Here is a 144,179-nt window from a genome sequence, read left to right as displayed (position 1 = left end):
TTTGTGACCGTAGACTAATTGTGTTACCTCTCTGTCACTGCATCCATGCTTAGAATGAGAGTAATATATGAAATACTTGCTCTCTTAATAGTGTTGCTTGGAGAAATAATTATCCAGAGTGTACACAGAGTTCTGAAAATGTAAAATTCTGTATGAATCCATAGATGATATTTGTTTCCTAATCTGGAGAGACAGCTGTGATTCTTAGTATGCGAGTTTGTTAGTTATTATCAACACTTTGACAACACGAGTAATGTCTTAGAATCAAAGAATCATCAGATTGCCTAGATTGGAAGGGACCTTTCAGATCATCTAGTCCAATCACCAACCTAACTCTGACAAAAACCATCACTAAACCATATCTCTAAGCACTATGTCTACCTGTCTTTTAAATACCTCCAGGGATGGTGCCTCAACCACTTCCCTGGGCAGCCTGTTCCAATGCTTAATAACCCTTTCAGTGAAGAAATTTTTCCTACTATCCAATCTAAACCTCCCCTGGCACAACTTGAGGTCATTTCCTTTTATCCTATCACCTGTTACTTAGGAGAAGAGACCGACCCCCACTTCTCTACAACCTCCTTTCAGGTCATTGTAGAGAGCGATAAGGTCTCCCTTCAGCCTCCTTTTCTCCAGGCTAAACAACTCCAGCTCCCTCAGCTGCTCCTCATAAGGCTTGTGCTCCAGACCCCTCACCAGTTTCATTGCCCTTCTCTGGACCCACTCTAGCACCTCGGTGTCTTTCTTGTAGTGAGGGCCCAAAACTGGCCACAGCACTCAAGCTGGGGCCTCACCAGCGCCAAGTGCAGGGGGACAATCACTTCCCTAGTCCTACTGGACACACCATTCCTGATACAGGCCACGATGCTGTTGGCCTTCTTGGCCACCTGGGCACACTGCTGGCTCATATTCAGCTGGCATTTGGCTAACACCCCCAGGTCCTTTTCTGCCAGGCAGCTCTCCAGCCACTCTTCCCCAGGCTTGTAACACTGCATGGGGTTGTTGTGACCCAAGCGCAGGACTCAGTGCTTGGCCTTGTTGAACCTCCTACCATTGGCCTTGGCCCATTGATACATCCTGTTCAGATCCCCCTGCAGAGCCTTTCTACCCTCCAGCAGGTCGACACTCCCACCTAATTTGGTGTCATCTGCAAACTTACTGAGGCTGCACTCAATAGAATCATAGAATCATAGAATTGTTGAGATTGGAAGGGACCTTTAAGATCATCGAGTCCAACCTTTAGCCTACCCTGACAAGAGCCACTTCTAAACCGTGTCCCTCAGTGCCCCATCTACCCTTTTTTTAAACACCTCCAGAGATGGTGAATCCACCACCTCCCTGGGCAGCCTATTCCAATGTTTAATAACCCTTTCAGTGAAAAAATGTCTCCTAATATCTAATCTAAACCTCTCCTGACGTAACTTGAACCCGTTTCCCCTCGTCCTATCACTTGTCACCAGGGAGAAGAGGTCAGCCCCCATCTCTCTACAACCTCCTTTCAGGTAGTTGTAGAGGGTGATAAGGTCTCCCCTCAGCCTCCTCTTTTCCAGGCTAAACAACCCCAGCTCCCTCAGTCGTTCTTCATAAGGTTTGTCCTCCAGGCCCCTCACCAGCTTTGTAGCCCTTCTCTGGACACGCTCAATCCCCTCATCCAGATCATTGATAAAGATATTAAAGAGAACTGACCCCAATATTGAGGCCTGGGGAACACCACTTGTGACCAGCTGGATTTAACTCCATCAGAAAATGTTTAGGTAATACCAAAGGGACTATTATAAAGAAAAAGACAAAAAAGACTGCTAGGTCACTAGTTGGAAAGGACTTGATAACTTACTGCAAATAATAAAAAAGGTTAATCTACAAATTACAAAATTTAAGGTACTGATTATTGCTCAGGTGCACTACATTTTTTAATTTTTCCTATTTTAGTGACAGATTTTTGAGTCTGAGATCTACATCTCCAGCTTTTAGTGTTAAGAAACAAAACGTTCTCATGCATTCAGGCTATGAAGTTGCCCTTTGTATAGCATAGGTTAAGCAGTTTCATGGGTTTGAGTGTTCCATAAATCTTACAAGCCATGGTGCTGATTGTTTCAAAGTGACTGCCTATTGCTAGCTGTAGTTCTTCCATTACACTGGGAATTAAAGATTAAGGAAGCTTGTTAAAAGAATGTTTACTGCTGTCTTTTAGCAGAGAGAGTACTAATATGCCATTGTTGAAAGATTAAAAAGTAGAGTGATTCTTCACCATCTTGGGGTCTGCGGTGAAATAAACTGTTGTAAGAAGAGAAAGGGATTTGGGGACACTTCTGGAAGAGGTATAAAATCACTAAATGGGCCATAAAGCAATCAACAGTGGCATATATACAAGACTTACTGGTCACTGTAACGGAGGATGAGAATAATCTGTTATTTTCACATGTAGCATCAGGAGTTTACTAATACTGAAATGGTGCTCTCCAACAATGCGCCAGTGAAAGAAAATAGCTGGAAAGGAGGCCTGAGATATCTTGTTAGCTGAAGGTCTAAGAGCAATCCTCTTCTAAGGAAATCTGTTTTTTCACAAGCCAAGTAATTTCAGACAAAGGAGAAATGTGTACCCATGCACTTTTTTCCCGAGCCAGCTACAGCTTCGTTGCTGAGAGGTTACAGGGGGGCCCTTGTCAGCTTTTTAAGGGTTCCTGAGCCTCTTGCAAATTAATTAGGGAGTGTAATTTCTCTTTGTGTATCCCAACTCCTGATTCTTATTTTGACAATTTTTTACAGAACCTATGCTGTTCTTCAAATACCTTTTAAAAAACCCCATAGAATAACTTTATAGTTAGACATATCAGGACAGGTTCCCTAAAACAGAGGAAACCGGGTTTATGGACATCCTGCCTGGCTTTTTCTCCCAGGCGGCTTCTTTTTTTTTTTTTTTTTTTTTTTTTTTTTTTTTTTTTCCCGATTTAGCCCTAAGATGTGATTTAAGTTGGACAGCTGAAAGGCTTTAAATCACCTGCCTCATTTAAATGCCATACTCTGGAAATTCTGACAATGTCCAAAAGACAGAGCCTTTTTGGTCTGAAAGCTAGTGCATAATAATTTATTTGTTGGCCCGGTAAAAGGTATTGCATTATCTACCTTGTCAGTAGATCCTGACATTCATAGTGCTTGGCCCTTACCCTGGGACACATAAAACCCTCTTGACAAATTACTTATGAAAAGGCCGGGTAGACAACAGACGCAATGACAGTAGTGTATCTCTCTTCCCTACCTCATTCAAACAGGAGAGACAGTGTGTTTTGTTTTTCCAGTATGGGATGTTTCAGAATGATTATAGTAATTGAATCTGGCAGTAGACACGTTTGTAGCTTTGCAGAACTATAGCAATGTTGTAAAATAGTATTCATTGTTTTCTGTCTTTAGTCTCCTGCAGTGGCCCCCTCCTCTTCCCACCAAGAAGAATACTGAGTGAGGTAACAGCTTTTACATCTGTTAAGGAGTCAGCCCTTAAAGTGCACGTCAGATCAGATTTTTTTATGTGCATATTGGCTTCCCACAGAATATCAACATAAATTCAAGGATTCAGCATTGTCCAGACTGTGTTTTCAAAGCTATTCCTTGACGCCTGGATTTTCAAGATGGAAATCTTGTTCTAAAAGCTGACTCAAGTGGAAAAGATGTTTCTACAGGTGAGTAGAGCTTGGCCATGAGGAAGTCAGAGCTCACTGGCTGTTGGGCCAAGGCAGGGCAGGAACATTCTGAACTGGTCATGGGAAGGGCTCAATGCTCAGCAGCATTCACTAAGGAAAACCCAAATCCAGGCCTCACTAAAATAAAACATCGTGCAGCCATTCCTTTGGAAAGTGGATGAGAGAGTAGACACTGTTTATGCAGCTGATGGTCTATAATTGATGGTCTAGGGACTGAGAAAAATTTCCACAAGTCCATGGAGGAGTATAGGTTTAAGAACCTATGCAGATTCAAACTCGTATATGGAACTTCTCCATCCTCACCCGTGAAAATTTACACCCTAACCAGCAACATCTGAAGGTACAGAATGATATGAAAAAAAAATCATTAGCTGCTGAGAAACATGCATTTCAATAGGTTACAGAGAATAGATCTCATAGGGGAAAAAAATTCTACCATCTTAAGTCTCTCAGATTTTTAAGGGGTAAGTATGACAAACTTGCTTTTCAAAAGTCACTAACATTCTGGCTGAAATGTTTATGACCTGTTTTGTAGTTTGGTTTTTGTTGTTTGGGTTTGTTTTTTTTTTATGAAAAGGTTTTGTTCTTTTCTTCCCCTCCACAAATTTTAATTTAGAAAGTCAAAATGGTGTAGAATAACTTTAAAACTATTATTTTGTTCAGAGATTGGCTGAATAGGAATGTTGTGGGCTTTGTTGGGTTGGAAATGCAAAAAAGAGATTATTCTTTTAGTACCCAAGTGTTCATCTAAATGACGATTCAGTCTATAAAATAAGTCAAGAGCTGTATAAAGGATTCATACATATTAAAGTTCTGGAGTATTGAGTTTTAAGAAGTTTTTCTAAGGGATCATGGGATTGAAAGAAATATAGCATATTTAGATTTATTTATATATATCATATAGCAGTGATGTGAAATAGTCTGATTGGGTCCTAGAGAAACCTTGATGACCTTTCAAAGAATCTCTGATCTAATTGAGCTTTGTAGGTTGGAAAGTGATTCTCCTTAAAAAGGCTACTTACAATCTATGAGAGAAACCATCTGAGTACAAAAGGTTGCATTTAGATTGTGACTTTCCTTTTATGTTCTCTTTCTGGTCTTTCAGGCCTTGTCCAATAACTGTGCAAGGATGCAGAATGAATCAGAACATAGTCATTTATATCTCATTTGAATGCATGTTTTGTGCTAGAGCACTTACCTCTTACATCGGAAGATAACTTTGTGAGTACTGTGCAGAAAGTCCAAGCCTGTAATAAGTAAAGATTATAAAATACTCTTCTCCTTGCCTCTTATTTCTTCAGTCCAGCTAGCTGTCTATCTGTTCACCACCTCTTGCATATGGAGGGGAGGGTCTCAGATGATCCCTAAGAGAGAATTAAAATATTAGCTATTACTCCTCTTTCCTTGCTGCAAGAAATGTTCTAGGGAGGATTCCTATATGTTGTTTAATAGACCAAAATATTAGGGAGGAACGTTTCTGGCAGAAAGTTTTGTCAGACGAAAAGCCTTTAACTGCACTACATAAAATGCCTCTTCCTGGTAAGCTGCTGGGCAATACTTAATATTTAGAAAAAAATAAAAGAAAAAAATATTCTGTCATCTCCAATGTCAGATAACAAGAATGGTTCTTTTTTTTTTTTCTCAAAGCTTTCTAATACCTTTTTTTTTTTTTTTCCTGGAAATAATGCCTTTGCACTTATCTGAAAGGTCTTTATATTAATTTAGTCTCATAACTCTCCTACAAGACAGAAAAGTATTAGCCTTCTCTCATAGATAGGAGAAGTGGGATACAATGTGTTTTCAGTAACTTCTATCAGATCATATATGGAGTCACTGCAGAGTCACCATGATGCAAGACTGATAAACGTATTCTTTTCTCTTCATCTATTGTGCCATATTTCCCCCAGGAGCATGGAGACAGATATATCAGTGGGAAGCTTTGTCTTCTAATAAGCAGTAGATAAAATTTTGAAAAAATATGTATTAAATGGGGCATTTTGCTTCACTGTGAAGGATGAAAGGAGGAAGACGATATTTCTGCCCTTTACAGCAACCAAGCAACATGTTTGGCATAGCAGCAATCCTATGACTAATTAAAACCAGTGACCATTCATCTAAGACAGTTCTCTTTTCAAGAAAGAAAGAAAATAACAAAACTTAGGAGCATAGTCCAACCTTTCAATACATAAGTAAGAATAAGAATAGGATATGTATAAAATGAGTTATCTTCTCATGAAGAATTTCTGTTAGTGGTTGGGTTAAAAAAAAAAGAGTTGCAGTTTGGGCAATGATTTCCATTTTATGCTATTACTTTTAGCAGTTATATGTTGAAGCTCTCCTCTTGGAAGTTCATCTATCTGTAAATAAATTTTAAAAAAACGTCACACCCACAAAATGCCATCTGGGGATGAGAATGAGTGACGGCAGCTTCACTGTATCTAGCAGTTCCCTCCTGTGCTAGAACAGGAATGGTCCATGGACGCCACAGCAGGAATCAACCAATGAAGGTAGTGAGATGTCCACAACCGAGCATATTGATATAGATCAAATAGGAGTTATTGGTTGGGAGGGGTGTGTGGCCTATGTTATAGAGGAAGTCAGTACTTCGTCATAAATGATTTGTTTGGCCTGAAGATTTGTGACTTTTCTGTAAAAGTAGTTTTTCTTGTTAGTGCTTTAATCCATATTTCCAAGGAAAACAGCTCTTCCCTTTAATCCTCAATTAACCTATAGCTAGCTTTGTTCAGCACACTCATGTTGTCCTTTTTGGAATGCTCCCAATTGAACACTTACCTCCTAACTCTCTCAAAATCATGCGTCCATCTCAGTAGCACTTTTGAAGGTAGGACTGTATTCTGTGTATCACTAGATGGATTTGGAATGGTTTGGGGATCAAGTTGCATGGCGCTCTGACTATGCAGCAGTTTGCTTTTTGGGGCAGGGATGAGGAAAGGCCCCCACAGAGCAGTAAAGAGACAAGTAGCCAGTTGCCTGAAGATCCAGAACCAGTGTATTTTCCCTGTCAAGATGTCTGCAGTCAGGGTATTTGATGTCACATCTCTTACTTTGACCTTGGGTAGCAGTAAGCAGATCTTTCCTTGCTGTGCGTATTAACTTTTGTTGGCCAGATGTGAAAGTAAATGTATCATAGTCCAACTCTTTGCCTTCAGCATGGAATAGAATGGGAATATTGTGGATGGTGGGACTGTGTAATCATTATGCAGAGCATATGGACTGACAAGCAATGCTAACACTGCAGCTGTTGTCCTCTTATTACATGTTTTGTCCATACAGGTACAGTTATGTGTCAGTGACTAAACAGGACAAGACCATATCCTTTGATCAATATATTTATTATTCAACTGCAACAATAAAAATGGAGACCAGGTGACTGCAGACAGAAAGTTTTCTGTTAAAGGAGGTCTGTGTCATATCCAGTAACTACAGTTTCATCTTAGCAAGGACATTGCCACATTAGTATATGCAGCCAGTATGTGTCTGTCCATCAGTGGAGTCAGTGGGGGCCTGGTAGTTCACAGATTAAGTGACAGATAAAAGACATGGTGTCCATCATCATTTAACTTAACTCCAGATTGATGAGATTCAGACAGTTTTCCTTTCATTCCAAGATGAAAATCCTTTAACTGCACTTTGAATAGAAGAAAGCTATTCACTTTGTTTCTCACAGAAAACCCACCAGGGAAGAATAATTTTTGAAGTGGTAAGAACAGAACAGTCTGTGCCATTTTTACTCACCCTAGTAAGATTAATTTCTTGCATTATGCGTACAGAGGCTGAGTAGCAGTTCCAAAGGAAACCAGAAGCAATGAGTAAGTCAGCTTCACTTCTTTACAATGTTAGCATCACTTGGATTTATATTACAGTCATTAGTTAAATCAGAAATGCCAAGTAAATCTAAAGTTATGACATCTCTTCCCCTAAAAACAGGAGGAAGTCACTTGCTGTTGTAATGAAACATCATTTGCCACATGGACTGTGCTTTCTAGATGTGGCCTGAAATAATTTTCATAGCAGTTAAAATCTCCCGTATTTATTTTATGCAAGGGAACTAGAGGCCAAATGCACTACATCTTTTCAGCTGAATTCAATTTGTGATTCTAGAATGGAGACTAAGCTTTTACTAATAAAGCTTGTAGTGAGGCTGAGAACAGAAAAGATAAGCCCTTTGCTCTTTTTGCTACTCATTTCTGAGACTGAAAAGGGAAGTCTGAACTTTTGCTAAGGTGCAGAACGGCACTTTAGGATTTCTTGAATAGCCTATTCTTCTTAATGGGATTTTAAAAATACTGTTCTGAGTGTTTTTCAAATTGTAGCCTATTTCAGCTTTTACCCAGCACTTCTACCTTTACTCCACACTAGCTCTCATTGTGATAGCCAGAGACTGTCTGCATCATATATCTGTGTTTCAGGGGAAGGCAGATGGAATTTTTGTTTTGGTTTGTTTTTTTGCCTAAGGCTTCACATCTTTTATTAGACTACCAAAGCATTTACTTGCTTGCGTATATTACACTCACTGCTTATTGCTAAAATCAGTGTTCATGTTTAATCCTCATTGCAGTCCTAGGAGCCGATCCTCGTATGGGTTAATTTTTGTTGTTGCCAGAAATTTTGATGAAGCACTGACCACTTTATGTCAAGAGAGCATTGTCTCTGCTCAGATGTAACGTTCTATCCATCTTGCTGGGAGTTTTCTCATCTCTTCTTGAAGGAAAAATGGAGTTATAGGAAAGAGACAATATCCTCTGTAACTGTAAATCATTGTAGGATTGATTTTGGAGGGAGGAGGAGATGGGGAGGCAAAGGTATAATGGTTTATAAGAGTTGAGATATCTGGCCATAATAAGGAGACGAAATAGGAATTCATTGCAGTGCAGTACCATATATTCCTTCTTTCAGGAAAGATCTTTCTCGCATAAAGGTGGCATCTATACGAGTATGTAATGTGACCAGCCTGCATGTACTGCAGTGGGCGAGGAAACTGTGGGGAGGAATTACACTTAGCCCTCCCACCTGCCTGTATTCTGCACACAAATTTGGCCCTGTGAGGACAGTGGGAGCTCAATGCACTAGAAAATGCCAATGAGCTGAATTAAAGTCAGGACAGGATGATTCTCTCATCAATGTGTGCTAGCCTGAACAGAAAAGCATCAGTATTCAGTATGAGCTGATAACAGATTTAAAAGATATAGTAAAACTACCGCTGCCGGGAGACGGCACAGACGAATCATTCCTTGTCTGCTGCTGTAGAATAGAAATTACGTTGTCCCAAAAGGCTGTATTGAAATAGAACTTCATATCTGTGCTTTGTGCTTTATAAAAAGTTGTGATACTTGGAGATTGCTGAACCAAAAGTTTCTTTTCGGTTTTGTTTTGTTTTGTTTTTTTTCCCCATACCTATCTGAGTAAGTGGGAGAAGTTTTAGTATAGTGATATTTGCTAACAGCTGTTGAAGGTGTCAGCATACTGTAATGCCTAGAGCAGGAAGCAACAACTTAAACAGCCTCAGGGAAGGCTTTTAAATGGGCTCCAGTATACCCAATAGGCTCCGTTTTGAGGGTTGCTCTTGATTTTACTGAAGAAAAGAATGAAAGGAAATATTTTCCCAGCAAAGGTCTTTCTGAGTTGACCCTATAAATGTCTTAGTCTCCAGTCTCTGCTGAATGAAAGCAAGGGGACCAACACTGTCAGCTGTGATGAATGCAGAAGTAAATAACAAAATGTGAAAGAGAAACAGTTTTCTGAAGTTTAGTTGGCAATCATGAAAGTTACAGAATTATGTGAGGCATGTAGAAATCTGCACAGTTTCTTGGAAGGAGAAGCATGGGCTGGGAGCCTATTTCATTAAGTCTGCTTTTACCTCTGACTAGCTTTTAAGAGTACAACAGTCTACAATTTGAAACCCACAGTCACCTCATAATGTCATGCTACTGTGGGGTATCACTTTTGCATAGGTGACATAGACTGAGGTGAGCATTGCTTAAGCATTGTAAAAGTCAAAGAAGGTCTCAGCCATGAAATTTGGATCCTGAAATGGTGATTCATAAAGATTTTTAAATGTCTGGGAGTCTTTCTATTTTCACATAGAATCAGCTCTTACAATGAGATAAACACGGAGCCATAATTTAGCTTCATTGTTACTACAAAAATAAATCAGAACTTACTTAATAATGGAAAAAGGCGTGATTTCTTATTCTTCCTAAGGTGGTAAAAATGTATAGAAATTTTCACTTTTAACTTCCGTTAGAATTGAGGAGGAGGTGAAACTTTTAAATTTTTGAGACTTTTATCCATGTATTGTAAAGGTTTCTGCATGCACTGATGATGTTCAGAATCATAACTTTTATTTACAGAAATGTAGTCTTTCTATATATTTGGTAAAGGCCAGTTTCATTCTGAGTGAGGATAAGGAGGGTTGATCTAATGAGAGTCAGTTATGTTCACAGCAAATAAGAGACAGTTTGTAAATGAAAGCTCCCTGGAGAGCGGCATCAGTTCTTAGATGGACCGGGAAAGTAATATGAACACTTCCTTATTTTCCTCATCTGTCTTTTTAGCTGTCTGTCAGTTTTGCAATACCAAATCAATTCATCAACAGTGACATTCTGTAAGAAGAGTCTCATTACCTATCAGTCATGCACTAAAAAAACTATTGTTCAAGACCACAGTGTCAGGCAAAATGGACGTATTCTATTTTACTCCTATCTCAAAGGCTGAGCTTCTGGTGATGACTGTTACTTCCTTAAAAGGGGTTGTGTTTCAGATATTTCTGAGAGTACAGAGAATCATCCCAAGTACCTCAAAGAGGCTAAGGAACAAAATCACTCTCTGTCAGTTGAAGAATGATCAATTCTTGTAATCAACAGGAACCAAATGTCAATTTTCCCTGACACACTGCACATCTAACATTGATTTATTGCCCATGAAGTCCTCCTTCTTTCTTGCTGCTATTAGATTACAAGACATCCTCACAGAAGAGCTGACCATTTTATTCCACATCATGGTGTGTAGTAAACTTGGGTAGGATATTAAAAAGCCTGGGATGAACTAACCATTTGGGACCTTCAAAAATTCAACCCTTGGCAGAGCTGACCTCGGTCTGGGGGCAGGTATGGCATGCTAATGTCTGATTCAGAGACTAGGGTTGAATTAGAACTAATCATTGCAGGCAACATTGCAAGGCAGAGAGAACAAACAGCGACATTCAGATAAAGTTAAACAAATTTGTGCTAAATAAGGAAGGATTGAATGAGTGGCTCTTTTTTTTATTACTTTGTAATTAAAATTTTGGTTTTGTTACTGACCTATTGCTAGAGCCAGTAGCATTAAAGTGGAACTGGAATGTTAATAACCTAAGTATTTCTTTCTGATAATGCAGGCTTAATGCACCTTTAATTAAATTTCTTGGAACAAGTGCTTTGCTTTTCTTGGAAAGGTGAAAAAATGTTGATAATGATCCATTGCTAATTTAGGGATTGCATTTTTGTAACAATCAATGCAATTAGTGAAGGTTACTTGAATAGTTTGAAGCAAAATGTCATGTTAGAGCTTTGAAATGTTTTCTGTAATCTTTTACACGTGTAACTCTTAGCAGCCTTCTAAAATAGGAGAGTGATAACAGTAAGATGATTATTCCTTTTTGTTAATTTTCTCAGTGCTTTCCCTAAAGCAAGTACTGCCAGTTGTATTAAAAAAAATAAAATTAAAAAAAAAAAGTTGACAAAGGGAAACCAAAAGCACCTTTATTCATTCCACTTTATGGCAGAGCATGTGAATGATATGCCACTAGATCTTACCTTTTACATACAAATAAATGTGGAAAATCAGAAAGTGAATTATCGATGCTTTTGAAGTTGATGGGAAAACTACCTTGACTTTATCAGAGGCCAACGTGAACTCCGAATGAACTCTAAATGGCTGCAAGTTTAGTTCTGTCAGTAGATACTGAAAGCGCGTCTGGCTGGCTGATACACCTCAGCATCCCACCAGTGCCTATTCACTTGCCTGTTACTTGCAGTCACGGCTTAGATAACGATAGTGGTAGGGTAATGAGCTTGGATAAGATCTGCTCCAGAGGAGGTATATCCCCTTCATTTGCTATTTCTGTGGGGACAGTGAGGAAGGGAAAGCAGAAGAAAAAAGGGAGGAATTGAAACCTTCTTCTGAATTTTATTTTTCTAAGGGGAGAGAAGGTATATAGTCCTTAATTGGTGATGGTAGACTCCTTATGGAGTCTAACAGAAGAGACTATATGTTTCTATTCAAGGATATAACTGAGGAAGTTTTTCCACTGCTCTGATATCTGTGCGAAAAGAGAAAAAATTGCTAGGAATATTGCAAACGCAAAGGAGCATCTGTTCTCATTAAAGTCCCCCCCATGCTGGCATATAGCACAATTTGCTGCTACTCAGTGTTATTTCAATACCTGACACGATGCATCAGCAGGGAAAGAATCCTTCTGAGCAGTAATCACTGGGCTATGGCAACGGGTGGTGGTAATGACTCCCCTGGGGCTGTGTTTGTAGACAGCATTAAGGTCTGTTGTGGTGTACCCAATATTGCTTTTCTTAAGACAGAAGAGTTTGTACCAGTAAGATACCTTTAAAACAGAATTGGTATCCGATAAGATACCATTTGTAAGATATTTCTGTTTTTTTCCAGACCAGATGTTGGTGCCAACCAACCGCAGTGACAGGGTGCATTCACCTCTGAAATACCTGTTTGGTTAAGATTAAACTTTTTTACTTGCCAGGTGTTTCATGAAGCAGAAATACCAATGGCACATCTGCTTCCCAGGTACTCTTTGGTCAGGGAAATCAAATGTTGCTGAATGTCATTAACTGCTCCTGGCCTGGGAAAGTGTTTAGCTTTGGGAATCCACATTCTTCCATGACGCTATAATTGATAATAAATATATGCTTCATACTGATAGATGTTATAGTGAACTATTAATCTGTTTTAAAAAAATGCGTAAAGAAAAGCAATTTCCAGAATGTGTGAAGAAACCCTGTAAGTTCCTGTTTACAGCATGGTGAGAAGGAGAGGGCTTGAACTGGAGGCAGAAGTACGCTTTAGTGTATTCTGCTGATATAGCAACAAACATTCCTAACCAATAAGTCCCAAACCTAGTTTTACTTGTCCAAACAGCATAGTACACGTGCATGGACAGGAATTTCAGGAAGAGAGGAGTGCTATAACCCAAAAAGAACCAAATTCAAACACATATTAATAAAGTTGACATAGATATTTATAATGAATTGTTGAGGAAATATTATGTATTCTTTTAATGAATCACCGCTATACAGAATGAATTTTCAGCTGCCCTGTAACAAGCATGTGTACCAGCCATCAATAAGGTGTGCTGAAGTTGTCAGAAACCATCTGAGAGGAAACATAATTTAGAATCGTTAAGGCTGTCAAATGACAATCCTGGGATGATAACAAAAGCCTTGGAAGTATAGGCACAGGACTACAGAGACGCTCTCAGACTATAAACACAGATGACTACTTATTGATCAGTCTGGATGCAACCTGGAGAAAAACTGGTTTTAGAGGATAATAAAAACCGTATTTTTTGGCTTACCTGTGCTGATTAAAGGCACTAGTATGGCTGAGGTGTGTATCCTGAAGGGCGTTGAAAACAGGAATCTCCTGGTGAAAGAAACGGCATATTGTGAAAAATGGTAAGGTAAACCAGCAAATTTCTGTTAAATCTTTTGCCAAGTACTGTATGCAGGGTTCAGGTAGCTTAATCACGAATAGAATTGTGTGTCAGCCTGTGAAAATTGACTATAACTCATTATATAGATGTCTTTAGATTGTTTTTGCAAGTCTGCAAGATGAATCGTTGATTTCACCACTACCAAACTTCAGAAATGAACATGCAGAATTGATCAGTCTGATATCGTCTACTGTACTAATATATATGCAAGTATCATCACTAAAAATTCTACCTGGGGATTCAGTTAAGGTTTGGTTGATTACCTTTTGATCAATTAGTTTGGTTATATGCCTTTGAGGACTGAATATTAAATCTGAATGCAACAGGACTTTGGGAAGGGCTTCAGGCTTCAAAATTTCCGTCTGTATACACAGTCATAGATTTTTTTTGTCTAGACTTAGAAATAGTGCCCTCTTAATATAGCCACTGTGACAAATCCTGATAGTTATCTGTTCAACTGATCACATATTACAATTTGCTTTATCCTTTCAAGTGGGATAGAATAAATGAGATTTTCCACAGTTGAATTCTTATATTGTTGTAAGCTGAACATAGCTACAGTTTGTCCATTGATGATACCACAAAAATGGTGAAAGTTGCATCACACCGTTCATGAGTATACTGTGAAAGTAGCCATCTGAAAGGATGGGAGTGAAAGGCTGAGAGAGTTGGGGTTGTTCAGCCTGCAGAAGAGGAGGCTCCGGGGAGACCTTATAGCAACTTTTCAGTATCTGAAGGGGGCCTACAATAAAGCTGTACTTTTTACAAGGGCATGTAGTGATAGGAGATGGGGTAATGGCTTCAAACTGTAAGAGGGTAGATTTATTTTAGATGTCAGGAACAAATTTTTCACTATGAGGGTGGTGAGACACTGGAACAGGTTGCCCAGAGAAGTTGTGGCTGCCCCATCCCTGGCAGTGTTCAAGGCCAGGCTGGATGGGGCTTTGAGCAGCCTGGTCTAGTGGGAGGTGTCCTGCTCATGGGGCTGGAACTAGATGATCTTTAAGGTCCCTTCCAACCTAAACCATTCTATGATTCTATGAGGTAAATGTTACCTGTTTTTAAAAAACAGTTACATTACTTACTCCAGCGCTACAAAAAAGGTAGAGAATACCAGAAATAATTGTTTGCTTTCCTGGGTGGGAGAAAAGCAAAGCTGTAACAACTAAGGACAAAGTTGGTATTTGTTTTCCTCCTAAAGTATGGGGAAAAGTGATTAGCGATAGCAGAAAGAACCACGTTGTGGTGGGTTGACCTTGGCGAGCTGCCAGACCCCCACCCAGCTGCTCTCTCATTCCCCCTTCTCAGCAGGACAGGGGGAGAAAACACGACGGAAAAGCTCATGGGTGGAGAGAAAGGCAAAGGAAATCACTCACCAATTACTGTGATGGGCAAAACAGACTCGACTTGAGGAAAATTAATCTAATTTATTGACAACCAAAAATAGGATAGTGGGGAAAAAAAAGACAAAGCTAAAACACCTTCTCCCCCCCACCCCTCTTCTGCTGCAACTCAGCTTCACTCCTTCGTTCCCGACTCCTCTACCTTCTCCCACCACAACTGATGAGTTCCCCCTCACTCATCGCTCCCGGGCAGTGTTTTGCCTTTCCTTACACAGACTTTCCCTGAGGCGCCGCCATCTTGTCTGGGGGGCTGAGCTGTGCCCTGAGGTGTGGGGGGGTTGGAGCCGGCTGGAACCGGCTGTATCCGGCTCGGGGCAGCCCCGGCCGCTCCTCACAGGGGCCGCCCTGCAGCCCCTCAGCTGCCAGTGCCTGGGCACCGGCACCTGATACACAGACGAAAAGGGATGTTGGAATGAATAAAAAAATATTAAACCGAGAATTTTTAGTATATGCTGTAGAAGAGGGGAGGGAGAAGCTACCAGAAAGAAACTATAGTCTTCATTTATACGGATCTCTGGAACGGATGGACAAAATATTCCCACTGCTTTGCTCTTGGCGTGGTTTCCACGGTAGGCTGCTGGAGTGCCTTCCTTGCTGCTTTCCAATTGTTAAAATGTTAGCTTTGAATGCAAAATGCCAGGTTCAGTGTCGGCAAAAGTTCAGAAAGACACTTTATACAGAAACTAAGGACTTTCATGTTTCGAATGGTCTGCTGGAAACTCAGCAGGGTCGAAGCCACGTTGGAAGCGGCATATGCCGTCATGGAGCCCCATACAAATCGGGGCCTCACGCAGCCTGCAGCTCTGCGTGCCCCTGCCTGCCTGCTGGAGATTAAGCAGAAAAAGAAAGAGTAGAAATGCTACTAAAATAAGTGTTTAACTAAGTGCTAATATAATTTTGGGTGGGTCATTAGTTATAAAGCTTACGTCAGAGAACTCTGGCCTGCAATGAATTAATCTCTTCTGCTTTAAACTACAGGTGTTCATGAGCCTACTGCAGCCCCGGTGTTAGGGGTAAACTGAGCTTGAGGGAAACTGAAAAAATACAAACGAGGATCACTGCCATGTGCACAAGCAGTATGGGAAAAGAGGTAAAGTTGAAAAAGTAATCATAGTAAACACACTGGGAGTGTTATCGGTGCCCCTAGGTTGTGAAAAAACAGGCTCTTAGAGTTTCTTTAGTAATGTTATACATGTAGCGGTAGTAGATGGTATAAATTTCTTTTACTGACCTCTTTTGCGAACAGGCAGGCAGTCTGAGATTACACCCGAGAATTAACTTTTATATGATACAGATTTAGGAATTACGGAAGAGCCAGGTGTAAATTTTAAAGTTTTAGAAAATCTAAAAATGTTGGATTCGGTTTGGAGATCTCCCCGTCTGAAATTTCAGAGGCTGGAGTGTCTACAGAGTTAGATCAGGGACAAGCAGTGATTTTTACAATATCAAAGGCAGATTAACCCAAAGATTCATAGGTAGTTGGGTCCTAATCCTTTTGGTATTGTGGGAAATGGCCTGTATTATAATATCATCACAATGGTAAAGTATAAATACCTTTCTCCCATTGGCATTAATCTGAGGTGCAGAACAGAAACTTAAAGTCGTATCAGAAGAGAATGAGAAAAAAACCATGTTCTGTCCCCATTTTTATTTATTCTTGGTGGTTTGAGGGCTGTTTTGATTGTTTGTTTTCTTTCACTCCTTCCCTCTCCAATTAACTTTTGGTGTTTACTGGGAAAGTTGAGAAATTAAGATAATATGTAATTAATTCCTCCTTAATTCCTCTTTTGCAAACACCTCATCTATACCATGTTCTAAGACTGGTGTTTTGCTTTTACTCTAACATGCAGCAAGGAATATGTTCCCTATCAAATTGGGCATGGGCTTATTCCTTACGTTTTTGTGGGTGAGAGGGGTTAAATTTTTTTCCAGTCTGAAATCCTTCTCTTTGATGAATGGCCTATGCTGCTTAAGAGCTATTGTACCTTTCATCTCTAGACCAGGTGGAGTGCTGCATTGCTGCATTTCAGAACATATTTTCTCTTACATTGTTCCCTATTCACAAAGAAATAAATGGCTCTTGCAGAGTCACAGCAAAGCAGCATGGGGAGATGGGATTAGTCACAATTTGAAAATAGTCAGAAAGAAAGTAGTCTCCTGAATGAACGCTTTCCTACTGTATGTGGCTAATTAAAATCCATTACTGCTTTCTGCTTTGCAAAAAGCAATTGAGATAGATTATTGATTCCTTGTGAATAAAGCCTGAAGAAGATCATATTGAAAAGCAGTGAACTATTTGCAGCTAGATGTTGGAGGGTAATGTATCAGTGATGTGTGTCTGAGAATGACTGTGAATGACCAAAATATTTGAAAGAAACCGAGCAAGTTCTTAGGACGTACACCCGTAATTTGCAGTAGAACATCCAAACACTGGTCTTAAAGCCTTAGATCTTTCTAAAGATGTGAAAAACATCTTCAGAAGGATCTAAGTACACATGGCAATTTGCATGCCTATACAAAGAATTGAATGCTAAGTATTAAGTGCCCCAAACTTTCAAACAAGTATATTTCTTTAAACTAGTTTCTAGGATTTGTTATCTGTTGTAGTGCTGGTGGAATACCTTTACCTAAACAAACGCATAGACTTCCAGTTGATATTTTTTAATTGTTGCTTTTTGGGTTTCTTTTTATTCAAAAACTTGGAACTGTTTAAGCTCTTCCATATGATAAGGTGTTCAGAGCTTGCAGTTTCTCAGTGAGATTGGAACTGCCTAGGCTGACACAGAGATGTGCATTTATGTGCTAACTCAAAGCTGATCACTCTTGCCTGGAAGTTGTATGGACATGTCATGGGCACATGTGCATTCATGTTTCTAAAAGGCTTCCCAACCTATAACGGGCTGTGCCTTGTTAGCTTACAGCCTGGGCAACTTGTCTGGTGTTACAAGATGAGTATTTTCTTGCTTGCTTCTGGTGAGGTTGCCAGCACTTCCAGAGCAGCCGGGTTGGGAGGGTGGAAAGACCTTGATCTCAGGTAAGGCAAGCAGGGTTTTTAAAATACCTGCTGTGGGTTTATGGAAAACTCTTCACTGTAAGGTGTTTCAAAAGAGCTGCCTGAGGCCAATACACTGGCATTTTTAACAAAATGGTTCCGTCAAAAAATTGTCAGCTGTGTAAACACAGGACAGCATTGCACAGAAGACACCATTCTACAGTACAGTGAGAGCTCTGTTCGTTTCATATACCCCTTGGGGCTCATTTTTGTTGCAAGCGGATGATACTTTCATAACCATTGGAACTGCAATTTTAAATTCAGATCGTCTCTGTTGTGCTCTGATTATTTTATGAAGGGCCTTGCTTTCCAACTCCATGCTGGCATACTAATTTGTTAGTTATTTCTTTTCTAATTTCTTAGTCTCAGACCTAATGTTTACACTCCTTCTAATTGTTTTTTATTATTACATTTACTCTTTTAAATTCTGGTTTCTCTCTGTACCTTAAGTACTTGCTGCCAGTGCTGGATCTTTGCTACACCACTGTGCACACAGTGTTCACTCTCTGCATTTGCATAATGAGCTAATCTTTGTTGGCTGATTACTTTGTGGAAAGAATTGAACATTTAACTGATAATAATTGCAATCTATCAAACTGCACAGTCACCTCACAAACAATCACAGTATGTTTGCTAAAACTTCTGCTGAATTTTATGAGCTCTCACTTTCTGTATTGACACCTGCATAGAAACTTTACCTAACATTCAGCTCTACCAGAAGAAATCCTGGGATCTGAACAGGTCAGTTGCTCTGGAATGAATAAAAGCAAGAGATCTCTAAAAAAGTCTCTTTAACCCCGTTCTTTGTTAAAGGTAATGATGTGTCTTAATATAATGTTAGCTTGAGGCCAATAGAAAAAAGTAGGTACTTTTCCAAGCTACAATTTTAAATGGACTGCCTTGACTTGTTCACTGGTTTTAGAATTATAAGATTTTCTTTGCAAGCAGAACACCTAAAGCTTTAATTTCATCGGCCAGATTAAATGACTCTAAAGTTACATATTACCTTAACCATCACATCTATCCTAAATTCCTCAATCTACCTTTTTGCAGAAAAGATTTAGCAAGTCTTAGCATGGCTTTTCATCACAGATGAAACTTTTGAAGTTGAATTTGCAAATAGCCTAATCTAACCTCAGTGAAATTATCACCAGGATTAAATAAAAAAAAGATCCATCAACATTGGCCTCTACTGCATGGCAGAGTGGCATGTTTTTCTAAAGTGATAAAGTACAGGTAGGTCACTTGGCCTTTGTGAGCAGCACATTCTTTTTGTGACTTTGACTTCTTCATAAACATAAACCATGAAACTGCTACTATAATTCAAAGAATTCTTCATACCTTCCTGTCCAGTGTCCTGAAATGTTTTGAAATTGCAACAGAAACTGCTAGTACAAGTACTAAGGAGCAGGCTCTTTCCTGACGATCTTGCAGGGGCTAAGGTGGAGAGGGACCAAGTATTATTCTCCATCTTGTACAGTTGTGGAGTTGCAGCAGGGAGAACTTGTGATTTGCATACCATTGCCCATGAGGAGCGATACAGAGGCAGGAACTAAACACAACTTTTTGTCTTGAGTGTCCGCTGACAAGAGACCTTTGAAGACGTATATGTGAAGTTTCCCATATTGCTGATACTTTTAAGGAACTAACACTCAGTTAGAGACTATGTGTAGAACATTCACTTTGGGACAAGCGTCCAGACAGATTTCTGTTAGGAGCTGTGACAACTTTTACTCAGTAGCAGGCTGAGCAAAGCCACGTGCAAGGGGCCTGTGGCTGCAGTCAGGGAAGATGGAGAAAGACTAAACCTGGCTGATCCACAACACACATTGCGAGACCCCAAAATCATCATGAGTTGACTGTATTGTCATCAATGTGAAATTTGCAAGTAATGGTTCACGTACCTCTTTACAGTTAGTGGTTTGAGTGTACCCTTCTGCTTGAAGATAACAAACCCTTTAAAAGGAATTCCGGATCTTATCCTATTGCAGCCACTGTATAATTTTGCTATTGTTTTTTTCAAAAGTGTAAGTAAGTGGTGGGAATACAAGAACCTTAGGAATAGACGCTGGCAACTGTGGTAGATAGTGGAGGAAAAGGACAGTTCAATCATCAAGTGAAAGTTCTGTGCCAAAGAAGAGTTACTGTGGGTTTCAGATGGAATTTTCCCAAAGGGAAACAATGTCTGTGTTGTAGGTGTCGAGATTGTTTTCTTGGTTAGAATAGGAGAGAACTTTGGGCTTTTTCTAGTTTATTACCCATTCATATCTTCTGAAAGGCTCATTCGGAATACCAGGTTCTGATGTTTAACTTCTCTGCTCTTTAAAGTCAAGTCAAACTGGCTGCTTACAATCCAGACCATGCTATACCATAGAGTATGTTAATGTTTTTATTTAAATCTTTCAAACTTCTTCTTCAATAGCTGAAATTTATAGTAGGAACATGTTCACGTGGGGGGAAAACAAACTATTCTTACACTGGAGTTTTGACAATTTCATCTTCTCTAGTGTAACAAAAGAAAGTTTAACTGCGTGACACAAGTGGAGGAGAGAAAATTTTTCCATGTGTGCACTATTACTCATGTTACAGGTTCAGCTTGCAACCCTGATGGGGCTCCCACTTCCCATCCAAGCATCTAGGAAATAACCCCCACAAAACAGAAAGATGACCTTCTGCTGTTTTAATGATATGAACCAGCTAGTGGAAGGATCTGTTAAGAATCATTCAACATGAGAGCAGTGATTACAGAAGGTATCAGGTTGTTAGGTTGCTTTAGCTGCATGTGAGAGCATGACCTGGGAGTTCTTTATTATTCTTTTTCTCCAAGGAGTATTATATTTTAAATAATTCCTTGTTATTTTAAGGGGCCATGTTGATGGAAAGGGGGGCTCTTTTTATGGGGGACATTTAAGAATGTTTCCCGCTCAGAAAAGAATGACTGTGCTTTTGGAAAATATTTCATGAAATCTGATGTCAAAATTTTATTGCAGCAAACAATTCCATTATTATTCACAACAGACTATGAGCTAGCAGCTTGCAGGTGGAAGATGGTACTGTTTTCCTCAGCATAGCGTGTTAGTATTGCACGATGTTGTCAATAGCTGTTTGAAACTCTAGCCGCACAGATGAAAAGCAGCTGGCACTAAGAATAGCCGTAGCGGTAGTCTGCAACAGTGTTGCAGAATAAATTCAGAACAGTGGTTGTTAAGTGCTACCCTGAGATTCTCCCACTCCTGCAATACAGGATGTTTTGGAAGCTTCAAGTCTACTACCTGTTGAAGGCGAAGGCAATTATTCAGAATATAAAATTAGTTTCTCTACGGGAGAAAGTTGTTTGGCTCCAAGTGATTTGGTTGAAAATTCATTAAATTCAATTTTCATGGGAGCCTGAAAGGGTTGGGGTATCTAGAGGCCATGGTTTCCCCTCACCTTCAGGATCCATAGAAAATGAATTTCCTATGAGTATCTGAATGACTCCAAAGTGATTTAGACAGATGGTTTAACTGGCTTCATGGGTTTATAATTTCCCTCAGAAGGAATTCCTTGCCAAAATTGCATTTGTTCCAAACCTTGGTTTCCTGTTTTCTAGCAGGAGGCCTTTCATGTTGATTTAGAGCTGGAGAAAAATAACATTATAACTAAACACTATCCTGAATCAAAATGGGGTATAAGTTCTTTTGGATCTGAAAGCTTTACCTAGAAGGTCCACGGCACAAATTGTGACAGTGTACAGCATTGTTCACAGCAGTGGGTTTTACAAACCAAGAAAAGATTGACCTGAAAAAAATAAACGTAATTTGCCTTTTAAGTGAAAATTATGCTGCAGGAGGTAGTCTTGATAACTCCAGAAAATGTACCTTATCTAAACCATCAAGAATGTGGAGGAGAGGGAGGTTCAAATAGATAAATGCAAATATGATGAAATGGACATAGTGACTTTTTTTCCTCGCTTTTACTGTTTTGCTTGAAATTTCCTCTTCTACTCTAGAGTACAGCTGACAAATGGATTTTGTTATTGTGCTCCTTCCCCTTTCAATTAATGTTCATTTTATCAATATGGTGAGACCCTCAGCCTCCTGATCGTATTAGGAATATTGCTTTCTTTCAGCAGTGACCTTACCTGCGGCCATGGTGCAAAGGAATGCTGCAGCGTGAATGGATGTTGGCTTATGAATGCCTGTATTAATTTAAAGCAACATTTTAAAAGTTAAGGCCATTTTAAAAGCAGCTAATTCCCACGTCATGAATGAATCTGATACCACCATAGGCTTTGAGTTAGAGCACAGGAAATACCAAAAGCAGACAAAATCTTTTGAGAGAGTAAACATTGATTTCTTTCAAATGGTTAATTTCCCTTGGAGTTTTGGGGTTTGCTGTGTTTGTTTCCTTAAAAATCTACCACAGAAATGCCTGCTTTCCCCATTCATCATTCTAAGTGAATTTCAAGTATTCTCCTTGTCTCATTCTATTTCTGAGCAGGAAACTGACCTGATGAAATATTAGTCAACTGTCAGTTCTCAATTTAACCTCATCTGAACTAATTTTTCAAGCCATGTTGATACCTCCCCATGCACCACTGCATTTGTATGTTAAGCTGTAAGACCTTTTTTTTTGGAGATGAAACAGAATCAAAGAGCATTATGGTCTGGAGCAGTGGGGCTTTTTTAATTTACTGGTGGTTTGGTATCAGAGGAACAGGGAAGGTGGTTTTTTCCTGATACTCTGCTGAGTATACAAAACTTTTTGATCCAGTTCTTGCTAGGTGAAGTAATAAAAGCGGTACCTCGTTTATGAGCTGAAATTAAAAGATTTGTTCTGCTCTAGCTTAGATTTTGAACAAAAGTGAAATCTGAAAGGACATGGTCTGTGTAACTGTAAATAGCATTTTAAATAATTGGAAACTCAGTTGAATAACCTAGCTTTGAAGTAAGAGTCATACCTCTGTCTGCTTCTGTGTGATCTGTTAATAAACAAAATGCCGGAAGAGGTGTCATGAATATACTCCACTGATTTGCAGAAACAGTACAAACATTGCAGCTCTCCAAACAGCTTCCTTACAGGAAATAAATACTAGTTACATCTTCTGACACAAATACAATGTTATGTTTCAAAAAAGTTTTGATTTTCGATCTGCTCAAACTAGTTAAAATTGTATCTTCAGTTCTAGTCCAATGTGGTATATAGGTATATATTATAATTTGAGACGGAAAATGCGTGCTGTCATTACCATCCATTCTTAAATTCTTTATATAATTTTTTTTCTGTTCTGCCCCAGATCTGTCCATCTCTAACTCCTTCTGTTGTTTTTATTTGTTTTTGGTTTTGTTTTTTTTTTTGTTATGATTTGCCTAAAATGCAGCAAAGTGAACTGGAAGAGATCATATCCCATTGACATTTACTGATATTTTTTTAATATATTTTAGGGACAGAAAGGTCAAATATTACAGTTAAGTCACTGTGGAACTTGGTCTGTGGAACTTGGAATAAATTATATATTTTAGAATGGCATGTGTTCTAGAATAGCATGTATCTGAAAAAAAAAATCAAATCTTGACTGAAAATATTGATCTGATGATTTATTATCTTAAAAATAACTTTGTTCTACTGGATAGTTATCTTCACTGTAAAATGACAACCTCTTTCAATCTGTTTCCATAGCTCCTCATTCTCAGATCTCGCACATTTTTGTGGGTGATGTTCTGTTCTTGTTTGTGGGGTGGAGGGAAGATGTTTGGCTAGATTAAAAAGATGTTGTCAGAAATCTCTTCTCTACATAGGCAGTCCGAGACAGCAAGCAGGTCATCTTCCAACAATCTAACCTAGCAATCTTCTCTTGAATGGACCTACTAGACTATGCCTCATAGGTCCTTAACTGTATGACAGTTATTTGGTATGACACCTACTGTAGCTCTTTTCTCAGCCTTCTAATTTTTACACATGCATCCTGGAAGTTTTGGGAATGGATAGGACATTATTTCTTTAATAGTCCATGATGTTATAAATAGAGGAAACAGTCTATTTACAAATTAGGATTTCTTAGCCATAGCTTATACATTTCTCTATTGTGACTGAGTGGAATTCTTTTGGATAGCAAACATATTTGTCCTTGTCACTGTTCTTTTATAACAAAGTCCTTCATGTTGTAAACATGACGTTTGGCCCCTGTTGAGATATGTGATCTGTTAGTCGGCTGTAGTAAAATGCATGCGTTCTAATTACCCTGCTTCACCAACTCACACTGATCAATCTCCATCACTTGCTTATCTCAATCTTTACGTACTTGTCCATCAGTTTTGTGGTCATCTGGAAATGTTTCTGAGAGAGGGTGTTATAATTTCTCCTACATCACTGGTTTTGTTGCAGTTCCTGCTGGTGCAAGTCTTGTTACATGTCCTTGCCCTGGTGTGTGGATAAGGCTGATGAACCTGCCCATTTTCTTAGGAAATGCAGCCTAAAGTGATGGCTTTCGGCAGTAGATTTTTAGTAATGATGTCCAATAATGTACCTTTTTTCTCAAATGTTGACAGACTCCCAGTTTCCTTCCTTGGGAAGCTGCTGCTGTGACTCACCAGTGAGTGAGGGACCTGCTGTAATCTGAGCATTGCTCATAGTAGGGACAGAGAAGACACTTATCCTGAAACTCCACTGGTGTTAACTCCATTCTTCTTGAGAAATTTCTTGCCATCCTTGAAACATCATCCCTGTAACAAAATGCAAATGATTGAACCAAGTACATGTTCACTACTACCTGTACAAGCAGTAAAGGATGATTCTCATGCTGGAGGTGATGACGTGCAAAGAGACTGGCGTTGTGTCACTAGTGTGCATTATATGACACCACGGCTTTGCCTTTAGTCTGGCAGTGCTTCTCCTATTGTTCTGTATTGTGATCTCTTGTCATTAATTATAATGTTATACTGATATTCAGTCTATTTACTGGAATCTTTTAGTGATAGTCAAACTTAACACCTTTTGAAATCAACAGAATATTGCTATGGATTAGCTAGAAGTTACTTTAAGACACCACCAAGTGGTTTAGACAAGCTGAGACTGTTTATCTGTTGACCCAGTGACTGTTTGAGTTGGACATCTTAAAATAGTGGAAAACAGAGTTTAGAGTGTAACTATTTTAACTTTGAACTATTTTTTCCTACCAGATCTAAAGGATTTATTTTTTTTTTTACCTTCTGGTTGCTTCCACTGCCAGTATTTCTCTTGTGTGAACGCTACTGTCCTGGTTTGAGGTAAACAGAACCAACTTTCTGTTCAGTAATTCTACTTCTTAGCTAGGCCTCTTCTAACTCTCTGAAATTAACAGCATATCGTGCCAAAAATGGTTCGTTTTCAGAGTGATAAAACTAATGTTTACAATTAGTGCCAAGGAATGGTACGCAGAGAGGTTCTTGCTTACACTTATTGCTATAACACCCAAGGTCAGCTGATTTCGTTATTTGCCCCGTTAGAGGGTCGGAAACAGAAAAGCGCAGAGGGGTCCCACCTGCAGGGAGGAGCGGACAGGACAGGTGACCCAAAATTGACCAACAGGGTATTCCATCCCATCTGCCCCATGCTCAGTATAAAAGCTGAGGGATCAAAGGGTCAGTTCTCTTTCTTCAATGACCAACGTCCGAGGAGAACTTGGTTCATCTGCCTTTGATCCCGATCCGATCTGTGGGTTCCTGACTCCAGATCTGGAATCCAGTTCCCACCCATCACTCAGTCCAGTCTGGGTCTTTCCCAGTGCCTGCCGGTGACGTCATCCTGGGAGCTTAATACGGTTTTATATATACTATATCTATTTTATTATTTCCTTTTTATTTTATTATTAATATTTCATTAAAGTAGTTTAGTTTCTTCTAAACTCATAAATCTACTTATCTCTCCTCCTCCTATCCTTGTGCCAGAAGTGGGGGGAGAGCATCTGTCACTGGCCATTGGCCAATTTGGCCCAAACCACGACAGCTACATATGGTAATGGGGAAACTTACTGTTACCACCTACAGAACTATCGTTTTCGCAAAAGCAAGTAAGCATTACTTGAATCTTCTTAGATAGACACTCAAACTTTTCAGAAGTAAAATAACTTGGCAAAAGGCAACATGGCAGACACGAACAGGTGAAAAATACTTTTTGTAGATTACGGATTTTATCCCAAAAGGCTAAGTCATGCTGCAGATGCTGCTTAAGGAGGTGGCCTGGGAACTGTGTGTCTTTTAGGGATCACACAGATGTTCCTATGCCGCATGGCATCCCAGCTCATGCTCAGGGGCGTGTGGCAGACAGGCAGAGGCAGCAGTATTTAGCTCCCGGCAATGGGGGACTGGGCCAGCTTATCTGGGGAGTCATGACTTCCTACAACTGGCTTCCCAGTTTTTCCAAGTTGGGTTTTTATTTAGTGTTTCCTTTTTTTTTTTTTTGTCCCATTATGCTAATTTTAAATCATGTTTAGTTACACATTTTAGATACAAACAAGGAAACACTTCTTATCCTTTAGTGCTTACGCTGTCATTGGAGAGTAGGAACGATGAGACAGCTGAAAATAAAAGAGAGAAAAAGCCTGAGGGGGTTAAATACAATCTAGATAGAAAGCAGCAAAAAAGAAGCTGGAAGAGGCAACCAGAAAAATACAAATAGATTTAGAGATAGCAAATGTCTACATCTCAGTAGACTTTAGTTCCCTGAAAGAAAATGGGGGGCTGAGTAAAGGGAGAAATTTATATATCAGGCAACAAGGGTGGATGAGGGAGTGTTCAAACCAGAGGTAACATTGCATGTGAGCGTGTCTTCCAATATCTGTTGCTAAAATGGTCATTTGTTTTCAGACTGTCGTCGATCCAAAGAAGTTGCCATTGGTTTCCCTGACTACCATCACTTCAAGCTCTGTTTCAGTCTACATGTATCAATGTCCTGTTTCTGTCATAGGGCATAATGGAATTCTGTATTATTATCAGGTATTAAGATTTAGCATTTACATGGAATTTTCATGCACTAAATGTTTTACAAATGTTCTCTAATTAATCATCTCAGCACCTACATGGACTGTATGAAATTGCAGCTGTTTTGCAGATGGGGAAATCACAGCTGATTGAATTGCTGGAGGCAAGGCAGAAAGTGCTTCTGCCGGTAGCAGCACTTGGTGCTCAGGCTGTTTGTTTTACATTTATATTCGACTCATCTTCCCGATTATTGTGGACTGTACGTCTTCATGGATTTGATGCTATACTGATGAAAGCCGCTGATATTAAGGGTCAGCTCTGCAGTGCCTCTCTCTTCTTTGGTGGGGGATGAGGAATACAAAGTGGCAGCTATTTAGGTGGCAGGAATCCCTGGGTTACTCAAATGCCTAGCACAAGAGCTAATTTCCCTGACAAATATCTGCTGCTGATAAAGGAACCAATGACTTCATAATTGGTAGCTTGATCAACCATGGTCTCTTTAAATATGTATATAATTTCTAGAAACACATATATATTAGTGTTCTAGTGTTATTTACCGTTTGGATATTTGTCATTTGGTTGTTTTGAGATACATGCCAAAAAAAGTTATTCTAAAAAAAAGAGACTGTTATTAAGGTTAAAAGAACAGATTTTATGGGAGTCTTGGCATTCTTTGACCCTGGTGTCAGGCAAACACTTGGTTCCATCAGTTGTTGTCATAATTCTTCCCTCATACTTGCCAGCCCCTTTTATTAATGTAGGTAAGCCAACACAGTTCGCAAAAGACCACATATACTTAAAACATTTTTTTTTTCTAGACAGGGAAAAAAGCTAAACCCATGAACTTATGAAATGCAGAGTCAGGAAAATAGAAATTAGTGGCAAAACCTTTGTCAGTGCTGCTCACTCTTAGGTTGCATATGATTACAGAAATTTCACTGCAGGTTCTAATGTATTTTATAATTTGAATTCGTGTATGTGCTCACACATTCATTTTATCTAGTGAAGTTGTTTTTCAAGAACTTTGCAGTAATGTTTAGTTTGTCTCATGGGAATGTGGCAATGATAGTGGATAAGTCTAAATTCAACATTTGTGGTTTCTGTTGGACTTCTAAAACATTTATTATATCACAAATTCTAATTAAAATATTTGGAGATTCCAGACATTCTGGAAAGAAAGTGTTATTGCAGGTGTTGATGAAACGTAGTCTTGTCGGCGCGGAAGGCTCGGACAATAACACAGCGACCAATGTGATCAGGTTAATGCCAGTTTATTGCACAGATAGCTCAGTTATTATAGACGTTCTGATTCCGCATCACGCGCCGACAATTTGCTGATTGGTTGCACGAGCTGTGCACGCGGCAAGCAACATATTATAATTGGCTTAAAGCATCTGTCCACGCGGACAATCACCCCTCCTATATCCTGGGTGAAGTTCTACATTTCACACGCTGAATTCAGCACGCTTTCTCATATCTTGTTGGTCTCAGCATTTCTAACATCGCTACGATGTTTTCACATAGCCTTCAAACTAACAAAGCCTACATAGTTGTTAGCAGTTCTTCGGTGCTTGGAGTGTTCACAGGATGACCCCTTTGTATTAAAAATCCTCCAACATAGTATTTTCCCTACTTCTTTAACAAATAAAGAACTACTCGATGCTTAACTTTTGCTATGTAACATCATCTGGTAATGTTGCCTACATAACTAGGATGCAATCTGGGGAATTTATACTTAGTTATTAAACCAGCTACAGCAGGGACTTGACCAATTATGCTGGCTACTTACACTTCACAATAAAAAGACTTCTCCCTATAAGAATATAGATGATAAGTAACTTTTTGCTGGAGAAGTTGAATCTTGTTTTATTTGCTAAAGAAGCAATGTCATTGGAGACAACAAGGTAGTAAGGGTCTGATATTAGAAGGTAGAGGGCAACTTACCAACTTTCTAGGCCAAATAATTACCAAAACTGAAAATCTCTTTAAAGGTAACTTCAGAAACAGGACATTTCACTCTAAATTGAAGTAGGGCAACTCTTACTTTGTCTGAAATGAAACTGAAATCCTAAGAAAGGAAAGATCTAATAAAATAATACGTTCAGTATTTGCCTCTGGGTAGCTGAAGGGGGCAGCACAAATTTCAAAAAACTTCAGAATTATTGATGCAGATTTACTCAGGGAAAAATGAGTATCTTACAGTGAGGTTTACTGTCCAAGACTAAGCCAAAAATTAATCTTGCGTTTTCAAAAAGCTATTTAGGAACTTGATACTGATGTCACTAGAGAATCTCTTATACTCTCAAAATAAGTAATAACCTAGCATTTTCTGTACTCTTTGGAGTAGAACTTTAATTTCATCCAATTGCAAAACCTATTTAGATGCCATCACTGAACATGTCATCAGTGAGTAACACTAGGTTCACCATGACCTTAAATGAAAGTTAAGGCAGTTTCATGGAAAGACTTTGTAAATCCAGGTGCTGGGTAAATCCTGATCAAGGCTGGACTAGGTGAGAGCATGGTTGTGTTAAGTCTGAGTTTTTGAAATATCTTTTTTTTTCAAAGAACAGTTTGAAGAAATGCATTAACAAAGGACGTGAGAGGAGAGAAGGGGGAAGGTGCCTAGAGATGAAGCCTTCTAAGCAAAATCTCCACTAAAGCCATTACTTCCTTTGTTCTGTTGACTTTCAACTAAGATTTGCCTACTGACTGCGATACTTCTGAAAACAGACTGCTTCCTGCCTCTAAGACAGGAAAATGACAAGTCACTGCCTAAGCAGCTGGTAGTGAGCCAACACCTCACCATATGGGAGTAGGATTCCTTGGTGAATTTCTTCACAGGACCCAAGAGGAGCTATGTGCCAGTTTTAGAACGTATCCAGAGGTCCCGTGGGCCTTTTTATGCAAAGCTTTATCATGCAACATAAAATTCTTAATAGGTAATCTAGAAAAAGTAATCCAGTTGTATTCCAAGAAACTTTTAGAAAAGTGTGCGAAAGGATTTCTAAATGCTCTGAAGTGAACGTAACATTTCTACAGCTACTGCAGAATATTCTGAAACCTGGTGTGACTCTTGAACATTTGGTTTGATGACAACTAGCTTTGTTATGGTAGGTTTCACCTCTTTCTTCCTTTTGTTGCCATCTGTATGTCAGATACCAGATTTGGATACTCCAGAAGCCATTATACTAGAAAATTCCTCAACAGAACAACCTGTCTTTACGTGCTTCTTCCCATCTGCCATCAGCATGAAGATGCCCTGTATCAGATGTTACCTTTCAACAATCCCAGAAAGAAGAAAATGCAATGTAGGAAGTGTCACTGCATGAAAGATTCAGAGAATTGATGTAGTCTGGCATGGCATAAGGATGTTATTTATAAAGCATAACGCCTAAAGGAGAGGGAATTGTCAGAAGACAACATCTGTGAAATAATTACAAAAAGACAAACCCAGCCTTCAGACCAAAGTTGGAGATCATCAGTCAAAACCACCTGGATGGATGGATGAATGAATGAAAATTATAAAAGAGCAGTACTGTTACTCTGAGAGGAAGGCTGTGGACCAGCATGCAACAAACGCCAATTCTGCGCCGAGTGTAGCACAGGAGAAAAAGCAGGCAAGCGTGTCTTACTTCATGGATGGATGCTACTGCTCCGAAACGCTCCCAAAAGTTTTGCTCTGAGCCTCGTAGGCTGAGGTAATCCCACTGTCTGACCTCTTTCAACCTTCCCAATACTCAAGACAGTAAACTTGGGCAACTCACAGGACAGAGCTTAAAACCATAGGGTTGTACTGGTGAGGTAGTATATAAGAAACAGAGGAAAGTCCACAGCACTACAATGCCTCTTGTAGTGGACAATGGAAAAAATAGGGTAGAATAGAGGTGGTGAGAAATGGGCATTTGTGTCTACGAAGAGAATACCTGGAAGCACCGATGAAAAGCCCTGAACAGAACCGGCCAACAAAATACAGGAGAAGAAAAAAAAAATCCATGCAAAACAAAAAGAACAAGCAAACTACAAATACCATGGGGGGCAGTGAGTGAAGCAGACAAGTGTTCTGTTTCCAAGAGGAACCTTGGCTGGTGATGGGTAGGATACACCAAACAGACCACATTGGGTCTCCTCTGCCAGGTCAAGACAATCGGAAAATAAATTGTAATAACTGTTAATTTTAGATTTCTTCCCACGTGACTAGGAATTTCTGCAGTTCGTAAGCTATCATCTTAAATGCCTACTTTACATGTAACCTCATGTGGGCTTTGTAAAGGTTACATTTCTACTTTATTATTATATTTTTTTGAAATTTTGATGCAGATCTGACTGACTGTATGAAAAATATTAAATAGCCACAGGATGATACTTTGTCTTTTTCCATCTACATCCTTTGATTACTGGCAAATACTGAAGGAAGCCCTCCTGCTGGCCAATAACTATCATTTTATTGGCCATCATTTCAATCAAATACAAAAGTATTTATTAATTCTTGACAAGCCAACTGTATATTTACTTTAGGAATGTGCCATCTAATTCAGTATTATTTACTGACTCAACATCACGGCCAGTGCTTTGAAATTTGGATTCAAAAAACAACTATTAATTGTTGCACAAATATATGTTGATTTCTTAAATAATATTTAACAGTGATATCATAACCAAAGACACGTGAATGTGTCAAGCTGCCCACCATTACCTAAAGGCTATCCTTACAGCAAATGGGATGCAGCGCTCCTCAAGAAAACCATGTTTCTTTTGAAACTGGGAATTTCAGTCAACTTCAACAATGTTGAAAATTCCCCTCCACTGCTGGTGTTAGAAAATATCCAGCAGCCTTACTTCATGCTTTTCGTTGATGATTAAAGGCAAGCACAGATGATGCTTATTAGTTTTCCTGTCTGAATGAAACCAGAGTCTTTAAAAACAATCATTTTCCAGAGCTATGAAAATCAGGCCATTCAAGGACTTCTCATTAACTTATGCATACAGAGAGTGTATGTTACAAACAGACATTTTATGACATAAAAAGATTTATTTTATTTAAAAAAAAATACAGGAATATCGGTCTTTTTTCATTGCATGTATTTGAACACCCCATTTTCTCAACCTTACCCACAAAGTCAGAACGGCTGTGTACAGGGAATTTGTTCTTCATTTGTTGACTTTTCATGCATATGAATACACACTAACAGTTGTTTCTATGAAAAATCACTGTCAGACTCTAGCAAATATGAAGGTTTTAGGATTGTGCTACAAGGAGATGACAATAATGCAATGATTTTGGAACAGTTTCAAGGCTTTATAAGGAAGACTTATGTTCTAAGGACGATACTTCAGCATCCTACAGGTGGGTTCTGAAGCTGCCTTCTGCCAACAGCTGTGCGTAAAGCCTGTCTGGGAAAATGGGGCATTTTAGGTCACCACACTTAGATTAAGTCCTTTTGCAAAAACTATATTCTGAAAACTCTCCTTATGAATTTTATAGTATGAACATTTACATAGCCTGACTTATTTTAGGTGAGATTGATATATCAATCAATCAGCATCCTTTTAAAGGATGTAACCAAAACTGGCAAATAAAGTGCTTGTTTGCTTCATCTATGTATTCTGCACTCTTATGTTCCTCATGTCTTTCAGCAGCATAGGTCTGTAGATCGCCTCCAAGCTTTCCATGTATTCTAAATAATCGCTCACGCGAAATCCATGGAATGCTTCTTCCTGCACAAATACACACAGAAAACGTTTATTAGTTAGGAAAAAAAGGGGCATGACTCAAACTTAATGACTTCTAAGCTGCTAAATATAGCTCATTTTGTTCTGCTCGTCACAGCCTGGGTGTTTAAAATATACACATTTTATTACATTTCATTTAGAAATAAAGAATTGGTAATATCTGCTTCCAGACAGTTCTTCCTAATTACAGTCGTGGTAACAAATAGTTTTTTCAGGTGAACGTTGTTCATCTCATCTTTGGAGAACATATGAAGATTTTTAAGGAAAAAAAGTAAGCTTTAAAGAGGCAAAAGACAGGCACTAAAATACTCTTTTTAAAGATTTTTATACCAGCACATTGCATGCTTTTATATCCAACTAGATTCTCAATAAAACCAGGACAGTAACAGTAGATACTTATTTTTAAAATCAACGATAAAGATCTTCATGAAGTGCTTAAATAAAAACAGAATAAACACTTCTGCATCACCACAATTAATTTTTACTAATTCTAAAACATAGAGTAAAAGAAGATGCCCTCAGGATAACGAAACAAACAGGCCATGTTCCTTCTTGTGGCTACTACACTAGAGGGAGAGGGAGGATGCACTGTGGAAAGCAGGATCCTGAAGAGCAGTCTAAGTAAAATGGGTGAATGCGTTGCTGCTTTGAACTGGAACAACTCATGCACCCACCATCTACTGAACAGCATTACCACTCTTGGCAGCACATGCTGCAAAAAGCTCTTTAGAGTCAGATAGTCCTTGTGGCCACATGGTGTATCTCTGCTAAGCAGAATTCCCCTGAGAACACCTGCTCAAGCTTGGAAGGCTGCTCTTTGGCATCGGAACAGAAATTCGAGATGGTCCTTGTATTTCTACTCCCCTACTCAAAGGTGAAAACAAAGGCACAATTTTACCTTCCAAGTTGCTCTTCGTGCACTGTAAGAAGGTTGACTACAGTGGAAAAGAAAACTGACTCCAAAAGAGAACTGTAGGAGGTATTTAACTCTTTTTCTGTGTTGTTTTTTTTTTTTTTAAGCAGTCAAATCTTATACTGATTAAATGTGTGCACATATTAAAGCATTGGTCTACAGTTAGTTGTCAGTAATATGGCCCCTACGCACAGAAAGTAAAGTGAAGAATAGCTAAATTACTCCCAGAAGAGACTGACATACTGGCCTACATGTGCTATTGATGTTAGGACAGACCGAGATGCAGATATATAGCTCTCAAAAGAATTTTGACCAGAGGGGAAAAAAAAAAAAAAAAAAGAGGAGTCAAATATTTATATCTATTCATGACTGCACCTATAGCTAAGCAGTACCCTACAAAAAGAATCCAATAACCAAACGTAATTTAAAATATGGCAAAGAATAGGAAATTGTGAAGCTGGTTGTATAGTAACTGGCATTTGTTCAAAATAACGGCTCACTGAGCTTTGTGCAACATCTCTTCAAGCTTCAGTAGGAGACCACTGTGTAAACCCACCTTTCTGGAGAACATCTAAGTTAATGAGATTGGGGCCACATAATGAAGTGAATCAAATGATCTCATGATTTAATGTGGCTATTCACTTTGCATACAAAGGGAAGCAATCAGAACAAAATGCAGGAAAACTGTTCTCTGGAAAATACTACACCACAATTTCCTGCCAGGAAGTAAATAAAATTAAAGTATTATTTCACTCACTTAAAATCATTAAGTGTAATTCAGTAAGAGCTTCAGATTAAGTAACATACATCTTTTCAGTACTGAGAGCTTTGCTTCCCATCAGCAACTGAAAAATAAAAAAGAAACCCTTACTTTAAGAAAAACCTGGAGATCTTGGGCTTCAGTGTGCTTCAGGATGTCTTGCTGCAGGTGTCTGAACACAGAAATACACATATATATTTGATAATCGGGACCCAGAAAAATACATATAGCAATGTAGTGACAGATCTCACTCCAGTCCATGTAATTCCAGAAACACTGACTTATCCACTGCAGACAAATCTAGATAAGAATGAAAGAATATATAATTAAATCGCTATAGACATTGTCATAATTGATCAGCTTTCTCTCTTAACTTCTCTACACTACAGACCCTTTTTTCCTGTAACATCACCCTACTTATGAAAATAAAAGGAATAAAGTACAAAAGAAGACAAGAATCACCATTTTTTAAATCACAGCCTCTGAACAGACTTCCAGTGAGTTCTGCTAGACATAATACCCTGCATCCGTGCATCTCGCTTGTCTGAGTATGTTCTGGCAACTCTTGAGGTCAGACAGAAAGCTCTAAGTGCAATGAAAATGAAGGTGATTTTTTCAAGATTTTTTTAAAACATGGCCTAGAGGGTAATGAGGGTGATGAAGGTGTGTTTAGTGTAGATTTTCCTTTAAATTCAGGTAGTTTTTTGCCTTATGAATAAATGTTAAGCCCTTCCCTAAGGCACGTTTTCATTTAATGAAGAGTGTATGGAACACACTTAGCGACTCCTTTTTCCAGTTCTAAATCACAATGTATTAGGACGTGTACAGCACATTTCATTTAGTTCTAGACCACAAATCTTCTGCTAATCAGTCCTTAAAATGTTTAAAAATACACAGCAGCAGAAGCACCAAGATTCTAATCAAATGACAACAGCCATACTCTAGCATTAAATCTGTATTCAGATATTTATTGAGGCACACAAGCGCTTATATACCTCAGAGTTGTTTTCACAGTTCAGGGTTTGTTTGCTTTTAATCATGCAGTAAAACTGCAAAATCACACGGAAGATACAGTGGCACCCACCAGTGGCATTTCAGTAACATGTTAAATAAAAAAAACAACAAAACTATTCCCCAAACAAAAAACCTTGTCAGTAGTTTAGAACAGTAACTAGTCGATTATGAATTGAGTGCAAACAATAAAAAACCCCATACAGTATAACTTACACAAGAGTAGCTGAGGAAGGAGTGACTTTCCCCATGTGTTTTCCCACCCCAAAACAGGAACTTTATTATAAGAACCTCACTGCTATGCTGAGATAAAGTCCCTCATCTGCCAGTCTTCTCTCCTCAAAGACCAAATCCCAAGCTATTTTAAACAATGTCTGTACCACACCGGGATCTGCCCCCATTAAGAAGCCTCTTAAGCTGCACATCTTGCAGGAAAAAGGAATTTTGAAGGCATAAGATGAAAAATACTTTTCTTGCTTTGGAATGGCAATAAGCTTTCTTACTGTGGTGAGAGGCACTTTGTGCTGGCAATCTGACTCATTATTGCACAAAGCTTTTTATGCTTCATCATGATCGGTACGTAGCATTCCATGTTACCAAAGAATTGTAGTAAGTAGGTAAAATGAAAGCTAACATTATGAATAAATATTCTTCTTTACTAACGGGTCTTTAATATAGAAGAATGGAGTGTAATATTTATGGTAGCTCATTTAAAATTAATTTTGCTCTAATATCACCTGAACTGCTTCCATTTATACACCTATCCCAAGTTTCTCATTTCCTTCCCATGGAAAGTTTAGAAAATTATTCTAGCGAATAAGATTTTCTATTTATTTTTAATGATAAATATGAGGGTTTAGTATATATTATTTTCATTAAGTTTTCTGCATGAACTTGTAATGGAGGTCATCAGCTGCAGTACACTCTCATTACTCAACCAAAGTCAGTTGCTTTGTATCTTCAGATGCTCTAAGCCACTTTGCATTCAATGCTATCTCCAACCCCCGGTTTCATAACCACCACACAGGTGCTGCATATTAAAAACACAGTCCTTCCTGAACGTCGGATTTAAGTCAAAAACTTGATGATACTTTGAGACGCTTTCATCAGTTACCTGGGATGGAGCGAAACCAGACATGTGGAAGGCTGAAAAGACAAGTGGCAACTCAGCTTTTAGCAACATTTCAATGTGGTGAGCGCTGCAGAAATAGACTGGATGGATGCCAGATTCCACTGTGGTAATAGGCAGGTGCACCTGATTAACAACAACAGAATCATCAACAACAACAAAATTGAGGAAAAGGATTACAGACTACAAAAATGTGTTATTTTAAAATACCTTCCTGAGAACAATATATAAAAATATACACCTTTGCTTGTAAGATAAGTCATCCCAGTTATTTTAGAGACAGGAGTAAATAGAATAAATAAAAAAGCTGGTGCTACCATCAGGAAAAATGTGTAGTTAAACTAAAGAAAATTAAAAGTTAGAAACTCTTATTAAATATAGGCTGACTATTCCTTTGCATTAGCAGTCTAGTTCTTTATTGCATGCAAGCTTTAATTGTCAAAGTAGGGATAGAGAAACCACTGTTATATTTTAAACAAAAGAACAGAACTAAAAAAAAGAGACTAATTTCTCTTGGATTTTTTTTCCCCTTTTACAGATGGATAGAATGGTACTTCTATGGTATTTGAAGTTGTTTTCTGTGTGCACGTTTCTTTGCAGTATGCATGGCTGGTATGAGTGAAATTCTACTTTGTGCAGCAAAAGGAACAGAGGTTTTATCGGTGTGGAAAGCCCTGGATGTCAGTGCTTGTGTTCTAGGTAATGAATCCTTGGTTTCACGCCAGAAGGTCAAGGTACATCCTTTGGATGGCAGCGTCACGGAGGTAGGCAGCATTACAATCCAGTGGCTGGATAATTCCTCATTCATGTTTTGACATTTTATTTTAGTTTACATTGTGGAAGTTATGCAAATAGGTTAATTATTGAATTTTCTCTTTGTGTTTTCAAGATATATTATGAAAGAGAAATCATTTAGGTAGTGAGAATGAACATTCGCACTGCAGCAACCTGCCGGCAATGCTGTTCTTGTATGGAAGGTGACTCGTAGGTTCTCAGCACTGACGGTGTTCAGCACAATTATACTCACACAACAGAGCAACATTTCATTGTGCTGGAACAACCTCAGGGCTGGACTCGGTGCTGTTGAGTGGACCAATAGGGTCACTTCTGGTGACACGACAGATCTGTTCATATTAACACAGAGGTTTAAGTGCAGAAGGGATATGGAATCTAATCCGTGCTTCTTATATCCCAGAGTTCTCTAGTAAAGACTACAGTTGTTTATGTTCAAAACATTCAAGACAATGTGACAACGTACAAAGTCAAACTTAAAGGTTATTTTTTTTTAAAGTAGATGGAATCCCATCTAATAAAGGTGGAAATTAAGTTTCTTATGCTACAAACTTGATCCAAAATACTAATAATTTAAAACTGCCATGCATTCAGTATTTTCATATTTAGTAAATTTAAAAACTGATAGTTTTACTAAAAAAAAAAAAAAAAAAAATCAATATGGACTTGCACACTGTAAATGAAAAAAAAAAAAGTCATTCAGCAGTATCACAGTCTTCACACAGAATTAATGCACTAAAAAAGTTTATTTCACTGACAGCTTTAAAAATCAATAACATTGCCTTTACTATCAGTCCACCTGTTATTTCACTACTTTTAAACATCCATTTGAGCAACTGTCAAATCTGTATTTTTCTGAGATAATTTTTCAGGGTCACGTATTCAATTACAGGGCTTTAATGAAAACTCAATGCGTTTAAAAAACCCACCCAAAACTAAGGAAATTGATAAAGTTTCCTTTAGAAACTTTCGAAGTTGCCTTTCAGAAAGAAATAGCTTTTAAATTCTTACAGATATATGCAGTCTTGGTAGCCAGAGAAATGCTGAAACCAGAAGACGTGAAAATCGCTGAAGAAATGTGAATGTCTTCTCCCTGTCCCCTGACATTATGAGGAAGACAGAAGACGCAAACCAGTCGTAGCCAGCACAGTGCTCCTGCAAGCAGCCTGCATGAGAAGGTTAAGGAACTTGGGCAGAAATGTCCTCCTCCCTGCCTGGCAGGACCTGCAGCCCTCCTCCTCCTCAGGCCCGTGGCCACAGAGGCAAGAGCTGGTTTGTAGGAGATGGGACAAGTAGAATACAGCTGCGCGGAGGGTAGATTCTTGAGGCACAGCCGCCTCTCAAACTGGTTTAAGAGAAATGATTTAAGCTATTCCCCCTGCACACTACTTTTTTTCCGGTCCATACGTAGTCAAGCCAAATTAACCAAAGCAAACAACAACCAAGTAAATGCAAAAAGCCCTGCACCAAAAAAAGCGTGCCTACAGTACAAGAAAGGAGAAAGGTGAAAACAGGAAGAATAGAAGAAAACAGGAGTTGTAAGGACTATGGGGAAAAAAAACCCCAAAGTAAAAGAAAAGCTTAAATAAAGAGATTAAGCATATCCTGATTAATATACCCGAAGTGTTTTTAATAGTGACATGTAAGCCTAACACCTGAAGAATATTGCAAAGCTTGTTGGAAAGCAGTACCTGTCTTATTTTTAAAAAATTTTTCCACAGTAGATCTCAAAGAGTCAGAAGTCAAACCATTCCTGTTGATCAGATTACAGCCACATATCGTTATGTGGGCAATACCATTAACAATGTTGGTATTGTGGGAGTACCACAAGTACTCATTAATGCTCAAAGGTGCATTGCTCCAGACTCTTTATCACATACAGAAGGAGGAGATCCTGCTCCAAAACAGTTTAAGACAAAAATGAATGAGACCTACCATTTTAGCAAAGCATGGGAACAAAAGAGTGAAGATTTTCTTGAGTGCGTTGGGTGTGCATTTTAACTTAACAAAATTTGGAAGTAAAAGTGCCGCCTTTTTTTTTTTTTTCTTCAGTACATATTACACACCTACACCACCATCAAAAGCCCAAACTGAGAATTCAAGTTCCACTGGTATTTTTAGGCAATATAATTTATGCCATCAAGAAAGGATACAAAGTGGGGATTCCACAGTTCTTTGCTGTTGTTTCAGAAATTTCTCACAATTCATTAACACAAAGCACAGCCCATTTTCTGCATTTTCCTTCAGCAAATTTAGATATTTTCCATATCTAGCACAAAAAGTTAAAAACCAAAACTGTTTATAAAGGTTAAATACTTTTTTTAATTCCCAAAAAGCAAGAACTCATATTTAATAGGCCTGTGACAGTTAAGCTGTCATCACAAATACTATGTTATAGAAGTACACACTTCTATAAACCACACAGAAGTGGTTTAATAAAATCTACTATGCTTTATCTAGGAAGGATACACACCAAACATTTGCTACTTAGTGTTACAACTCCTCAGCTAAATTCCTTTTAGTTAAGTTTTAGAGACTGTGGTGGGGAAGGGCACGTACTCTAACACACGACTCATTTTCTTCACATACATTATTTACAATTCCATCTAAGTATATTGTATGTGTGATTATTAGCATCAGAATTAAAATATTAATGTTAAAGATAACAATCTGTGGAAGTACAGACACATTAGCTTTTCCTTCATCGTGGCTGTGCAAATTACCAGCCAAATAAAATGTTTAAATGGCATATAACTAAGCTCAGCTAAGCAGAGCCATTCAGAGAAGTAATGTGAGGAAAAAAAGACACATAACTCAGGATAATGTAATTTTACGGTAAATCTTACTAACAAGTTACAATTAGTCTCTACAACAATAAAGGATAATAACCTATATAATCCGTAAAGATCATTTAATTATGTACTAATACCTTTTGCATTTTCAAAGTTAGATTTTGTTTTCTTAAAGGTGATCTTTAGATTTAAATGGTATAAAGCACTAAGTTTATGGATTAAATATCACTGAAGTCATTTCATGAAAATCAAACAAATTGTAGAAATACACTAGGGAAATATTTTAATACTATGTACCTGACTGTCATTTCAACACCAAGCTGCTGCACAGATGAAAGGCTTTCAGTCTTCACATCTGCATCTGTGGCTAAAACAAAAGGAAAAATATAGTAAAGTATTATGATAAACATGATTTTAACTGAGTACTAATGTCAATCTTTTTTGCAGGAATACCATTTTTGGAAAATGTTTCTTATTTGAAATGAGTTTAGTCGTGTTTGCAAAGGATGCATGAAGAACCTGCATTCCTCATACACTTATACTTTTTTAATTAAAATCACATTCTTTATAAGAAAATCTTCACTTTTAGTATGGTTATCATTAGCTTTACAGCACTATGTAAACAAACTATACCTTCTTCGGAACCATTTCTTAGTACAGCGTTATCCCTTCTGGACAAGAAATGAGACAAAGCAGCATTTTCTGATCTACTTTCTTCCATTCCAGTGGCCTTAAAGTCTCCTAGCTGTGAAACCAACCTTATTAACATAAAAATTTATTTTTATATGAACTTGAAAACATTATAGCTGATAGATTTTAAAAATCCTGCATTACTATATATTGTTCTTTCACAGAGTAATATATACCCCAATCTTCTGCATTTGTTTAAATTGAAAAATCCAAGTTAGACAAATTAATAAATTATGAATTAAAGAAAGCTCTGTTGTAATATGTTCTCAATATTTTAAAATCTGAAAGGGATTAAAAATGGGGCATTGTTTCTCTTGTGTACGTATATCATCTAAGATAACTCTACCTCAGAAAAACTATAGTCCAATAATATCATGATTTACAAAGCCATGGGCTTAAACCTTTAACATACTTCTCTCAGACAAAGAGCTAATTAAAAAAAAAAAAACAAACCAACAAAACAAACAAGAACAACCAAACCAAAAAAAAACCCAAAGAAAACAGGTAAATAAATTTAAAAAACCCCAAACAACAAAACCCTAACAATCAACATAGTTTGTTAAAAGTGTAACTAATAGGTATGGCAGCAGAAGTTAAAATATATTCACATAAGTGATAAATGTAAAAATCTGATAAAGCAGATCACATGGTAACTTGATTTGTATTTTTTCTGTATCCTTCTCAGACAGATAGAGAAATCAAAATTGAAGGATTCCCTAGCTACCCATTCAGGTAAACACTCGATGTTGCTGGTAAGCAAACAAGGACTAAGGTATTAAAGATTAAATATTTACAGGTTAAGGGAAGAAATGCCTCTGGTTAGGAAAAGAATTTAAAGAAAAAAAAAATTAAGCACTCTGCTCAGATGAAGTAGGTTGAAATTTTCTTGAGGAGAATAATACAGCAAAATTACACTTGACAATGAAGCAAGGTACAATTGACAATTCAGCAGAGGAAGTACGGTAAGAAAAAAAAACTCCACTCCATTATAACTTTAATAGACGATAACGATCTAAGTGTTAGGGTCATGAGAAATTAACATTGTACTTTTGACAAATACATTTACACATAAGAAAAATCAACTGGTCTTTGAGTAAAACAAATTTATTCAAAAATCTGATGGGACTGAAATAGGAATCCCACATCAGAGAGGTCTTTTTACTCGAAGAACAGAAGTTCAAATGTATTTTGCGTAGTACACCTGCAACACACTATTTGGAAGAATACAAGTAAAACCACGGGGCATTTCAGTTAAAAACCCACGGAGATGACTGAAACAGTTCATATCTTTTTCAGCTCCTGTTCCAAGGTACCTGTTTACTCAACTGCGATTACCATGCAACAGTCAATTCATTTTCAGGTTCCTGTTTGCAATTGTGAAGGCAAGAAACATACTTATACCCTAGAAACCATGATGGAAGACAAAATGGGGAATTTGAATGAGTTTCTACGACTAATGGCTACTTCAGTCCTGGCACGACCATATTTAATGGCAGGGGAGAGGCAAGCAGTATAAACAATCTGTAAGACACAAGGAAGCCCTGCCTCCAATTTGAGGTGCATCCTCCTGCGGATGGCAACACAGGAGCTGGTATCCCAGTCCAGCAAGGGTGTAGCGAGGAACACCTGTATCACAACCCACAATCTGAGCCCAGTGTCCATTCTGTAACAGTTCACAGCAAGTACTGAATACTTGTTTCCTATTAACATTAAAAGAACACAACTGATTTCATTGATTCTCATTGCCTTTTCTTCTCTGTTGTAATAATTTCTTAGTTGCTGAAAAGGGCTTTCTCCTTATCAGTTTTCCTTTTGATATTTTACTCTGTATTGTGAAAGAAGATAAAATTAACATAGAGTTTGGACTGAATAATAATTCTATATTACATGGTACCTTATCAAGGCAAAAGCTCTTGCTTTTGTACAGCACTGTACCTGATATAATGATAGCTCCATACACTAATCAGTCAAGTCGCTGCCAATCCACAAGTCACAATGGGAACACACAAACTGTGGTTCTTTGTCCTCCATCTAAAGTTTTGATTTTCCATTTCATTTACCAATTAATAGACTCAGAAGACCAGACTTTAGAAAACTATAAAGTCATTTCGAAGACACACAGGACCACTTCCCACTGATTAAAAACTGGACCTAGAAACCTTAAATGCTCCATTAAGCCTCAAGAATTGTTATTAACAATAAATGGAATATTGAAATACTGCATATTGCAATCCATGCATAAAAAATTGACTAGTAAGTTTGCAGGAGTATGTTGTGACTGTACTATTGTAATGATGCTCATGATATCTCTGAGTTAATACACTGAATTAAATTTTCTACAAAACTCATTTGACTGATATTTATTAATACACCTGATACAACTGTCTTGAAACACAATGGGTTTCGTAACAGAAGGCATTGACAGATCAATTTTCTAAATAAGAATGCTGTTTATCCTCAAACAAAGGACAGAACACCTCTCTGAACCATGAATTAGATAACAGCATGATACAGCACTGTGGCTATTATTAAATGGAATGAACAACGTGCTTTGGAAACTTCCTTTTTATTTATCTAACAAATCAAAAATTCTATGTTGAACAGGTATTTTACACTTCTTTCTTTAAAAATATAAACCACTGTAAAATAGAAATTAAGCCAAAATGAAATTAGTGACTTGAAGGATATCAGAATTCTCTAGGAGCCAATTTACAATTAAAAAAATATTATTATGGAAAGTTGACTTTATCTCTCATTCTAAAATGCACAAAAAACCCCACAACTGTAAGTATAGACCATTTTTAACTGTAAATGTTATTTTCTTTTTTTTTAGCCATACGACTGCTCTTTATATTAGCAAGCTACCATACATACTTCAGATAAGCTAATCATAAGAAATGTTAGTATGCCTGCTCTCAAATCTTTTTTTTTTAAATTCACTATTTAATACACTCTTTCTCATTCAGAAGAGAAAATGCTTCATTTGAAACATCAAGGATTGCAAACTATTAATTACCAGTGATAACTTTAAACGACCACAAAAAAACCCCAAACAACAACACTACGCATAAAAAATTGTAATTATCTTTTTCTACAGTAAAGAAGTACTTCTTTTTATCATTTGGTAATCTTCCTGTTGTTTCCAACCTTTCTACCTCTAAATCAAACTCAGTGATCCATAAGGAGCCAAAAAGAGAGATAATTAGGACCCTTGTTGCTTGAATAGGGGGGATTAGCGAGGGTAGGGAGCAGGGCAAAAAATGGCAGAGGCCTCATGGAGCAACTTGTCCCACCTGGTTCGGTTAGCCTTAATCGGGGATTCCTACGTAAAGCGTGCTTCACTCCTATTGCTTATCTTATAAAAAAATGTTTCTATAAATATATTATATCTTTTATCTTATAGAAAAAGTTCCCATAAACACATTAGCAACAAAAGGCGGGCTAAGGAGAATCTCCATCCTTTATTGGATACGGGGGGAAACACAGTGACAAAGGATGAGGAAAAGGCTGTGGTATTTAATGCCTTCTTTGCCTCAGTCTTTAGTAGTAAGACCAGTTGTTCAGCCCCCTGAGCTGGACGATAGGGACGAGGAGCAGAATGAAACCCCCATAATCCAAACAGAAATGGTTAGTGACCTGCTACACCACTCAGACACACACACAAGTCTATGGGGACGGATGGGATCCACCCAAGAGTATTGAGGGAGCAGGTGGAAGTGCTCACCAAGCCACCTTCCATCATTTACCAGCAGTCCTGGCTAACGGAGCAAGTCCCAGTTGACTGGAGGGTTAGCAAATGTGACGCCCATCTACAAGAAGGGCATGAATGAGGATCGGGGGAATTACAGGCCTGTCAGTCTGACCTCAGTGCCAGGGAAGGTTACGGAGCAGATCAAATGAGTGCCATCACGTGGCATATACAGGACAACCAGGTGATCAGGCGCAGTCAGCATGGATTCATGAAAGGCAGGTCCTGCTTGACTAACTTGACCTCCTTCTATGACAAGGGGACCCCCTTAGTGGATGAGTGAAAGGCTGTGGATGTTGCCTCCCTACACTTCAGCAAAACCTTTGACACCATTTCCCACAGCATTCTCCTGGAGAAACCGGCTGCTCATGGCTTGGACAGGTGTACTCTTCTCTGGGTAAAAAACTGTCCGGATGACCGGGCCCAAAGAGTTGTGGTGAATGGAGTTAAATCCAGTGGATGGGTGGTCACAGGCTTGGGGAAGAGACAAGGCTTGGGTGAGACATAGTACTGTTACGTTAACGGTTAGATTTGATGATCTTAACTTGATGATGGAGTTGCGACCGAGAAGTCGTCATACATTTCTCACTATATTCTCTTCAGCCATTTTGCTACCATTTTTTGATGGCATCATCTCCTCCACCAGGCTACTCATCTAGAGCACTTCTGACAGTGTGAATCTTATACACATTGTTAGAATGGTCTATAAAGAAATCCCACGTCAAAGAAAAGTATTATTATTGTTGGATTTGAGCTGTGAATGGAGACAATAATTGCTGGACAATGTTGTTGGCTTCTCATCATAGCTAGGTAATCCCATGTGCAATTCCACCTTGACCACTCAAAGTATCTGTTATGTCATCAGTACACTTATAACAATCTAAGATCAGAATTTTCATATCAGGAACTTCTCTATGTATTGATCATCACAAATACTCAAGCTATTTTTGGCAGCAACATCATTAAGAACGAACATATTTTCTTCCAGTTGCATATAAACTAGCAAAGGGCAAAATCCTTTTTGCTAACGGCATCTTTAAACTGGGCACACATAATCTTTAAAGAAGTGCATTCATCAAACGATGCAGGAAGAAGGGAAGCAGGCCCTTCCTTCTCCTTGCCTTTCAGCCTAATTAGGGGGTGTATTCCTGTATTTCTCATTTGCTACTCCTTTCGATCAGCTCTATACTGATTGGTGTTTTTAAAATTTCTCAGTTCATTACCCGATACACCTGAACCTTTGAAGATTAAGAGCTCATTAAATGGCAGAAAGTCCCTATGAGATTTTGTTCAGCCAGAGAACTAAGCCTCATCTAGAGAAGGAATACACCGTGACATTTGAGTGTTATGGCCAAGACCTGAAATCCCTCAGGTTCTGTCCCTTTGGCCGTACATGGCAGAGCTGTTTCAGAGACAAAGTTAGGTGGAAACAGAGAACTCAACTGCAAGGTCATCTGCACAACCAGAGCTACCAAAAAAAACCCAGTTGAACCTGAACGGTCGTAGCATACCCAAGTTTGGGAAGTCTGCAACACATGGTGGAGATCAATTTAGAAGTCCAGACACTAATAGATTAGATGACTCTCTAAATGGAAGTCTCTGAGAAATAGGTTTATTGGAACCTTAAGAAAACTAATATATTTCCACAAAGCATTTATGTTGCAATGATAACAACAGGAAGAGCAAGCGGCTATTTTAGGAACTTCATATCCCTAATGAGTAATGCCTATTTTACTACTATAGCAAATTTCAGTTTCTTACCATCCTATTGCCTGTTAAAGCTAGACACCAATGATTTGGTTTTCAATGGTTATGGGTTTTTTTAAGGAGAAACAAAAATAAAAGCAAACTAGAAAGTATTCATTCTGGGAAAGAGGATAGACAGAGTCCATTAACATTTAACATACATATTGTATGTTATTTTACTCATCTGAATCCACATCACAGCAGTATCATTGCTGCTAGCAGAAAGTAAACTTCAAGTAAGATTTGTGCTACTGTTTATAATTAAACGCTGCAACTGCATAGTGGTTTATCAGATATTTTTCTTTCTCTCTTATCCTGAAAATGATAACAACCCAAACTAATTTGATTTTTCCATATTTGCAAATTTTATAATAGACTAAAATCCCGAGGGATTCCATAGCAGATGGATGACTGTGTTATTCTAATTACAACTACCTACGGGTTTAGAAAGCTGTCATTTTTTAAGATAATCAATTTCTCATTTCAAGAAAAATGATAAACACTGAATATCTATGCATTGTAGTGAATCCACCTTCATGAAAATCATGTCTTCTCTTCATTAAAATTAAACAACTGTTAGAAACTGGTTTTCAGTTCCTCAGACCCAAATTTATTCAAGGGAATAAATGCACTTGCCAAGTGCATGTCTGGCTTACTTAGATGTGCAGCTAGAAAGATGCATCTGGAATACAGTTTACCTTCTAAAAACTCATTAGCTTTACCTAATTCAGAAACATATCTCTACTGTAACAGCAGTTTTAGGATTTAGTTTAGATAGCACGTACACATACATATATGGAAAAGATACTGTGAAATAACATGGCATTCAATAATTAATTGTTCTCCTTGGAGAAACTCCAGCCCCTCATACACATTAGCAAAAAATCCTGGGAAACGTACACAAATCTGATCAATCACTATTAAATCAGTGAGAGAATGAGAAACCTAATTTTAAGTAAATAAAGTCCCCAGCAGGACTAGGGAAGTGATTGTACCTCTGTACTCAGCACTGGTGAAGCCCCACCTTGAGTACTGTGTCCAGTTTTGGGCACCTCAGTACAAGAGGGACATCGAGGTGCTGGAGCGTGTTCAGAGAAAGACAACGAAGCTGGTGAGGGGTTTAGAGCACCAGTCTTATGAGGAGCAGCTGAGGGAACTGATGTTGTTTACCTGGAGAAAAGGAGGCTGAGGGGAGACCTTATCACTCTCTACAACTACCTGAAAGGAGGTTGTAGAGAGGTGGGGGTCGGCCTCTTCTCCCAAATAACAGGTGATAGAACAAGAGGAAACGGCCTCAAGTTGCACTAGGGGAGGATGATACTGGATATTAGGAAAAATTTCTTCACCGAAAGGGCTGTCAAACATTAGAACAGGCTGCCCAGGGAAGTGGTTGAGTCACTACCCCTGTAGATATTTAAGACGTGTAGATATGGTGCTGAGGGACATGGTTTAGTAGTAATTTGGCAGTGTTAGGTTAATGGTTGGACTTGATGATCTGAAAGGTCTCTTCCAACCAAAACGATTCTATGATTCTATAAAGATTTGAGTCTGGGTTTTTTGTCCCTTCTGTAGAAACATAGGAAGACGTGGCTTCTTAAAGCACATTCCCTGTCTTCATTGGAATGCCACACTGTATGTTTCATGCTGTAAAAAAACCTGAAATGAGCGTAAATGTAGCTATGCAATCAAGCCCTTTTACTGTTCCAGAGTGGAGCATGATCATAGATTCAATTTTAGAGCCAGATTTTTGTTTTACTTTCATGTCAACCAGCACGAAATTATCGGTCTGAACTAGTTTCCCTGGGCAACACTCACTGCTACGCCTCTCTGAAAAAGGTGCTACGAAATTTTAGTAATTATTTTCCTATAAAACTTAAAAGAAACACTTGATGAAATACATGCTGCTTGCCTGAGCAACATTCTTTCCTGGACTGGAGAACTCTTCACAAAATGTCTCTGTGATAATGGTGTTGCTGAATGGGAAAAAAGTAGTAAGACACCACCAGCCCTTTGCCTACATTTTACGTCAGGTTTTTACCACCAGACTTCTGACTACCTCTGAGAAGGCTTCTTCTCACTCTCCCATTTCCAAGCTTGTCTTCAGTAAAACACATGAAATATCAAGAGTATTTTTAGAAAATTGTTTGTCAGCCAACCCTTTAAATTTTGGAACTTTTATTTGAGAGCTGAACAGGAGAACTTATCCAGAATTAATGTCCAATAGTGCCTGTGTAAGAGTGAATGAAAAAAAAAATATTCAGAAATACAAAAAGGAGTGTAATACAGACTGGGTTAGTTTATCACAGAAAGAAAATCAGTCAAGCTCAAGAAAATCAAACTTTTACTATACTATCTTTTGTTTTGTTTCTGTATCTATTCTTTGGGATTTTCCATTCTAAAAAATTAATTTAATGTATGCAATTGTTACAGGATTTCCAAACCTGGTGTTTCTTCAAAGTTGGCATTAAATTTTAGATAAATAGTGTTGCTGCCACTTCCACCTAATCAGTGGTTCATAGTGAAATTCCACATCAATGAAGTAGAAGATCCAGGTTCAACCTTCCTGAACGTGTTTGAAATCCTAGCTTTGAACAAAAGGTTGGGAAGAGTGGATTGAAACTAAGGTACCTGACACATAAGTAAACAGAGCATGGACCACTGCTTCCCTTCATTAGAGTTTTTCCACACTGAGTGGAAGCACTTAGCTGCTACAATTAAGAAACAGCAAGATGCTGTCTTTGCTGGGCAAGACATCCACTTGGAGACTGCACAGTTAGATGTCTGTTCCTCCTCTAGTTAGTTTTTGCCACCTCCAAACCAAGCGGGTTTTCCTGGTTTTCTAACAGGAAACACTTAAGATAACCTTGAAAATTTATGTCTGCGGGCTATACTGTTCTCCAAAGAAATGCAAGATAGACATTCCCCATGACAGAAAAGAAAACTACACCTGGGCCTTCCATCCCACCAGAGAATGCGTGATACTTCGAACTGTGACCTAAAAAGAGTGGTGTACAGAGAGGAGCAGGAGGGGCATTCTAGGTTTCAAGTAAATCTTTTATGTCATGAAGACATTGTGTGGGCTTTTAACCATCAAAATCATTTGAATTGGGAAGTTTCAGAAACATGTATATAGCAAGACTTATGAGTCCATGAAGAGATTCTTGTTGCTCATTATGCCTCTGGAGTAGTTGAAAAGTAAATGACAAACTAATGCAAGACCAAAACAAAACAAACCCTTAAGGATCTTTTAAGGAAAAATAAAATAGTGACAGAAAGAACTGCCACTTCAGCAACTCTCTTCATTAAGCAAAGAGAGAGATCTCAAATAAAATTAAAGAGTTTTCCATTAGCAGCTTTCAGAACGTAAAGGCCACTACGTAAAGGAAAGAGATCCTCTAAATTACCAAACAGGTTTTATGCTTTGAAACTTCAAAGGCAAGCCTGAAGTCTCCAAGGACACTGTATTTGCATCCTATGGATGTGAGAATAAAATACCAGTATAAATAACAGACTGTCCTCAAAGCAGGCTTGGTTCTCCAGAATTAGTGGCAGAATAAGTACTCTAAATGCCTGAACTACAACCTAAGAGAAAAGTCCTCGACAGATAGTAAAGAATGAAAGTGCATTTTCCAGCAGATATTAACAATGCTTCTAAATCTAATTTTGCAAATTCTTCAAAATATCAAAATGTATCACTTTGCACTCAGAATAAATTCACTTTATCGTTCATCCTCTATTCTTGGCTGTAAGCACGACACCTGTACAAAACTAACACTCAGATTACTCTGTCAACAATAGCAGTTCTTTAATATATATCCTTTAATGCAATATAAATTGCATAGCTTTGGGTTGATTATGTATTATGGGGCTTTCAAAAGATGAGCCAGATTGCTTACACCATCGTAAATGTTTATGCCACCAGCTTTGCAAATCATTCTATAATAGGTGTGAACAAATACTTTGAATCATACCCTCACCTGTTCTGCATCTCCATCTTTCCATTACACATACAGAAATGTGAAAGCCTGTCACTAATAATCATCTGTACTGTTTACTCAAGCACATCATCTTTTGCTCCAAAACGAGCTATTTCCCTCCAGTTAAGTACTGAATTTCTGAGTTTTTAAAGAATATATTAAAGAACCCTAAAAATGCTACAGATACATTCAAAAGGGAAGTAATTTAAATATAAAGAGGCTGTATGGCAATAAATTATTAGGAAACTGACCTTTATAGTTTCCCATGCTGAAATAACAATCCGATCGGCTTTCCGAAAGATGTGACACGAACTTTTCAATTAATTCCGCCAAAACTGCAAAAAGTAAAAATCCATTAAAACATTGGAGACAACGTACAATATGTGGAACTACATTACCTAACAAAATGACAATATGTGAGAAACTAAAGCTATTTGAATTGCTGCATGTTTACTCATGTTTTTATGGGGGAACAATTCAAAGCAAGCATTGCGCTTTTGCATTCCTAACACTATTCCTAACTTAAATTAAATTTTAATAGCTTAACTGAGAATATATTCAGTGTAAATAGAAAGAGAATCCTATATTATCTTTACATCCTCCACGGATTACTTCAGAATTTGTTACATGGTTTCAATATGAAATGAAAATTAGCTATAATTAAACCACAATATCTTACCATATTTGTCTATGTATGTAGACAGGAAAGAAAAAAAAAAAAAACAAACCTGAAAAAAAAACCCACAACCACCCACACACAACAAAAACCCCACATCATCCCAAAATGATGCTAACAGGTCATTTACCTGGACCTGAGCAAAGCCTTTGACACTGTCCCGCATGACATCCTGGTCTCCAAGCTGATAAAATATGGGTTTGATGGACTGACAATTCAGTGGATAAAGAACTGGCTTGACAGCCACACCCAAAGAGTGGCTGTCAATGGGTCCATGTCCAAGTGGAGGCCAGTGACAAGTGGAGTCCCTCAAGGATCAGTACTGGGACCGGTCTTGTTTAACATCTTCATCAGCGACATGGACAGTGGCATAGAGAGCACCCTCAGCAAGTTTGCCGACGACACCAAGCTGCGTGGGGTGGCCGACACGCTGGTGGGAAGGGATGCCATCCAGAGGGACCTTGACAGGCTGGAGAGGTGGGCCCATGCCAACCTCATGAAGTTCAACAAGACCAAGTGCAAGGTCCTCCATCTGGGTCAGGGCAATCCCAAGCACCGATATAGGCTGGGCAGCGACTGGCTTGAGAGCAGCCCTGAAGAAAAGGACTTGGGGGTGCTGGTGGACGAGAGGCTCAATGTGAGCTGTCAGTGTGCACTAGCAGCCCAGAAAGCCAGTTGTATCCTGGGCTGCATCAGGAGAAGCGTGGCCAGCAGGGCGAGGGAGGGGATTCTCCCCCTCTACTCCACTCTCGTGAGACCCCACCTGGAGTACTGCGTCCAATTCTGGAACCCCTACTACAAGAAAGATATGGACGTGCTGGAACATGTCCAGAAAAGGGCCACAAGGATGATCAGAGGGCTGGAGCACCTCTCCTATGAGGACAGACTGAGAGAGTTGGGGTTGTTGAGAAAAGAAGGCTCCGGGGAGACCTTATAGAGGCCTACCAGTACCATAAGGGGGCCTACAAGAAAGCTGGTGAGAGACTTTTTAGGATGTCAGGTAATGGTAGGACTAGAGGGAATGGATTAAAACTAGAGATGGGACGATTCAGACTGGACATTAGGAAGGAGTTCTTCACCATGAGGGTGGTGAGACACTGGACCAGGTTGCCCAGAGCAGTGGTGGAAGCCCCATCCCTGGAAGTTTTTAAGGCCAGGCTGGATGGGGCTCTGAGCAACTTGATCTAGTGGGCGGCGTCCCTGACCGTGCCCATCTCCCACCTTAACAGGATGTTCACCAGGAAGGTAGGCAGACCTCTCAATGACTTATCATTAGGAAAAAACTGTTCCTGATTCCTCAGTTCTGCAAGTTTGGGGCTATGGCAACTGAGCACACTGACGCCTTACAGATGGAAACGAAGGATACCAGGAAGCCTTTACACATGCTGCATGGAGGGAGCCCATATTGAGATGAGCCATATTAAGAATTTCAGATAGCAACAATGAACATTTTTTACAAGTAAATACTATCCCCAAACAGGATTTAAAGAACAGTGATATAACATTCTTTTCACACTAAACCAAGCAAAGAAGTGTATTTAGAGAGTAATGAGTGCTGCTACCCATGAGATTTCCTGTTTTAAGAGGCCGCATGTCACCATGTCCTTGGCAGCAGCTCAATTTAATAGCACGGAAGCTTCAGCCCGTAGTCACCCATTCCTGTGCATAACTCCATGCGTTCATAGGTAGTTTTGCTGGTTTTAGACAGAATAATTCCACTAAACCATTTAAGTGGATAGCTGTACAAACAGCTGTAGCAGCAGAAGTAAGGCATAACAATCTGTGGTGAAGGTGGCGATGGAAAAAGCTAGAAAACTCTTGAACCAGCCTTGCTGACAGGAAAACTAACACAGGAGACTGCAGTGCAAGCTCTTTCACGCGTGAGGAGGAGAAGGAAGATGGCAGAACCTCCACCCGCAGTCTGATGCTTGTTATGCCAAAAAAATAATGAAGAAAAAAGATACCATAAAGGCAATTAACTCTTCTTCCAATCATTTTAAGCTAACATGCTGACATTAAAACATTATTTTTTTTCTTCTTGATTAGTTGTTTAAAACATTTACAGAAATTAATTTACAGTGAATGAGTCCAGAAAAATTTTTAAAAGGTTGAGTTTTGGTAATACTATGTTGATGGGTAGGGCAAGGCAAAAAGAAGTTTCACTACAACACTTAAGCAAGGATTTACAGTTAGAGTAACCATTTCAAACAGTAACAAAATCAATTTTGCATTGCAAATGACTACTAAATCAAAACAAAAAAAAATTACATGTGTAATTTATATTCTTATGCATTTTTATGAAGAGAAGAAACTGCTAATTAAACATAATATAGCTATTTTTAATAACGGCTAATAAACCACATGGGGATAGCAAAAAGCAATTTATTTTATAGAAGAGCAACAGTTTATTCATTTTGTGAGAATAAACAATCTCACTAATCTTCACTAACTCGCTTACTGGAATTTGGTCCACAAACAATATAACAAATATTTGCGTGAAATGAGAAAAGGTGTGTATATCTGGAGCTCTAGATAGCAAGGAGCAGAAATTAAACTTAAAATTTGTAACGAACTAGATGTTTACTGTATGATTATTAGTATTGTGAGTACTTAAATATACCATACTATAATAACAAACAGGAACTATGTTTAAAAGACTAAAATACCACGTAATTCAGAAAAATTTAAAACCAAGTCAGAACATTGTACATTTCTTCCCTTTTTGTTGGAAGGCATCCACACGCTTGACCTAGCAGTCGAATATTTCAGTTCAGTGCTTGAGTTAATGGGAGAAGTGACAGCTCAACTGCTAAGCAATTTTTTGAAACTCAAGCACTAAATTGATTTCCACCATTTGAAAGTACTTATCTAAATGCCTACCAGGATCTTTGAAAAGCTTTTCATCAAGTTTGAGAGAAGACGACACACACAAGAATTTATCAAAACAAATGTGGTTAATACATAAATAGAGGGTTTTCACAGGACATTGTCTCTTCCAAAAGAATGTCTATGTAAAATGACAAGTAGTTATTTTAATTTTTGCCTTTTAATACTAAATCATTTAGCTGCCATTTGGACACTCCCTGAAAATATCTATAAAGGTGGAAACTGGCTCAGTGATTTTTCATTGAACTGGAAAAGTGGGCAAAAGAAATTCAGGACAGTTCATTGTACAGTACAGTCAGTATTGTTGTAAAAGCCCACATTCTCATGCAAAAGTTATGTTCAGAGACAGAGACTAGTAGTGTTGTGGCCTACCAACTCAGTGAAAATGTTAATTTTCTTAAATTATGGTAGCTTGGCTGTATTAACATTGAAGTTTTTAAGAGACTGGCAATTACTTCATGCCAATTTAATGCACACATCCAAAATAAAGAGAATTTTAATTTAATAGTGTGTAATCACATAAAAAAATAAAGAGTTTTGAAATTCCCTAAATGATTGCAGTATTCTCATAAAATACCTGAATTCTTGCAGGATTTTTTTTTTCCTTGAAGAACTAATGTACAAAGGGAAGGTAATCAAAACGCGTCCTAAACTGCATAAGAACAGTGATTAAAAAAATTCATATGATTAAAACTGTTTTAATTGGTAACCACCATGAGAGGTTATCTAATTCCTGCTCTCAAAGTTTTAAGTCAAAAAGGTCAAAAACTGCAAAAGCATCAGATTTTTTTAGATCCTCTAATGCAACTAGTGTTACTGGATCATACTCTATACCAACTCACAGATGCTTCAGAGGAGTTTAAAAGAAAAAAAACTTCCTTAAGTTTCCACGCTTGACTTGTGTTAGAAGTTAAAAATTCAAGAGTGAAAACCTTGGACAGCTGACTTCTTTGTAAGAGTAATGTCAGAAATTTTCAACTCCACCACCCATACTTCAGTTTAATAAATCTGTGAAAAACACAGTTGGCAATTCCATACTTCATGGCAACAATAAGGAGGACTTTTTTGAATTTCTAAGATAATGAGTCTTTCAATTATTGTACCTTGAAATGGCAAAGGAACAACCTGCATTTTCTTTGAAAAGAAGAAAACAAGATAATAAAAATTCTGACAGTGCTTCCATTAGATATGAAGGTTGCATATCTTATACTAATATACAAGTATCTTCCTTATTAATGGAAAAAACAGCCTTTCAAATCCTAATCAAATGTCATAATCTTCACACACGGGCATGCACACTCACGTGCACTTACACTGCTTACAGGATATTCCTTTGGAAGTTGCTCCAAACTGGCTTGAGGGACGGAAGAAAAAAGTTTTGATCTGCAATTGTTCTTCCTGCATAAGATGAAAGACCCGCTGTTCCACCCTAATTCTGAAACAAGCCTCTTTGAAAAATCAAATAAGGATATAAAAAGGTAAACATCTTCTCTGTATCATTCTTAAAACCTCTTTTGCAAATGCAAGATTTTTAAATTGGTCATACTAAAAAATGAATGCAGACCACAGGCAGAATCTAGATCTCATTGAGTGATCTTCAAGGCAGAAGATTTGGTCCATATTTACAAAAAAAAAAAAAAAAAATATTCAAACTGAGCTTAGAAAATCTGTGCTCTTCTCACAGCGAAGAATAAGCTCCTCTGAGGATTAATTCAGAATGGAAATCTAATGCAGTTACCCTGATTTGTCTTTTTGAAATCATAGCCGATAGAATTCTCTCTCACATACTTAACAAGAGAGCTTACAGAAGACTACTATGCAAGACTAAAGTTAGTCAAATCTTCTTTAGCTGGACCTAATGAAGACTGAAATTTAAATAATTTTCTCCTTAAAAAAAGGAGCAACATGCTAGTAATGACTCTAACAATGTCATATTTCATTGCCTTTGAATCCAGATCTTTTTCATCAAAAACTGAAGTCCCTATTATCTTTACTTGTATATATCTTACTATATATACAGACCAAGTGATGACAACTGAGATACCTTCCTTGTTGAGATTCTAATAGCTGTAAAGTGTCCTTTGATATAAGCTACATTTCCAATGCCTCATTAGGTTATTTTGATAAACTGCCCAAGTTTAGCATTTTGTTATCCTGAATAAAAAAAACCCACAACCATACACAACAGTCATACCTACTTAAAATATCCACCTTTTTGGTTCTTCATCCTATGGGGAAAGTTCTACAGTTACTTTTAACTTTTTGCAGCAATCGCTAAAGGCTGCAGCACACAAATCACAGAATCACAGAATGGTTTGGGTTGGAAGGGACCTTAAAGATCATCTAGTTCCAACCCCCTGCCAGGGGCAGGGACACCTCCCACTAGACCAGGCTGCTCAAAGCCCCATCCAGCCTGGCCTTGAACACTTCCAGCGATGGGGCATCCACAACTTCTCTGGGCAACCTGTTCCAGTGCCTCACCACCCTCACAGTAAAGAATTTCTTCCTGACATCTAATCTAAATGTACCCTCTTTCAGTCTGAAGCATTACACTCCCTGATAAAGAGTCCCTCCCCATCGTTCCTGTAGGCCCCCTTTAGGTACTGGAAGGCTGCTATAAGATCTCCTCAGAGCTTTCTCTTCTCCAGGCTGAACAACCCCAACTCTCTCAGCCTGTCCTCATAGCATAGGTCCTCCAGCCCTCTGATCATCTTCATGGCCCTCCGCTGGCCCCGTTCCAACGGGTCCATGTCCTTCTTGTGTTGAGGACTCCAGAGCTGGACGCAGTACTCCAGGCGGGGTCTCACCAGAGCACAGCAGAGGGGCAGAATCACCTCCCTCAACCTGCTGGCCACACTTCTCCTGATGCAGCCCAGGATACGGTTGGCTCTCTGGGCTGCAAGTGCGGACTGCCTGCTCATGTTGAGCTTATACACCAGCACCCCCAAGTCCTTTTCAGGGCTGCTCTCAAGCCTTTCTCCACCCAACATGTATTTGTGCCTGGGATTGCCATGACCCAGGTGCAGGACCTTACACTTGGCCTGGCTGAACTTCATGAGGTTTGCCCAGGCCCACTTCTCAAGTCAAAGTCCCTCTGGAGGGCATCCCTTCCCTCCAGTGTGTCGACCGTGCCACACAGCTTGGTGTCATTGGCAAACTTGCTGAGGGTGCACTCAATCCCACTCTCTGTCACCAACAAAGATGTTAAACAGAACTGGTCCCAGTACTGATGCCTGGGGAGCGCCACTCGTCACTGGTTTCCATGTGGACATTGAGCCATTGACTGCAACCCTTTGTGTGCGGCCATCTAGCCACTTCCTTATCCACAGAGTGGTCCATCCATCAAATCCATGCTTTTCCAATTTAGAGACCAGGATGTTGTGTGGGACAGTGTCAAACGCTTTGCACAAGTCCAGGTAGATGACATCGGTTGCTCTCCCCTTATCTACCAGTGCTGTGGCAACATCATAGAAGGCCACCACATTTGTCAGGCACAATTTGCCTTTGGTGAAGCCATGTTGGCTATCACCAATCACCTCCTTATTTTCCATGTGCCTTAGCAGAGTTTCCAGGAGGATCTGCTCCATGATCTTGCCAGGCACAGAGGTGAGACTGACCAGTCTGTAGTTCCCTGGGTCATCCTTTTTTCCCTTTTTGAAAATGGGGGTTATGTTTCCCCTTTTCCAATCAGCAGGAACTTCACCAGACGGCCGTGACTTTTCAAATATAATGGAAACTGGCTTGGCGACTACATCTGCCAGCTCCTTCAGGACCCATGGATGGATTTCATCTGGTCCCATGGACTTATGCACCTTCAGGTTCCTCAGATGGTCCCGAACCTGATCTTCTCCTACAGTGGGCAGTTCTTCATTTTCATAGACCCTGCCTTTGCATTCTGCAATTTGGGTGGTGTGGTTGGAGCCCTTGACGGTGAAGACTGAGGTGAAAATGTCACAAACAATGACGCTGTCTCAAAGGATCATAGTATTTTTCATCAGCATGTTTTGGCAGAGCTACCCCAGATGATGCAGAGTTCACAAAGCATTAATGGATTCCAGAACACGGTGTTGATCACAACCACTCTGCTTTCATCAACCATTTAACTTGTAAAAAATGAAGACAAATCCTGTGTTTTCCAGTAAGATCTCATATGCAATTTCAAGAGCTGCTATGTTTTTTGTATCTTTGAAGTCATTAATAGTTGATGAGACTAGAAGAACAACTTCCTCAAGATGAAAATTACCTTAAAAAAGAAATATGCCTCCCACATGTTTTTTTTTGTTTGGTTGTGTTTTTTTTAAGAACAAACAGTTTGGAGGTAAATTAGGCCCTAAAGAATACTGGTGATCTACGTCTGGATTCCTGATGGAGATATTGCATGGAAACTCTGCATGACTCCATGGAGCAAGTAATTTTAGCTGAGTTTACTATCCCTATCCATACCCACATATGGATATAAAGCTTGAGGAGAATGATTAGGATTTGGGGACTGAATAGCTCTCATTATGAAGGGAAGAATGTTAGCATGTAATTATATGATCTCTGCAACACCCTTAATTTCTCTTATTCTCTTATTAATTTCTCTTATCTCTCCCTCCCAAGAGAGGAGAGAATTAAGGATGTTGAATCTGCCCAGACAGGAAAGAGGTCAGCTGCTGATACAACACTAACTGGGAACAGATGAAAAAGGAGTTGCTGAGGTTGAAAACACCAGAAATCCCTTCTGCCATACCTGAAGAACAAGAAGGGGGAGACAATTGAAGAAGGCATGGATGAAATAGTCAAGCCGAGATACGGGTTCAAAAAAAATAACTCCCAATCACATAAACAATTTGGATATGCAATATACTAAGCCTAGATTCACACAGACTAATTTTCTACATAAATCTAAGCTATTTCTCAGAGGAGTTGTTTTGCCTGTTTCTTTTCCTGCCAAATCTTGGATGCCAATACATAGAAAGCTCTTATTTAGACGAGCTAAAGACGCTTCAGGGAGGCCACAAGTATTGCAAGGAGCAGTCCAAAAGAGGCCAAGACTTAACCTGACCAAGGCCTCTATCCATGCTTCTCTAGCTGATCTAAGTGACCCAGACATATGCAAAGCCACTCCACAACAAGCAGCTATATCCCTAGCATCCACAAATCTGTGGCACCTTTAAAGAAGGTGCCGCTGGAAGATGACTGTAAGTGATGGAAGTGAAATGACTGGAAGAATGCCGTTGTCTTAGCTTATGGTGCTTAGAATAACAGAATGTAGAAGCCAGTTGTCTAGAATACAATTTGCTTTCAGATGACCAAAAAAAATCCCACGCTTTCAGTCCTGCCACACTGAAAGACATACAAGCTTGAGGAAGGTTTGTATCTCCTTTTGTGGTTCAATAAAGCCATTCAAAACTGGATCTTGATGTTTGATCACAGAAATTACTTAAAAGCTACAGTCAGAGGTGAAAACGCCAATCTAGGGATGAAGATGGACATTCCAGAAGTAATGCGCTACCATAACACAAAAACATTGTTACCAAAACACAAAAACCAAGTCAATGTGAGGCAATCAACACCAGAAGACTGAATTAGAGATATTGATACTATACGCTTTGCTCAAGAATTTTCTGATGGAATTCAAGCATGTTCTATAGATTCAGCATGTGGTAATCCTGACACCAGATCACAAAATATTTTAAAAATCAATACATGCTACACTATACAGTCATTGAATCCTATGTTGTCTTTACTGATTATGTTCTGGTTCAACTACTGTTAGTCTCCCTTAGAAAGGGCCCAGTACAGGAAGCATAAGTATGTATCTTTGTTCTGGAATCCTTCAGTTTGCTCCATCTGTAACTAAAGAGAAAGTTTTGATTTCTTGGGATCTGGACTGAAGCCACTCATTGCTCTGAAATTTGGGAGAACTTCACATGCTGCAAAAGATACATAGCAGCACAGCTGTCCCTCATAAAATACTTTCAATGAACATGATGTTGTCTCAAACCACACAGCTAGCAGATATTTTGCTGCTTCTGGAATATCTCCAAGTAAATACACAACATTTAAACCACTTTGCATCCACCCTAAATTACCAGTACTTATACTGAGTTTATAATACTACTATCCTTTCGTAAAGCGTTTTTATTAGCATTTCATTCTGTTTCTATTTTCATACTTTACTTTTCTGTGTGGTTTGTGAAAGCACTTGCAGAAGTCCCTGTGAGGCTTAACAACAATTCCACAGATATTTTCTTGCTGACTTTTGCTCACAGTTCCATGTCAGCTGGAAACAGTTATCCAAAAGCAAGCATAATTTTTTGCTTTGGGTTAACAAATCTTAATGACTCTCTTTAATTCCTCATTCTAGCTTCTGGTACGTGCAACAAAGTTACAGAAAATGATGTACACAGGCTTTGAGGCTGTGTATGGATAACTACAAAGCACAAAAGGAAAGACTTTTCTTCTTCTTTGTAAGCCACCTGCTTTAAATCTATGTTCTGGTTTTTGTTTGGTTTGTTTTTTTTTTTCCAACAAATAATTCCTTTTAGATACAAGAAGACAGACTAAAAATTTTTAACAAAAATTTCATATAATCCAAGAAGAGATCAGTCAGGAAAATACGATGCATTCAAATAAAATTGATTTTACAAAGATTAAATTATTTCTGCTTCACAATATATAACATCAAAAAAACTCACTGAACTACTAGGTCAGAGTCATACAAGAAAAGTTAACATACAAGTTTGCTAGAAACATCTAGGGGTTTTTTTATTGCTACTCTTCAATTTGTTTTTCTTATACTAGCAGAAGCTCATATAAAATACTTTCAGTTGTTCCTGAATGGTTATGAATCTGTTTGTTCATCTGTTTCACAAAGCTGCCTGAATACATGCATTTGTGTACAGTATAATGTATATTGTAAATGCATATATGCATTACACACAAATACATATGTATTCTGTCTATACACACATTCTTCCAAGCAGAAGGTGAAAGCTGACTAATTTACAGTCACCTAAGACTACAGACTCAAGCTTGTTTCAAACAAGTAATAAGAACAGAAAGCTCAGTATTTAGAAACATTCAATAATTATTGACCTTAACCACATTAACAAAAAACAGATTTCTTATTAACTGTTTTAATATTTAATCAGTCCCTGTAAAAATGACTTCTATACAGGGTAACTTTTATATTGCTTTATAATTTATCATAAAATTCAGGTCTCCTATGAAAACACAAATGCTGGGTTACTTTGATCCCATATAGAAGACACTTCATCTGTCTTCACTGCCAGTTTTATCAACTGCTTACCTAAAGAATTTGAAGGGAAAACTTTTGTCATATGTAAACAAAAAGTTAGACTATGTACTGACCATCTCACCATAATCAGAATTCTTACAGAAATGGAAGTCAGCAATTCCTGAAAACACCCAGCTTCTTTATTGCTACACAAGTTTCTATATTACAAGTGAATTATTACGTGTCCTTTCTAATAATTTGTGTCATATGGGTGATGACTGGTTTTGTTTTGGCTGGTTTTATTGTTTTAACAGATCTATACCAATGCTCCTGCATGAGCACACCCTTCACTAGAAAATACATATGAAAATGAAGAAAAACCTGAATGAGTGGGTTCTTTGATGTTTCGTACGGCTTAATTCTGAAAATTTTTACCGTAATTGGCCATTAAAATAATTTCCAAACCCATCTTAAAGTCATTCACCATCAGATCTCTGGGAAACGTTTGGTTTCTCTCAGGCTCTCTTTTCCATTTTCTCAGCATCTGAGTAATGCACCCTTTAGAGGTCTGAAACAAAGACTTATATTTGAGCTCTTTCTGTGTCAAAGTTCACTGAAAACAGCCAACACAAAGGGATAATGTCCATAAAGAGAGAAAAATAGGACATAAGGCATAAACCTTGTTTCCTCAGGAAAATCCCGCTGAAATAGTTTTCATAATCAACACAAAATTATTGACTACTTGTTTAGATAATGGAATCCTCAATGAAACTTTAAAGAATGACCACTTACAAGTGGCATTCTGTTGCTTGCTTTGTTAAACTCGTAAATCATACTCACTTGTTCCACTGATGATATCCGGTCTGGCTTTCATGACTTTGCAGAACTGTTTTCTACAACTTTCTCTCCACCCAGTTTGCTTCTCTGGACTTTTTAAGAGTGATAAGAGCTTGTCAAGATCTTTATCTAGAAGAAATGAAAAAAGAGTCTTATTCTATGATGATAATCTTGGATCTTTTTGATTTTTTTTTTTATTATTTTTATTTTTTCTTTCTTTTAGACTTAGTTCATAAGTAAGAAGAAGCTATTAGTTAGAGAGTACTGTAGAAAGAAGTAGATGCATTCAGAAACTAGAAACCATTTCAATGAAGAACAGGGAAGTCAGACCCAGCTGAGAGCCCTGTCATTGCCCAGTATTTTTGACAGACCTCATACCTTAGGAAGAAAAGAGTAAATAAACATCCCTTATCCTACGACAATTAAACCAGCAGTCCTAAAGCTGACAACATTCTGCTTTACACAGAACAGATGTATTCATTCTAGTCACTGCTGGGTTTTGAACACTTAAGACATCACTGAGGCACATTTTATAACTCCTCTAAAGTTATTACTCCTGTGTCCTGAAATTACAAGAATTGGAAAGACATTTTAAAGAAAGCAGTTTGGTATTTCCATGTGTTTTCACCACTGAGAATCTAAAGTGGAAGACAGGCAAAGATCCTCAACCAAATATCATTGGTTTAATAATAAAACCGTGAGGTAGCAGCACTGTTTTGTAGAACATGAAATAACGGTGTTCCATAGAAAATTTCAGCTTCTTTCTTCCTTCAGATGCTTCTACTATAGGCAGATACTATGGCATATATGTGTATGCCTTCAGGTTGCTAGGCATACCTATCACGTAAATGTTGCGAAAATACATTGGGCTGCCCATTCTTTGAGAATTCTTATATTAGCTTTGCTGATAATCTCCAGTGTTTCCCAACTTTAGCACAAAGACTTAAAATCAGGACAAAAGGTTACACTAAAAGCATACTTTTGCTGTCGCTGAAATGTCACCTTGCAAGTTTTCTATTAATATTTAGAGAAAGTTAGAATTTTAAATTGAGTTTTCTTAAGAATCTGGGTGCACCCAAGATGCTCCAGCCCAGGGCCACAGGCTGCTTGTTGGTGCTGTCAGAGGCTGCAACAATACAATTCAGGCATTTTCGAACTTCTGAATGCTTGACTTTTTACTTGAGCACTATTCAAACACAGTCTATTGGTACAATTTTTATATATGAGGCACAAATATATCAGATAACAGTTTTCATTATATGTCCAGCTTGCTTATAAAACAAATTTGTGGAACAGTTTACAAAGAGATTTTTATGAAAGACTCCTTTTAAACACAAAGAAAGAAATTCAAAGATTGCTCCTTGCTGTTACTCTTACCTTGTCATTAAAGACACATTCTCTCTTGACAATAGGGAGACATGCCTTCAAAATTAAAGTTGCCATTGATGCAATGACAAAAGGACAGTAAGTACGTTCTCTTCTGACTTGCTTAAAAGTGATTTTTTTTCCCTCTATTTTCTATTAAATTAGAGGAAATTACACATATTTTACCAATTTTCTGGAATAAAATATCACAGACTGAGGCAGTAAATTTCACAACTAGATGAGTCTTACAGAGGCTTGAAAACAGAAGAACCATAGCAACAAATGTAGAACCAGCATGCGTAATCATACATGAAAATGTTGTTGGCTTTCAGCAATGTGATGTCTATACTTAAAGCCTTAAGAACTTTTTCTTTAAATCAAATGTCTTCTGCAACCAAAATGTCAATCTTGGAATTCATACTGAACAATAAATATTAGCAAGCTACCATGATGCACGATGACATAGCACACTGAATAATATATGCAAGGTAGCCATTAAAATAACGCATACATATGCTTTGGCAAATCAAAGAGGAAATAATTTCTTCCCATATGCAACATTTGTTAAAAAATGCTAATATGTTGGAGAAGGCTGACTATTCAAATTCTATTTTTCTGAAGGCAGAACAAATTTCAAGCTCAAATGCCGAGTAATTTTATAAAGTAATTTTATGTAATACAAAACTGATCCAACTCTGTTTTCTAACAGAAAATACTGACCCCTGCAAAATGGAAACAACCAATTAGACTGCCTCTCCTTGGGCAACTTGGTTCCCAAGGTAGTTGATGCTGCTATGAAATATTTTCTGGTCAACTTGAAGGAAAAAATAAAGGTGGTATCTCTAATAAGGTAAATGCACGTGTACCCACTCCAGTTGTGTGCAATCCCTTTGCTGTGGGACCATGCAGTTCCCATCATTAAGAAAGGATCATAGTCTAACACTACTACTAACTGTTCACTAAGGTGATGACGGTTCTTCATGCCTTGCAAGCTCTCCTTTGTTCTGTTTCTACATTTTGGATGCTATAGAAATGAATTCTGTCATGAAAGGTGACTTTTGATTAAAGATTCAATGATTGTTTGAGCCAGTCTATGGCTATCTAGAATATTTGCTGTTAGTTTTACCTCTTTATAGTATTTCAGTTTTCCAATAAAACTTAATTGTTTCCACAAACAAAATACTATTTTCAAATTATCTTTTTAAGATGATGAGAATATTTTCAACAGAACTACAATATTGCACATAATTTATTTTAAACTGATCTAAAGAGCTTAATGATTTATAATCAGTAAATTGTCTGTCATTGGAATTTATTAGACAATACGTAGTATTTCAAAAGAACCTTATTATAGCAACTTAATTATTATCACTAATAATGACTCCAAATTAATTAATCTGAAAGTTATTTGAGGATAACAAAGGAATACGTCCTCAGTTAGTATCTTTCCAAATAACATGCACTGATGCTTAGAACAGATTACATGAGTATGAAAATTTAATGTGAAGAAGGATTTACTCTTAGAGTATTACCAGTAGGATTTCTAGATTTTTATTTGCCTTTTGCTGCTATAACAGGTGAAGACTGAAGGAAATCTTAGAACTGCAAAGCAACACTCCTCTACAAGGTAAATAGTTATTTTACTTCCTAAAGGATTGTAGTAATTCAGTTTGGCAGATGAGGATCAGAGACTACAAGCTGAGATTTAATCATTCAACTTATCAGAGACTAGGGTGAAATTTTGATTCCTCTGAAGGAAATGAAACTACTAAAAAAAGATCCTCCAATAATTGCAGGAAAACAGGATTTCAATATCCCTTCCCATCCACCTCTGCTGCCTCCTTCTGCCTTCTTGATTTGACCCCTATTTTTCTTTGCACACTTTCTCTCTCTAATATTCTTCCTGTCCTGCAGGTTTTACAAAATTAAATCTTTATTTTGTGATTGCTGAAATGCACACATGCTAGTATCTCACAGTGTCGATGCATCCAAAATTGTACTGTTTAAACATGTAACCATTTATAATGTTAATTTATCCTCCAACAATAAAATAAGGAAATAAAAATTACAGTATTAGTCTTTTTGCTAAAGACCATGGACCATTGTATTTGCCTTAAGGTTCCTCTGGGAAGGTAGTATTTTAAAAAAAAAAAAAAAACAAGGAACTTAAGCAACTTGAAATATGTACCAAATATAACTAACGCAGATAATGCGTTCTGTTGTTAGAATAGCGACAGGCAAGCAACCTACCGAAACAAGAACTCAAGGAGGATACAAGACTTAGGATCCTCAGAGCGCACACAGGAATGTTCAAACGACAGAGAAACAAGCTTAAGTTCCATGCAACCAAGATACTATAGCATAACCAGGTATGTAATACATCCATTACATACTGTAACTGATAGCATATCGTGGCAACTTACCGCATCTTATTTTCTTTCAGCTAAACCACTTGCCTCTCTTAACAGCTTGACATTAAACATGGACTATCACTTCCTCCAGCAGGTCATTACAGTACCAGAAAAAGAAAACCTTGGGGATTTTTTTGAATGACAATTGCTTCCAAAAAACTCATGATATCAAATAAATGCCAGCTCACTTTCACAGGTTAGTAGGCAACTATAACTTGCCCAAACGTATTACCAAGTAGCTGGAACTCCAACCGTCCCACAGTCCCAGGCTATGCATATTGCCTGTTACTGAGGGTGGGCTTTCACAGTATTGCTGTGAAAGAAATGGCTGAAAAGAAATCTGATTTATAAAAAGAAAAGGCAAACAGAAACATGGCAGCATGTTCCCACTCAAGTTAAAGAGTACAAAGCAAAGAACTCAGAGAACAGTGACTGAGATAAAACATCAAAAGACTTTAAGAACATTATCACACACGTTTTTTGGTAGCAATTCTGGACTGTACGAGTCAGGAAGAGAGTAAGATTAGTGAATAATGAGTTGCCTATGTATATCGAAATGATAAGCAGTGAATGCGTCATTGCAGGACAATTAAGGACACTATTCTTCAGTCACACTCATCACCAACTGTCGTAACTGCAGAGCTACGAGATGAAAAGGAAAACAGATCTTCTGTGCAAATAGAAGAGTGAATATTACAATTTAATACAGTTTGAAAAAGTTTAACTTTTAATAACCTACAATGTAGTTAACATTACAAGTAAAAAAATCACTAATAGTTGTATCCTGAATAAAAAAGGACTATATCACTCTTTGAAAACCACTTAATAGTTCTTCCTCAAATTATCTTACTGCAATAATAATTGAAGAATTAAGACAAAAGATAAGCAACAGGGTATCTTGCTGCAGTGTAAACAGGTGGAAATGGCATAATGAATTTCCACATGTAAATAATGATCCGCATTAATCATTTGAAGCTTCACTACAAGTTATCTTTGACAGAAGCGAACCATTAATATACTGCTATCCAATAGTTTTCCAACTCTAAATACTTCCTGAAATAATTGATGCATATTAATACACAACCAAGCAAGGTGGGGTTTTTTCCTTATATCCTTTCCTACAGCCACATATACTATACAGGCAAATGCCTAACATCTGCAAAACCAGGGCAGATATTTGTAAAGAGTAAAGCACTACAGATTTTCCTCAGATACAAATATATTTCTTGGGTGAGTCTACCCATTCAAAGTGTCATCATGAAATGGAGGAATTACTCCACTACTCCAGGATAGTTACTAATTTTACCAGCAGAAATTATGATAGCTTCATTTTCAATCGAGTGAAGCAAAATATCTAGTTGCCAGTGTCTGCGAGCACTACATCAGCACAGAATAATAGCAAGTGTTAAAAAAAAAAGTTCTCCAAGATGCAGTCTTCATGCCTTGGTGCTGGGAAACACATGTTCCAGATGTTCTGCAGAGTTAGCACTGCTCTGCTTTTTCTCAGAGCTAATTAGTCCTCCTCCCTTTCCCCCCCGCAAACTGAACAACGAAAAATGTGCCACTGCTGCATGTTTTCTTCAAGAAAACTCACTGCGAATAAGCCCTTTTCAGTGACCACCCCGATATGCTACTTTATCTATGGTTTCCACTACACTAGATACAGTCACAGGCTACATGACATCCAGGGCTGTAGAAATGAAGCTTCCTACTCCCTGACCTCAGTAGTACATAATCTTTTCAGTAAGCAACAGTCACGCTAGTTCCAAAATATTCAGAGTAATTTCAGCTTGCGCTCAGAAAGGCAACTTCCATTAGTTGAGAGACACCCCTGGGAAACAAAGGTTCTGTTATTGCATCTGTCCTTCAACTCCACCTGAAGGCAGGGTCAGAAGAGAAACATCTTCAGAGACAGCAATATCATATCTGAGTGCACATCTGTAACCCCTTTTTTTTTTCCTCCCCTCCCAGCCATCTCAATATCTGTATTATAGTTACATTAAAAAAAAAAAAACACACACCACCAACAAAAAAACCCAAAAACTAAAAACCAACTCAGATGTTTTTACAGCTGACATCACAATTATATGATGGACACAGGACCAATTTTCAAGGGAGAAAGAAAACATAAGCTTCAGGTATCCACATCACCTGGGTAACAAGAGAGGAGGTAAATAAGAGGTCAGGACAGACAGAATAAAACCTAGAGTTACAGCGTTTCCATCCAAAGAGACTGTACATTCTTTAACAGTACTAAGAATCTAGTAGTCTTAATTATTCATATAATAGAAACACCCCAAAAAGCAGACAGGAATGATACCACACAGGTTATATAATGAAACTCCACAGCATGAAATGTGAACACAGACAGCTTCAGGGAATCGCAGAAACATTCTGCTGGCCTTCGATCTTCTATACAACAAAGCAGTCATGCATTCTCACTCATATGATGTACAAGTGTTTGCATGGCTGCAGAACTCTTGCCATTCAGAAGTCTGTGTGAACCCTGTCCGTCTCGTGCAGTGGAGCAGAATTAAAATTTAGCAAGTATTTGCCTAAACTGTTTTTAAAACCTGTGAGCAAGTTGTGTAAGTAACACACAACATGAATTCTGAATATTCACATCAAAGAAGTTGTTCTTAAAACCTCCAATGATGATTTCACGACTCCCAGATGTATCCTACTAGAATGTTTTTTATTAATTTGCAACAAATCTTTACTGCCAAGTAAGCCAACTATTCCTTTTTTTTTGCACAGAGACATAGAAAACAACCAACCTGTCCTCCTTATAATTGTTTTAAACATACTAAGAGACTTGCATGAACTCTGTCTTTTCAGCATCAGCCAGTTCTAATTATTTCAAACTATACTCACATATCACATTTCAAAGTCATGATATGTATCTGTACTCTAGAATCCCTCAAATGTATCTATTTTCCTTAGACTGCAGTGCCCGTGCTAGTGGTACTCCATCCAAGAACTCACCACCTTCAACTAACAAAGATCATCTGTCTTCTACAAATGTAACTCACAGATCTTTCTCACAATCATATTTTTAACCTCTCTTGCAAAAGAGCACTCCTACCACCACCATACTGTAGTGCTGAAGAATACAGTTCAGATATTCCCCATCTTCTACTCATGCTCTTTGATTTGTTTTTTTCCAAAGCATTGGAAACAGCAATTTATGAATTTCATTCTTTTCATTTCTGATCTACTTATTCCGATACTTTCTTTCAAAATAACTTAGGCATCCTGAAAGCTTCAATCTGGCAAATCAGCTATTCAGTGTTTGGTGGAAGAATATTATTTTTTTTAAATGAGAACTGAAATAGAACACTTTCAATGCTTTGTTTTCCTTCATTTTCAAACAGCAAACAAAATTATTTTTTTTTACTATAAAACTAAACGTTCTGTTCATTTTTCAGTTATATAGTCTTTTTCTTCAGTTACCTTTAACATAAAAAGTGACATTTTGATTTAAAATATTCAATACTCCTTCTAGCACATTTGCAAACCTTTGAAAGTTCATTTCAGCAAATTTACTGTTAGCCAAAAAGTTTTACCCAAGCTTCCCTAGCTGGTTGTCATCCACAAAAGTCACAACTACAATCTCTATTCTATTATCCCACTGGTCAATGATGAGCGCCAGAATTGCTCTAAACAAGAGAACAGGTAGGTTCCATGGGTTACAGTAAAATATGCTTTTCCAATCCAAGAGCAATGCTACCTGCCTCCTTGAAGACATAGTTAAAACAACTGGGCACCCACTTTACAGTGATTTGATTGCTGTCTTATGAAAATTGCCTTGGGAAGCCTGTAACAGTTAAGATAGAGAAAACTCCCTTCTCTTATACCTACCTGGCCTTTCCCTTTGTCAGAAAAGGAAATCACCTTTTTGTATTTTTTTCCTAGGTATTTACAAACTGATTATTTTGTATTCTACAGCTAATGAAGAATTTCTGTCACTTTTGAAAAATCTACATCTGCGAAGGAAATTCACAAATAATTTCTAATAAGTACATCTCAACAATACATGAGCATGAACATGTATTGTTGAACATGAACAAATACAAAGAACGATTTATTTACTATAAACCATTCATCAGATTCTTTTGCATTGTCTATGCAAATTAAAACCTTAAAACGTTTTTTCTGTATGAATTAAACTGCTTTGCCTAGATAGTTCTTCAAAGGATTCTTCAGTCTGCCCACATTCCAAATTGATGTTCAATGCGGAAACCAACTATCCTAAACAGTGTCTATTTCACACACCACCAAGCTTTGTAAACACAGGGATCTGAATCACGAAAATAGCGTACAAAAGATTTGTAGCTTAACCATACTGTCTTCCTTCAGTTACTAGAGAGATGATATAAATGCATCTCATGAGTCACCCACCTGAGACAAGCCAAAAGGTTAATCTTGAAGTTTGCATAAGAATTAGTTTACTAAACAGAGCTTTGCAGATTGACAGTTGCACAAAGGCAGACAAGCACAACCAAACCAATTTATTTAGCTACAAATCCAGCCAACAATAAAAAAAAAATCCTTAAATACTTATGAGATTATAATCTGGAGGATGGGGGGTGGGGGCGGAGGGACGGGGGAGACGGGGACAGGGAGGAAGGAAAAAAAAATAAAAAATCAACAGGGATGCTTGTTTGACATATACACTGCTTGTATGTTTTGTATGTACCTTGTCTGAATTCAGATTTCCTAGGAATTTCTGCAAGATAGCACTTTGGCAAAGGGAATGATGAAAACATTGGCCAAGGATATGGATCACTACCCTAGAAACAGGACCAGAAAGAAATTAATTTAGGAGAAGAATTAATAGCATTTGCTCGATAACACACAGGTTTATTGTCTGTGCACCAAAATTATGCTTGATACTACAATTCGCGATGAGATATTCCATAACTAAAAAAAAAAAAAAATAGTTAAAGCATACAAAATCCAAAAAGCATTTGAGCCAGAATTTTTTCAAGTATGTACCACTAACAGTTTTGATTTTACAGGTTTTTTCAACCAAAAAGGAAAATGCAGACTTTATAAAAATAATTAAAAAAACCACATAAAACTGTATTTCAAATTTTATACATTGATCTAGCTGTCTCACTGTGCTGACAGTAATTTGCATTTCATCTTTATGAGACTGACAGCCACTGAGAAGCAGAACATTTAAAGGAGCTGCTTAACAAACAGTGTATTGTTAGAACATCGATGAAAGCTCCAGGTATTGGATACTGCAGATGAAAACCTAAGTATGGAAAAAAGAAAACACAGAAATAGAAAAGTAAAAAAAAGACAAATTGCATTCACTTTTATAGTAGGAAAAGTAACATTCAAAATGAAGCAATATAAACATTTAATTTGAACGCAATATGTCTTACGAACATGTCAATCCCCAGATAGTGGAAACAATGTATTTTTTCAGTGTATCACTAATTAAAATTTTAGCCCTTTATAAAGCTAAAGGTAGGCTGGTATTTCTTAATATTAAATAATTTTGTATGTGCTGAATTATCAGCAAAAATGTTCAATTAATGAAGGCAGGAGTTACGGAAAGAGAAACTGTTAAACTTTAGATTCTAACCTTATCTAGTACTCTCAAAGGCAAAATCCTTTCCTGTGGTCCTCCAATCAGATTTATCCTTACAAGAACATGGTTTCTCTCCACTGATAGACCATCAATTATAAAATCTCTGGAGAAAAAAGAAACAAAATCCAAAAAACTCCAAAAATCAGAATCACTTGGATTTATTCATTGTTTAATTCAGCAAACTTTATTGAGCAAGAATACCTTGAGAGACATACCGGAGTTAAAACGCAATCTGGAAAACACACAGGCATAAGGAAATAAACAGAAACATGAAGTATTTTGAGATGTCTGCACGGATTATCTTAACTCTGAACTTCCTTACCCATTGCTGATTGGAAACATATGAACATTTAGGGGACACAAAAAAAAGTAGAAAACTTCACGGGCTTTGTTATATCCACATGCTCAGTAATGAGGGCAGAGACAGTTAATGGACCAACAAAATTTGCTCCTTATTTGCCTACCAGCAAATTTCTGCTGCCGCAAATAAGCAGAGTTATTCATAACTTAACACACAGTCAACTTGCTGACTGACGCCACTGTGTAGCCCAAGGTATAAAATTATTTAAAAAGAATAAAAACCAGTTTTTAGACACCAAGTTTCTTACAATTTTTTCCTTCTTAAGGAAACAGTATTTTTCATCCTCAAATGGTATATAACATCTGTATCTGCTGAGATTCCACCCACGCTGTTTGATTTAAATTCTGTACTGGCCCCATAGAGCAAAGAGTAAGAGGAAAGTTCTTAAAATTCAGCATGCTGAGAGAAAGGACAAAACGTCTGTGACTCTCCCCAAAATACACTTTTCTTTTTGAAACAATGCATTGTGCAATTTTATTTAAAAGTCAGCAACGGAATGTCACAGAAGCTGGAGTCCACTAAGTTATAAATAAAAAGAAACAAAATCCAAAAAAAGAATGTACTGATGATGCCTTTAAACCATAAACATTAAAACAATACCCTAATATTAAATTATACACGTAACATAAAACAATAATATAAAACAAAAATAAAAAGGCCCCTACTACAAGAAAGATATGGACGTGCTGGAACGTGTCCAGAGAAGGGCCACAAGGATGATCAGAGGGCTGGAGCACCTCTCCTATGAGGACAGACTGAGAGAGTTGGGGTTGTTCAGTCTGGAGAAAAGGCGGCTCCGGGGAGACCTTATAGAGGCCTACCAGTACCATAAGGGGGCCTACAAGAAAGCTGGTGAGAGACTTTTTAGGATGTCGGGTAATGGTAGGACTAGAGGGAATGGATTAAAACTAGAGATGGGACGATTCAGACTGGACGTTAGGAAGAAGTTCTTCACCATGAGGGTGGTGAGACACTGGAACAGGTTGCCCAGAGCGGTGGTGGAAGCCCCATCCCTGGAAGTTTTTAAGGCCAGGCTGGATAGGGCTTTGAGCAGCCTGATCTAGTGGGAGGTGTCCCTGCCCATGGCAGGGGGGGTTGGAACTAGATGATCTTTAAGGTCCCTTCCAACCCTAGCAATTCTATGATTCTATGATTTACACCCACAAATTTTGCACTTTTTAAAAGAAATAATGTAAGAGTAATGCAAATAAAAATAAGAAAAATATTGATGATGAACCTGCATGTAGGTACACTTATGCACATTAGAACCCAACTTCGGTGAGAGCATTTGCATATTTAAAGCCACTAAGGTGTTCATTTATTTGTTCTCAGGAGAAAAGTTTGATAGTTAACATTTACATCAGTTACTTCTTACCCTGGTCCTTCTGAAGTTTCTGTGACATTTTCCTCCTGAGCAGTTAGTAAAACTTGTGACACTTTATACTGAGTCTCCAAGAGTAAAAGGGTATTAAGCTCACAGCACAGCACATTTAACAACCTGCAGAAGGACACATTGAAATGATAGCACATCAGTCAGGAACTCAGTAACGCAGAATAAGAGAAGAGCGAACATGTTTATGAGATCTCAAAATGGAAAGAAAAAAAACCCCAAAACCAAAAAACTTGAAGTGTCTGAAAAATACCCAGACACAACTGGGTCAGGAACACTCTTTTATATCCTTTTTAGCCACTCAAGTGGCACAGCCTGGAGCAAATAGGGAATGGTTCACAACAGATTTTTTGTGTGCACTGGACAACCAGAGAAAATATTCACTGGTCAGCTCAGTCTGCTTTTGAGTTTGTATCACAGAATAACAAAAGTGACACAGACTTAACACAGCATTCCATGGAAAATGTGAAGAAATTATACGGTAATAGGCTGGTAAGGCACCTCCGAATGAGGTTGTCCGAAGGGGGGGAGGGAGTGAGATAAAAAAAAAAAATTCCTTTAGAAAACAGGCTTTTAAGCATTTCTGTATAATCAAATATAGCACGGTTCGAAAGCAATAAAAGATTTAATGTTAACAAAAACAACAAATCTGATGTGTTTTCTCTTTTATTTCAGAGAAACACAGAGCAATGGTAGACGAAATTAATAATCACAAGAGCACACAACAACACATTACACACAATTTTCTTTTATAACTTCATAGCACATTAACAGTGAAAGTACTTCAATATATTTCATGTAAATCTGACGTAGAGCAATCCAAGTCATATTACCTTTTTTTTTTTTTTTTTAACTAATCTATTCGCTGTAACACAGCAACAGAATAATTTCATTGAAGGCTTCCTGGGTAATGGGTAATGGAAAATAATATGACTAAACATTCTTGTTGCTATTTTTATTTTCTGTTTTATCACAGTCATAAAACACAACATAAATTACGTCTAATCAGCATTATATTTTGCATTCACGTAAGACTTGATATGAACTAGAGAATACATATTGTTTGAAATCTGTAGTCTGCTAGTCAATGCTTATTTTCTTCCATGTAACTCCCAATATTCTTCTACTGACAAAAGCAAAATTTGCAAGCCACTCTCTGGATAATTTAACACCTGCAAATTCACACAATTGTAGCCAAGGATTAAATAGTCAAGATGATAATATGTCTTTTTCTTTTTTTTTTTTTTAATATAACTTGATCTTTTCAGTTTCAGTCCTCTTCAAGTTGTATTTATTTTACATTAACTAGTTCCTGACATTGATTGGTTCTCAGTAATTTTCTTAATCACAAGAGAGGAAATAACAGTTCAACTATAAATTCTTTTTATTATTATATAGAAGAAAAATTCACAAAAAGAGCACTGAAACCATTATGAAGATGGACCGTTTCTTCCGTTAAGTATGATGACTTTAAACGGCAAAGAACCTGTTTCCAGCAGTCAAAAACCACTTGTGAGAAGACTGATGTCCAAGAATGCTTATAACACCTCCTCTGGTACACGAGGCAGAGCAAAAACGTATAACAAACCATAAGCAAATAAAACCAGGTAGAACAGATAGTGGTAAGATAAATGAAAAAAATATATGAGATCTAACATGAGCAGCCTCTGCTGGGGCATTCAAATGAAATTTTCATCTACATGGAAAAACTCATTTAAAAATGCCATTACTGAAGTATAGATATTTGGTTAAAGGTAATATCCCATTGCTTTACCTTCCAAAGTCATAAATGTATAGATTAAAGTTTGAAACAAACAAAAAAAATATTTAAAAAAATCACATTTTATAGTGTGTATATTTGTGAGCATGCTGGAATATGGTTGTGGAGGTCTTCTTTTTTGTTTGTTTCTAATTGCATTTGGAACATAAGAATTGGATCAGACCACCCAGACCAATATCCTATCTACAAGGACTGCATGGTTACGAAAAGGTATAAAACCTTGACAGATATAACACAATAACAACAAAGCATATCTTTTTGAGATCTATTTAAAAATTTTGGTTTTAAAGCAGAAGATAGAATTCCCAACCTAAATGTTGCTGAAAATTGGAAGACATGCTTTGATGCAAGGTCTTGTACCTGGGAAGGAATATCTACATGCAACAGTACAGGCTGGGGACTGACCACTTAGAAAGTAGAGTTGCAGAAGAAGACCTGGGGGTCCTGGTGGACACTAGGTTGAACATGAGACAGTAATATCCCCTTGAAGGCCAACAGCATCCTGGACTGTGTAATGAAGAGTGCTGCCAGAAGGTCATGCGAAGGAGGCGACCCTTCTCCTCTACCAGTGCTGGTGACGTCATGCCTGGAGTGCTGGGTCCAGTTCTGGTCTCTCCAATAAAAGCATGACATGGACACAGTGGAGCAGACCCAGCAAAAGACTACAAAGATGATTAAGGGCTTGGCCCATCTGACATAGGGAAAGAGGCTGAGAGAGGGGAGACTGCTCAGCCTGGAGAAGAGAAGGCTCAGGGGAGATGTCGTCAATGTGTACAAATACCTGACAGGAGGGTTTGAAGATGAAGCCAGACTCAGTGATAGCCAGTGAAAGGACAGACGCAATAGGCATGTATTGAAACACAGGAAATTCCATTTTAACGTACTGTGATGGTGGTGAAACAGTGGAACAAGTTGCCCAAAGATGTTGCACAATCACCAGCCTTAGAGGTACTCTAAAACAGACTGGACACAGCCCTGAGTAATGCTAGTCAAACCCACTTGTAGAAGAGCAATTGGACTACACAATCTTTAATCTTCCTTTCAACCCCAATTCTCTAATTCTGTGAAAACTACTAATAAGATACTCCATATTCCCAGAAACAAATTGCAATACAGATAAAATAAAAGGCTATCTGAAGGCAGTCTTTTATAGAACAGTAATTTTAAAGAAATTCAGAAAAATCAAAATACATATCATAGTTGTGAAAATATGGTAGTAATAAGTAATTTTTTTTTCTGAATTCTGCATTTCCTGTCCTATGTCATCCCTGTCTTTCTTTGAGGTTGCTCCCTGGATTCTTCCCCTTCACAACTAATACTTCATTGTAGAAATCTCTAGTCTGAAAGAAGGCATACTAACTGGTACTTGCGTACCTTTGTAAACTGACTATCTCCTTGGTTTTGGTAGGAGGAATCATGATGACATCTTTAATTACGGCACAACAGAAGGTCCTTCATTGGATACGAAATAGCTAGTAAATAATTCTAGCTGCTAAAAAAAACTTGTTAATTTTTATATTGTCTCTCTAAATTCTTTCACCTGTAAACAGTATAATTAAGCCACCTCTGAATTTCTCTGACTTGCTAAAAACACCCATTATGAGGATAGCTAATCGTTACTTGGGAAGACAAATGCAGTAACTCATTCCTTTTTCTTCCCCCAGCTTTATATGCTGAACATGACATCACACAGTATGGAATAGCCCTTTGGTCAGCTGGGGTCAGCTGTCCCAGCTGTGTTCCATCCCAACTTCTCATGCCCTCCCAGCCTACTCGCTGGCAGGGCAGTAAGAGAAGCAGAAAAGGCCTTGATTGCTTAGCAACAATCCAAAACATAAGTGTTTTACCAACACTATTTTCATCTCAAATCCAAAGCATAGCACTATACCAGCTGCTAGTAAGAAAGTTAACTTCATCACAGATGAAACCACGATAAGAGTATTTATCAACACCCTGAGTTACACCCCTGATGCCTGAGGCAGTGGAAGCTACTACCTCAGGGCAGTCGTGTTTCTCCCAGGAAGAAAACTCAGGGACTGATGTATTCCTTACCATGTTTTCCACATGAAAAGGTTTTCAAAAGAGCACCTACAGCATTTTAGCTACCCAACGTCCTTACAAATCACATGTAATGTGATTGCTAGTGGTAAAAGAGTTTCCCTAGCTAAACAAAAATGCTTTTCATGAGCATCACTTGCTAGCCTAGAGGACTCAGAAGTGAGGCAGATTTTAAACTGCAGGAAGTGAATTTCCTTCAGTGAAGTAAAGGAAAAAAAACACCATCAACAAATAACTGACATAATCCTATCACAGAATCTGCTGTTCCTATTTCATTAATTATAAATTAATAAATCTAACAAACTTCTATTAATATATAAACTAACAACCAAAAAATTAACATAACTACATGATGTGGAAGCATGCCAACATAATCCTGTTGCAAATCCTCATAACTACTAATGTAGACTCTGTCATCTTTTACCTCTGGATTATTAAACAGGGGTCAAAGATTTACAGGACACGCCACACTCTCTCCTCCCTCACACCCATCCAGCACGCACACTTGGAAGGAAGAGGTTTGTTTCCAAAGAACTATATGTCACTTACGATGCAGAAAACACACTTAAAATAATAGAAAATGGGTCATTAATTAATTAACTCAACCAATTCTCCTTATTTAACTGAAAAAGGTTTGGTAGAAAGTAACTGGAGGACTACATAGTCTTTCATGCTTCCATCATAAGAATTGATATCTGATAGATTCAGAAGAAATAAATACTGTCAGGCTCAGTTCCTCCCCTCTCTCACCATACTCCTCCCTCCCGCCGAGAGGAGGAACTCTATGAACATGGCTTTCTTCCATTCACAAAGACATAAGGATGTCGAATGCCACAGGATATCTGTGCCATGAGAAGGGTTTCTTCAGTACATCCAGCCAATAGCACAGTAAATGCTGTTGCAGGAGTTGATGTACCAGCCAGTCATTCAAATGTTAGTGATCAAAAAGATTCACCAGTGACATTAGACGACAGCGTTCATGGGCTATGACAGTATATTTAAAACAAACATATGCGGAAAGCAAGAGGTGAAGCCTTATTTCTGGCTCTGCAAGGAAGATGGAAAAGAAAACACGAAACTAGTAAAAGAATACCATATTTTCTAAAGGGGAAACTGAATTTTGAAATTAAAAAAAAAATGGCTTTAAATAAAAGGTCTTAGAATCATAGAATCATTTAGGTTGGAAAAGACCCTTGGGATCATCGAGTCCAACCATCAACTCTACTCTACAAAGTTCTCCCCTACACCATATCCCTTAACACCACATCTAAACGAATCTTGCTTCAATTTATAATGAATGAGATTTTAAAGAATCATATAAGAACACTTTTTAAAAGCTTCTGCTACTATAATACTTTTTAATGTATTTAAATTTAAATGCTACTTTTTAATAAAGAGAAAGAGGGGATAAACCTAAATAGCACGTTGACCTGAGGAAAAAGAATGATCAGGATTCCTATCTTCTACCTTTAGAAAACAAGATAATTAATGCTCCTTCCATTGTGTTGCAATCATTAAAATCACATATTCTCTTAATTAACAATACACATAATGTATGTACAATTAAGGGAATAAATTATTTCATATGCTGAAGCTACCTCATTATTAAAATGCAATTATTTAAGAGGGTGTGTTTACAATGCAGACGAAAACACAATGGAAAAGAATACACAGGTGTTTATTAGCTGTATTTCCTAAAGCCACAAAGTTGTCTCTTGCCTACACTTGTTCATCTCCCAGCTCCTGTAGGAGATTCATTCACCTGGATTTCACTGGAGTGCACTAGATGAAATCTTGACTAAAAAGTACTGCTTTGAGGCAAATTTCAAGATGCTGATTGATTTTGACGTCAATATAGCATAAGCCATTTAAATTCTCTTCCCTAAATCTTTCCCTTACTAGTTTCATAGGCCCACAGTCTATGCCTGTTGCCAGTAACACTGTTTCTCCTAATTTTTATGTAAACTGAGTATCTTTGAGTTTATTTTGGAATATCGATGCTTTTTAGGGACAGAGGGTTGATTATTGAAGGTAGAAATCTGGTACTTTGCCACACTTTAATCCAGCTAACACAGTGTCACTAACATTCACAGAAAATTCAGTTTCTGAATACAGAGGACAGCAATATGTAAATGCCTGGATAATGCTTCAGGCAGATGCTTTGAAAATATATATTATGCATATATTTTCTTGGCAGGCTGTAAAAACTCACAACTCATGGATGTATTCACTGTACTGAAATACTAGATAAGTTGCCTTGATGCCATATAATTAATCAGTCTGAAAGAAAAACAATGTTACAGCTGTTTACTTAATTCCTTTGTTAATATAAGTTACAGAGATTCAAAGAGCTTGGCCTTGAAAGGAAGATGGCTAAGATCTATAATGTCACACCTTTATGAAAATTGTTTTCTCTCACGTCCAATAACTTATAAGGTAAAAATCAACAGGCACACTTGTGTGAGAGAAATAAAGCTGATCACTAAATTAAGAAAATTCTGTGTCTAGTATGTTAAAAATTTATTACTTTGATTACTGCTGTGAATCCCCTTTCTCTAGGATTCGTGCCCTGATGCCAATTAAGTTCAGTATCTTCTAAAATAGAAAGAATACTGAGAATTTTTGCATCAGTTCCTATGCGCGCAGATTTTTCACGCTGTACAAAGGAGTGGCTGAGACAGCCTTCAGTGGTCTGTTATCAACCAATGTTGGCCGACTGAGAACCTTCCTGCTTCTAAGTAAGTATGAATATGCTTTGAATTTGGAAGTTGAACTGACAGTTTGAAAATCTTTGTATGCACAAATTTGTAACTGTTTATATACTTTCACTTTTCTATTCTTATCTCCACCTTACTGCCTAAAGTTTTCCTTTAATTAATAATAATGATGATTTTTAAAAGAGCTTTCAAGTGAGTAAAACTTATCCTAGAAGCACGCAATAGCTGCAATTAAAGGAATTCCAAATCAGTGTCTGTGAAACTACTGAAGAGGAATCCTAGGCCAAGATACTTCCAAGTTAAGAATTACAACAAATAAAGTCACACTAGACTACAGCTTGCTGTGAAACTCAGTATTTTACCTTGATCACACAGGACCTAGTTTGTATAAATGCACTCTAGGGAGCATTCTTTATAGACTGAGAGATATTGGCTATGCAAAACCATATCTAGCTTCCCTACGTTTTCCCTTTGATTTCTACTGCATGGACACAACTTTTGAGAGCAGGCAAGCTTGAAAAGGAAAGTTGACCGCAGAGCCTCTGCAGGACTGTCCTTCATAATAATAGTTCAGAATTCGGAATTCATCCTTTTTCAAAATGAAAACAATCATCCACCAGAAAATGCAATATTAACATTAAAAACATAAATAGATACGCCTGTGCTTTTTGGATTAAACAGACTGTGGAAATACCTATACTTACACAGTTAATAACCAAAATAATTTTACGTCACTGAAGCACAGTATGCACATGAAGAAAAATACAGTTTTGTCATGGTTTAACCCAGCAAGCAGTCAAACACCATGCAGACGATCACTCACCGTGCCCCACCCCCGCAGTGGGATGGGGGAGACAATCAGGGAAAAAAAATAAAATTTGTGGGTTGAGATAAAAACAGTTTAATACGACAGCAAAGGAAGAGAAAGTAGTAACAATAATAATGCTAAAAGACTATACAAAACAAGCAATGCACAATGCAATTGCTCACCACACAATGATCAGTTGCCCAGCCCATCATGAGCAGTGATTGCAGATTCCTGCCCCCCAGTCAACCCCCATTTATACCCTGAGCATGATGTCTATGGTATGGAATATTCCTTTGGCCAGCTTGTCCTGTCTATGCTCCCTCTCAGCTTCTATGGAAAGCTGAAAAAGTCCTTGACTAACGTTAACATTACTTAGCAGCAACCAAAACAATACGTTAGCAACATTATTCTCATACGAAATCCAAAACACAGCAGCTACTAGGAATAAAATTAATTATCACAGCTGAAACCAGAAGAAGTTCTAAATTGCAGAAGTTGCTTAACATTGAAGTAAGCAAATTTGTAACTCTTCTGAATAGAAGTAGGTTAAAGGACCTCAGATTCCTGTAAGTTAAAACAGATCTGAGGTTCAGCACTCAGCTCTGGGTGAGCCACACTCACAATGATACCTGACCAAATAACAAAGTATACAGCTGTGTAGATCTGTGAATGTTTAAAGAATGTGCATTTGGCTGTACTATTGGGTATTAACTCTAGCAGAAAGAAATGTTTCTAGACAAATGTTTCACCAAAATCATCCGGTCACAAAACTGTTCAGTTTTTCAATATTGCAGTTATCATAAACATTTAAATATTTTATTTCTACCTATCAGCAACGAGAAATGTAGATCTTTTGCTCTCTCTAATTAATTTTCTAAATTTTCAGATCTGTTAAGCATCTGATATTATTTGATCTAACTGCCGCTGAATTTGGTATTCTTGATGGAATTCAGTCAAGAAGCAAACCAACTACACACTGCAAGGTTCACTTCACAGAACACAGATGTCTGGTGTCAGCAGCACTCACAGAAAAGCTCATGGAACTTGGTTTCAAAAGGTATTTAAAATGAACAGTATACCTCTCGTATTCAGATAATATAGCCTAGGGTTTCTTGCAAGCCTTAATACTGTAAACAATACAGTAACCGTTACAAATTCCAGAATCATCCACAATTCTGGTATCATTTTAACAGGAAACTTTGAATAACTATGTAATGATAAAAATTTTCTTTGTGCAGGCAGTTGAATTAGACATTATAAAAGGCTTCTATGTGCCAATTCTCTATTATTTGCAAAAAACATTTCTATAGGCCCATATTAAAATCCCCAGAATTGTGTCTTCCTTGCTTTTATAGCAAAGGCAATGAAAAGCCGTGGGGAAGAGAACAGGGCTTTTGAACAATAAAAAAACAAACAAACAAATAACAACAACTGAATCTGTTAAAATCACTGAGATTCCAAAAGTCCCTGTGGAACACAAAGCGTTTATTGAAAATTCTTTTAATTTTTTTTTTTAATGTTCCTTTTTCTGATTACTAATTAAGATACCTACCACTTCTATGAGTAGGTTTCCACGCTGAAAATACTCCTTAATCTTTCCTTGAAATCTGGCGGTTTGACTGAATTTTCACTTTGTTTTTGACTTTGTCAGAGTCCAGCAGAACATGTCATCACCACAGTGAACTCTGAAGCTTATCTTATCTGTGTAATAATATAGCTTCTTTTACATGATTACAGATGAGCTTATTACTTTGCTCATATATGTAGTTATGGGTAGTTCTGTTGCTTCACAGGGTATATGCCTTGTTAAAAATATTGTAAGCATTCAACACAACTTCAACACGTGATCCACGTATTTGTATGCCAGTCTCTGTCTTACAGCATGGGAGTCAACTGCTTATACAATCAGACTGAATAATTAGTTTTTGCCTATACCTTAACAAGGGTTCCTAATATCATCGTAGAAGAAATATGTTCTTTTACCTTACAAAGGTGGAACACAATCTAAAAACAAACTATTATTTTAAATTGTGAAAACATCTCACTTTCCCTTATCCTTAATTAAATCAATGGGAGTTCTGTGAAGCTTTTTATGGAGTCAGTATAGTCCTAAAGGAAGAATAATATCTTATTTTTCAAATTTCATCTTAGGACTTCTCATTCCTACCCAACTAGTGATTTGCTTCAAAATAGCATTTATAACTTCTGAATTATATGACAAAACCATGTATCTCCCAACTCCGAATTCTGCCACTGTTCACCTCCGTCATGCTCATCCTTATCATCAAATTATACTGTATCTTATGGTTATTCATACATAGTATGAAATAATTTTACTGTGATATCAAAGTACCAATACAGTTGCAGAAAGTTAATGCAGCAGTATTTAATCGTGCTATATCTTGATAACCTAAGAAAGGTTATCAAGGTTTTCCATACTATGAAGCACAATCCAGCAGATCTTTTACTTCAATTGCACAAAATATGTTTGTAACAAAAATGTGAATTCAAGGATTTATATATTCAACTTTGGAAAACAGAACAATGCAGAATCTAATTATTAGTTTAAAATATTACAAAACACAAGCATGACAGTGTGAGCATATTTTAAGTGTTCATGTTCTAGAAATATCTGGGATCAAATGGTACTGTGAAATTTGGTGAAATTGGTGATAATTAAATCTATACATAAAAAAAATTAAGTACAGGGAGACTAGGTAAACCAAACTTATATAAACATGATAAAAAATACTTTGTTTATTTCCGTATTTCGGTATGATTTTTGTTTTATGTACTACAATGACTGTACCACATATTCTTTTCAATCAACTAGGCAAAATAACAACATGTAATTTCTATTACTGCTTATCATATTACAATATATCCATTTCCAGGTAATAAGATTAGATTCATTGCTATCCTCATTTTGTAGGCCATTTTCATTTAATCTTCTTATGTTAAAAAAAAAAAAGGAGGAATTTCACCTTCATGCATAATAAAACCCAAACGATGTTATCTCATCAGAAGCAACACATCCAAGCATGTTATATCCTATTTAGTTAATGTGACCAGAGAATAAAAAATGAGCATCTTACCTCAGACCAAAGATATGTGATTGTTCATAACTGAATAAGGAATGAATTTTAGCTTCTGAATTCAAAATTATAAGCCTGTCAATGATATCCTGCCAAAGGAAGACAAATGTAAAAAACTCAGGTATGATTTTTTTATTTTAAGCACATAATAGTTTCATAGGGATGTTTACTATAAAATGAGACCTTTTATTAAAATGCACATTGAAATTATTTCTGTAAGAAGAGGGGCTTTCCACCATGAAAGTCAATGGCAAAAAGAAACCATACAGAAGGTCAGGGGGAAACAAATATGACAGTTAAAAAAAAAAAAAAAATCACTAAACATCCTAGCATATCAAGTACCCTAGTTTCTACCTAGTATTAAACCACAACAAAAAATGTTAAACTGGGGGGTTTGTATGTTTGAAATGTGTATACATCTATTTTAATGAAAAGAACAGCAAATCCTTTAGTATAATACCCTTTCTAAGATTCGTTAGTACCACATGCTTCAAAACATGTCCATTTATTCTCAGTGTAACAAGGCTTAGCTTGGATGTTGAGGCTTACATCTTTCATCCTACAGCATCTCATGTAATAGACAACAACCTGTGGCTGCTTTCCACTTCTTCCACAAATCCAACCTAATTATCTTCCCCTCTGGTTCACTGCATATCCAAACTGGTTCCGAAGAAATTATTTCATTAAAAGACTAAGAAATGCATAAAAACATTCACAGATGTTATCATCTGAGACAGATTGCTGTGCTATGGTCAGAAGAAAGACTACAAAGTCTTACAGGCTTTACTTAATCTGGATTAAATCCAAACTTTTATTTTCTCTACGTTTAAGAAGTATAGTATCAGAGACAGCAGAGAGTTACTATTCAACTGGTTTGACCAATGAGTCATTTCAATACAAGTGAAAAATTAGGATCCATACTTTCATTAAATCAACCAAAGCTCTGTTTTTCAACACAGAGAAAAGTAAACACCACAAGTAAATCTCCCAGTAGAAGAAAAAAAAAAAATCTAGAACTTGTCAAAGTATAATGTCTTCATAAAACACACTGTTGTTTAAAATGCAGTGAAACCGTATTTTCCCTATTAGATTTTTTTGAGAGGTAGGGGAGAGGGCTATGAAGAATTAATTTTTCCACATAGTATGTTCACCATGAAATTCACAATAAAATAATTAAACTTGGATCTCAAGGCTGTTCATAAAATTGGTAATGCAAGAAATTGATTTTTGGGGGGGTTAAGGTTTCTTAGATATTTGCATGTACAAAGAGTTAAATGCTGAGGGATATTTTCTCTGCCAACAGCCGCCTCCTCTCATCTACACACCAAAGCTTGGAGCCTGCAAAAGAATAGAAAGAGCAGGCACAGAGAAAGGACTATGGAGAAAGCAGACCAAGCTCTGATTTGGGATATTAAGAAGGATGACAGTGAACAAGGTCCAATGCAAGGTCTGATCAGAAAAAAGCGCAGATAAATCTGACGGCTCAACTACAGTGCATAGCTTATATATTATAGGCAGGATGACATCTACTTTGAATACTTAAGATACATCAACTAAATATAAGATTCTCCATAATCACTGGAGGGGGAGGAAGAATTTCACCTCCTTAAACATGTCTTTCAAAGCTTGGAGGGTACCTTCCAAGCTACATTCCCTATGTGCTGTAGAACCTCTCAAAAGAAGAGTGGAGGCAAGCAGAAGGACCCCGATTCATCTGCTCCATTTTGTAAAATATTTTTATATGGCAAACAGAGTAAAAAAAAAAAAAAAAACTGTCATGTATTAAGAAAAATTTTCTTAAGGGCACAAAATAAAAACTCGATTAGTCAACAGTTAAAAGTACTAAAAGCCCAACTGATAATCTGTTCAGTCAATGATGGAACTCGTTAGCCAAAAATACAAAGGAGGAAAAAATGTTTAAATCTTGTGTGTTTAAGTAAAGGGCATATAAACACGTGCGTTATCGAATATAGTTCAGCATAAATACTACAACTCAGATTTTGTGGCAATGTGACATGATTCAGAAATATAGAAAAACGAAACACACAAAGAAATTAGGTTTTCTAACCAAATCTTCTAGTGGCACTGAAATGACTTTAACTTTGCTTTCTAACCATAATTACATCCAGTCAAATTTTTTACCTTTAGCTTTCTGCAATCACTGCCCAAAAACGTGCTTATAACAAATGTTTATGTCCGTTTAACCCCAGAATTTTTCTGAGTACTTAGGCTTAGCCATTATATGTTAAATTAACATTTGATTAACTATTTCCCTTCTGCTGACTACATAATCTTGGATGTCTAGCTTAGTCATACAAAACCCACTGTTGCACAGTATGTGAGTGAGACAAACCCCATCCAAAACATCTGTAACAGTTCAGGGAACTTTGAACAATTGTATCAGTATTGCTATTTCTGGATACCTAGAGACTTCCACCAAACTATTGAAGTAATTCAAAAGCCGAAACAACACCGGCTTTCAAAAGTCACAAAAACCATTACTTAAGACCTACCCCAACCTGAAAGCTCTCAAAAATGTATCACCTTCAACATAATTCTGCCTCCCCTGCTCCCAGTTCCTCATACAACTTGATGACTGAACAGAACTATCCATTGGTGGACACACCAACATTGAGTGTGTTGGAAAAATGAAATTTACCATCCCATTTTCTCCTGAAATCACCCAAACAGTGTTACAAAAAAGAACTACAAAAATCCCTTCCAAACATTAAGTACACGATCATGATATATGCTGTCTAAACAACTTAAACTACCACCAATCCAGAGCTTGCACTAAATAAGCACTTTAACACAACAGCAACTCAAAGTGCTAGCTCATCAGAAAAAAATCTGATTTTAACTTCCAGTCAAGGTCACAGATTAAATTTGACCATGCTTTATAGATAAAAAAAAAAAAAAAAAGATTACAGTTGAATGAACTATTACAAAATAATACTAAATACAGAAATGGTAACACCATTTTTTTTAGGACTGAAACATACCTTAATCAGTAACTTTCTAATTAGTGATTTTTCCTGTGTGTGAATCATCTGTGCTATTGACAAAGCCTGAGGTTTTGGTTTGGTGGTTTTTCTTAATTTTTGTTTAAATCCACAGACAGTGTAATAAAGCAGTATTATATAAAATACAAGTATAGAGATTTTCCAGCATGTATCTACATGCACATACAGAGGTGGGTTTGTATGCCCATTTTTTTTCCATGGAAAACCACAATTCTAATACTAGTCAGGAAAGATGATCTTTAAATTAGGCATCAAGTTTTATACCATCTTTAGGATTTCAAAATGAAAATTTAGGTTAACATGAAGTGATATGTGCATATACTGCCCTCATGCTGTATATAATACAAAATGCAGAAAACTTCAAAATCATTCAGTAAGAAGAAAAATCTTATTCTATTATTACAGTAACATTGTCTCAGGAAAATGTCTTCACAGAAGTATTTATTTTTCTTTCAAAATAAAAAACATACTTACAATAATATCTGTAGGTACTTCACGGAGTGAATATATTGGTTTATTTGGTATATCTTGTTTACTCAGGAGCTCAAAAACCGCAGGGTAAGAGAGCAAGTTTATCAGAGACAGAAAAGACTGGAGAAAGAAAAGAAAGGAGGGACAAAAGAGAACGTTAATCAGTTAAGCAGAACCAAATGAACTTTAAAAATTATTTGCCATTAACTTTAAGTTTGTTCTTATCCTTCTTTGTAGGCTGAACCTGCCCAAAGGCTGCCCAAAATAAGACTGCAGACCCTAGCAAGTATCTACATAATCTAAAATGGCAGTAATGTCTGTGAAATATGTATTGTCTATCAAATTGTACAAGCAATTTTGAATATTTTCATTATCACATAATTCTAAAATCTAGAGACACAGCATATTCTAATGCACGCCACTCTCCCTGATATTACTACAGTAATAGGAGACATGAACTGATGGCCAGTATTTTAAGACTTTGCCTTTTGTCATGATTATTATTTATTATTTTATATTGACTTTAATGGATCCTTGGCATTGTAACCTGCCATGCAGTACAAGAATTCTTTCAGTCATCATTTGACTAGTGTATTACTCTAATTTTTCCGCACGCACCAAGAAGCAGGTATAGTCACAATAAAAATTTACAGAAATGTATGCATCATCCTATCTGAAATACAGCCCTGTTTTTCACATGCCAATACAGAAGATTAAGTAATTGCTCACCTTCCGACAGCTTTGGTCAATAGGTTCAACTGGAGTAGATTTGGGTTGTGTTATCCTCACGTCATCTTTTCCACACTCCAAAAGAGCCCATAATTCAGTTACAAGTGCCTTTATAAAACCTAAAACAAATTTTTCTTCTAATCATCATAATGGCAAGAATACCAGAAAAAACTGTCATATTAAAAAACACTTTACACCATAATTCTAACTCACATTCTCAAAATTCTCCACATTGTGGACTAAAATTTCACAACACAGACTGCCTGAGGGTTACTTATCCTGCTACTCTCAATCCTTTAGTCAAAACCACCTTTCTACAGCAGTCTGCTTATATTCAATCTAAAATCTACAGCAACAGTTTGCAAAATTATATTAAAGTAGGATATTTATATAACTTCCATGTAAATGAGCTGCTGATTTGCTTTAACAAGTTGACTGCTACAGATCAAGGCTTAGCTAGCATTTGCTCTGTGGTTTTAAAAATACAAATTTACTATAACTTACTAGTGAGCAGAGATTGTGAGCAGAGACTGTGAGCAGTCAGTAGCCACAGAAAAGTACATACAAATTACAGAAATCAAGAGTTATTAATTCTGATCTGTAGATCAATAAGAAGCACTTGCAAACTATTAGCAACTTATTTTTTAACAGATATAAATGTCTTCATGCACATACAGGAAATTTCTGGAAATCCAAACCAATGAAGTAAAGATTTTGCTTAATTTAAGAAAAAACAAAACAAAACCTAGCATCAAGATAAGTAAATGAGCTAGAAGTTGGAAAGAATAAATTTCCATCAAGAAGAAATCAATAGACATTTAAGCAACCTTTGCTAATACTTTGTAATTATTCCACTCAGTTGATCTTTTTTAACGTTTCTCACTACCTTTTCCTAACATGCAACACTACAGCATGTAAGTATTCATAAAAACATCATTCTTCAATTTACCTGAACTCTGTAGAGCTACTGCACCTGTTGGTGTTGTTGCGATTTGTGTAACAATCACTCTATTACCAAACTCTTCATAGTCATTCGTCTATTAGTAACAAATATAAAAGCACAGTGTTAGTTATTCAAACGACATGAAACTCTCAAATGATCTCTTAAATATTGATCTTTCCTGCACTTGTTTACAGAATTTAATCCACTGTATGGTTAGACTTGAACAGTTCATAGACACTATCCACTACAGACTTACCAGGGTCAGATTCCAAACCAAACATCTTTATCAAGGATCTTAGCAAAATTTAAATGCAAAATACTATGGTTGAGACATGCAACATCAGCAAAGAATAAAAATGTTAGTATTATGGGTTTTGCGCACATTCAGTAGGATGTCTGTAACTATGTTTTTTTCTCCTAAAATGTATATTATCCAATTTTTGGTTATATTTCATGTATCATCTGGTGTATCTAGATTTCAACACCACCTACCAATGTGGCATAGAAAAATTTGCACTTAGAAGAAAAAAAAAAAAAAGGAAAAAATATTTTGCTTAGCATTTCAAACTTTAGAGTAAAAAGTCAGAAAACCTAAATAAATACCTGACATACTGAAGACGAGTAACATCCAACAAACATAAATCAGTGTGGCACCAATATGAAAAATGATAAGCTACATTTTAAATTCATTTTTGCAAAAAATTAAGTGATAAGATGGTTTCTGGATTTACTTTCTTATTTTATTTCTTCTTTATTTTATTATTATCATTAAAAGAAAGAAAAACTATAGAGGCTCTATGATGCTTACCTGGATCTTTTTTGATAAACTGCTGAACATATAGTTCACACAGTCATTCATGGCACCTGTACTATGAAGGAGAAATAGTCCTTTGGGTGTGGCAGAAAAATTTAGCAAGGCATCTAACAAAGTCTCTTCCCATAACAAACTGCAAGAGTAGCGAAATAATCATTTTAAAAGGTATGTAAAAAAGCACGGGAAAGAAGAAAAACTACAGTTTTTAACTTTGAAAAACAACATTTCATTCACTGGACTCTATGTTTATTCCATATGTTTATGTTAGTTTTTAAAAAGCATTTGGGAAAGTTGTAATATGTATTAGACTGTATTTTGTACAAACATTCAAACTCATCCTGGCAGAACTAAGATTAGGTAAGAACACAGAACAGAAAGATGATGTAATGGGGAACCCAAAAGACCCATGCAATCCTTAAATGTACTTACGACTTAGTATCTGACACTAGACAAGTCTTTTAAGGTATTAATGTGGCAGTTACAAAGTGGCAAAGCAAGCACAGAATTTCTCACCAATGTAAAAACACTATGAGGAACCAATAAAAACTCAAGTTTGAGGAGATAAAGGCTCCTGCTAGAAAGCAGTACAGAATTATGAAAATGAGGTGCTATATATACACAATAGCTTCACGTACTAACAGCAGTAAATGTTAAATATTTTCTACAGACATAGCAGGAAGAACAGCAATTGCAAGAATAAAGTCTGCCCTACACAACATTCTGTGCCCTAAAACGAAAAGTGAAGCAATTACATCACCTTTGATTAGGTCTCACCCCTTCAGGTATCAGTAGATTCTTGTGATTCTGCTTCTCTAAAAGCATTTGCTTACTGGATTCTCATCTCTAGTTCTCCTTTCTCATTTTTGACTCCTATCACCGGCGAGCAGCTTTTCTGGTAGCAGTCAACCATTACCCCGAACTTTAATCACTTCTCCTGCAGAATCCCTGCCATGTCATGTTCAGAAGCAAAAACTGCACCCAGAAATATATAAGCATGTCTTCTTCCATAGTTAAATGAAAAATCTAGATGCTAGTAGGAATTTGTAGCTTACGTCAATGGTAGTGATTAGTAACAGCCTCTTCAGTCAGCACTCTGCATCCCTACATTTCATTTTACCACTAGATTTGAATTGCTATAACCATTTCACATGCCACCACCACAGACCAGAGTAATAACTGTTGAGGTAGCATTGCAAATTATACATGGTAAAGTATATCTAGAATTTACTTAATCAACTAGGTTCTGCACGAACACCAACATCAACCTGAATTTTCAGGCTCACAAATATTTGTATATTTCTCATCTTAATGCATACAAACTTCTATAAAGGGACATTAAGTTTTAGTATAAATGGAAGGATGCCATTCACTTAATATGTATCAGGCTTTCAGCCAGAATGCTGCCAATCTTGCTACATAATATTTTGAAGGTATGGATACCATTCCGCAGAACAGCCACCATATCAAAGCCATAAAATAAACTCTGACAGCTATTTTGTTTTATGCTTTCTAATTCACATTTTACAGAATCATAGAATGGTTTCCGTTGGAAGGGACCTTAAAGATCACCTAGTTCTAATCCCCCTGCCATGGTCAGGGACACCTCCCACTAGACCAGGTTGAGAGAATCAAGTATAAATCAATCTTACACAGATTAGATACAACTCTGTAAGCCAAGAAAGTCCTGAAAGGTCAAGAAAAATTCTGTAACTCTACTCAGACCTATGCTAAAATGACTTCAATCTCTCTACCTACCCCTACACTTTTGGAAAAAAAACACAAGGTTATAAGATGCCTCAACTGTGGATAAAGTAGCAGTCTGTGTTCATACTCGTACGTGTGCAAAAATTAAGCATCAACTTACATGTTCTTGGACTCTAGACTTACTGATGAAGTCGAGTCCACGGCAGTTACAGGAGTAGGTACTCTTTCTGAAAGCAAACTTGTCTGTAAAATAAAAAAATAAATACATACCTCCTTACTGTTTATTTACACCATTTTTAAACTCTAGATCTTGCTCGTTTTCTTGCTATACATTAAAAAAATAACAGTGACCAGGCTGTAGTCTAGCCTTTGGCACAGAATACACTATTCCAGTATAGTTTTTATTCCAGAAAAGCTTTTTTTTTTTTTTTTTTTTATTTGGGCATAAACCATTTTAAAGCTACTATTTTTTAAAAAAAAAATTTATTAAAATTCCTAAAATAAAAAGCACTTTCTTTTTACTTTTTAACTAGAGACTCCTGAAGCAAAAAATCAGTATTTAAAAAAGAAAAAAAAAAAAAAATGAAAAAAACACCAAAACAAAAAGCAACTCTGTAGTCTACTTCTGTCCCAGCTAATGGAAATAAAAGCCTCTGGATTCCACGACTCAACACCAAATTTCCTAAGGAATTATGCCAATTTTTATTTTATTTATTTATAAATTCTATAATTGTATCTATATTGGTATGGATACAATTAGAGGTACTGACATAGATAAATATATATACATATTTTTATATTTGATGGAGTTTCTAATTGAATTGATATTTGAAAATAACTAGTGTCAAAAACACTGTATATTTAAGATTAATGATTTAAGCTCGTTTAAGTTTCCAGGGGTAAAAAGCATATTGCATCATTCAAATGAAAGCAAGCAGTCATTATTTTACTCTCTTATAAATATCATCTAATAACTCCACAAAAGATTCATTTATTAAACTAGTCAGTCCTCCCGGATCTGTTATGTTCCCCTCTTATCATCTGTACAAATTCTGTCCCAGAATTCCATCAGAATCTGCCAAGAGGAAAAATTGTTTCTCCACCAGTCTTAAAACTCCAGGAGACATGTAAAATAGGAGGAAACAAATTACCAGTCTATCCATTAAAAAACTGTCACTACTGCTTGGATAGAGTCCACCAAAGTCCACCATTTTTGCTACATTATAAATGGTAGACTATTTTATAAACTGCAGATGCTATAAAATTTAAAAATTACAGAAAATAATTTAAAAAGTAATCAGGATGGTAAAGTAGAAAATGTGACTTTCCTTTACTAACGTGCCGATTCCTGAAGTCCTGAATATGTAGATTCAAGTTCAATCTCAATTTGACCTCCAAAGTGATGTGAAGAAATGGCATTTTGTCAGCTAAATGTTTCACAATTGTTTTTAAATTTGACACATTCAGCCTCCTTATCTTGTATGTGTCAAAACAATTTGTCTAAATGATGTTCTATACCATAATAAATTATTTTAATGTGCAAGGAAGTCTTTTGTGCATGTGCAAGTGCTGTGGTGCTTTAGAGCAAGTAACTGGAAATGCCCATCAAAAGCATATAACAGCCTGCCTGTGATAGACATTAAATAGAGTAACAGGTTCGTTCAAGTAAGACTGACTAGTTACACAATAAGAAAGCACAGAAAGACAGACAGATTGTTCAGTTATGTAAATTACAGCATGATTCAAGTGAACTGAACTTCTTAATTCAATGAAATCCTAACGTTTTCAATGCAAGGAAGAACCTGAGTTTCAAAACCAACATTCTTTGATGAGAAAGAGAGTTTACTGTGATATAATTATGATTGTAAGTAATGATATATTTTATTTTCAATCAAAATGCATGCTTTCATGATAATACTCATATATAAAAGCAGTGAGAAATACACACAAGCTGGTGATTTAAGCGTTGCTTCTATTCATGTTCTATCTTTCTAATATTTTCTGCCCGAGTTTACATTGTGACTGTATTTTTAAAATTTCTAACCATAATAAAAGCATACATCATTTGACAGGAAGAATAGCTGTTCCATTCTCTTTCCTTTGCATTGAATTTTTCTCCCGCTTCCTTGCCTCCAAAAAGAATCTTTAGTTTTTTTAGCCAATTTTTCCTTCCAGCTTGGTCTGATCCTTCTCTAAGAAAGTATTTTAAAATCACTAGAGGAAAAAAGAGATGGTTCCATTTTTCAGTATGAAGTGAAACAACACAAGTAAATTTTGGTTTTCCACTAAGACTTCTAATACCTATAGTTTAAATATGCTTTCAGTGTAGCTGGAAGCCAAAGTTGAAGCTTTGTACGCTACCCCTACCTAATTGCTGCCAATGTTATTTTAATGATTCAAACATTTCTTTGAATTTACTTCACTGTGAACTTTTTGAAAACTGCTCTTGCAGCATCTGTTGTCATTTTTCCATCTTAACTAAATTTTATAGCAATAGATAAGAATTTTCACACTGCACACAGCTATCAGAACAACGAAAATAGAAAATTTTAGGGCAGACATCCATATACCTTGTTCAGTAAATTTATAACAGAAAGCAGAATAAGCAGAACTGTTGGATCCAAGCTCTTTCATGCAGTAAAAGCTTTAGACTAGCCATCAAACGGAAGTTTTGTACAACTTCTACACTCCATGAGATATCCAAGTACATAGGTAGGACAAGAACTCCTGCCTGGCACTGCTCATTATGGTCCCTTGAGAATCTTTCAATAGCATCTATTTAAGTCAAGTATTTGGAATCTCCTTTTTTTTTCCTCCATATCTCCCACCAAAACTAACTAGTTTAGCCTAAAAATTACTAAGACTACATCTCAAGAGTTTTTCCTTTCAAAATATCCCAAGCCAAGAGTGACCACCAGATCTGTGATGGACACTGGCTATCAAGACATCAGGTGACCTCTAGCATCAAGGATAATATTTAGAAAGGAGTTGATCTATGAATCATAGGTCTATCAATGCATCTTCACAGTTCCTGGTTTAACCTTAAGGGACAGAAGACTGAAACTAAGCTTCTGTTATATTCACATACAGAAGGAAAAGTTGAAACATAGAACTTTTATTTAATTAATTTTTAGAACAATTCCAAGCATTATCTCACTACTTAAATATAAGCAACCTGAAGCAAAGAACAACTATTACATAAACTGAACCTCTACAGTAAGCTTTTTTCCAATCTTCCCAATCCAAAAAAAAAGATTTACCTTTTTCCAGGCCTCTCCAATAGATTCATGCAAGCCATAAGGAATTAGCATCTGCAGGCCTTCACAAGTTCTGTACATCTGACGACATACAAAAATGAAAGCTCCTTTAACAACTGGCAAAATCTCAGATCCAGATAAAAGAGAAATGTCGTCATGAAGAAGTTTCTTTGTAAACTGAATAATTACATGAACAGCTGCAGGACTAGAAATAAAATAACAGTTTTAAAATGTTGGTTTGTAGTCATCAATAAGCCTTGAAACAAATCCTCTGACTACATTTATTTAAATTTTTCTAGGGAAAAGAAACTATGGAAAGAAACTGTGACCCATTATGGAGGGACCAACTATATTATAACTTGTAACACCAGTCAGAAGAAATGAAATGTACAGCAAGTGATTTGGCTTGGGCTACAGGTATACATAAAGCAAAAATGCACCCATTGTCTTCTATCCAGCCCACAGAGCCATGAACTAGACAGACTGTTTTATAAAAGTCCAGTTAGGAATAGTAACAAGAAAATCATTTCAGCTTCTGCTTAGTGAGTGTTAAGGATATCACTACAAGGCAAAAATTAGTCCTTGTCCTTCCATTTTCCTATCCGAGATCTCCTTTTGAAGTCTTCCAGGCTTGCAACACAAAGGACAACTCTTTCTCCAAAACATTGTCTTTTACTTCCAACCGCCCTGAAAAAGATATGCAACTTCCAAGGCTCCTCAGCTTAGAAGACATACATTTTCATGACCTGCAGCTTAGATATTTTTAAAGGCTAGTCTTAATTTTACTGCCCTGTTTTGAGTTTTAGCATCAACTAACAATATAATACCATAGGATCACACAGATCCTAAGTTAGGTACAGTGTTACTAATGTCAGCTTCTGATACAAGATCTGTCTCTACTAGATGTATTGAAAAGTGAATGCTACATTAAATTTATTCTTTCAACAAATTAGGTTGATTTTTAATGTTTATTCTAAAAATAAACAAACAAAAAGCAGAGAAGAGAGGCCTTTGGCCTGAACAGCAGCACTATGAATATAACGGAACTACATTCAGAGAAAAGAAAGCTCTCACACGAGTAAGAAAAACAAGTAAACCATGGAAATCTCCCTTAATAAAAGTATTTCTTTAAATTGCTATTTCACCTGGTTTATACCCATAAATGTCTCCCTAATACATTCTCTACAACACTTACTACTTTACTTGATAATCAGATATTTCACTCCAAACATAAGCAAAACATATCACGTTACACATAAATGAAAAAACAGAAAATGAGTCTCATAAGACTAACGTAATTCATTAAAGTACTCACTAAAGCTATTCATTAATGCACTCTTACCTGTCTTCTCTGGCTGTTTTTTCATTTTCTCCATAAAGAAGAAGAGAAAGACCATCTTCTACAGCTGCAATCCTTGCCAAAATATCAGCTACTTCAATTAAAGTGGTTTCAAGACAATTTATATACACCTATTTGGAAGACAGGAAAAAAAAAAAAAAGCTTTCGATTCAATGCTTTTGTGAAAGCTGTTTATTCAAGTCTGGCTGATGTACACAGACCCTGAAGGTCACCTCTCTGATGATTGCTTAATGGCTTAAACAAAATAAGTAAACAGCCTATGTTCAAACACCATCATCATAAATGGCAGTAATTGTCACTTTAATGATTACGGCAGAAGTTCAATGACTGCATAGATACAGAGTTCCTAAACTCCTTTTTCTCCACCATGAATGTGGAAAGGCTCTTGATCTAGGGGTATAAGAGCAATACCTGAATCAAGGTGACAAACATGCTAACTCGCTCACTGCTCATATGCATTGGCAACTCTTTGGTTAGAAATGGGATTCTAGTTCCAAAGAAGATCTTCGGTGTTCACCTCATTTCTAGGCTGTGGTAAGTCCAAATGGCTTTGAAATCATGAGGAAAGTCTGCCCCACTGGAGCAAAGCAAAAGTCATCTGCCAATTCTTTATTCACTTCAGAGCATGGTATAGGCACAACTAGGCTGTAATCAAGCAGATTTGAACATTTAACACTGGGATTCAGACTGTTTGGTCTGGTACCATCACTAATGAATGTATTGCCAGAATTAATGCTAAATTGGCCATTGCTCATTAATAAGTGAAGTCAATATTCCACTAGTAGACAAGCAGAACATGGGTATTCCCTGAAGAACCTGTGAGAGACCAGCAAGGGCAGGATGCTCTGCAAGAGACAAGCCAGGAACTGAGTGTGATAACGAGGTAGGCAGAAGCAGTGGCTTGCCACTGGATGGGCAGGCAGCCCCACCATCCCCAAGCAAGGTGAGCAGATGAGGTCCAGTCATAATAACTAGGTTCACCCAACAGTCCAGATCCCCTCCACAGTGATGAGGGAGGTCCAAGGTTAAGCCAGGACGCAGAGTCAGTGAGTCAGGGTCAGCTCCAGACACAGTAACCAGGGTCAGACACAGCCCAATGATCACCATGCAATTGGATCTGTAGTGACAAAGCAGGTCCAAGGCAAAGCAAGCGAAGAAGTCATGTCTGTGGGTCAGGGTTCAGACCAATGGGACACCAGGCTTCCATGCTGCTACAACATAGTACAGGTGGGGGATGAGGACCAGAATCTCAGCTTAAGAAACACTCCTGAGTGGAAGGCAGAGTGAGTCCACGCTGAAGCTTATTAGCTGAGTCATCGCTGAGGAGATCTCTGCTTAGGCTTCCTAGTAGCGCTTTCTCAAACAGCTGTCTGCAAGGCTGGACACCCACGCTATTACCTATGCTGGTCCTGAGCCCAGGCTACCAAGTCCAGGGGAGGGGAAGTAATGGGAAGATATGCCGAGGGCCTGACGGCAGACAGCAGCTGTAATTCTGCAGGACTTATGCAGTGTCCTAAAGGTGCTCACCAAAACTCTCTTCCTGTCCATATGCCTCGGTAATTTGGTTATGAGACAATCAAAGCATATGTTCTCATCCAGGGACTGAGAAACACTCCAAATTCCCAGGATTTATACACAAATGTACTTACAAAGAAGAAGGACAGTTTTCAAAGTGAGAAGTCCTCTTCAGTAGCTTCACTGTACCCACACCCAGTGTGACAGAGTGCAGTCAAAAGTGAGATGAGCTAGAGGCGACTACTCTTTGTAGTAACACTTGCTAAATATCTAGTATGTCAGAATGGGGAATAAAGCACCACTCTCCTGATGTTGAAGTCCACTGCTTAAATCTTTTCCACTCTCCTGTTATTCAGCAAGGATGGCTGGACTCACAAAACAAATTATTTTTAAAATGCTATGTAATCCAGCTCCTGTTTCTTCTCTTACTGGTAGCTCTGTATTTCATATAGTGCTCAGAGGAAAAATAAACAGTCTTCCTACTTTAAGGAATTTAAGGTGACGGTGGTCAAAATAACCCAAGAGAAAAATACTATATCAACTTTGGGTTTTTTGGTTAAAACGTTCAGTGATACAGAGGGTTAAAAATCTCCCTAACCTTTTATTTTTAGGTTACTGTGTATCATTGTTCGGGATTCTAAGAAAGAAACATGCTGTGCTGTCACTGTTTCTTCCAGAGCGCTATTATTTTGCTTTCCCTGTGCAACACCAAAAAACTCCCAAAACATGGTACTTCGCTTCTTTAAAATGTGAATGTAAAGTTCTGCACCAGCTATGCTTCAGAGGCTACAAAGCCCAAAAGGTCAATACTGCTGCCCACAAACTGACAACTCCTGCTTATCACCACCGAGTTTCTCCTCTTCTCTCTACTACAGATACACAACACTACTCTGCTTAAAAGGCAAGTAAGGATTGCACTTACCCAAGTGAATTCAGAGCTCAGATGTAAAATAACAGCATTGTGTTTCCTCATTAAGACCACTATACAACCAAGGAGACCCATATGCAGCTCCAGTGCTGCCCACCCCACAAGCCCAGCTGAAGAAAGATGTGTGCGTGGCCATAGCCTTCCGAGATAGGCATGGTCCAGTATTAGAGTCCAGCATTAGGATTCCTGGGTATCTAAGAAGTGCCAATGATTTGGTTTGGAAGAAAAACCAGTCCAAATTCTTGTAAAAGGGGAAGAGCGTGTCTCTGATTTGGCCTACTTTTCCTAGCTATTGTTTGCCAGATGCAATACAAAACAATTTGCACCTTTGTTAGAACAAATGCAACATATTCCAGATTCACGACACATAACCAACTTACTACAGCTACTCTGCATTAAATATGCCTGAATATGACCTGTTTTTTTAAACAGACCAGTTACTAAGTCACAGGAGGGTTTACAGTTTGTTAAGAGTTCAACTACCTATGAGAGACAGCTAAGCATGGCAGAAACAAGCAAAACAAAAAAAAAAAAAAGGAAAAACTGTTAAACATTCTGTTTTAACTACTAATGTATAATAACAAAGACAGACAGTTTTATATGCTTTAGAATAGCATGTGACCATAGAGATTGCCTGGGGGATTACACAACAAATCAATCAACAAATCAATGATTGCCTTTGTACTGTTTTTAAATTTGACCATCAGTGCTCAGAGCATATGCAGGCTCAGTCATTTTTGTACTTGAAAAAATTTGCACTAAATTTTTACAATGTCCAGTAAAAACAAGACAACTTAAAGTGTTAATCTTGCAAAAGCATCCACAGATAGCTTTAAAAATGTATAAGTAATGCTGCTGTACTCAGCACAGATACCCACAGAAGAGCTAAATTATTGACATGATCAAGACATGATCAAGTTTTTGCAGGACTATGGTTTTAAGTTTTACAGAAATACACTAAAATATTTACTTGGAAATTGATTGTTTGCACTTTTGAAATAGCATTGGAATATTCTTGTATCAGTAAAAATATTTTCAGTAATTAATATGAAGTGTCTTTTCTGAAAAATAAACAAACCGCACTGAAAAAATAATCATAAGTATACTGACTCAAATGTAAGACAAAATTCGACTTTAAAAATGTAGATGAGGTATTTAACTTAGGAACCCAGACTGTCTTTGCAAGCATGAGTCTCAAGAAGTAAATTCAAAACTTCTCAGACGTTAATTTCTCTCAAAGTTTCTTTATGTAAGACAGATCAGGCTCCTCCATGGGCATTTCAGCCTGTCTGTCTTGAGACATACAGTCACCTAGATCAATTAAGTCATCTCGTTCAAAACAAAAACTACAGAATAGGCTGAAACTATAACTAGACTTCCAAAGCAGGTAATGTTTCCAAGATTTTCTACAACTTTTATAGAAATGTTTAAAAAAAACCAAACAACGAAAAAGCCACAATATCCCCCACAAACTATTCCTTTCACCAATTCAGAAAATAATAATTTTCCATGAAGAATTACATATTTTACCTATAATAATCATTGAGAATACTTAACTTCAAGTTGCCAGCTGAATTTAAAAAGGAATAAAAGTAAATTGCCTTTTAAATACCAGGTAGAGCAAATAAGAAGAAGAAATATCCAAAAGACACACAAAAACATTGGAATAAAAAAAATTAAGCAATATGATTTTCTCAAGGGAATGGTCTCACTACAGAACAATTTTTGCTACTGTTCACAAGATTTTAAGAAATCCAAGTTTGTCAGACCAAACATAATGACAGCCTACACTATTTAAGGCATGCTATAACAGGTAAAGTAGAAAATACCACAGAAGTTAGCATGTGACTAAATAAATCTACATAGAAAATACAGAAAAATGATAATACTCTATAGATTTAAAAATTATTTGGAAGATTACTACAAACCTCTGTGCCACTCAGTAAACTTTGAACAGGATGAAGTAGGGCATCTATCACTGCATCCTTGTATAAACATTCAGCAGCACATCCTGTTTGATCACAAAAAACTTGCAGAATCTCCATAACAAGACTTGCTGGAGAATAACTGTCTGGTGAACACAAGAAGTATTTGTTTATATTTTAACTTGGAAACATATCTATATGGTTTATGTAGATGCTTCTGAATTATAATTTTGTTAAGCACTGATTTAACCAGGTTAGAAGATAAAGGTGTAAGGGAAAAGAAAAATCTGCACAAATAATAGACACAAATTAAAAATTGCAAGAGAAGTTTCCACATGCTGCATCATAATTATCGTACATTAAAGCCACACATTTACCTGTATGCATTGTCAAAGCTGTCTTTGGGTAACGTGGAGAGTAATAAATAAGCTGGGTAAATAATACCAACAGATCGGTGATGGATACACTATCTATTAACAAAAAAAAAAAAAAAAAAGGAGGAGTAAAGTAGGCTGCAAATTTAAGTGCAACTTTAATTTTACAAATAGAAAATGGATTTTGTAAATATACATAAACAATGCTTTGCTTTATTGAGGAAATCAAAGTATGTACAACTCATAACACAAAGGACATGCATGTCCCTGGGACTCTACCAAGGTATTTCATGATCAACTTATAAGGCTTGATCTTGCTCCCAATTTAGCCAATGTCAATTTTACCAGGTCTTCCATTGAAACAAATGGCAGCCAAAGTTTGAGAATGCTGAATATACGTGGCTGTAGGAAAAAGCATTACCTTGCTATTAGATTAAGTTAAACAACTGGAAAAAGAGACAAGCTGTCAGACAACTCTTCCTCAGGTCTGAAACAAAAACGAGAAACATGTAGCTAAATGCAGGCTGGGAACTATTGCTCCAAGTTTAATCTAATTATGTTAATAAATCCATTTGTGAGGAAAGGGTTGCTATCTATGAAGCTGAGGACACTATTAAGACAGATGGTGAGATTGTTACTTTTGTAGGAGAGGGAAAAAAAGCAACCATCACCAATGGATCACTGCCTGAATAGTGTTATACAGATAATCCATAAATGACGAAAGCACTCGATTAGTTTATGTTTGTTCCCCACAACTGCTCTACATTGTATCTATTAAGTCCTGATCCTCAAACCAGAGGAGCAAAATATCTTCAAAAAACAAGTCACAGAATTAGTATCCAGTAATGTTTTGAATAATACATTGAATTAATACAGATATTAACATAATGGAATACTACAACTGTTCTCACACACTTGCATTTGCCAACCCTGCACAACGTATCACCATATGTAGAGTTTTCTGTATGTCCAAGGGCTTCTCCATCTCCTATCTTCCATCCTTATCAACACCTCTGTTTCACAGGTAACAACCTTTTCCTCTACCATTGTTTTACCTTAATTACATTAATAGGTTAAGCTAAGAGCAATTTTTTTCAATTTGCAATTAGCTTGAAAATACTGATTTTGTTTCATACCTGAAAAATAGTTTTGGTCCCTGCACACGTGTCTCTGCCAATCAATTATATCAATTGGTTTGACAAAAGATATTACTCATACGTAGAAAGACTGAATCACCTACACACTGATCCAAATCTCCTTCAACGTGAAATTAATGCATCAAACGTAAGGATAAAAGTGCACATCCATCAAAGATTTTAAAACTGTGTTGATGCTCAAAATTACCTATACCATCTTTTTAGAAAGGCTTCCAGGCACAGAAATGCTGAACAGAATATAGTGTCCACAATATTGCAGTGGAAACATATATCAAGTATGGATAAAATGTTGCTCAACAGGTTCCATTTTCTTCAGCCCTTCCCTTACCTTTTTTATTTTTCAGCTGCACCGGAAAGAGATTTCGGCCTTGCTTATAGATCAACAATCTTCCTAAAAGGCACAGTGAATGAACAAAACAGACATACTGCAGTTCTGGTCCAGTGTAAGAAAAGTTCTGCTTATCACCTTTAAAAATAAAACCAAAAAATTAGAACTTGACTCTTTTAGTTTACTCTATAGTACGCTAATATCTGCAATGTACATGGATCATTTTGTATATAAAGACAGACAGCTTAAGTAACTAACCACTGCTATTCGTGCTCTCTCAAAAGACAGACATACAATATTTTGTGAAGAAAAAGAACAGATAGAATGTCTTCCTCTTGTGGTAGTGTGCTCAAAGACCTAGAGAAAGTGGAGGTACATGCACATAGTGCAAGACATGCAAAGATACTCACTACAATGCTGCTGGGAGAAATCACTGACTCTGGAATTTTTATTAACTGCTGCCTTGCAAAATTCAAAATAATCAAGGCATTGCTGGACAGCTGCATTAATCTGTGGGGAAAAAAGCACAAAGTAATAAAATACCTGGTATTTTACAATAAAGTCATTCTCTTTTGTATCCAAGTACCGTCCTTCAACACAAGAACCTAAGTATCCACTTCATTGCAATTACCTCACATTTCAGTGCTTTGTATGGGTTAATCAACAGAAGGCAAAATTTTACAATTAAAACACATTGCCATTATTATTACATAATCACACTACCAGCTCTATAAGCATTAAGATAATCTATGAAAAAGAGTACTGAGAACGTACAAGTATTTTGAGAAATTAATGGCAATCTGTGATTGACTGCCATATTGTCATTACTATGGAAGATTTTCACTTTCTACACATGAAAAACTTTTGTCTTGCATATACTTACTAAACTGTAAGTTTGGTTGTTAGGTGCTGTCAGTGCTATTACTGTTATTTGCAGAAGTGTTGTATCATTATCATAGCACATCATCTAATCAACGTATGTAAAAGTTTATCAGCATGGATTTAGAAATGAATCACGAATACAGCATATGAACAGTGGTACATTTACATTTATTACAGTTTCGAGCAGCTAAGATTTATTCACAAGTGTAAGTAAAATATACAGACATACGTAATAAAAAAACCAACTAAATCAGATGTTTACTTTATACTAATAAATTAGATCAGACTACCCTGCTCATGGACTTCCTATTATAAACTTTTTGTTGCATGGGACATGCTTTATTCTATGCTCTGTTCTATGCATACAGATAAACAAGACAAACATCTGTTACAGTTGTCTGTATCCTTGTCTCCCATCTTAAGGTTTTATCAGTCACATATATTTTACCTTATATTTCATTTGTATTACAAGATTTTAGAAACCGTAAAGTTCTGTCTATATGAATGGATCTCACATCTATATTGGTCTTACTGAAAACAATGAAACTTCCATTCCAGTAAAGGGACCTGCCCATACAGAATATGTGATAGCATTAATACCTACATTACCAGAGATGTTTTCCCAGTTTGATTTATTTTGCTGACACTTTGAATCCTTAATGTTTCATATCACAACTTCAAGAACACAACAGTGGCTTTTTAGTCTCCACCAAAAAATCCAAATTCAGCATAGAGTTTTTATGATATTTTTTTCATGCACCATCTGCTATTTTTATACATTGTCAGAAATAGTTCTAAATATGAATGCAACATAAGGAATTAATAAATAATAATACTAATTAAACGCCTGCTATAAAACATCCAAATTTCCCCTTATTCAGAACTGGCCACATACCCTTCTCTGCATTTAACAATGATTCATTTAACCAAACAGAAATTTAAAAAAAAAAAAAAAAAATATCAAAACAACACGGAACAGATCTGAGAAAAGGGAAAAAAGGAAAAAAAGTTGCTTAAACCACAATGTGCAAAGCAAAACCAGGTTCCAAGTAAATTTGCCTTGGGAAATACTTACCAAAGATTTATATTTCTTTTCCAAAAGCCTAAGCACCACTGTTCTGCTGTAATATGCATGCTAAAATGACAAAGAAGACCTAATGTCAACTTTAAACATACAAGTTTTATTTTTTAATTAACAAGTAGAAATTATCCCTGATTCTGTTCTATTAGGGATACTCCCACAGTACATGTCCAATGTATTGAACTCCAGCTTGTGTAAACCAATAAAATAGTCAATTGAGGCTTCTGTTTGCACTACGTTTAAGATGACCAAAAAAATTATGTCATTAGAAAAATGTGTGGCAGAACACACAATAAACAGAAAAACAATAACTATGATGAAATGTTACGCTGTGTTCTGACATTGCCATGTAAATTTTAAATTATAAGTTTATACGTGGTAGGCTGCAAAAAGCTCTAATGTCCACTGGAGGTTAGCCAGTTGTGTGCAGCATATCATATATATAACTGCACTTTCATGCTCGTCATTTCTTCCAGAAAAATATCTGCATCTTCTGATAGCTGTCAGTCAATTATAAAAAAGGCACTGAAGTCCCAAAGTGCAGTAAGTTCTCAGAAATTTTATGAAAACTAGTAACTGAATAGAAACGGAAGGAGAGAGTAGTGTTAAAGGGCAAAGGACATAAATGCCTAAAAAAACTGCCAGACTTCCTTAATTACAGTACTCGTTATAGGTTGTTATCAGGTCACAATAGGTCTGTGATAATAATAGCCATAAATCAAATTTTTCAAAATACCTCTCAGACATGAACAAGTTACGGGTTGTTGGGTTGAGGTTTTTTTGCTTACCGTCCACTTTTTAAACCACACTGCTTTGATATCTAGCAGAGCCAGGAAGTAGACTGGACTCAAAAAATCTGGAGAGACAGCAGGACTAGACTCGTGTTTTACTGACAAAAGTGACAACGTACTCTCCACTACTTCTTCCATGTACCTTATGACACAAAAAGGAAAAAATGAACAGAAAACAAAAATAACTTAAATCTTTCCACCAGCAATACTCAGAAACAAATTTCTGGTAAAGCCTCATTGTTCAGATAAATCATAAATATCAACATTATCTTTTAACTTGATCTTGTAAGGATATTAATTCTTTACATTAGCATGAATAAAACTAATAACATACATGCATATTCTCCTCATTATTACGTATTTTATTACACTTGTTACTTTGTAAAACATCCAAATTATTTTTGTTAAAAAGCACTTAAACACTTCAAAAGCTAAGCAAGCAGCTTAATATGACCCATGACTACTCCTATGCAACTTCCCTATTCCACTTTTCCCACCCTCTATTTATGTTTCCACGCCTTATCACTGACCAGTCATCTGCGCATCCTGTAATCAACTTTTTGCTAAAATTATATGCATCTAATTATATGTCAAAAATCATTAAATTAAGAAGCAGTGACAGGTTTTTGAATGTGACATACTTTTCTGGATGACGAATCCAGGAAGAGGGAGCTTCCTTTTGGTACTCATTTAAAAGGCGGACCTGAAAACATAATTATTAAAATTAAAAAATAAATAATGCACGATGTTTCAGTAATGACAAAAAAAGCACGGAAACTTCATTTATACCTTTTTAAGTAAACAATTTATGTCTGTGTTAGATACATCCAGACCAGCTGAAATACGAAGAGAATATTCTCCAGAAAGAAAGTACAACTCCAAGTGTCTTGCTAAAAAAGAAGGAAAAAAGAAAAAAAAAACCTCACCTCCTTGACAATAATGGCAAAACAGACTGTATTATACAGCTTCATTATATAAGTTAATTGATTTTCAGGAAGTACATGACTCATGTAATTAAATGCACATACCTAAACTTGTATAAACTTCTCTTGTCATATTAAATGGAGAAGAAGAAAAGGTTTTTGCATAGAATCTAAGAATTTTCTCCTAAGGGAGAAAAAGCAACAAATGTATTAAATAGTCATGTAACTGTCTATTATTATTGCACAATAATCAATATGTAGTGGCATTATTCATAATGTTACATATTGCTCAGATATCTCTACAGATGCGAAGCACATTTAAAAATATACAGCTTGAGACCTCAGAAACCTACAGTTGAAAGGAAATTTTACTTGAATATTTTAACTGACAGCACCTCACTGAGATATAAAGAAGCAGATGAGGAAATATTACTGTACTTTTCCATTAACTTTAATGTTTTTATGTTATTAAATGTACCAATGACTTGTAACTAGTACTGTTTTAAAAGAAACTGTAGACCTTCTAAGCTAAAAGAGAAATACATGACAGCAACTGTCATATTTATGACAGCAAAAAGTTTTAGCAACTTTCCTATTCATTTGATAATCACTTTAAAATTCAAAGAAAAAGAAAAAAAAGACTTAATTTGCATAATAAATAATGTAAAAGCAATTTAAGCATTTTTCTCCTCATTAGTGCCTGTGTAATCATAGAATCATAGAATTTTCATGGTTGGAAAGGACCTTCAAGATCATTGAGTCCAACCACAAACACACACACTACAATCTCTGCCCTTCAGATCATGCCCTGAAGTGCCAAATCTAGACGCTTCTTAAATACCTCTAGGGATGGTGACTCACCACCTCCCTGGGCAGGATGTTCCAGTGCCTCACCACTCTTTCAGTAAAGTAATTCTTCCTAATACCTAATCTAAACCTCCCCTGCCGCAACTTCAGACCATTTCCTCTGGTCCTGGCATTATTCACCTGGGAGAAGAGGCCAACACCCACCTCTCTACAACCTCCTTTCAGGTAGTTGTAGAGGGCAATGAGGTCTCCCCTCAGCCTCCTCTTCTCCAAGCTAAACATGCCCAGCTCCCTCAGCCTCTCCTCATATGACCTGGTCTCTAGACCCCTCACCAGCCTGGTAGCTCTCCTCTGGACACGCTCCCGCACTTCAATGTCCCTCTTGTACAGAGGGGCCCAGAACTGAACACAGTACTCGAGGTGAGGCCTCACCAGTGCTGAGTACACAGGCACCATCACTTCCCTACTCCTGCTGGCCACGCTATTCCTGACACAAGCCAGAATGCTGTTGGCCTTCTTGGCCACCTGGGCACACTGCTGGCTCATGTTAAGCTGGCCGTCCACCAGCACCCCCAGGTCCTTTTCTGCTGGGCAGCTCTCCAGCCACTCTTCCCCAAGCCTGTAGTGTTGCTTGGAGCTGTTGTGACCGAAATGCAGGACCCGGCACTTGGTCTTATTAAACCTCATACAGGATTACTATGTATCATTTTCTCATCATGGAGCATATATCTGATTTAAATAGGAGATATTAACATGACATGTTTTACAGAAGAGTCTTGTAAATTATTTTTTCTACATCTGTTTGCTAAAAGACATTCAAACCTCTCATTCCTATTAAAAGATATGTAAATGAGTACTCCAGTCTCTAAAAATCCTATTGAAATCCTGTTATAATCCTTTAAATCAAGACCTATTGGAATTATATAGTTCTTTTACTTCAAAAAGAGTTTATCTGATATATGCACAAATAATAAAACGTCTTGGGAGCCTATTGGACCACTCATAATATATATGTAACTTCTTACTCCTCTTCAGTACTCTTTACTAAGGCTACACATCTAATAACTAAATAAAGAACATTAGCTTACACTGAATGTTCCATCAGGATCTGACAGAGACATTGTTAGATGCTTACGCAGATTTGGCCAACTCTCAGAGTTCAGTATATCAGAGGGAGGGGCAAAGCACAGTGTTTCCACTGCTTCTTGGCGAACCTGAAGTGGACAAAAAGATAAACACCACAAATCTTTTCACAGTGCCCTCTCAAATACGTAATTTACAATAACACTTGGAGGAAGGAAGGAACAGGACCTGACTGTAGAACAGATAAGGAATTCCAGAAGACTTATCTTCTGCTATATTTTTGTGGTGATTTAGACAAGCGTCTACATCACTAAGAAAAAAACCCAAACATATTTGAAGAAACAACAAAACCATTTTATGCATAGGTTTTCAATACTGAATGCAAGGATTATGTTCTACTTCCTGCTTGTAATCTAATATTTTCTTATCAGGGAATACAGGAAACTATCACCAAATGCTACAAATGTGCCTCTAAAAAGTCCATAAGGGAAAGAGGAAACAGAATTACTAGACGCTACGTTTTACCGCTGAATTTTCATCAGCATTATAATCTCAATAATTTCAATAATCTTGGTTTTGTTCTATTTGTAGACAACTGTAATCTCTAGTAATTTATTTCAGGTTACTGAAACTAACTATAGGAAATTTTAACAATATTTAATAGCATCAGACTTTTTACCCAGTCTTCTAAGAAAACTCGATCGCAATGTTTATACCTGCTCCCATCTACCATGCCTTTCTCAACCGCCAGACAACCCCAAACAAATCTTACTGAGGCAGCACTCTAAAAATGATGTTTCTCCAAGCTTCAGAAATATCAGCAGCTGGTGCTGATTGGTGGTTAAGAGACCCAAATTATCACTGCCGCTGACAGGAAGGCAAGCCTAACCTGGACTTTGTATATTCCATCTGGCAGCAGCTTGTTGGCGAATAAGCATCTCTCTCTTCCGACATGGGCAATGCAAAAGGACAACACGGAAGTTACCAAGATGGGCAAAGGGGCACTTTTACAGGAAAATTACCTTCAATAACTTTATTTCTCACAGAACAACCTTTTCCAAACTAAAAATGCCCATCTATAGCACATAAATTCCTAACAAAAAAAAAAAAAAGATACTTGTTGCAACGCTAGCTCTTGAACCAGATGGTTATGAACAATGAAACATTGCACTGCAGAGCACTTGCTGCACTGAAGCCATGATCTATGAACCAACAAAGACAAGATCACACTTGGGTACATATGAACTCTTATGTACATAGAGTCTGTTTTCTAATATGCCTTAAGCATTCATTTGTATTAACATTTTATTTCTTCTTTGAAACTTACTTCCTTAGGCTGAATAGGGTCAAGCCTTTCCACAAGCAGCTGCAACTGTTCTTGACTCATGAACGTATAACTCTGTAATACACATTATAAAATGATAATTTGAGTATTTTATTAAACAAAATAGCAGAAGATTAAAATCATCAGTCTTTCTGATATCTAAATTATTTTTAATAATTAGGACTTTAACATTTATACTAATTTAACATGAAAGTCAACATTCTGTATATTTTCTGCCGTTTGCCCAAAGTTAAATTTACAGCAACAAAAGTCTTGTTACATATTTTGCTTTGGTTTACTTAAAAGATTCCTGTATCTTCATAAAATCCTTTATAATAATTCATTCAGTAAGTAATACAGCATAGTGCAGTAGTCTGGAAATGAACTGCATGTTACTTGGCTCATAAAGTAAAATCACAAAAAGTTAGATGATATATTGCTTTTACCATTATTTTATCTTTTTCTATGCAGTACTTGCATAGGTACTTCAGAGCATATGGGCATCAGATTCATCTCATCTAGCATATGCTGTCTAAAGGTTAGACAGCTAGCATAAGCTAGCTAGTATAAGCTTACTACCTCAGAGTGAAAGAAAGGTAATTAATTCATCTTAGGATATATCAAAGATAGAAAGGTTGATCAATCTCTTTCAAGCCTGCTTCTCAATTTCCACTGACAGAAACTTAAAAATTTTGCAGTAACATGATTATTTCATAACAGAGAGAGAAAACACATTGTACTTGGTTGAACGAGGAGTCACTGTCAGAACAGTTGTCTGTATAATAGCCACTCTGACGTTCTTTCTTCGTTTTGCTATCCACCTCCTTATTATGCATCCGATCTTCTTCAAACTTGTTAATCAAGGATTCTACCACAACCATCATGACATTCTTCAAGGCATGCATCATTTCCCTGTATCTTCAAAGTAAAGATGATTTTAATATTAAAGAGCATAAAAATCACTGATTGAAAAAAGTTCACCAAATCGTGAATAACTGAATACGGCATAATGCTACTTAGACCTGAACTCACTGAATTTACAGAGATGAATGAAAAACAAATGCAAATCCAAAATGAGCAACAAAACATGTATGTACTTTATAAGTTTCAGATAACTTTATTTGAAGTGTATAATAAAATTCCTTTTTGCCCTTCTAAAAGCATTCAGTGTAATACCACTAACGATCCTGTTCTGGGAAGTTCTTAAGAAAGAACAATGTGAATCCCCAAGGGGGAGAACCTGTCCCTGAGAAAACAGGCCAGTTCTCACCCTTGTTACTGTTTATGTTTACTCATGTTCAACATCCAGTTTTTCTTCTGCTATAAGCCTCGAGCAGAACCAATAGAAGAAACACATCATCATGATTAAAGATCTTGAGTACAGGTCATGCACACAAACCAATTTTCTTTCAGCAAAACCAGGGTTTTTCTAAGTTACATAAATTGAATAATAATATCCACAAGGAAGCAACACAAAATAAAAGATGCTTCAAAAAACCTTCTTATTGTAAAATGTTGATATTATATTTCAAATTATTTTTTACTTTAAGGCAGTCACCAAATATATAAATTACTATATTGTGCTTTAATACCCTCCTACTTCTCAAATTAGAAATATAAGATACAGGCATATTTAGTTCATTGGAGCTTCTTCTACCAACTTAAACAAGCACAAAAACCCTAAGGTCCTGATCCTCGGAACACAAATACACAAACAGCATAATTTGAAAAACAGTAACCCAAACATCTATTTTCTAGGTGAAAATAAAAGCCAAGAGTAGTTGCTTAAGAACTGCTTTCTAACATAAATGACTATACTATGAAAATACAGCACGTATCACTAAGGAGTTATTGATTCTGTAAGACATTTTTCTCCATAAATACCTTTACGCATACTACCTACAACAGAAAATGAGTAATTGCAATGAACAAAACTGGAACCTTGAAGGACCCTGAAATGACAGGAAGACCAACCCAGTGAGACCCAACTAATGCTCGATCAGAGTTCAGAATGCTTGCAGACAGGTGACAAGAAAAGGACCCTATAAAAGCGTAATTTATAAAACATATTTCTCTGTACTTCTAGATAAGAAACCTTTTGAAAATAAACAGAAAATAAAATCTTCTAGAACAGAAACATACACTATATTTAATTCCCTTCTTACTGAGGACACATACTAAACAATAGGCATCACAGTAAAATGCTAGTTCCAGTAAAAAGAGAGAATGAGATAAAATTAACATTGTGCAATAAAAATGAGTGGAAAAAAAACAGTTCAGCTGAAGTTGTGTATAAAATCATTTTAGTGGCTAAAATATATGAGAGTCAAAAATTGCCTTTTTTGTTCTCTTCCTCTGCAACACATAAAAATGACCACTGAGGCTAAAATAGCAAAGGGTGGGTTGGTTGTTTTTCCTTTTTCAACATTCACCATTTCAGGTGCTCACTTTAGTTTCATTGTTTTCACACTGTAATGGTTCAAATTCAGTAAAGCCCTCATCGTGGCTCTCTATGACAATTAAAAATAGAAATGCAAAGACCTGATTCAATATGATGACAAAAGTATACGGTCTGCTTTAATTAAAGAAACAATACTTTTAGAACTGCTTTAAGGATTATGATGTAGTGAGATTCTGTACAGGAATTCCAAAACCAATGTGATGCATAGACTAAACTTTTGAGGTTTTATGTATTTTCTGGAAACAGCAGCTGTATATCCACTGACCACTGCTTTAAAGAATCATGGCAATTATCCGCCTATGTAAATTTGAAAACCAAAGCGTGAAAATTCAGTAAGAGAGCCAGCAGCCTCTGTATTCCAAGGAAAAGTTATTTTAATGTTCATAGGAAGGTGAATAAAGGTAGTATGGAAGAGATGACTAAGAAAATAATTTAACTGGTACTCACAGAGTTTTTTCTATTTAAGGCTTCTTTACTAAATACGGTATTCAAAGCCAACTAATCCGGACCATAGACCCTGCAATATGCATTTTTGCAACCTACTGATTTCTGGCCATCTGACAGTCTGAGTCAAAAAATCTTGGATAATTATACACAGTTAGTCCACATACCAATTCTACATTATACAGACTTCACTGCAGAAGTATCTCGGCATATACACTAAAATACAAAGCAAGATAACTCAAATTTCAATTTTTAAACTAGTCAATGAAAGCAGACCTGACTAAACATGCTAAACACCTGGACAGATCCCAAGGAAGCAATCTTAAAAAAAATACAGATGTATTCTAATTTATATTTTGTTATGTTTTTTTTAGAAAACAACATTGTCATGCAGACTCTCCATTTATATCTAAGGAAATTATCAAACTTTAATACCTGACAATACCAACTTTTTCCTTTATGCCAGCTTCCATATTACAACTGAATTTGTAGCTAGTGAAATAGTATGAAGTAGTGATTCTTCTCGCAAATCTTGCCCCTGCCCAACTCCAGTCCTAGATAAATCAAAAACTTCATAGCTTTGCTACAGATCTTTTTATGCAATAGTTCATTATCTTAATTCCAGAGTGAGACAAAGCATGACAAATTGCAATGTAAGGTGGGAATATATGAATCGCTTAGCACTGATTTTTGAAATCAAAGAATTACTTTTGTTACCCAATGGTTCAGAATTTATTTTTGCTGAACAAGTTCTGGAAAGCAGAAAGGAAGATAAAGACCAAGAAGAAACGAAAGCATGAATTACATGTATATACTTACTCTTTTGATTCACGTGTCTTCTTAGTAACATGTTGGACAAGCGTGTCATAGCCAGATACTTCCCCCTGATTTTGAGCAGAAGTACATTTTTCTGTTTCTTCTTCAATCACAGATCCCACAGTATTATTTATATATTGCCTAAGGTATTTCACAAACTCATAGCTGAAACAAATACACAAAATTAAAATGTAACAGATTGCCTTGAGCTCACCATCAAATATTTTCATCATTATATTAACATTTGCTATCTTCTCTCCCAGCAGACCTGTTACTTTAAGGTAAGAACTTATGACTTGCAGAGAAATAAATTTCAACGGCGTAAAAAAACACAGTAAAGTTTTATTTTCTTCAATATAGTCGTTATCAGCATATTCCAAGAAGAAACAATACCAAATATTGGTATTATTTATAATTTAGAAATATTTCTTATTTCCTTTTGTGCTTCTTCTGAATGTAAAAATCTACTCAGACAAATGGTTAATGTTTTGTAGACAAAAATCATAGAATATCAAGAAATCTCAAATTTAGAATTCCAAAAGAAACATTATTTGGAGCATTCTGAACATAGCACTGTGTTATGGTGTAGCCATCTAGTATTATTATTTATGCAATACACATACAAAATGAGAAAAAAAAAAGAAAATAATTTATAAATTCTAGCATATAAGCACATCTAAGGCTTATGAAAGTCTATGTGTCATGACAGTATGCAGAAGATACCACTCAGTCAAACTGACAAACTAGCTGTCTGTGATTACATGTACATAACAGAAGGAAACTGGTACTTTGTGCTCTTATTATTAGATACTCACAGAAACTTGTTTAAACAAAAGAATAATCAGAGGGGGATTTCAAACAAAAGACTCTCGCTGGGTCCTCAGACTCTGTATTAGCTATAGAAATTGCTAAAAAAGTAGTTCTCAGAACATACAAACATTTTTTTGGTTAGTCTTCAGATTTTTACAAAGGACAAGGCAAACAAACACACAAAAAAGTAATCATTCATAAACAGCAGATGCATCATTATATTTTCTTTATATCAAATGCAGATGTGCAACTACTTTGTGAAAAAAATTCAAATTAAAAAGTCAGTTCACCACATCGGTACAGAGTCCAAAGCTATAAAATGCAAATGTAAATAAAAGCAACTGTTACAACAGGCTGCAGGTTTTGCCCTTCTTGGATATTAATAAATAAATAAATAAATAAAAATCAGACTGCATTCAAGATACATTAAAAAAAAGCACAGAAAATTGTGTCTTGCATCAAGATACATACGTCCTCACTAGACTGACAACCTCAAGTTCCATCAGGTATAACAGTCTTATTTCTGTTCCTACATTGCTTTTGCTCTCAGTGAAAGTAACAGAAATAAATCTCAAGAAAGATGCAAACATGTTTATTTGCATTTTCATTTGTCTTGAAGACTGGCTTTTTACTTCTGCAACAATGAAATTGCACATGCCTCTCCACTGAATGAAAGCTTTCATAAAACTTTCTCCCATTTGTTTTATGACAGTGACATTTCCAGGGTATACATTTTTGCAGTGACTGCTTTACTCTGAAAAACATGGCAATCCCATCATTATTCATGCCACTACATTTATGTCTGATGGATATCCTAGCCTTGATCTTCTGCATCATTCTTCCACCTTAAAAACGTTTTGTAACAAGTAAGCATTTCAGCAATGATAGAACTACTCCTTCACATGCAGAATCAAGTCAGATTGATATTGCTGGGCTTACAAAGGAAGCACCAGGGTGAAGGGAGGGAACGGGGGAGTGTTAAAAAAAAAAAAACAAAAACCAAACCTCTAGGACTCTAATTTAAGGAAAAAATAAAACAGAAAACATGCTAAAAAGTTTTAGTTAAAAATTCTGATTTCTACTATTGCGCCTAAATTTTGAACTTGATTCAATTTTCTATTTTATTAGGTTTCTGAGGATCCCATGCTTCTGTCTCTTCTACATCAAAGTGGGAACAAAGGATAAAGTAAAGCCTCAAAATCTGATAAAATTACTGAGGCAAAATAACCATGAGGCAGAAACAGTGCTGATCAACATTCTGAGCTGAACTAGCATACTGGACAATCCAAAAGCACTCACTACTAATAAAGGAGCTTGCAGTCTGGATGGATGGGGTAAGGGTCAAGGAGAAAGTCTCTTAATGGTCTCACTAATAAATCGCTATATGACCTCTCTGACCTTCCATGAAAACCAACCTAGACTAGAATACCCCCAGAAATATTCCACCACCAGAGATTAACACTAACATTCTGCATTTAAAGCATCATTTGTTTTTCCACTAAATGCAAGTTAAAACTATTCTCATGAAAAGAAAGTATCTTTAGGATCACCAATTTTTTAACATACCAGAAAGACTAATGGATGTCATGGTTTCACTGTTCTAAAGGGGAAAGCCATGTATGCATCGTTTCCACCAGTTGCAGGTTTTACTCCCTCATCCTGGGTATTCTAATAAATCCTAAGAAGAAATACTGACAACGGTAATTTCACAGGTTGTTTTGGTTGTTTGTGTTTTTTTACTGTGTATATCTTCCTTTACATAAATATTTTTCTTTCTAAATTGCATGTAATTTTCAACTTTGATATGTTTATAACCAACTTTTTTACTCTCGTGCTTGTCACCCAGTAACCTGGTGCTCAAAATTTGCAAGACTGCCAACAAAAGTGTTACCTGATACAATTTGTAAAACAAATTAAAAGTTACCTAAAATTAAAGCAGTTAGCATCTTCAAAGATACAAAAGCATGAAAGTTTTAAAATTATAGAGAAATTTTAGATAAACATCAGTTCTGCTTCATTTATTTACTTTTACCTAACTTCTACCACTGACAAAGCAATACTAAAAAGTAGACAAATTTAAGAGAATGTAGATAGTGTCACTTCTGAAAAAACTGTCAGGGAACCAGCTCTCAGAAGAAGTCAGGTCACAGAACTCTGGTCCTTATTAGAACATCTTCAAGGTAATTTCAGCTTGATATTTTCTTGACTTGTCATAAATGCATACTAAAAATCTCCCATGTAGCAAAAAAACAAACAAGTTAGAATACCATGGAATGCAAAGACGATCGTGGGCTCCAGAAATCTAGATCGCATGTAAGCAAGGTCACACTGCCAAGTCTGATTTAACAAAAATGTGATGGGGATATCTTTCTGCTTCATTCAAAACACAAAAGAATGACTACCCGATGAGTTATACGAGGGCTCAGTAATATAAAACAGACAGAACAATCAAATATGTAAGCCAAGTAGCCTTTGGAAAATTTACCTTATTTTGAAAAACAAAATTATATTGTCTAGCAGGTATCAAAAAAAAATGCATGAGAGCCTTCAGTGAGGACTTCTAGCTTCTGTTTGCATGTGCATTTAGTACATTACATGTACAGATGCATCAGAGTTGGCTAAATTAGGCAGTTTTCTAAGTTCCTTTCTCACAAACAGCTGATCAATGACTATTACAGTAAAAATATATTAACAAAAATTTAAAAAAACAACAAAAAAACCCCAGAAAAAATGGCAAAATTAATTTTATTCTCTAAATTAGCATCTTTTGAGAGCTGATTAGTGACAGGAATATCTCTATATATACAAATACATACATATTCACACAGCAATATAAATTGCAAACATTTTGCAGGAATAATATAGTTCAACACATTTCAACTCCTTTAAAATATTAAAAATAATAAAAATATTTTTACTTGTGAAAATTCTCATCTGTTTCCTCCAAATGCAAGAGAATCTCTTCTGCGCATTCTACTGATGGGGCTCCAGTGATTTTTTCCTTCACACTCTGCAGCAACTGTCTAAGCATAGACTGTAACAGAGCTTCATCTTCACTTGTAAAGTGAGACATCTGTACAAAGCAAATATAAGAATAACAAGCTCTTATAGTTTTGGGGTTTTTTCCTCCCCTCGAGATGATAAGAAAAGCACAAATCCCTTAAAATGTCCCTTTTTTTCCTGTTATCAACAACATGAGATTTTTTATCAAAAGACACATCACAGACAGCTATTTAACAGAGCTTATCTTCAGACAAAATGGAAACAAAATAGTCAAATCTGTTTTAATAAACCTCCTGTTATCTTAGTACAATATTCTTAAATGAGATATTGCATTAAGGAAAGCCTGAACATTCCTGTTCATAGTTACTTGAAGACTTGCCCATCAAATAGGCACAAGACTAAATTGTAATTTAAAAAAAAAAAGGTGGTTTTACAGATGTAATGACTGTATTTTTATGAGAAACCTCTACAAGTCTCTCAGATGCTTCTCATCCACTATTACTACCCAGTTCTGACTTTTGGATCCCTCTACTCAGAGCTGTTGCTGTGCCCATAATCAAAGGTTCTGGCAGCTTTTGCAAGAGCGAGGTGGAATTATCAGAACTGTTTAATTTTCCTGCATAAGGTAATCAACAGCAGTGACATGACAGAGTCCTGTCACTTTAACCCTACAGCTACTGGGAAAAACTGAGAGGAACAGCAGCAGTGAGAAACTGGAAACATCTGCCAAGTCCAGACGACAGCATCTTATCAGTTTAATTTTCAAGGGTTGCAAAAAACCACAAAAGCTCCATTTCTATCTTGATTAATAAATTAACCTAAATTCATGGCTTAAACTTCTTTATATGCCAAGGAATACTTCCATCCCCGGTGGCAGTTCTAGCTTATATATTTCTAGACTCTTTGAGGAAGAATGATTTAGAGGCCTTTGACTTTGTTTTTATTTAAAAAAAAAAAAAGTGAAACAAAGATTCTCTAAGCACCTGTGAATAAACAATATGCACACTTGGAAGAGACAATATAATAAATCACTTCTTCAAACTTAAGCATTATTCACTAACAAAAAAAATCAAAGCCAAATAGCACCACCTGGAAGAGTTACTCTTTATGAAAGGTAACAGTTAACCTTGAGTTAGCAGTTCTCTGTGGTTAATTGCTGAACGTTTTACTTCGATCAAACATAATTCAACATTAACTCAATCATCTTACCAAAAATAGCATTAAAATAAAAACAAAACACACAAAAAAAACCCCCACAAATCCTTTGTGATAATCTTAACTCCCTGATTTACATTCCTCTTCCTTATAGAGTCTCAAGATATTTAATCAAAGTCAATGCATTTTTAGATCTATATAAACCACTCTCGTAAGTCTGATATTTTGACCTTAACACTGGATAATATCCTAATCCCCTGCAAAAGACTTCACTCAGTATTTTGGTATAACCAGATATTTTTAAAAGTGTAAGTTGGATACTGGCCGACAACCAGTGCAAAGCCCCACTCCAATTATTCACAAAGAGAAATCATGGGAATATGGCAGTTTCCTCTCCAGTTTGCTTTGAAAAGTCTTATTTGATTTATGTAATCACTAACAGAGATACTTATCTTAAAACTAATTTGTAAAGGTTTGTGGTTTGTTGTGCCTTTTTTTTTTTCCCTCAGCAGGCATATCCCCCACTCAGTTTTCCAGGCAAAATTTAAATGATAGTTTTCTCCCTAAAAAAAACCTTACCCCAACCCCAGTCTGTGCAGCCTTTTCAAGCTGAAATTCATTTTCCCAGCACTGTCCTGCAACTGCAAGGCCTGCCCCAAAACCCACAGGATGATTCGAGCATGGCCTGCTGCAGCCAGCATTTATTCTCACACAAGCCTTTCCTTAAGCAAGGCTTTGAACAACAACAGAAAAAAAGTCGTAATTTCAGCAACAAACCAATAAGAGGAGTTAACAGAAATACGAGTAGTATGAGAATTCCTATTCTCTCTCAGTTTTTATCATCAGTCATAGAATGGTTTGGATTGTAAGAGACCTTAAAGATCCAACCTTAAAGTTCCAACCCCCTGCCATGGGCAGGACACCTCCCACTAGACCAGGCTGCTCAAAGCCCCATCCAACCTGGCCTTGAACACTTCCAGGGATGGGGCATCCACAACTTCCCTGGGCAATCTGTTCCAGTGCCTCACCATCCTCACAGTAAAGAATTTCTTCCCTATATCTAATCTAAATCATGCAACTGCGTATCAGTTTTTGGCAGCAAGGAAGCAGTCTGCCTTTTTAAAAGCCTCAGGAGAAGAGGCTAAACCTGACCAAGTCTTTCCCTCACGCTATCGCTAAAAGCACTAAAGGCCTTTGCTAGGGCACCTTGGACGCGCTCGCCCCCGGCTGCTATTGCCCGCCCCGGTCTTCCCCACACTCCCCGCCCCAGGGAGGCCTCCGAGTCGCACCCCGGCCCCGGGCACCGCACTCCCAGGCTCTGGGAGAGGCCGGCCGGGCCCCACGGGTTGCGGAGAGGGGTGTCGCGGTGCGCGGCCCTCGCCGGCTCTCTGCCCCCGCCCCGCCCCGAGCCCAGCACCCCCTCCCGGGCCGGCGGGAATCACCTTGAGGCGGCAGCCGCCCTCCCCGTCGCGGCGGCCGCGCGTCTCCCCGAGCGGCGGCCCTTAGCAACCGGCGGCGCCCGCTGCCGGCTCTCGAAGGGCCCTTAGCAACATCGCGAGAGGCCGACGGGAGGCGGGAAGGCCGGGCCGCCTCAGCACGCCGCCTGCTGCCTCTGCCCGGGCGGAGAAGCTGCCCTTGCTGTCCCAAGCCGGCCCCGAGGAGGGGGTTCTCCGCCTTCGCTGGCTCCGAGCCCCCGCCAGAGCTCTCCCCCGCCGCGGGCTTCCCTGGGCAGCGGGAAGGGCGGGAGGCCGGCAGCCCCTGCGGCGCTCGGGCGCGAAGCGGCCTGCTTTGCCGGCCCGGGGCTGTTCGGCTCTCCCGGTTCTCCTTTACAGAAGGACCTTTTTTTTTGGCGGTCTCAGCGTTGTCGGCCAAATTATGTAAAATGAAGGTGCCGAAGAACAGCACCGACATAGGAAAAAGACTGATGTGCACTTTCCCCTCTTTTTCCATGGCTGTGGTGCACTTTCCCTTCTTTTTCCAAGGATCCTGCGCCCAGGCGGCAGCAAGGGAAGACCCAGGGCTTGGGTAACTTGGGACGCACTTATCAATGAAGTGTCCTGTGCACACACACACACACCGTCCCCCCCAGCAAGACTCATTCAGCCTCAGATAACTTGTCTCTCCCCATCTTCATGTTGGTTTGTCAGGGCTTGCCTCAGTCCAGCCCCCGCTGGCCCACAGCCCTCTGTGGCATGTAGGTTTTCCACTGAAATCAAAGGAATACGCTCGTGCTGTTACTCCCAATTGATGTCAGCAAGGGAACAGATTGCCTCAATAAATAAAAATATGAGTGGCAAGGTGTTTTCCAGTGCTCTTTAACTCTCCATCCCCTCCTGGGACGGAGGAAATACTACAAAGAGAGCAAATAGGATTCTTTTCTATTCAACAAATAAAGGCGTAAAAGAAAACAGTGAGAGCATTTTGATTTGAAATCATTTTCCATTCGTTTAGCTGTAACAAGCAGAAATGAGTTATAATAAACATGCATAATGATGTTTGACAGCGCTAGCATGTAAGGTTGCACATTGTACATTTTTATCCTTTATGTCAGTAATGCTAATCTTCCGTGGCGACACGTTCCTGTAAGTGGATCTGTAGTCCCTTCAGTTAATAGAGCTTTACCTAAAGGTAGGGATCCACTCTTTTATGGTAGAACTACTAGCACATTGGGGCCAAGCATGTAAAATATGGTATTTCTGTTGAAAAATGATGACTCATGATTTGAAACAGAAATCCGTCTTTCTGTTAGTTCCTCAGAAACAAGATTTTGATTAGTAGCAATGGAGCCTGTGGTACATTTAATGCTGTTCTCTTCAGCGCTTTGAAGTGGCCAGGGCCCTCAGGTACCTACAAAACAAAAACTAGAACAATTGTCTGCTGACTGCTGCTTGCAAAGGATCCTGAGTAGACTGATCAGAGTCCTGTCATCTTGGCCGTGCACTCTCCACATCTCATAAGTGCACTGTTTGGAATCAGCTACAAGTGACAGCAGCTTATTTTTGGTCTAAGCCGGGCTCCCCTTTCACAGGCAATAGAGAGGTTTGCTGCTTTTCTGTCCCCATGCCAGCTGAGAAGTGCTGTGCTGTGGTACAACACTTCTCATTCCTCTGTCACTTCAGAAGCACTGATTCAAGTGACAGTACCTCAATTTCATGGCTGGTATGAAATACAGAAATCCAGTATACATAACATTCAGCATTCCTAGTCCTTACTGAAAAAGCCTCCATTTTAGCATGCCTTTCCTATCTTATAAAACACCTTATAAGGCAAATTGCAGTTGTAATGTCATCACAGGAAGATGTTCTCATGGTACCTGTGGTGCTTCTGAAATCCTTCCATTCCTTTCTGTTCATTTCCACCTTCTGTGTTTCATCCAGATTCTTTTGCCACATGTTTTGCAGCAATTGGAACCTGGAGGCCTTTCTCCTGAGCCAAGCTGGCAGATCTTGGGTCCTGTTTGGCGTGATCATTAGAGTGCATCCAGGCAGATACTTTCTAGGGGTGACACTCCAGAGTGAGCAGCACTGTTCTGAAGTGCATTATGTTTACATGGGTGGATGTCAGTCACATGAGAGAGGTTGAAATCACTGTGAAATTGCTCATGCGGATTTCACACTGGCGAAATTCCACTGTCTCTTAGACAAAAGCATCCTTTTCAACAGAAAAAATATTCCAGATGTTCTCTCCCAGTTGTACAAACAGGAAAGCCCCTGGCTCCTAGCCCTAGCTCAGGAAGACATGAGATACAAACAAGTCTTTTAGAATTTCAGTGTTCATAGAAAGTCATAGTGCTGACATCTATAATTTTAGAAACTTAGAGGAAACAGCAAAAGTACCTGCTCTTAGAATGCGTAGCACGTAAGGTAAGCAAAGTTTCAAATTGTGAAATATTATAGAGATGTGAGTAATTTAAGTATTACAGAGAAGTTTAAATTTTGTACCTGATGATTAATAAGAAGATTCTCTCCCTATACCTTGAACATGTCCCCAAATTTGAATTACTAGTTTACTCCAAATTTCTGTAAATTTAAAAAGTTTCTGCGAAGTCTCCAATGTGGCATTTCAGAAAGGAAAACCGTGGGCAACAAAGCAATCTTCTTTACAGCCAATGGTAGTAGTGGGAACATCTGTTTTTAATGCTAATGTCATTACACCAGGGACATAATTTCTCTCCTTTCCTCCCTTTCTGCTCTGTTCTGCCCTGCCCTCTTTTCCTTCATTGTAACTGTCCACAAGACCACCCTTTTGTGGATGGCACACAAAGGTACGGAGAGATTTTGATTTTATGTAGTTGATACACAGCGTTAGTGTCTCCAAGAATGTTTAACTAAGACTTTCGGCAACTCAGTAAGTAGGACCTTTGTTTTAGCAAACTAAAGGGGTTGTTTTTTAGTATCTGATAGAGTAGCTTACAATAACCAGTATGTATTGAAATCTCACTTATACTTTTCCTTGGCTGATACGGTTTTCAAAGGAGTATATCATCTGTCCCTGGAGATAATATGAGAAGCCTACCCCACCTGTCCGAATACTCTGACATCCCTTAAGCAGTTCTTGAGCCCCCAAATAAAAGATGAAGACACTTCATCAACCCTTTTATGACCACTGTGGTGTTTGTTGCCCTCTCACATGACTATAATCATGGGAGTTTCCCAAATTTGGAGGAACAATGAGCATGTTTTGAGAGTTTGTTAGATCATAATCTAATCATAAATATATAAAAGGAAACTGCTTAAAATATTACTGCTGGTGGGAAAGTCTTTTTAAATAGTGTCCAAAGGAAATTTACTATTTTAGAGACCATCTGTCCTTTCCTCCCTGTGCACTCTGGGGAAATACTAACCCATTCCTAGATGTTTCCATTAAAACAAACAATGAGGAATCGATGGGTAAATGGGCATGAGTCTCGCATGCTTCATACTATCAGCTCCACTTGGGAGGCCTATGTTAAAACATACCTACACAGAATTTGTATTGGTTCTATGTCAAAAAAAGGAAGTAAACTATCATGACTTTAGTCTAAAGTTACATCCTATGAGTTTCTACCTTGCTACTGAGAGCTAAGCCGATATAAACCACATGTAAGCTCTTATGAGAATCAAAAAATAAAATTGGGTCCATTTACTTAGTTGGTAATTAAATTTCAATTATGCTAATATTTCATAAAGACTGAAGCTCTTACATTGCCATTTCTAATTTCTTTCATGTGAGAAAAAAAGTGAGAAACTGTCAGGAAATCAATGGGACTCTCATAACATTGTGAAGCACCAACTTGGAACCATCCTGCCCAATTACAATCAGGAATGTTATTGATTAAAAATTTAACAGTGAATATATAGACTCTGATTTTTCTATCTGTATTTTATGATGCAGTTTTCAATAGATACTCTGCATGTGGTTATAAAAGTAACTACTGGCATTGAGGTTCAGTACAAATGATTAAATCTACACTGTAATGCTAAGTAACTGCCTCAATGAATCAAAGACAAAATAAGCTTCAATGACAATATAAATATCCAAATGCCAATAACATGATTTTCTGATCTGCAAATCTTTCTTGATGAAACTTCAAGGAGCTAAGGACACCTGTGTCACTGGCTATGGCTGGCCTTAGGTAATTCTCATAACATTGGACTTACTTCTTTATTGGAAATTTGAGGATAATAAAATTCAAAATTATCTTTACATGTCATTACAAAAATTAATGTCACCAAAGTACAATATAATAACCAATTGACATCATAAAACTGATTTATTTGCCATTTCTTTTCTAATTAATATTTTGGTCTTTTTTTATCATGTGTTTCCTGAAGGTGGCAGCAATATTCAAGAGTTGCATGGACATCTGACTTTTTAACCTATTGACCTGGAATACAGTGTTTCTTTCAATGTAAATGTATTTGTATTTATGGCTATTTATAATATGCTAAAGTCAAACTTTGATGGCATAGATATTGTAGTTGTGAACATATGATGTGCAGTATCACCACAGAATATGAAGAAAATATGTTGACTCAGGGTTATGGCATTGCTGCTTCTTTTGTCTAGTAAAAATTCAGAAGCTAAAGGAATATTCCTAAAGTATTAAATATTTTTAGTTAGCATTTTACTGTTGCTTGCAGTTAAAGTTATCCATTTCATAGACTTCAGTGGAGTCTGGATCATGTACATTTTCTGAACTGTTCGCTAATTTATGGGCACTACATTAGCACTTCAAAACACTACAAATATTATCTGCGATCACTGGGGGAAGATTATAGCCTGTCCATAGGCTTCCTCTCAGTTCCATTCTTCCATTTGATCTTAATCGTTTATAATCACTGCTAGAGTCGCTCAGGCCAACTGTATCTTACACCAGCATCACAGATTTTTAATTCAAAAAGAATCTTTAACACTGCTTCACCACTTCTCCTTTTGCCTTCAACTCAATACACTTTGCATTAATTGTGAAATGTTTTTGCTACTGAGACGAGGTAATTACCATCAGCATTAGAAATAAGAAACAATTTAGAGAACTCTCTTCTCCTTTCAATTTGCTAGCAGTTGCCTGGTCAGGGACTTCAGATCCCAGCTGCAGCCTGAGTGGGGAATTATGGAAGCCAGCAAAGGCATCTCTGCAGCCAGGCTCTCCTCTTCTTCATCTTTCACCCCAGGACTGCATGAAGTGAGTTGACTGTCATGCCTGCATGTCTTCTGGCAGCTCCAGGTCTGCTCTCACAAAGCATCCAGGAGAGGGGCCCAGATTCTGGCACTGCTGTCCCACAAAGGCCGCTTTTGAGGAAAGGAATTGCACAGCTGCCAAAGGAGGTGCAAAGTGGAGGCAGAGGCTTCCCTGTGAGTTTTCACTGGTTCAAATAGACTTCCCAAATCCTCTTATACTTTCAGAGTTGATATTGTCTAATCCTGAGAGAAAAGCAAGGAAGCAACTGTGTTTGTTTTAAATGTAATTTCCCCACCTAAATGTGCATGGAACACAAAAGCTACAATTTTAAATTATGCTAACAGAGTTTATTACTCTGTGCTTTCTCAGGAGTCTGCTTAGCAAACCTGGTGGCCTTTTTTTGTAGTTGTACATGAGGGTTGCCGTGCCTTAGAATTGTTGGTTTTCTTGTCCTCCCCAATTACTGTCTGTGCTACCTTGCAAGCCAAAACTTTGATATCCTGAAGTTGAATATTTTTATAATTGCTTGATTTTAGGCTCATCTTTTGTACAGGATCGTTGAAGTAACTTCCTTCAAATTTCCTCCCAAGATTAGCATTAATTCCTGCACCCGTCACACTGACATTTCAGAATTCATTTATCGGCTCTTCTGAGTTGCTGATTTGGTATTCTGTTGCAGACACTGACTGCTATTCCTTTTTGTCTTAGGTTTCCCTAAAATATGTCATTGCTATCGCTTCCTTTATTATACCATCTGTACTGTAAAGCCTGTATAAGTGCTTTTGTTGGCGCCACCACACTTTCTTTCTGTTTTCTCTCTGTCTTCTGAAAATTGTATCCATTCAGAAAAACTACAGCTCTCCTTACCCAGTGCCTTATCCTGCTATAGTTCTGAATCCCACTGTCAAACACAATACAGTTTCCTCCCTGCACCATCACACCAAGTGCTTTCTGTAATCTTAATATTTGCAGGGAGTCAAATACTTGAGACATTTGCTACGTAAGCTGTTGTTTTATATTCTTTTGTTACTATAAGTTATAGCCTTGTTTTTAAGGGTTTCATCTAGAAGTACAGATTAGCCTAGCCAGATATGACGCACAGAAAACTTTGTTCTCTTCATTCCTGGAATGCTGTAAAATGCTTGAGAAGTAAGCAAATCATGCTTTTTGCTGCTTATTTGAAAATATACTCTTTTGTAAGACTTGCCTGGGAGGACAGAATTTGGCCCGTACCTTGCTATGCTTTATTCCTCTGTGTACTTTCAGCAACATGAGATGTGTGCTTTGTTTTTCAAATATTTTGTGTCCTAGCAAACTGTGATCTCCTCAAACATCAAAGTGATGTTTTAAAGAAATAGTAAAAGCATCGCTTGGTAACAACACTGTTTATTTAAGTTGTAGAAAGCACTTTTTCTTTTATTTCAGTTAGATAATGTCTGGGATCCTAACATAATATTACATCTGAGAAAAGTTTTTGGAGCTTCTCTGAACAAATACTGTGCCTGGAGTAAAGAAAGATGGATGAAGAAAAATATGAGCCCGAATGTCTTCACACCAAAAAAATGGTCTCTTGATGAAAACTGATTTTAAGATTGTTGTGTAACAGAATCTGTTGTGCAATGAAATCTCACTGGTAACACACAGGCTTCCCTTAAGATAATGAATCTCATTTCTTTGGAGAAGAAAAAAATGTATGTGTTATAGTTTTGTATTATTGAAGTCAATATGCCACCATCATCTCTGGTATAATTCAAGTGAATTTCAGTGTTAAGAATGAATTGGATTCAGAAAGTCTGCAAACACATTTCTCTGACATGAATAATAATCTCTAAGTAACAAACAGAATACTTAATATTTTCATTGACATTTATTTTAGCACTGTTATTGTGTGAGTAAAATTCCAGTACAGAGATGGCTTTATCAGTCAAACTAATTTCCGTGAGAAATAAGACAAATACTTCTATATATTGATATACCTCAACAGTAACTGTTAAAATTTTGTAATGCATATTTTATCCCAAACTAAATCATTGTCCCCAAAAGATAATGGCAAGTAAATAAAATATTAGCCATGTATAACTTTACTTTAGTATCTTGAGAAAAAAAGTAATTTTCCAGAAAGCCATATGGCTTGCAGCAAAACGAAGCAATCTATCCACAGGCCAGGCATAACAGAAATTATTAGGGCTCTCTGCCAGTGCTTTAGGATGCCAGAGTGCAAAGCTACATTCAGTTGGACAGGTCTTTCCTCCCACCAACCAGAACTTCGAATGTAACAGCCTGTTTGACGTGAAATGTCCTGATTTTTTTAATCTCTATCTGTAAACTCGGGAGAAAATTGGACAGCCTTGAAAAAAATATATCCCCTCCCCGCCCCCTCCAGCCCTCAGCTTAGAAAACTCATCTCTTCAAATCTGTTTTAAGGGGACCAACGTCTCCAACCATGCAATTGTACGTATGCATACCTGTTTGGGGCAACTACCAGAAAAAAACATACACCGGCTCCCTGTTCTCCTGGGTCAGAAGTTTATTTAAATCCACAAGGTGGGACTCGGGTTCCTTGGTTCAGGAGGTACCTTTTTTCCAGACTCTGAGCACTCTTGTGTTCTGCGCCAGACTTGCAGTGTGCAAGTCAGTGCTGCCGAGGGGGAAAAGGGCTGTGGCTCTGGGGTGGGAGAAGTCGGCTAATGATGAGGGTCAGGAGTTTTTTCTTCCGTCCTTTCACATAACGAATATCTCATATGTAAAATGGGTTTTGTGAACGTGTGATGACTTGATTGAAGACTGATTGTTCTGCTTGGAATCCTTGGAGCGCTCCTGTAGCAATACAAAGTATGCTAATAATGTGTTAATTACTATTTTAAAGTCTGTTTCCCTTTTGGCACACTCTTTCTGCATAACTCAGGCTCCTGGACTTGCACTGGAGAATAATGTGATAGCTGAAGGAAAGAATCCGTGTGGATGTAGACCCTAAGCTGATGTATGTTGATTACCTTGATTTATGCTGATGGATCTATGTTAAATTACACTGGTGGAAGATTCAAACCCAATTTTAAGGAGGATATACTCACAGCTGAGTAGTTCTTGGCAAAGTTCTCAAAAAAACTTTAAAAATACATTCCTGCGTAGTTTTCAGCATAATTTTGCTAGCTACTCTGATGCTTTATAGTGGTTATAGCACTAAATAAGTGTAATGCTATTGTGTTTCACACTCTTTATTTTACTGCTTATGCACCATATGGTATTGATGTGTATTATATTGCATATAACTCAATGCAATGAACATAGCATTACAAAACAGAGTTGCTGCATTTTTTTATTGCAGGTAGGTTACATACTGTGATGAAAATAATATAAAAATATAGGGAAATTATTATTCCCTTTCTTCCTACATTTTATTCAAGAAATAACCCATGGTAAATTAGGTGTAATTTTCATGAAATTTTATACAAATATAGATCTTGGTATAAAACAGTAAATAAGCTCTGCTAGAATTTTATGGGTCTTACACCTGTTTTTTAAAATTAGCTTATGTTTGTAATGCTTTGCCTCAGAGGTTACTTGAAGATCAGTCCTGAGGATTATTGCACATTCTTAGTTGTTTCTGAAGGCAATGGATGCCAAGAATCTCACTTTGCAGAACTGAACCATTTATTCTTTCTCTTATTTACCCAGATGTAGAAGTTTTTTGCATTTTAACTGGGACTCTCCAGTTCCTATCCATCAGAGACTGAAATATTTAGCTAAGCTTACTGAAATGAGCTGTCCTCTGCAGATGACTGTAATTACTTACAGAAATGTACTGCATAGCCCTCATTTTGTGGACTTGATTCCAGAATGGGACCTGATATCCAAAAGGGACCATTGAAATAGCATTTTTTAGGCAGTGCATGGGAAGGTTCAGTGTCCCAAGGCCCTCAGCGCATTCTTACTAGTTTTTTTGCCTTTCCCCAACATACTGAACAAGGAAGATGCGTGTAGAAAATCGAAAATGAGGGATTGTCCCTCAAATCCTGCTCTGGAGCTTAGGGGCCTTATTCAGGGCTCCAGGTATGGCCCTCTCTCTATGTTTGGTATCTGGAGTCCATATTCTCTCCTGAAAGTAAGCGCCCATCAAAACTGCCTGGATAAGCTAGGTGCCCTGGTTTCAGTTGGGGTTGAGTTCATTTTCTTCAGTGGCTGCTGTGTTTTGGATTTCGTATGAGAATAATGTTGATAACATGTATTGTTTTAGTTGTTGCTAAGTAATTTTTACATTAGTCAAGGACTTTTTGACAGGGAGCATAGACAGGACAAGCTGGCCAAAGGAATATTCCATACCATAGACGTCACGCTCAGTATATACATGGGGGTTGGCCGTGGGGCAAGAATCCCCAATCACTGCTCAGGACAGGCTGGGGAACCAATCATCAGGTGGTGAGAGCAGCTTGTGTTGCATCAGTTTTTTTGTGTATATTCTTTTACCGTTATTGTTATTATTCTTTTTCTCTTCACTTATTGTTCTATTAAACTGTCTTTATCTCAACCTGTGGGTGGCTTTTTCTCCTCCTTTTCTACCTCTTCTCTCAACCCTGCTTGGGTTGGGAGTGAGTGGTGAGCTGCATGGTCCTAGCTGCCGACTGGGATTAAACTGCAACATGAGGCAAAACTCCTGGTGTCTTCTCAGAGTGTGCCCTAGCTGTCTGGGGAGAGATTATCAGTGGTAGATCTGCATATTAGGCATCCTCCAGCCTGAGGGACCCCAAACCTTCCTCTGTCAGCAAAGTCCCTATCAGCAGTCCATAACGTGAGTGCCGCAGGGATGGGAAGGAAGTTTCCCAAAGCAAAACTAAATGACTGTAGCTGAAAAGCGCATACAGGGATGGAGTTTGACTGTGGCATTATGGTTAAGTACTGATGTGGGGGTGGCGGTACTTTTCCTTTTATTACTCTCAAGTCCAGTGACTGTTTAATATAAAATGCATGATCAGTCCTGACAGTAAAGACAGTCCCATCATCTCATTCCAACCCAAGTGTCCTAGTGGCTCTGCAGGGCTGAGCTCCCCCTTGTTGGCTTTCCCTCCCTCTTTGGCAGATCCTGACCTTCACAAGTCCTCAGCAGAAGAAGAGGAAAGTCCTGCTCAGCCTAGCCTACTCCTCACCAACTATAAAACTCTTCTAGGGGTGGGTTTGTGTTGAATTCTCAGTTTCTAAGGCTGAGCTAGACAGCGTCAGTGAGCATTGTGAGACTGAAACGAAAAGAGGTGTGCATTTGGGGATCTTCAGAGACCAAGAGGAGGCTGCATCCTAATTTTCAGTTTGGGCTATAAATTTTACCAAGTCCTGTTTATACCGGAGTTCCTTCTGAATCTGTTCCTAAATGTTTTCCTTTTTTTACATGGGCCTCTTCCTCTGCTCAATTCGCTCTAGGTCAGTGACAGTTCTTATACCAATTTCTGATACCTATGATAACATAATAAGGATAGGATGTAGAAGATGTGTTGTATCTTTGTCTAAGCATAATACTCCTTTTAAAATTGTCATTTTTTTGGTATAAATGGAAGGCTTTTTATCAGACAGATGTAGCAAATTACAGCCTCCATGAGGTACAGAAGGGAGTGAAAGGCAATCTGGATCAAATGTACACAGAACTGCTTATATATGCTGCATTTTAGACATTTTATATGAAAGAGAGGCAGCCCGTAGGAAAATTTCTGCCAGCCTTTCACATCAGCTGTCTGTCAAAGATTATTTGTGTGTTGTTTATTAAGTTGGAAGAACCTCTTGTCTCCCAACATTACATATTGCTTGTATCAGAGCACCAAAGCCTTGGTTCCTAATACGTTATGCAGATAAATTTGTCCTGGATAGTTTTTTCCAATATCAGTAACACTGGCTTTGTCTTAACGCTCTTAACTATTTAACAGCAACGCAAGACCAATGGAGTAAGTTCACCTAAATCCTTCTTCGCTTTTATGCTAGTGTAACCCAGCTATCAGAAAGAAATCACATTATCTACCCTAGCGTTAGTCATGCTTGATACTGTAAAAGCATGTGGTGCAAGCCCCATGGAAGGAGGTCCAGGCTCACACTCCCTGCAATCATTACTATTCAGCCTGCTGCAACTGTGACCCCCCTGGAATTTTAAACAGAGACACTGCAGCGGCTCATTGGGAACAAGTGAAGCTGCTGAAGTGCTGATTATTCCAGCAGAGCCTGAGCAAATTAATTAATAATTAGGTGTGAAATTAATGTACACCTTCTGTTTTCCCTAGTACTTTCCCCATGTTGCTAATTTGCTTCTGCACCACCAAGGGACAAAGTAGTTTTAAAGAACAGATGAGGGAATGAGCTAAAAGTCTCCCCAGATAAACCTTGTTACATTTGCTAGCTTTTTTATTATTGTGTAGAGCTTTGTCTTAACTCTTTAAAACATCTGACTCCTTAAATCCTAAATATTTTTAGTGCCTATTTAAACAAGACTTAATTTGCCGATGAGAAAGAGAAGATAGTGCTTTGTCTTTATGTTATATTATACAGGTATATAGCATATTATTTCACTGTTTTATCATGTATGTTTGCATTTCAAATGCATTGTTTGAGGGTGTTTATATAGGATGTAGTAACTGAAAATGTGTGAGTTGATGTTAGGGCTGCAGTATCGCGTATAATATAGCAATGTGTTGTTGGAGGGATTTTATATGTTTCTGTATGTTAAGCAGAAGGATTTATTCAGAGGGAGTGTTTTGTGAATCTTTACAATGAGAAATACATAAATGAAGTTGAGTGGATCTGATGGCCTCCATATGAGCACTTAATTATAGACTGCACCAAAATGCAGCATGAATATTACAGACATTTCAGTGAAATTATAGCTTTGGCTGTCACCTGCAATATAGGGTATGGGAAGATCTCTTGGAAATCTGAGGTGACACGAGCTGAAATTTGAATCTCTGTCCATCTTTAAAAGTGAGGTTAGGGACTTTTGGCTCTAACTGGCCATTTCTGAGCCTTTTACTATGTGTAAGTCTATAGGTATGCCCAGCCTTCTATCTCACTGCTCAAGTCTGTTAACTCAGACCGTGACTTTTGTTTTCTGTAGTCTTATTGACTTTTTTTGATCACTCCAGGCTACTAGACAGGGATGAAAATATCTGTAGCACAAGGGAAATTATGTAAGGGTGGAAACTTCCATGAGAGTAGGTAGAAGGAAGTCTCTAATATGACCAGAGTTTAAGAAGCGTCCATTGCTATAGGAACAACACATGGCACATAAGAAGATGAAGGGTTCTTTCCCTTTTTGTAGAACAGAAGAGAATAGGAATTCCTTCTTTCCTAAGCAGAAGGATGTCTGCAGTCCCCTTCCCAGTCTTACCTCTTCCTGAGTGTACTTGACCTCGTAGGGAAGCTTAGCAGGTCATTACAAGATTGCTTTGTTGCTTGTTTTGAATTCAGCACTATTCTTGTATTTCACTTCTGTTCCAGTCAAGAGTACTGTTTTGGTCAACTACAAACATCAAAAGGTGAAATGACTTTTTACACACTCTAGCAGTCTTTGAAGTAGCTCATTTATAATTTCCCCAAACTGTTCCTATTGCATATGCTAAGCAAATAATCTGAACAAAATCGAGCTAACCCATCCTGTTAAGATTAGCCTTCTTGTCAGCATGTTAGCAGAAGGACTTCTGTGGTCCCCGAGCCTGTTTATTTTAGTGGTGTAACAAAAGGTGGCACTTTCCTTTCTTACCATACTACTTACCATCAAAAGATCTAGGAATAATCTGAAAGGTAAATAGTTAGGCTACTTGTAAACTGTAGTAGGACTATACGCCAACATTTAGGTTTACAAAGGGTAGTATTTGCATAAAAATCCAAAGAACAGTTTATGTAAAGATTTTTAAAAGGCTAGTTCATCAAAAATCAGTTACAAAAATACATTAGGATTAAATAGAATCTAAATGTTATGGCTGGACTTAAGTGGCTTGATTATACTTTTAAATGTCTGGCACTGTGTTTCCAGAGTCCTAATAAACTGAATTTCTATTTCTTCCAAAAATTGTTTCTGCTGTTTATCCCATTTGAATAAACATTTGTGCTTGGACTGGCTGGCAGGGGAGAGAGGCAAAACCCTTCCACTGAAGCCACTGCTGGTGAAAGCCCTGAGCAGCATCTGCCACGTGGAACATGGCACGTGCCCAGATGAGGGACTGTCCCCACAGCAGTAGTTACAGAGTTGGTCTGTGACTGCCGAGGTGCATCACCTCCCAAGAAGACAAATTTTAAGGCACTCTCTGTGCAGTCTTAGGTCAAAACATTGTTAGTGCAAGCTTATTATTATTATTATGGATGTCACCAGTTTTCTAATGTGGGTGTTCTGTTTCTTCACATCTCTTCTCATAGTCCCTTTCTAAGGCCAACCATTCTGCTTCATCCATGCAGGTGGAATCTCCTGAGTAAAACCGAACCATTTATTCCATGGCCATATTTAATCATCTTTCCTGATTATGGATCCCTCACTTTAACCAGAAAGTTTTATCTGAGCAAAACCCTTCTCTTCAGTGTTAACTTATCAGTATGTACACGTATACTTATGGCCGTGTTGAGCAGCTATTCATAATTATAACAGTATTTCTTGATTTCATCAAATTAACAAAATTGGCCTTCATTAATAACTCATGTCACTTTTTGCTTTTCATTTTCTGTCTGATTGACTTGCTTGGTTTAGGAATGGAAACTGTCCCTCTGTTTAGCTTTGTCTCCCATCTAATGTAACAGGTAGGTAGATAGATACCTCTGGGGAAAAGAAATTTAACTTAAGCCTCCGTATCCCACTAAGGAGGAAAAATAAGTATTACTGAACTTACTGGAAATCTTGTAGTCTTTTTTTGCCCTGTGCCTTCAATAATACAATATGTTTGAGGGCCTGTGACATGTCATATGTGATTTTTCAGTGGCAGAAGCAGTTGCAGGCTTGTATCTCCACCTCTGTGAGGCCCAAGCCCCATGACAGAGAATGACGTTAAAATCCCTAAAACTGAATAGGAGGACAGAATGTTTGACATGCTCCAAATTTAATTTCCATCACTTGAAGTCAGTGGCGTGTGTTGGGGGCAAACAAAGCGGCCAGTCTGAGGTGGGACCATCCTGGGTGGTTGGTTGTGCTTGGGTTGTAACCAAAGATAGCAACAAAGAGAGGGAGGAGACTGTCCTTTTGACTGTCCACCAGGTGTACGCTTCTTGCCACCACACTATTGCTCATTCTCCATGTTCTGATTCAGTATTACATCTTATTACATCATATTCAGGAATACATCTCTCTGACACCTACCAGTTACTGCTTTCAGTGCTTGGATGAGAAGAACCAAATGCCATTATCTATTGAAAAAGATCATAAATGAGACTGTATCTTTCTTCCCCCTCATTTATTATGTCATATACATTTGCCAGTCTTTCCAGTCTATGTACTTCACAGAAGCTTTGGGTTCCTGACAGGCTTGAAGTTCACGGTATTATAATATATGCTATATAGTAGCAGAATACAAGACACTGCATTTTATGTCTGTGATTTGCATTATTTTTTTTTCCCTCATAATTAGCCTACTTCCTTCCTCTTGCCACCAAAGCAAAGCCTTTCCTCTTTGTCTCCTCTGCTTTATTGCTTTCAGGTTTGCTTCAATTTGTAATGGAAATAGGAAAGTGGGAGAGATTCATAAGCTACTTGGAGGATCTTAAATCCTTGTAGCTCTTATCAGAGCTCTGTGGAAGGGCTGCCAGCTGCATTCTTCATTCCTCTCCGTTGTGCCAGGCTCTTCTTCCTCCCTCTTCCTTGACCCAGCTTCCTACAATCCCTCTTCTGTTCCCTAAAAGTTTGGAGTAGAGCCCCAGCATGTATCATTACCTTAGACATGCCTCAGGGGAGAAAGCCCCAAAGTTGCTATTCTTTTTTACAAGGCCTGCCTGGCCTCCTCCTTTACTATTATATCTATTTTTTTCCCCTTGTTAGGCATGGAAAGGTCAGGACCTTGTCCTCTGACCTTTCCCAAACTTTGGGTGCTAGCCATAAGTTCATTTCATGATGAGAGAACATCAGAGTCTATTTAAGTCAGTGGAAAGACTCCTGATGACTTCGGAGAGGTTTGGATAAAGGCCGTGAGACCAAAGGACGGGTTGTGTTGGTCAGAATTTCTTTCTGTAACAACAGTATCCAGCAAGCCAGAAGGACTGCATGGCTCATCTTAATTCCCCAGAACACTTGCTTGCTCTTATAGTCAGTGGTAACTACAGCAACAGTGAGGAGCTCTTTCTTGACTTGTGTCTTGAGCCATTTGAAATGTAACTACTTTTTCAGTGAATTTTCACTCCCTTTTCCCAAAAAAAAAAAGAAAAAGCTCTTTTTTTTTTTTCATAAAGGCAGTGGCCAACTGATTCATACAAACCATCTGCACTTTTACAATGATGCCTCATGTACCAAATATTCCCAGGCCATGCAACTTCCTTTATTTTTCATCAAGAAAACCAGAAAACACTCATTCTCACTTTTTACTGATATTTAACCAAAATTTTCCAGCATTACTTTATCCATATCATGTTGAGGTTAACATTTAAAAAAATATATCTGTGACTATGGTTACTTTACCCCTCAGTCAACCCTTTGCTAAGTTTGATGTATTTAGCACTTTTAATTGTACCTTGTAATTAGTCCCGGCCTTCTGACCATTTCTGTTACTCTTCACTGAACCTCTTCTTCATTTAGCGATGTTTTTCTGCTTATTTAAATTAATTTCAAAACTCTCAACCTATTAGTCAGTTGTCCCATTCAAATTTCAACATTTGACTGGTAAATTGGTGCAAGAAGGTGGGCATCTTACATTAATGTTTTTAATGAACTATTGAAGAAATTGCTTTGCTAAGCTTGGAGCTCCTAATTTTCTTCTTGACATATATCTCCTAAATATACACACTTGGGTATTCATGAGTTCTTGGCTTAACTTTCACAACCGGATCTTTCCTCTGTGAATGTTTTTTGCCAGTTACTTATGACCTTGAGATGCAATTTTGCAATTTTTCCAGCCTTTAAGACTAAATCAGAATACCCGCTGGGATCTTTTATTTGTTCCTAATAGCTAAAATATTGTATGGTTTTAAATGCTTGTGTGTCATGTGCTGGATCTGTGCTTTAAAGTTATATCAAATAAAGATAGCACAAAATCTATGCAAGTTGACACACAAATCATGTTTTGTTGGTTGATATTTATAATCCTTTCCTCTCATTTTGTTATGATTTCCCAACTGTGGAATTTTTCTTCTTCTGTATCTCTGCCAACTTATATGTAATTTAGTTCAGGAAAAAAAAATTGGCATGATCCTTCATCAAGGAGAAAAGGGGTGTCTGCAACAATGATAATTTTGCTATTTTAGACACCCAGAAGTCACACAGTTAAGGAATGGTAATGTGTGGCAGATAAACCATTTGTTCAGCGCTGACTATGAAATTGGAGCCAGGACAAAAGATGCAATTATTCATGTCAAAAAAATCCTGAAATAATTTATCATATCTGATTTAAATTCCAAGAGAATTGTAAGAGGATGAGAGAAAGGAGATAATCAAACATTTTGGAGAGATCTCTGATGTTATCTCATTCAGGCAAGCAAATGGTGAACTGTCCCATCTGCTTCTCAGTTTCAGGCTTAGATGGGATTCATGCAGGTCTTAAATTAAAAAAAAAAAAAAAAAAAAAAACCACAACAAAAAAAACCCCACCACAACCCACCTGTCTGTCTTTAAAACATGCTGAGACCTATATTATTGGAAATTGAGAAATGACACCAAACAACCTCTGCCATTGCTGCCTTACACTGGGTAAGAAAGTGACACTGTGGAGCCTAATAGAAAGGAGAAGACTTGGCCTACCATTTCCACTTAGGTTTGTCTGGGGATAAATTTGGCCTCTTTTCTTATTCTCATGAGGAGAAGCTGCTAATGTGATGCTCTCTGGAGGATGCTGTGTGTTAATAACAAGACTGTGTGGACATTTCCTTAATCAAAAATGCATGTCCAAAAAACCTTAGTGTAGTTTGGATCATATAATAATAGAACAGCCCAAGTTGGAAGAGACCTCAAAAGATCATCTGGTCCAACCTTTCATGGAAAAGGGAGCCTAGATGAGATTATCTACACCCTCTCCAGTCATGTCTTGAAAACCTTCAGTGGTGGGTACTTCATCAGTTCCCTGGGGAGGTTATTGCAGCGGATGATTGTTCTTACTATAAAAAATTTCTTTCTTATACCAAGATGAAACCTCTCCCAGTACAACTTGTACCTCTTGCCTCTTGTCCTCTCTTTGTAGCTCCTTGTGAAACGGGAGCCATCTTCTTTCTAACCACCCTTTAAGTACTGGAAAACTGTGATGAGATCTCCCCTGAGCCTTCTCTTCTCCAAGGAGAAAAGACCTAACTCCTTCAGTCTTTCCTCATACAGCAGGTTCTCTAGCCCTTGAATCATCTTTGTGGTCCTCCTTTGTACCCTCTCCAGTCTGTGCGTGTCTTTTTTGAATTGTAGAGACCGAAACTGGACACAGTACTCCAGGTACAGCCTGACATGTGCTGAGTAGAGTGGGATTATCACATCCTATCTCTGCTAATAATGTCCTTGTGGATGCAGCCCAGGATCTGATTTGCCTTTGTTGTTGCAGCAACACACTGCTGATTCATGTCCAGCTTGTTGTCCAGCAGCACCTTCGGGTCCTTTTCAGCAAGACTGCTGCCCAGACATGCAGATCCTAGCCTGTACAGGACTCTTTGGTTATGTTGTCCAGCTGCAGGACCTTGCATTTGTCTTTGTTAAACCCCATGCAGTTCTTACTTGTCCACTATTCCAGCCTGTCCAGGTCTCTCTGTAAGATGGCTTGCCCTTCTGACATGTCCACCTCACCACCCAGTTTAGCGTCATCAGCAAACATGTTTAACAGTTCAAACAATAGCTCAGGTTTGTTTAACATAGACAGTTAAAAATATGCAAATAAATGCATATGTACAATTCTAATAATAAATGAAACTAAAGGCATTGTATTGATAATGAACTAATAAATTATGGTCACCACTTGTTTCCTGAAAAGAAAAGCTTCCCTCAGCCATGTTCACAGATTTCAGCACCTTTGGTGCGATTTTACAGCCCAAGCCTTAAATTCCACTGTCAAGCCACGGACAAAAGATCTCATGAAAGAAGTGGAATTTAATTAGTAGGATTCCTGAAGACACCAACTTAAAATGAAGTTGAGTGACTAGCCAAATGTTGTATCCACTCTGAAGATTTCAAATCTGCCTAGTAGCACAGAAGGAAATGTGATACAATTTATTTTACGTGGAAGTTGGAACAATTTCTACCAACAGAGTAGTCTCCAGGACACTCCAATCCCTGGGAAGACCATGAAGCAAGTCCTCTTCAAATGCATTTCTGGGCACATGAAGGAGAAGGAAGTGATTGGCAACAGCCAGCACGGATTTTCCAGGGAATAATCGTGCCTGACCAACCTGATTGACTTCTATGTTAAAAATTACTCGTTTTGAGGACCAGGGAGAGCAGTGGATGTCATTCACCTTGACTTTAGCGAGGCTTCCAACAGTGTCTCTTGCAATATTCTTGTAACTAAGTTGCAACATTACAGTATGGACGGATGGACAGCTAATTGGTTAAAAAGTGGTTGGATGGTTGTGCTCAAAGGACAGTGATTAATGGACTGTGTTTACCTGGAGGCTGGTGACAGTGGAGTACCACAGGGGCCTGCCTTGAGACCCGACCTGTTTAACATCACCAGTGCAGCCCTGTCTGACCTCAGCGCTGAGCAGGGCTGGACCAGGGACCTCCCAAGCATTTTTATTATATAGCCTTTGTACAACTGTCAACGTCTGCATTCTGGAAATGATGGGTTTAGAAATTATGCTAGGTTTTTGCTTTTGAAAGCCTGTTCTTATCACGTAGGTAACTTTTAAACTACTTACATCAGCAAGTAAACTAACTGCTTACAGGAAGCACGAGCTACCACTGAGATCTATTAATATGTTAATTATGACCAATATGTTACTTATACCTGAGAATTTAATCTAGTGTGGACTCTAAACAGTTCTTAGAAATAAGGTTTTGATTTTTAACTTAAGAAAAAAGAAAACAAAATCAAAGTGAAGTAGGAATAGACCTACTTACTGATAAAAAAAACCTACTAAGTGGCAACTCTACTTACTAAAAATTGAATTTATTTGCCAGAATAAGCGCTGTCAGAAGAAGCCATTGTGAAACCAGCTGAACACAAAAAGCCAAATTCAGCACTCAGATGCATTCAAACAGCTATCATTGACTGGGAACGGGATTGGCTCAGAGCATGGAAATGAATAAGCCTTTGCCAAGCGAAGAACAACTGAGCCAGATTTCAGAAACCACATCACAGGAACGTTTCCCCACTGTGCCTGTGGTTGTGGTCTGCTGGTCTGCTGAAGTGAGGGAGAAGAGAGAGCATGAAATCAGCCAGACAGATGTGTCTGCAGGCACTGAGCAGCGAGAGGGTTGCAGCATAGCGGCAAGGTGCCTCACTGGCTGTAACTCTTTCTTAAAAAGCTGAAACCACACTGAAAAAGAAGTTTATTAATTCTTTACAGTCATTTAAAGAATGATGGATGGGCATGCTTTGTGAAAGCGATACCCCGCTTGTTGAATCATAGAGGTACTCCTGAACAGGCATTTTGCTTCACTGCATTGTTTTTTCTTCTCCGTATGTGTGCCAATAGGTAACTTTGTCTTACCTGAAGAGTCATTCTATAGAACTCTTTTCCCTATGTTACTGAAGGATGCTTTAAACGGCTTTATTAACAGTAAGGAAAATTAAACTAATTTTACATGAAAACATAACTTGCTGCGTGGTGAATTAACAGTTATTTAATATATTTTGAAGATAGGGTTGGTGGTATTATTGTCCCCATATGATCTGAATCAGGCTGTACAAAGTAGTGGGGGGGCGGGGCAGGGAGGGAAATGAAAACCAAAAAAGTCTAAATTTGCCTAGACCTTCAGGACAAAACCATAAATTTAAACCAGTTATTTAGCTAATGAATATTTGATTAAGATTGGGGAGGGGACAGTGAAGGAGAATCCTGAAGAGAAATTCTCATTCGTAAAAATTACTAAATGATTGCTAGACAAGACAGTTAATTTCATTCACATTCCTACTTTTTTTTTTCTAGGCTGCAAAATCTTTTTCAGTTACATTCAGTGGGACCAGCTAGTAATAAAAGCTTCCTTCCGCTCTCCATGCTCCTGAGCAGAGCTGCAGATAGCACTTAGCAAGTCTAATGGGCCTGGGGAGGGGGTGCTGCGGTGAGAGCCGAGCTGCATTTCAGTACAGTCGACAGCTCGGAGCACGTCAGCTTCCTTTCTTTGCTTTTCTTCCTTCTGTGGGGAAAAAAGCAAAAGAATCAGCAACGTGAGTCTATCTTAAGCTGCTAAACTTTATTATTTACCCAAAGGCTAAAGAAGGCTATTCACAGAAATGAAGCCATTCACAACCTAAATCCTGACGGTGTTCTCTAGGCACAAGGTGCCTGCAGTGGAAAGCTGCTCCCAGGAAACCAGGACAGGATCCCTGCCTACCCAGCAGGGCTGGAGGGTTTCTCCCTTGGTAATGACAGGCCCTGCCTAACGATGTGCATCCGTACAGCAAACATCATTCAGTCATCCATACTCGTGCCAATGCCTGTGGCCACTGATCTGGGTGCAGACAGCAGTCATTAGACCCACACTGACTATGCATGTACTGAGCAGGAGATTACCAACGAGAGCAACAGCAGCTGCTCTATCTAGAGGTATAATGATGTGATGGTGGCAGAAATACTTGGAAACAAATAGGTGTTTCCATTGCTTTAGGCTTTTCCTTCATCACGGCACCACGCTGCCCCGTATTCCTGGTCACACACTGTGCAAGTATACTGCGAAGCTTCTAATTTTCCATTATGTATATCAGAAATAATGCTTACACCATTAATGTATGGTAGTGTAACCTCCCCTGCCGTGAAAAATTTGGCTTGCGCCTGACTGGTATGAAAAATAGAAAACCATGGTCCATCGAAGAAAACAATGGATGCAGTGAGCTGCGTGAACCCCTGCCAGCTCAGAGGGACTGAGCGTGCTGGCCGGCCATAAAGCTCCCACTTTTCCCACCAAGGAGGACAGTGCTTGGCCAGTGCTGCACACTGCTGCGTCTTAAACGCTGGCTCTGCACCCTGCTCTGTGTGCTGTGTCTGTGTAGTCGATTTAGTAAAAAGTCACAGCATCCTCTCCTCTGTCTGCTGAGGCTGCTTTTCTGTCCCATAGTCCAACTTCCCTTGTAACAATACAAAAAAAAATTAGAAGCATGAAAAAAATTATGAAGCTGTGTTTTCGCTTTTAAAAACCACTAGCGTATTACAGATATGTTATGTATAATGAAATGTAATGTGAGAAGATGATACTTTTTCTTTGCTGATTGAAAAAAGCTATACAGATACTATAGTTATGGGTTGGTCTTCTCCAACACACCTTCTTGATGGTCTTTTCTACACTTACCTCATTTTTGCATGTTGCTTCTAGCTAAGCTTCCCTCTCTATTCTGAGTTTTTTGGCATTGTTGAGTGCAATTGTAACCCTTAGTGAGCAACCAGCCCTATTCACTGTGCCTCCGAATGTCTTTGGCGGGCAAGGAGAACAAAAAATGAATTATGGCTACACAGTGATTCCTCAATACAGTTTAATAGCAATACTGGATACAAAAAAAGAACAATCTATGGCCTGAGTGGCAGAACATCAGTGATTGCATCATGGACAGAGGAAGGGCAGGGAGCCTGGGCTTGTGCTTGGATGTTGAGGCCCTTTCTACCATGTGGATTTTGCAGTGGTTGCTGGAGGAAACCGGGGGTACAAACTAAAACTCCACCTGAAATTGTTTATGTAAAGTGATAGCAGTGGCTCCTTTAACGCAACAAGCCACACTGTGGTTCTTCATGTCATTTTAATCACCTTATAAGTGACTTGACTAACTTCAGTGGGGCTGTGTATATGGGAGAGGGTTCCACCAGCAGGAGAAAGGGGATGGTTCTTCAGAGCTCCCTCCGAGTGCTCCTTCAGAGTGACACAGTGTGAGAACAATAAAATGCTAAGACTGGGGTTTTCCAAAAGGTAGTTGATTTTGGGGGTGCTTAAGTATTTTTCAGGAAATTGCTGGAGCCTGCTTTTCAGGAAGCGCTGTGTATCCATGCCCTGCAGCTCCCTGCATGTGTACTTTACACACATTGCTGCCACCCACTGTGGAAAATCTCAGGCTACCTACTTGCATCAATTCTAGGTGATGACAGAAGCCTCCCAAAACTAACTAATTAAAAGATCCAAGAAAAAACATGCCTTGTGAATAAAACACTCCAACACTCCAACTACACCCTACAAAGGGTGTTTGTACACCCTTCCACTCCAACTAATGGCATCTGTTCTGTGAGTGTGCCAGTGTATCCTGTGGTGCTTGTCCATAACAGCAGGAAATTGAAAGTTGAAATTTCTATTTAAGGAAGCTGAATAAAGAGTTTGCATTCTTCCAGTTTAACTATTTTTGAAAATAAAGCCACAGTTAGGGATGCCAGAAAGCACAGTAAAACCTGCAGCCTCTTGCAGACTGAGAACAGATGCTTTTGGCTGGAGTAGGAGGGCAGAAAGAAAGAGAAAGACCAGCATGAAAGACCAGGAGAAAAAGAGGAAAAGGTTTGGGGAAGCTGCAAAGAAAGAGGTAAGTTGAACACAGGGCCACAATGAAATTCAAGTTGGTGTAATAAATAAATAATGGTATAATTTTCCTGTAGTGCAAAGCTGTGAGCCTGCTGATGGAGTAAACTCATTGCTTCGTGCCATCTGCACTTACTGACGGAAACTGTGTCTTGCTAGATGTAGTCCATGAAACATTCCTGAATATGTTAATACTGTAAACTCTTCATAGATTAGCATATGCTGTCACAGAAACACTTGAATTAGAGAAGGAAATGACCTGTCATACCCACTTTACGGGAGTCCTTAATAGCCTCTTGCAGATCTACTGCATGCAAGTAAGTGACTGACCCAGCAGTGATCTGAGAACATCGCAAAATCTTATCTGCAAGCATAGATCCTGTTTGTGCCTGCAGGCAGCATACTCAATTTACAGCCGAAGCTGAAAGCCCTTTGAAAGTTGGCCCTTAAGGTCATATCCTCTGTCCTCATATCTCTGAAGGATTTTTCCCCTACAAGATATTCTGTGAGGTTTTTCTAGGGCATGCTTGTCTGGTTTTGTTTTCTTTTTGATGTGGCAGAAACGACAACCTTTGGGAGAGTTCAAATAATCAGATTTACATTTTGTTTAGCCAGTCTCACTGCTCCTATCTTGAAAATAACTCCCAATATAGTTTATACTGCAATTCATTATCATAATATCTGATCATCTTTCATGCTAAACAGTAAAAACAAAGAAGTTCCTAAAGGAATTCAGAGAGTACCTGGCATTTTTCTTTTTCAGTGTAGGTCTTTGCGTGGGCTGTGTGATTTTTAACTTTGGAGATTCTAATAATTTGGTTTAGTGATTTCTTTTTTTTTTCAGATTACTGCAATTCAGGTTGGGGGTGGGGGCAGGGATTAATGTTTCTCAGTACAAAGCAGTGTGGTTCTTCGATGAAGCGGAGAGTCTCTTTCGTTTAAGGTTTTGCTGTTTTTCCAAAAGAAAGTCAGATTATAATCTCTTATGATTTTTTTTTCTTTTACCTTAGCTGGATCTGTTCTGTGAGGAATGCTTTATCCCCATACTCTCACAGGCTTTGTCCTGTGCTTTTCAGCTTGGCACTGCTATAAAACAGCTTTCTCTGTAGTGAATATTTTACCCTTTAAATATTTGCATATGGTGCTGGGTTGATCCTGGCTGGACGCCAGGTGCCCACCAAAGGCGCTCCATCACTCCTCAGCTGGACAGGACAGAGAAAATACAATTAAAGGCTCGTGGATGGTTGTAAGGACAGGGAGATCTTTCAGCAGTCACCGTCATGGGCAGAACAGACTCAACTTGGGGAAATAAATTTAATTTATTGCCAATCAAATCAGAGTACGATAATGAGAAATAAAATCAAATCTTAAACACCACCCCCTCACCCCTGCCTTCTTCCCAGGTTCAACTTCACTCCCGACTTCTCTACCTCCTCCCCTTGAGCAGTGCAGGGGGATGGCAATGGGGGTTGTGGTCAGTTCATCACATGTTGTTTCTGACACTCCTTCCTTCTCAGGGGAAGAACTCTTCACACTCTTGCCCTGCTCCAACGTGGGGTCCCTCCCACTGCAGGCAGTCCTCCATGAACTTCTCCAATGTGAGTCCTTCCCACAGGCTGCAGTTCTTAACAAACTGCTCCAGCATGGATCCCTTCCACAGGGTGTAGTCCTTCAGAAATAGACAGCTCCAGCAGTCCTTTCCATGGCATCACAAGTCCCGCCAGCAAACCTCCTCTGGTGTGGGCTCCTCTCTCCACAGGGCCACAGGTCCTGCCAGGAGCCTGCTCCAGCACAGGCTTCCCACAGGGTCACACCCTCCTTTTGGCATCCACCTGCTCTGCCATGGGGTCCTCCACGGGCTGCAGGTGGATATCTGCTCCACTATTAACCTCCATGGGCTGCAGGGGGACAGCCTGCCTCACCAGGGTCTTCACCAGGGGCTGCAGGGGAATCTCCGCTCCGCGCCTGGAGCACCTCCTCCCCCTCCTTTTTCACTGACCTTGGTGGCTGCAGAGTTGCTTCTCTCATGTACTCTCACTCCTCTCTTCCAACTGCTGCCATACAGGGTTTTTTTTTTCCCTTCTTAAATATTTTATCCCAGAGGCGCTACCGTTGTCGCTGATGGGCTCGGCCTTGGCCAGTGGTGGGTCCATCTTGGAGGCAGCTGGCACTGGCTCTGTCAGACGTAGAGGAAGCTTCTAGCAGCTTCTCACAGAAGCCACCCTCACACTACCAAAACCTTGCCATGCAAACCCAATGCACATTCACTTAGCATGTCTCTTCAAAAGTGCCACACCGCCAGTATGGAGC

General features: G+C 37.8%; 1 protein-coding gene across 4 annotated transcripts; it reads right to left on the bottom strand.

The window, feature by feature from the left end:
* Positions 1-31,130: 31,130 nt before the first annotated feature.
* TBC1D32 (TBC1 domain family member 32) lies at positions 31,131-118,980 on the bottom strand. 4 transcript variants are annotated; one of them, XM_074580853.1, is made up of 34 exons: positions 118,881-118,980; positions 116,199-116,353; positions 112,474-112,635; positions 109,490-109,667; positions 108,753-108,824; positions 107,431-107,556; positions 105,641-105,719; positions 105,402-105,502; positions 105,254-105,315; positions 104,610-104,754; positions 103,816-103,875; positions 102,269-102,368; positions 101,859-101,996; positions 100,377-100,469; positions 100,003-100,145; positions 95,614-95,741; positions 94,275-94,476; positions 91,175-91,257; positions 89,305-89,443; positions 88,503-88,590; positions 87,554-87,672; positions 86,828-86,944; positions 83,331-83,419; positions 72,858-72,980; positions 71,116-71,224; positions 70,216-70,309; positions 61,744-61,869; positions 50,368-50,451; positions 40,253-40,322; positions 39,317-39,432; positions 38,175-38,329; positions 36,357-36,497; positions 34,343-34,531; positions 31,131-32,543 (listed from the first exon to the last, which is right to left on the bottom strand). In XM_074580853.1, the coding sequence occupies exons 2-34, from the start codon at positions 116,351-116,353 to the stop codon at positions 32,424-32,426; spliced, it is 3,906 nt and encodes a 1,301-aa protein (XP_074436954.1). In that variant the 5' UTR covers positions 118,881-118,980; the 3' UTR covers positions 31,131-32,423. The 4 variants fall into 4 exon arrangements, with proteins under 4 accessions (XP_074436954.1, XP_074436955.1, XP_074436956.1 ...); XM_074580854.1 differs by having other exon boundaries at positions 89,305-89,365; XM_074580855.1 differs by lacking the exons at positions 105,402-105,502; positions 105,641-105,719 and having other exon boundaries at positions 118,881-118,951.
* Positions 118,981-144,179: the final 25,199 nt, after the last annotated feature.

This window comes from Larus michahellis, chromosome 3 (assembly GCF_964199755.1).
Source record: "Larus michahellis chromosome 3, bLarMic1.1, whole genome shotgun sequence".
Taxonomy (NCBI): domain Eukaryota; kingdom Metazoa; phylum Chordata; class Aves; order Charadriiformes; family Laridae; genus Larus; species Larus michahellis.
Note: the sequence above shows the minus strand (reverse complement) of the source record. Positions and strands in the feature narration are given on the sequence as shown.

Excerpts from the sequence above, each read along its gene's own strand:
- TBC1D32 (XM_074580853.1), bottom strand. The coding sequence starts at position 116,353 with ATGTCTCACTTTACAAGTGAAGATGAAGCTCTGTTACAGTCTATGCTT. Across the intron at positions 38,330-39,316 it reads AACTGTGGAATCCCCACTTT|GCTGCTTGCAGGAGCACTGT; the intron begins GTATCCTTTCTT and ends CTTCTCATGCAG. Across the intron at positions 36,498-38,174 it reads TACCAAGACTGCATATATCT|GTGCACCTGCCTATTACCAC; the intron begins GTAAGAATTTAA and ends GTTGTTAATCAG.